The sequence below is a fragment of the Triturus cristatus genome, chromosome 6 (genome assembly GCF_964204655.1).
Source record: "Triturus cristatus chromosome 6, aTriCri1.1, whole genome shotgun sequence".
Classification (NCBI taxonomy): Eukaryota; Metazoa; Chordata; class Amphibia; order Caudata; family Salamandridae; genus Triturus; species Triturus cristatus.
The window spans coordinates 1,490,460,644-1,490,604,822 of NC_140589.1; positions in this window are offsets into that span (position 1 = coordinate 1,490,460,644).

The following is a 144,179-nucleotide window of genomic DNA, read 5'->3' on the forward strand; positions in this document are numbered from 1 at the left end:
CTTTTACGTGTGTCTGCTCATCTTTGGGAATAGGTTGAGATTTGGAACCTTGGTTTTACTGATGCAGTGCCCCAAATAGGGTACTCACGGACTGCTCTTTCTTTTTCTATGTCCTAGTGGTATTTAATTTCGTTTCCATTTTTCGACCAAAAGCCACATTGGACTTGTATGCCATTGTACATGCATAGGTTGACCTCTTTGAATTTGACTCAAATACCGTCACGCTATTGTTGGGTATTTTCCATTCCTTCTTTACTTTTTCTTCATTGAATTTTCTGTTATTTTTCTTTTGACAGAAACGTGCACAGTGTCCTTATCAAGGTGGCACTGTCAGCGCAATCAGGACTGTTCACCTGAATACATACTTCATTGCTCACGGCTCTTCGCGAGACGGATATTTGTCTACATACACTTCGGTTTTCCATTGGATTGCACTTGCCTTTCAACTTATGGTACGTGTCTCCCTATGGGGGACGTTCTTCTTCACAGTTTCTTTCCTGCCTTTCTACCCTAATTAAGCTTGCTTTTCCTATGTACAAGATAGCCCATTGACAGTATGGGTAAACCTAATCTTGAATTATACAGGCCCATACATGCCCCCGCCAATTCCTCCCCTAATTTCTGATTAAATACCGCGAAATACACATGGCCACATGGGGCATTCAGATTAAAAACTATAGTAATTATGCTCAAGTTAGGGGTACTCCTGATTAAATTGTACTCACATACAATAAGGGTCTCTCAGAACGTTAATATTTCAGACTCAAAACTATAGTAATTATGCTCAAGTTAGGGGTACTCCTGTTTAAATTGTACTCACATACAATAAGGGTCTCTCAGAACATTAATATTTTGGAACCACAGAGGCACACTGTTGCCTCCCTTGACATTAATGCAATTGTTTTAGTTCGTATTGTTACGTGTTGTTTTTTTTTTTTTTTTAAAACTTGTTGTGTTTAGTAATATTTGTATGCTAATTGTCTAGGGTACACTGAATATTTGTCCTGTGCGTATTCTCTCAGTTTGTGTCAACTTTTAAATGGTGTCTTTCAATGCATTTTTAAATGTTATGTGTATTTATGTCATGTTTTTCTGTATTCTTCCAGCCCTGACGAAGTTCAATGTGAACGAAACGCGTTGGCTGAGGCTTTGTTTGGATAATCAATTTAATTTAAAATAAAGACTTTTTGAACCACCAACTACTGACCACTTGGTGTAATATATTGATAAGCCAATTGGTGGTGCACCGCCCCAAACCCCTTCCGTACAACAAAAAAGGTGATAAACATTTTGTCTATGGGCCCATCGCCCTGAGGAATGTAGTTCCATAGATGTAGGCGATTTTATGATTTGGTGGAGGGGACATGTATTTTGTGGCGCTCTGGGAAATTGCCCTTTTGCATTGGAGCAATCATTGGCACTATTCACATCCGATAAATAACCTATCCGCTCTTGATTAAATATGAATAATGATTGAAGGGGTGCCTTAGTCCCAAGTTATTGTGCCATCATGCACCAGAATTGTCTCCTATTCTGTAATACCGCAGCTTTGCGTAAGTTTGCCTATGACTAGTTTACTTAATATCCTTTGAGAGCAGCCTAGTATCTGGTTCCCCTTTTATACCATATCCCGATTAATCTTGCCCAGCTTGCTGAGTGTAGGTTGAACTGCCTGCAGATTAGGCCATCTATTTCTGAAGACATTTCTCCCTCTACCCTATGCCTTACAGAGATCGTTGGGGAGCGGACTTGTTTTGATGAGCTGCAACCAATCTAACAAATGATTCAATATATATCCTGAATTCCTCAATGACTTTGCTCTTGGACTTAGTGATAATTGATGATATCAACTAATGTGCTATATATCTGGGGCGCCACTTTATTGGACCACTAGTCTTCTGAATAAAGAGAGTGACGTCTGGCGATTTCTGGGGGAATGGGTCACTTTAAAAGAGATTATTCACTAAGTTTATTTTCCCAATTGTGAAAATCCGAGGGCTATTGGTAAGCTTCATATGAAGATATCATATAGTGAAATGTAGAGAGAGCATGTGGACTTAAAACACACAGGGGTATATTCTCAAGAACGTGTGATAATCATCGCAAAAGTAACTTAATGCAACTTTGCATATCGCAGTCCATCGCGAGAAAATAACACCGTCTTAACGTCCAATTCCCAACCCGGCGGCACCATGCGACAGCAGCACTATATCGCGCCAAATGACCGCGTAAAAACCAACGCGACAAACCAAAAATGCGAAACACGAACACCCAAAAAGTTGCAATGCCCCAAAGCGCGATACCAAAATCAGCGAAAACCAGCGACAGGCCTGCAATTCCCACGTGTCATGCGTGAAAATGCACTATAAAAGCAAAAAAAAACACCAAAACCAATTCGAACAGCGTAGCACCATGGATGCACCCGGACTGAGTGCAGAGGACAATCCGATCTCCACAAGCCCCACGGAGGACCAGCCTGGAACCCCGTGTTTGGGGAAGGGCAAAGAGAAGAGGAAGAGGAAGACGGGGTTCAGTCCTCGGGAAGACCAAATCATCTACACGGAGGTGATAGAACACCATCAACAACTGTTCGTCACCTCCACTGCGGCACTGGCAACCCAAACAGAAATATGGCAGTCCATTGTCACCAACGTCAATGCAGTCGGAGTGTCGAGTAGGTCAAGAGGCGCTGGCATGAAGTGCACAGCCAAACCAAGGAGAAGCTCGCCGCCAACAGGAAGGCAGCAAGGGCGACTGGAGGTGGGAGGTCTGCGCCACAGGAGGAGCTGGATGAGCTGGAGGAAATGGTGGCCACAGTCATCAGCGTGGAGATGGTGGCAGGAGTTGGGAGCATGGACACAGCTCGATATGACCTGACCCAACAGCAACAGGGTGAGTAACGACCAGGGACTGGGGGGACGGGGGAGATCGGCACAATGGCACACATGCACAATCATGTGTAGCACACTGCACATGCACAGTGACTGTGGAACATGTCCCTCATCCCCGTGGCACACTGCAGCACACACACATAGCAATAACAGCACATCCAATGACAATGTGGTACAAAGTGCACCACCTACACTGCATAACAGAGGACACAACAGGTTCCGTTTGTGCGTAGTAACTGTCCACTCACATCTGGCATTGGCTGACACTGTGTGATTATGATGTACGGGTACTACCACACATCCATCATGTAGTCGAAAATCCCACTGTCTGCGATCAAATAGCCAGCTGCACCAAAACAGTCACAACGTGCCTTGTCATGTCAGTCGGTATGTAAACGTCTTCTAAGCGTCAACATACATGGGAAACTCTGTTAACCTGCATCTCCCCTTAACATTGCAGAGGGACAATCAACACTTACTGCAGAGCAGACCACAAATCCCATTATTGATGATGAAGAGGACAACCTGCACATATGTCAAGACACCCTCCAATGGATAATGGACAGCCTCCGAACCCCACCCCCCAGGAGCAGGGCAGGCCAGGGCAGCTGCCTCAAGGTGACCCCCCCCCCCACCTGCACAGACCACACAGCAGGAAACACACACCACCACAGCTGTCTCCCAGGACCCCCACGAACAATACATGGAATTCCAACGCCGCGTGTTGGGTTGCCAGGTGGAGTTGGTGGATCAGCTGCAGGTGAGTTTCGAGCTCGTGGCAGCCAAACTCAATGCCATACGTTGGTGTCTGGGTCCCAACAGGGACCACGTACAGTCCCTAACAGACATCCCCTGTCTGAACCAGGCTCTGAGACAATCCTTGGCTGACCTCGCTGGGGCCATTACTCGAATTCAGGAACTGTCTAGTCAGACAGGCACCAGCAATTACAGCACAGAGTTGGCACAGATGCGGAGGACAATGGAAACCATGGAGCAAATGCAGGCTGGAAGTACGGCTGCCACGGCTGAACACCAGCGAGATGTAGCTGGGATCTTCCATGCCCTGCAGTTCATCATCTTGCCATTGCTGTGACTGAGCTAGTCCCAGATAACTACAGCGGGAACTTCGAAACATACATCTCCGACCCTTGGTGTGTCAGTGGCACACAGTGATGCACACCCATCACCTTTGCACCCTGATGTGTCAGTGGCACATAGTGATGCAGCCATTACACCGCCACATACACCGGACACAGAGGAAGTATCGAAGAAGTAAGACGTGGATGGTAATTGCTGTATGAGGAAGGAGGTAGGAGCATCCATCGCCACCAGGTGGCCTGTCCCTGCCTGGTTCTGCCCTATGCATCATGCCCTGGAACAACACCTTCCACTGACCCCCAGAACACTCTGCGACATCCACCCGGACCCCGACATTGACTTCCACATCTTCACTGCTTGACAATTACACAGCAATCCTGCTGCCGACCGCACTCTCCGTCTTCCAAATTACCTTTCAATCCTTAAAGGACTCTAGTTGGCCCACCACTGGGCTTCCATGTTATGCGGGCTTGGATGGCCATGTACAGCTCCAGCTCCGTTATTCACAAGAATGTGAATAAAACATTCGAAATCACACAGATGTGTCATGACTATGTTCACTCACGTATGAAAGTATGGCTGGATGTAGGGACAATGATTGCACAAGAAGGTACACCCTGGTGAATAACATCAATGCGCATGTTAATCCCTGAGACACATGGCCAATTGGATGACTGTGAAGGTGAGTACTAGCTGTGTCCCCATTGCACATTAACAAGAATCTCACAACCCCCCAACGTAGGCACACGTCCATGAATTGAATTGGGCTGTGTGTAGGAATGACCAAATTGGTAGCAGGCCAGGAGTGGTGTCCTACATCACATGTGACAACGGGACTTCACGTCGCATACCTACTCACACACACATCTGTGTGGACACATTCTCTTATGATTTATGACATTGCTCCACATTGTCAGAGGTTGGACATCATACTCACATTGCTGAAGACACGTAAATGCACAGGTCTGCCAGCAACTATCCCAAAACAATGTCTGGCTCACAGAGGTGGAGCTGTCAAAAGGGACCCACCCCCATTGAACATGCGTCAGTAAGACCCACCCTGTGTAGGGACGATGCTCGTTGTGGCACACGAGTGGTCAATCTAATCAACACTCATCACAGTTAGACACCAGTGAAGTTGCGTAGACTTTATTGGCATGTGCGTGTCAGTACGGATAAGGCAACGGTCACAACATGCAGGGACATGCTTAAGATACTTACACGCAGCATGGGAACATGTTGAGGTGCAGGAAACGGGGAGGCAGAAATGAACTCCAATCATTACGGATGGCAACGGTCTCAGCCCACCTGGCCGTGCTGGACGAGTCATGTGTTGTTTGGCGTCTGCCCATTGCCCCGTGTGAGGGGGCACGTCTCACAGCCCATGTGGTCTGCATGGTGCTATGCCACAGGACTGCGCTGACTGTCTGCTCTGCTAAGAGTGATCAGGTGAAAGGGTCCGACAAGGTCACATGTCATGCTACGTTGCATCTGTGTGCTCTCCCCCCAGCAGTGTGTCTGATTGGTAACGCTGCCAAACGATGCTCTGCTGCTCCGACCATGGAACTGCCTTGCACAGGTAAGTGTATACATGCGTAGTTCCACGAACATGCATTCAGAGTTCCACGAACATGCATTGTGTTGGGATATGTGAGCATTCCCCACGATGCAACAAGGTGTTGGGACCTGTGCTGTGGGTGACAATCCGATATGGCTGCAGGAATGTAGTTACTCGTCCATGAATGCCAGCGCGGCTTCATGTGTTCCAATAGTACGTCTTTGTCGGGTTCTAGGAATACGAGGGTGAGCCAATCCATTAACTGGTCCGGGCAGATGTGCTCAGTTCACGCCGTTTCCCCAATCTGCAACACAGCCCAATAGGGGAGAGCCTCGATGTTGTCACTGCACACGAGGAGTTGTGCAATCTCCCATGCGCAACTGCCAGCACGTACACCAAAGATCAGTGCATCCCATGCACGGCTATCCCGGTGACACTCCTGTTCGTGGGCCAACAGGGGACGCACTGTCAGGTCATAATCCAATTCAGCTACCGTTGCGTTGGTTAGGCAGACCTCCATGGGCCATTCGAATGTGCATGATCCACAGTGGAACCAGGGCTGGGCGCAGGTGACGTTGGCACGACGGAAACTCAGACGGAAACAGATTCGCAAAACTGCCAGTGGCAGTGATCCCAACAGATGCAGCATTCGTGCACGGAACAAATCCACATGCCAGGGGTTGTGCATGTGCCCGGGAATGCCTGCCATTGCGTTTGTTGGGCTTGTGGCACCGGCACTCCTCAGACCGGTGGAAGTTCGGTGGACGATATGCCACAGCTCTAGGCAATGAGTCGTATGTGTGTGGCACGTTTGGATGTATGGGTAGTTTATAGCCAATGTGTCAAGGGCATCCCTTGCAGGAGTAGGTCGTGCAGGGACAAGTGTGAGTGGGGTGTTGGCACATTGGTGTTTCATTAGCACAGTCCGTGGTATGGGAGTCATCAGAGGCTGGTATGGTATCTCATGCAGGGTGTGCCAGCCGCATTCAGGACCAAGGTCGGGGGTTCGGTTGGCCCTCAACCATGTGTGCTGAGACAAAGGGACTTTCATTCCTGATTTCAGTCTGGCTACTGCTTGCCCCGCCATGACTCTTCAAAATAATTATTTGGTGACAAATTAGGATGTGACATTTGGTTTAGTCTTTCAATGGTGAATGTGTGAATCAGGGTTTCAGTGCTCACATGTATGTTGATTGTTGCAATTGTGCAAATTCAGGCGGGTGCTTTTGTTCATGTTTTTGTGCTGTTGATGTGCAGTGTCTTCGTCCGGGGGAGTTGGAGGGGTGCCCGGGGTGGGGCCCGGGAGGGGGGTGTGGTCCTGGGGGTGATGGCGGTGGGTGTTGTGGCCCTCTTGGGTGTCCGGCACACATGTTCAGTGGCTCCATGGCATCTGTTGCTCTTCAGGTGTGGCTCTGGGCTGGGCTCCCTTTTGTGGTGCAGGCTGCCATCCGATTTTGCACCAGGTCAGAGCAGGTGTTAATTTTCTGCTGCTAATACGCCATATCGCATATTTTGTGATCTTATTGCCGATCTGGCTGGTCGTTGAGAATGTTGCGAAGTGGTGTTGTCGTGGCTTTTTGCACGGGAACGCCTACTCTGCATCTCATTAGCGATAGTTGCCGGGGTCATCTGTGGCAATGTTTTTTGTGGCTGCTATCGCAGGTAAACTGTTGCTATGGGCTGTTAGCACCAGCTTGTGAATGGGGTGATACATTTATTGCAACTTTGGGTGCGATAAAGTGCTGTTAACTCAGCAATAACTCCTTGAGAATATGGCCCACAAAAGTATGCTAATTATGAAAGGACCTTTTTTTCTAGATCAGCTTTAACTTGAGAATGTAAATACTACAACAATTCCCACAGTGCTGCATTTTATCCTTCTGCATCTGTGCAGCTCAGTCTCATCCTGTCACTCTGCTGAGCTCAGGAGCAGTGCAGTGTCTCTGTGTCACTAGGATGTGCCCTCTGCCCAATATCCTACACTCACAGTAATCATAATGATGTGCTTTATATAGAAATTCATAACGCACATCTGCAATGATGTAAAAGCAGATGTCACTGTTCTGCAATTTATGATATTCAAGCTATAGCCCTGCTTGGAAGGCCGTGTCTGATTTGATGGAATTTGAACTCATCACCTTTAGCACACCTCATTTGCCTGTTTATGACAGAAGGGAATTCCCACTGAGTTTTGTATGCTACTGTTAATCGAACCCCACACTCCTGCTGCTGATGGAGGCCTGGCTCGAGGAAGGAGACAGGCTGCCTGTGTCGCATGAGATGAAAGGTCCTGCTGACACACTGGCTGATGATTTCAAGCAGAGTATGTGGCGTAACGACCAGACCTGCCGCATTTGGAACTGGGGAACCAGGCTCGAGTTTCGGAGTCGGCACAGCATCCTGTGATTCTGGGCGTATCACTTAAGCTCCCCGTGCCTACCAAAAATGAATAATATAACTGCTGCTCGTGTGAAGCGCTCCAATATCTTTGGGTCGAGTTCTCGATATATAAAACTGCAAAAAGTAAAAAAAACACATCATGAGCAAGTTTACCTGCTTGAAAGATATGACGTTTCTGGCTGGCAGTTATGGATATTTTTAACAGATTCTAGAGCACGCTTCTTTCCCATATCATTCTTGATGGATTATCTGTTTTTTATGTCTCCACTCTGTTCACTGATCAAACAAGACCTGTACCACTTTGCTAGGGGATGTTTGTGGAAGTGGATGTGGTCGCCATGGAGACGTAGCCATCATTGCAGTTCAAGTGTGGAGCTGACTCCGCTGGGTTAGGCTGACCCACAGTACCCATTCCCTATAATAGTTGTTTATCACTCAGTAGTATTGTACTACAGGAGGTCTATAACTGTTTCACATTAGATATTTGATAGTTTCTATTATGTAAATCGTACTAGAGTGAAGTTTACAAACCCAAATATTCAGCAAGTGCATGTATGAGTCTTCACTTGGTACATTATTATACTGCCTTAAAGCATAGAAATGATTTTACGACATTGGTGTGACAGATTATCTGTGCATCTTAATCTGTTTATTCAAATTCGTCTGCAACAGCTTCTTTGTTATGTGTGGCTATTTTAGGTGTGGATCGTATACCGGGAGCCTTGCAGGAAGCAACTTACCTTTCATTTACTTCTCGTTTCAGCGCTTCTTGATACTAGTTCTACTCATTGGCCTCTGGACATCCGTTACTGTGCCCAGTGATAACACACCAGCAATTTATGTGCTCAGGGGCATGTGCAGGAGTGACTGTGCTGGGCCATCAGCTACTGTTCCAAGCAAGAATGCTCAGGTGCAAAGGGCATCTCAGATGGGGCTCATCAGCACTGGTTGTAGGAGGACGTTTTTATCCACCTTGGTCTTAGAGTCAAAGGCCAGTTGTAGCCAACTAGTCTGGGACACCCAAGAGACAGACCCCAAGCTGTGGATCATCAGTGCAAGAGTGGTGTATAGCCTGAGGCTGTGAAATCACAGAGAAAAGTTCCTGTACATGAATATTTGAGGAGAGGGGCAAGGCCTATGGGCCCAATGCACAAAAGAGAGGTAGATGGGGAGGTAATAGACCTCAATGTGGTAAATTATGAGCAATCTGTAAGAAAAGACCAGAGACAGAATATGTCTGTCTTGAAACTGTGGCAGGTCACGGTCACCTTTGCTGAAGGACGCTGGGGATCTAGTAGTCACTGGAAATATGAGATCCCTGTATCAAATTCCTTTAGGACTTTGTTTTACAAGTTGGGAAAAGCTGTCTCTGCCCCATGCATATGTCTAAAGCTGGAGTGAAAGTTCTTGAAGGCTTTTGGGGTTATTTTGAGAGTGATAAACATAGGAAATGCACCAAAATTGAGACGTTCTCTGGTCTGAATCCACTTGTTTCCCCAACCTTATTTAGAGGTGGTAGAACAGCCGGCGTTCCGATGGTGGAGCATCTGCTGGTTTCACCGCTGGACACCCTCATCTGGCAGCCCATACACCATGGATCAGCTGGAAAAGAAGTGTTGGAAGACCCACTCTCCAAAGGAGGATCTTCCAACACTGATTGTTCCTTTTTAGAACCACTGTGAAAGGTGCAGGGGTAAAACAGATAAAAGGAAGAAATATTGCCCCCTTGCTGAAGAAATTGCATCAGAGACATTTCTATGTTCTTCAGAGGCACACTCAAACTTTGGAGGTGGTATTTTGTGAAAAACAAGAAACATGCTGGGTATGCCACCTAGATATGGTAGTCTGACCAGCAATACATTTTGGGTGCAACACAGAGTGAGCATATCTAAAAAACATTTTCTGCAACATCAGAGGGGGATTCTAACTTTGTTGGTCTAGCCACTAGGGGCCTGATAGAGGCAATGCTTCTATAGCCCGAGGTGTTTGGTGGCTCATGTACTAAAATATAAAATGAGGCCCTATACGTTTTAATGTGATCCTGCAGCTGGGACAAGACCACTTTCTTGATCACTTTGTCCAGCAGGGGTATATTAGCAAAAGGACAACAGTTATCGGGCTCTTGAGGATCTTCTGTTGGCTGTTTAGCAGATAATGAACAATAACAAGCTTGGGGCTTATGGAAATTCACACAAAAGGATGGAGAATGTAATGATCCCTGAAAGTAATTGGAGCTAGGTTATTTGAGGGTATTTGTGTTTACTTTAATTTTCTCCTATGGAGATGTGATCAGCTGAGGACATTCAGAGCTAACACGTTGAAAGCTGTCCTCTCAACAAACATTATGTGACAATGGCCAAGTCAAAGGGTGGAAGGATCTTGGAAGACAGCAGAGCAACAGCTGTGATCAAATGTTCAGGCTACATATTATTCACGGTCATAGCCAGTTTAATCTTGTTTATTTAAAAAAATAAAAATACTTGCAGAGACTGTTATAAAGTAGTTGAGATGGTGGCATTTTACCTGCTGTTAAGTCAGGTTTATTGAGTGTCGGAATGGGGGAGATAAATGTTTAGTTGAGTTTTCATGAATGGCAAATTCATCCCTAGAATGTCTTTACTGTGTAGATAGTCTTGTGGAAGATTGGTTTGCTGTGCATTTAGGAGGTTTTGTCTATTGAGTTGTTGAACTCTGTTTACCTAGCTTAACTCTTTTCATTATTGATGTTTGGGTGGGAATCTCTCTTTACACATTTTCACACTTGACTAAGTTAAAAAATGTCAAAGGCTTCTTTAAGGTAGGTGTTATAGTGACTGGTAAGTTCTATGCACAACAGTTTAGGATTGGCAGAGTCGTGTAATAGTTTAATGAAGAAAAGGATGGGCATCTGCATCAGATCCTGAAGATATCTCAATAACTTCACTTTATCAAGTGTTTCATTAAGGACGGAGGAAAGGGTGGTAGCTCGAGGGGCACACAGTAGTGCCCACTACTCTAAGGCCCTTGGCTTACTTTCCTCCTTGGAATTCTTGCTAGGGTGGGTGCTGAGGTGTAGGTAAGGTTTAAGGGGCTGAAATGTCTTTTTTTACCTTTGTTCTACTTACCATAGCGTCAAATTGTCATGTGTCCCAGTTAGGCCTAGAAGGAAACGCTGCAATTTTCACATGAACACGGATCTTTCCTACAATTCTCTTCAATTTTCACAACAATTTTTGACACACATTTGCTTTCGTAACACTTTGGGCTAGTTTCCTGGAAGCACTGACCTAGCTTACACAAATCAACTTCACAAGAACACTCTCATATTGCCCCGGCATTAAGTACAAGGCCTACACATATGTTGTGCAAAAGTATTTGTTATTTATTTCCATATGGCGACACAGCTATCTGTAACATACAAACAATGGCAGTCTGACTGATCACAATCTTGGCCCAAGGTAAGGATTCCTTTTTCAATAAATAAACATCTGTTTCAGATATAGTCTGGGGGGACACTTCTGTTGACTTTGAGGGGTCTCTTCATGCTGAAGCTTTCACCCAGCAGCTGACTGACATCTCCATGAGGGGTTTCCAGCTCATGACCAAGACGGGATCCTACATTCTTTCTTAATGGGATTGGATCATCCAGTAAGGGAAAACTTGGCAAAACATCCACATACACCCTTGACACATAGGTTTGTGTCTGCATAGTAGGAGTATGCCAGATTGTTGTATTATTTTGTATACTTGCATATATACATTGTTTCAACACAATATTGGACTTTTTGTTCAGTTTACTGTCCTGAAGCTAATTATAACTTTCATCTGCTTCTGTTTATTAATCATTGGAACACATATATTCTATACAAGAATAACTTCAGTTGAATAAATATTGAAAACTTCCTTCTTTGTATTCTTTGAATATTTCTCTGAGCAGAAGAGAGCATGAGTGCATAAGTAACATGTTCTAGGTGCATCACCATGGTTCCTGAGGGACCAGGGGTGTCACGTTCACTGGTTGCCAGAACTGTTCGCTCCCTGACAGGATTTGAGGGGCTTATGGTGGCACAGTGAGGTAGCTGGTCTAAGGGACAACATATCCTGTGGTGGTGCACTGAATCAGTTTGGCACCATCCAAAAGTTTATATCATTGACAAACGTGCAGTTCCTACTGATTGGTCTAAACTACATGTCAAAATCTAAGTGCTGATAATTAGACGAGGAGAACATGGCGGCCGGCTGAAAGCCTTGGTCGTGAGCACCGCTAGACCGATGGCAACTACCTTCACTCTAACCTAACCTCGTTAACGGCTCACCCGTGCCGGTTTCATGTGCTTCCGTGTGGACTGTGGGGGCGTTAAGCCGGTGTGCTGTTGCTGCTGCCCGATGATCGGTGTGTCGAGGCTGCTGATGCCGGCGTCTCTGGGAAGACATCAGTGCTGACGGGAGAGAGAGAGCCGGAGCGCTGCTGGTGGGCGGAGTGCTGATCCCTGGAGGATCGCACGAGAGGTCAGATAGACCGTTAGTCCTCGCTTGGAGGGCTTTGTTTCCTCGGTTTCCTGGCTTTCTGAATTTTCGATATTTGCGCGGTTCGAGCTTCCTCCGCGTTGCTGGTCTATCTCTGGGTTCACGTGAGTGGGGGCTCGTGGAGATTGTAAGGGTTTTTGAGGGCTTGTGCCATATAAGGGCTCAAATCCCCCTGTAATACGCCTGACATTCTGGGGGTTCGGATATATGCTGTATTATAACACGTAGGGGCGCTGAGGAGAGGATAGCCCCTTGAAGTTTGAGTCCTAGTAGGATCGGTAGGGGTATAATGGGGGGGGCTTCTCCCATGAATCATCAGCTAATCAATAGGGGCTTCTGGTTTAAAGCGGCAAGATCTTATCACCAAACGCAAGTTTTGGCGTCCAAGCAAATATTTAGAGGCCCCACTTGCAAATTCCACGAAGCTTCTAAACAACAAGATTATATAAAAATCCAGAGGCACTCCCAGAGTTTAGAATCCCCTGAGTCCTCAAACCACTTAGATTCGATCCCTCATTATACAGACTCTATTCATTGCTCATACCTCTCTAATAACGAGTTGGAAGGGTTTGCCTGCATGAATTCATCAAGGAAGAAGGGCCGTGGCAACAAAAAGGGTCTTTTTCAACCTAAGCCAACACTAGTGTCATTACAGGATAAGAATAATACCTTAGACACTAATCCAAGCGCGGACCCCTTGGATCCTAAGGAGCCTGTAACTCTTGATCTCACTGACCTCTCTGGGGTCAACGATAGCCATAGGTATCCAGCTCTATTCCCAGTACTGGCTGGGGGGATCTTTCCAGTTTTGGATGAGAACTCTCCCCTCTCTTTAAAAAAAAACGGAAAACGGTTGGGACTTAGTACACCTAATTCCAAATCGCCCCATTAAACAAACTAACAAAAACCAAAGGATTCAAAATACAGGAATTAAAGCAGCGGTAGTCTCTACAAGGGCCGCTAAAATAGCAATAAAAGAACAATTGAAGAAGGCCCCTCTTGTTAAAACTACACCTTCATTGCGTTCTTTTTTCAAGATACAAGATAATCCAACATCAGTATCAGAAATGTTGTCCTCTACAGAAACTTCCCTAGCCATATCATCTTCCCTTCTGTCCTCAATGGAGTCTCCTAACAAGTATCAAGTACTTTTGTTAAATGAGCAAGAGGCAGACAGAGCTTGCCCTACAGTAACGCAGGTAGCTCAGCCTCCTCAGACAGAGAGTCATACATCCTCACCAATCTCAGACTCTGGTAACCCCTCACTAGTACTAGATAAAGATTTTTCTATGAGCCATGGTATGGGGGGTGATATTGGAGGTTTGGTGGCAACACCACTAAATGAGATGAAAATAGGCTTTGCTAAGTCAGAAAAGAACCAACAGAAAATTCAGGCTACTTGTGAAACACTAGAGGGCAAATTTAATGCACTACTGGAAAGGGTAGAGACTGTAGAGACGGTCCTGGAACAAATTATGGAGGAAGTGAGACTATGCCAAAGTAGCAACAAAAAAGCCTCGGTCTCCGAGAAAGAGCTTCGTGACAAAATTGAGATCCTGGAAAACAACTCGAGGAGGAACAACCTTCGAATAATGAATGTTCCAGAAGCTCAAGAAGGGCAAGATATAAGATCCTTTGTAATAGACCTCTTGAAGCAATTCGTTCCCGAAATGGATGGAAAAGATCAAGATAGCGACATCCAGAGGGCCCATAGAGAACCATTTAGATTGAATAAGGATAGAAAAAACCCACTAAGGATTTTAGTTAACTTTAAATCCTACACAATAAAAGAACGTATTCTGAATAAAGCTCTCATCCCTGGAGTCCTGGCCAAGGATGGTTATAACTATAAAATTCGCTCTGATATCTCCAAGGCTACGTCCGATAGGCAATGGGCTTTTGGGAAATGTATGCAAGATATAAGGGCAGAAGGTGCCACGGTGCAAATGAAATTTCCAGCACTTCTCCGTATAATGTGGCGTAATAAAACATATAACATACGAGATCCACAGGAGGTGGAATTGTTTCTGGAACGCATGAGATCCAATAGGAACACATAGCTTAATGAGCCAAATTGTAAATAAGGCCTCGGTTGCGGTTCTCAAACAGAGCAACTAGGATTGCCCACGACAATGGGGAGGGTTCTCCAGGGAGGGCACAGATATTTTTTTTTTCACTTAAATTATTCTTTGGTGGGGAGCATAGGGGAGAAAAGAAAAAAAAAATACTTGTCCGATATGTAAAATGCACTGCAATGAGGATTAAAACGAAACTAGTAGAAAGGTAATCTAATGTTTGAGTTAAAGATATTAACATGGAATGTGAATGGTCTAAGAACGAAGGGTCGGAGACAAAAGATTTTTGGGTATCTAAAGCAGGCATCCCTAGATATAATTATTTTACAGGAAACCCACCTTCTCAGGTGTCTGCACAACCCAGTCGTGTAATATTAAGGGTGTTTCAATTATTTTATGTAAATCTTCACATTGCACACTGGTTACGCAGAAGGCAGACACAAGAGGTAGATGGGCCATAGCCAATATTAAATTTCAAGACTGCGCACTGTCTATAGTGGGTTACTATGGCCCTAACACGGACGACCCGAGCCTTTGTCCTCCTTGTATGCTCAGATGATAATGCTACGCACACCTATTGTTTTGGGAGGATACTTCAACATCCTTTTAGACCCAAAAATGGATAGACACCCCCCTAGTAAAATTTATAACTTACCTAAGATGCGGCAATGTTTGTCCACACTTATGGAAGATCTGAGCTTAATCGACATATGGAGAACCAGGGGTAATCAAACAAATAAATATACTTATAAGAACTATAAATATGGACATACCTCCAAAATAGATTTTTTTCTTGTCGATAAAGCATTAAGCAACAGAATTAACCTAGTGCGACATAATCCGGCACATCTATCAGATCACTCTTCAGTTCAAATAAACATAGGTTGTGGGCTACTTAAGAGTGAAAAGAGGTGGTCACTAGATCGATCTCTTTTACTTGATCCAAAGGTTATTGACAGCTTGAAAATAACAACTGAAAATTATTTTAAGGATAATAGTGGGGGAGAAGTCTCAGATATAACAGTGTGGGAGGCTTATAAAGCTGTTATTAGAGGGACAATAGTCAGCATAGCAGCGGGTAAAAACAAAATTAAGAACTCTGAAATCAGGAGGTTGGAATCAGACTTATTAGAACTACAAATACAAATAGACGGCTCAACATCAGAAGAAGATAAAAAAAACGAATAAATGAGAGTTTGGCAAAGAAACAAGAACTGTCACTTTTTTTAGAGACAAGGATAGGAGAAAGATGGCAAGCTAGTTCTCTAGCTAACTATGAATGGGGAGAGAATTGTGGGAGGCTCTTAGCTTGGAAGCTCAAGTCTGATTCCAATAGGAATAGGATAAGCGCCATCCGCAAAGAAAATAGCACTCAGCTGATGGAGGATAAAATAGGCATAGAAGAGGCTTTTGAGTCCTTTTTCCAGTCACTGTATGGGAGGACTTGATTCCTCGGCAGATATCAATTGAAGCTTACCTGAATAAATCTCTAACCCCCAAACTCGATAATGTTTCCTGTTGTACTCTGAACGATCAGATCACTCAGAAAGAGGTACTAGATATATTGAATAATCTTAAAAGAAATAAAGCGGCAGGCCCAGACGCTCTTCCAAATGAATTCTATATCATTTTAAAAGATCTATAAGCCCCTGTATTGACAAATCTATTCAATACCATCTTTCTCGAGGAGTATCCAATTCCTAAATCTTGGAACGAAGCCACGATTAGCTTGATCTTAAAACCAGGAAAAGATCCTACTTATTGTGAGTCGTACAGGCCAATCTCGCTTCTGAACTCAGACTATAAAGTGTACAGTCAGATACTGGCCAAAAGACTTTGTTCCCTCTCTAACAAATTAATACATGAAGACCAAAAGGGGTTTATTAGAGGGAGACACTTACATGACCTAACGCATCAGCTGATAGGAGCAATTGATATAGCAACCCACGAGAAGGTACCTTTAGCAATATTTACCTATGACGCGGCTAAGGCCTTTGACCGAGTTAACTGGTTGTATCTACACCAAGTTATCACATACTACAATCTAGGTCAACACTTTGCTAAGGCGATTGTAAACATCTATACTGCCCCGTCTGGGAAAATATTGGTAAATGGTGCCACAACTAACAGTGTTCAAATCAGGAGGGGCACTAGACAGGGGTGTCCCCTTTCCACCTTACTCTTTAACTTATATATAGAGCCCCTGGCCAACATGATTCGAGCCTCTATCGATCTTTCCTCCTTTAGTTTTAACAATTGGGAGAAGAGAGTGGCACTATTTGCCGATGACCTGATGGTCTATTCAAATAAGTTAACAGAGACATCTATCATCATGAGCAATATGTTGACAAAATTGGGGAGATCTCTGGGTACCAAATAAACCAACAAAAAACAGAGATCATGCAGTGGAATCTACCTCCTTCCCAATACTATTCTAAGAGGGAAATCCGATATCTAGGGATACAAATTCGAGAAAATATTGTTGAAATTGCTCAAGGGAACTTGCTGCTAAAAATCAGAGAAATGAGGAGACTTTTTAAATCATGGTCATGTTTATCTTTATCCTTCATAAGGAGAGTCAATATAATAAAAATGACTATCTTGCCCAAGTATACTTTTGTTTTCAATGCCATCCCCCTGGAGTTCAACACACTTCAAATAAAGAAGGTCCAAAGCGAGCTAAACTCCTTTATTTGGGCATCTAAAACATCTTGGATAGCCTGGAGAAACCTGAGCCAAAAAATTATCGAGGTGGGATAGCTAGTCCAGACCTCTTAATGTATTATAGGGCCTTCCACTTTAAAAACATAAGACATCTCTTTTTAGACTATGCCTCATACCCTCTCTATTGGAAAGCAATAACCAACCATACTAACTGCTTGTACAAATTCGGTCATCCTAGATTCTTCAAAAAAATAAAATTAAAGGTATTGCGAGCAGCATGCAAACTTTGGTCCGACATAAGGAAAATTTGGAACTACCCATATTATAGTTCACAAGCCCCGATACGGAATTCACCCGGTACTCCGGAATGTTTGCAAGACTCTTTAGCTCTTCCCTTGAAAAGATCTGGAATAATAGTATGGGGGGATCTCTTAGAAAATGGTATTCTAAAACCATGGGAAGATTTGGTGATGCTAACTATGAATGGAATCTCGAGGTTCAAATTTTACCAATTGACTAACTGGGTTAAATCGCAAGTCATCGGACCAGAGGACTCTATAATTGTAGGGGATGATCTTCATAAAGCCCTGGGAAAGAAAGAAGTCGCGAAGTGGTATTGGTCCCTGGTAGAGAAGAAAGAATCAGATTATGATCTACCGGATTATAAATGGAAGAAGATCTTTCCGGCTGCAGACCTACAACAGGCCTGGCAAGTATCTTATATTTACTTGTGGTATACTACTATTTCTGCACCATTGAGGAAAAATCATTTGTTCACCCTACATAGGTCGTACTGGACCCCAAGGAAGCTTTCCAAAATGAGTATCCAGACAAAGAAAAAATGTCCAAAATGCGGTGAGAAAGAAGCAAATGACATCCATATGTTTTACTCTTGCCCTCAACTTGGTCAGTTCTGGAATGAAGTAGGCAAGCTTATTGGTAAATGCTTAAACCTGGCCTTTAAGGTAAGACCTTTCTCTGTTATATTTGGTATTTTGGGTATCCTAGACTGTGGTGAAATTAATTTGACAAAAAATCAGAAACATCTTTTATTTGTACTTATATTGATAGCAAGACGTGAAATTTGTTTAAAGTTGATACTTCCTGTTCCTCCACTGATTCACGAATGGGTGGGGTCGGTACACAAATTTAGGTCTTTGGATAAATCTAGAGGAGTATGCAAACGTACCGAGCATTGGGGTCTATGGGACAGTTTTACATGGTAGGGTAGGAAGGGCTGTCCAATGATTTAACACCGCGATCAAAACCGTTGGCTCATAGATGCAGGAATCAAAATCTTTGATCTATGGAATTGGTGGTATTGAAGCATGGCCTCTAACTCTACTCCAAGGGCGCCTAAACTTAAGAGGACCTGATTGCACTTCATTTATCAAGATCGCATAAATGAGGACAAAAAAAAAAATCTAAGTGCTGATGATTCAGGGATGGACGTGTCCAGGCTCTCCTTGTTCTGGCTGAGGTGCGAACGATGGTGGTTGTGCTGGGCAGTCCCTTCACCCTTCTGTCCCATGCAGACTCTGACCAAGCTACAAACAGTGCACATGGAAAGTGAATCACCATTCATTCCCTACAAACGCATCTGGCATTAAAGTGATGTTAGGTACATATTGGTGAAGAGCCTGAAAGTGAAGCTCTAAGTTCTCTATCTTGAATTATTAAAGGGACATAGCACAGGAAACTATTCCATCACCCAATGCCCCCACCAGAAATAGAGGTTTGCCCTGCATCAAGGGGTCAAATACATACAATAACTCTGAAACCCCTGCACCTCATCGGTGTGAAGAAGTACATGTAATCCCTTACAACACTATAGCTTATGGAGATTTCTATTACTAGCATTAACAACAGTACTGAACAGAATTCAGTACTAATTCACTTTAAATAGTGAATTAATGGATTGCGAACAAGGAAATATGGGGCTCCTTTAGAGTTTTGCAAATAGGGCATTCAGGTACAAATATGGTGGAGTACCCTGTCAACCAAACTGACTGTCTGTCTGCTCTATTTAGAGTTGGGCAGATCGACATGTTTCCACCACAGGAGCCCTTGCTGAGCCAGGTGGCAAAAACCTTACACCAATGGCTCAATGGGCTTGGGCATGTTGGATTAAAACCTCAAACCTTCTACCTATTTAGCTTATTTAGAGTAGATGCTCTGATGCACTTTTTCTCTCTTTGGGACCACCAGGTGAAACCTGGTGGTAAAGAATATTAAAAAAAACTCCCCACCCAGGGTAATTAGTATTTTATTTTTTTAAAGCAAACTTCCACTTGGTGAGTTTATTTTTGAAACACAGAAATATTTGCTCTGCGGCAGCATGAACTATGGTAGCCCCTCAGAAAACTCACAATACCTTCAAAGGAGCCGCCGTAGCAGTGGCTCCTCTAAAGCATAGCAGTGTCAGTCGAGCAGGTGGAGATCTCTAAGTATGGCGGGTGGTACTATGCAAGAGTGGTTGGGGTTATGACCTCTGCCCCCTTGGCAGACAGCGGTCTTCTCATCTTATCCCTAAGTAAGGTCCTATTTACAATGGTGGCTGGCATCATGGGGGGGAATATAACTGCAAAATAAAAAAAGACACTTACCTTACACATCCTTCTTGCTCCAGCCCTCAGAACTCTTCTTCCGTCACACCGTCGACTGCAGAGCGTGCACCAGCAAACTCCCTTGACCAATCCTGATGCTGTTCACATGCTGTTAACCAGCATGAAAGCAGCACCATGATTGGATGGAGCGGCTTCTCTCGCTGATTCCCAGCGCAAGGGAGACCTGCAGTTACTCTCAACTCAGATGTCATAAGACAGCTGGGCTAAGAGGTTTGAAGTGCGCCTATCTGGCTGGCCATCGCAAAACAGTTGGGCAAAGAGACAAAGAAAGAAATGCATGGAAACGTGAATACAAATGAATGCTCTTTGTGCTGTGTAATTTTCCAGCAATTTCAAGTGTTTTTGAGAAACTAGATGTTTTTCTGAAATAACAGTGTATGCATATTGTTATACATACTGTAGATAAACACTTTACATGTAAAAACAAAGAAATGTCAGATTCATAGACATCAAGCGGGCATTTTGGGAAATGTCTATTCTTCTGGTAAGGTGAGAATGGATCAATCACAATTTAAAGCAATCCAATATTGCATACATTCAAGCAAAATAAACGGTACTCAGAGCCTAAGTTGTGCTAATGTATTTCAGAGTTATCCCAAGTAAATCAATATTTCTGACTCGATCAGCTGACTAACACTAGGGGCCCAATTCTGATCTCTTTCGGAAAGCATTCCGACTGAATCGGATCCGGAATGCTTTCTGTACGGCTCAGAGCACTGGAGTCCGACCAAGCGAGTATGATGTATCTGTATGCTGACGGACTCGGTTCACCTAGACTCCCTTTGAACTTTATGGGAGCCTGTTTACCGAATGCGTACACAGGCTGTCATAGCAAAAAGGGGTTGGTGGGGAAAAGCGTACACCCTGTGGCGGGTACCCCACGGTGTCCGACCACACTGTGCATGCTTGGATCGGGGGGTCCCATGGGCACCCCCTGTGACCGATTCAGAGGGCCCCGGGTGAAGGGGGATCTGCTAGGGCCCCCCCAAAGTCTGATTCCCACAGCCGTTTTCTCTCAATGAGACTGAGTCAATAGGTCTGTCCGGATTGTGCATCATACCCGCTCGTTCGGAATCCGGCTCCATTGCGTGGCACGATTCGGCTGCAAACAAGTCGTATGGACAGGATCGGGTTTGGAAACGATTCGGTCGACGCAGACAAGATCTTCGCCTCATACTTGGTTGTTCAGAACTGTGTACGATTCAGTTGGAAACAAGGGCTACGAATCGGGTTCAGGAAATCCAAGTCCGATTCGGAGGCCTTCCGACCGACATCGGAATCAGCCATAAATAATATGCCATTTGATAGGGGTGAGGGAGAAGAATCACTGTTACCACTGTTACAAAGACATGATTATGGCAAATTATTTTATGTTTAAACATATACTTCTAGTATTGCAATTGATGGTGTATTGCCAAAAATATAATGTGGATTTATAAGTTGGTATTTCTAAAACTCAAAGCTAGCTTGAAAGCACTGCAGCACTGTACATTGTCTTTAGTTTTTCCCTTTTTTGTAGTTCTCCACCACCAGTTTAGTTACGTCTTGGGTTCTTGTGTTGTGTTTGCCCTGGAAAGTATTAATTTTATCTACCGGGCATTATAAAAGAGATTGGACATAGAGACAGGTATTTCAGTAAGTGAGGAACAACTAGCACCGGAGGACCAAAATAAACAGAATGCCTTCAATACAGTATGCTGGAAAAACTTGTTCAGGGTTTTATAGTACATTATGTCTGAACTCAGATTCAGAAAGAGCCTCCACACTCATGGCGTGGGCTCCACAGTCGTGGCGGAGACTCTGCAGTGGTGGTGGAATCTCTGCACTCATGGCAGAGGCACCGCAGTCATGGTGGAGACTGCTGTCGAGGTGGGATCGCAGCACTCGTGGCGGAGGTTCAGCCGTCGTGGTGGGCTCTCCACTCTGCAGTTTCTCTTTGTGGAAATGCCGCCATGAGTGCAAAGACTCCGCCATGATTGTGGATCCTCTGCCACGAGTGTGGAGGCTCTTTGTGAATTGAGCCATAAATATTTTGTAGGGCTACTCCATACACAACTTACAGTATGAGGGAGCATAAATGCCATGATGTCTGAGAGCTGAACATTACAGAGATGGCAGCAGTTGCCCCTCTTGTTTTCACTTTTGCAAAAGAGCCGATAGCTTGCAAAATGCCTAATTGATTTGCGGAGAGAAGTATATGAGTGGGAGTTGTAGAGCATGTGGCCCCTCCACATATCGACGACACGCATCTATATATCAGGGACCAAGGACCAACAATAAAAGATTGTCTCAATGTATTCTATAAGGTCCACAAGCTATCCCATCTACAAGTCACCTAGTGAACGCTATACCCAGTGGGCTCGTTGAGTTGGCCTGTGGGTGTTCACCTGCCCAATGTACCGCATAAAAGGGGGCCAGAGGCCTTCCAATGCATGGATACAGAAATCACACACTTGAAGAGGCACAATTAGCAACGGAATGACAGTCAACCTCTGGAAATCAGTGGCTTCTTGGATAACACTCCCACTGTGTCTAGCGGGGAGTGTAACCTTAGAAAAAATGACCATATTGCTATATTTCTTACAGAGCTCCACAGGAGCTGAGCAGTATATTGCTTATACTGGGATGGGTTGGAAAGAGAAGCAGTAACAGACAGCAGTATTGGTAAGTGGTGGGGCGAGGGTGAGGGAGAAAACACAAAAACACCTACAAATAAAGAAAACCTTCACTTACCTGTTACACCGGCCGCCTTCCTCCCGATCTTTGCGTCCTTGTCAGGAGCCTGCTGCTCACTGCGCAGGCTCCCATCTCCCAATCCCAGCACTGGTCACATGCTGGAAATGCTACTCTCCCTCTGATCAATGCTGTGGTTGGTCTGAGCACCTCAGTTCGGCGCTCAGACATTGAGTGTGAGCCTGTGATGGCTTCTCCACCCAGCTGTACAACACAGCTAGGTGGTGAAAGGACAAGTGTGCATGACAGTTTGGGTGGCCCTCTGGGACTGGCCAAACCGTCATGTGCACTTGGCAGTGCCCACCACTGCCCCCTCCTACCTGGTGCTGCAGCATCAGTTTGCCTCTGATGGCTTTCAGTTGGTGGGGGGGGGGAGGTGATTCTCCTCCGAAGCAACAGAGGAGCCGCCACTGAGAAGTAGAGTGACTCGGGACACGTCAACACTCACAGGGAAGTACTAGCTACAGGATATAGAATGCTACTCTCTCCTGACGTAATTTGTGATTGGATGGTTCTTGGACGAACGTAGCATGGACAAGGAATTATTAACTCCAGCCACACTAGAGCCTCACTTTTGTAACCAATTCATTTTCTGGTTATCGAAAGTAACTGAATCTCCAAATGGCCACGATGCAGTGCAAACAATTCACAAATCACCACCACAAAGGGGCGGCATGCAAATCTCAGTTTCTCAAAAACGTTTTGATAGTTTGGAATATCATTTTGTCATATGTAGAAAGGCTTCCACGTTTTAAGCTATTTTATTAATTTTCTTGATTTTTTGGGTTGAGTAATTTGCCATCAGTCTACCTGTTTGGTTGGCTTCACAAAACAATTTTATTTTCGAAGCTTCCACTCCGAGCACCGTGTCCTGGCTAACAAATTGTTAGAATCGAGCCTTTTGAGTTTCCCAGATACGGCTTCACTATTTGAGAACGCGTGGGACTCCTCTAACCATTGGATGTAAATTTCTAGGCATTATAAACTGTCTTTCCTAATGTTATATTTTTTTAGCAAACGTGCTTATGCGGGTGCTCCGAATGCCTTTGCAAATGTTTTTAGCCTTATGCACAGCAGCATCTTCTGTAATGTTCACTCTGGCAAGGTTATTCTTTAATTAGCAAAAGCTTTGGATCAAGCCAGCCTCTCCAGCGAGTGCAGTGATAGTAGAAACACGTCCATGTTATCAGTTTGCTTCAACCTGTGCGTAAGGTGAGAAATAAGCTGTTCTTGTGCCCACCAGCCCTAGACAATAATTACTTTGTCTAAGTAATTATCTTTAAAAGGATATTTGTGTATTTATTCTTTTAGGAATCATCGTTTTTCCTCCTTTGTACAGTGTAACAGTCTCCAAGGAAGTTTGTGTCTAAATCGAAATTGCAGATTTTGGTGTAATTGCCTGTTTTTATCCCACCTACATGATTTTCACCCATTTAAGCTTGTCAAGATCTATGCTGCGGGAAAGGGGATCATTGTTTGTTTTTGTATCTAGTAATGAGGAAAAACAAGTGGTATAGCTGCTTTACCACCCCCGTGCACCCTCATCAACAGAGCAAAACCAAAGGGGAGGATGGACGGAGTGTTGAACATTGCAAGCACTCACCCCCCAGTCAACTGATTGGGTTTAATTCATCATTATTCTTTAGATCACTCCGCCACCCCAGTTCAGACATGGCCATATGCAAATTAGTCTGACCCTGTGCCTCATGGGAACAGTCCAGCCCGAACTGTCAAGCCATGTCTTTCCTGGACCGGAAACAGGCATCCTGGGACCATTTTCTAGCTAATCAGCCAGGCTAGCTTGAATCCAGAGGCAAAGTGAGCAAGGGACACACATCTGGGCATACCCTGCCAACTTAGGGCGAACAAAGCAAAACCAAAGGGGATGATGGACGGACAAGCAATCACACCCAGTCAACTGTTCTGGGTTCAATCCATCATCATTCTTTAGCTCACTCCGGCACCCCAGTTCAGACATGGCCATATGAAAATCAGTCTGACCCAGTGCCTCATGGGAACAGTCCAGCCCAAACTGCCAAGCCATGTCTTCCCTGGACCATAACAACGTGGGGGGTGGTGTGCACTCCGTGTTTTTCGCTCATTTTTTAATCAGTGATGTTTTAAACATACTTTTGCTGTTGCGTGCAGAACTGGGATTTGCATTGCCCTGAATGCATCCAAATTTGAAACAATTGTGTGGGGAGCGCGTAGCCCGCGCTCCACTCCCAGACGCACTGCGTATTGAAGATACCAGATCCAACCAATTTTACTCCATTAAATCTTGCTCAACATTCATCCAGTTTTGTCCATAAAGTTTATCATGCGTTTTTCTTCTCCCATTTATCCACATATATCTCATCATGCATTTGGAATGCTTCTCATATTGACGTGTGCCCATCCAGGCCTCTTCGGAAATATGATCCAAATACAAAAGTAGTTCAGTGCAGCATTTCTTTATTGAGAACCCAATGCATTTCGGGCTAATTTCCAGCCCTTCGTCAGGGGTAACTAAAAGTCAACAATTGCAAAGATTATCATTAATATTTTGTGCCTTTTAAAAATCACATAAATCGTAATTTAATCTTGCGCGTGTAGCATTTTGTGCTCAAACCAACACTTCCCATTAAATCAGATTAGTTGAATTACATGAATTTATCTAATGTTTGAACCCCATGTTCTACCACCTCAAGTCCCTCTCTTATATAAACACAATAGAGTATCGAGACTAAACCTCGTGTCATTATCAATTTTTCCTGCCACTTTCCTTCCTTTCTCCCAGCGGGTGCATGCCATTTAGATAAACCCTTGTATATTAAGTGAACAAAAATGTTGCGCGTTGCACGTTCTGCTTAAATCTAAATCCTGAAATCAAATTCAGTGCATACCTGCTTACACCATTTCGTTCTCCCTACTCGGCGTTCACCACCGGCTGATTAGTTCTCCTCGTATAACAATCACATAGTCACGGCTCGCTTTTAAAACAAGCATACTCCACCCCCTTCATGTGTTACTAATTAGTCACCTGACGCCCAGAACATTACTCTCAAACTACAATTCCCATATTACATTTCATCCCCCAATGAAGATAGTGCTGTCGCTGAATACAGAATCTAAACTGTTGTGCATTTACACAAAATGTTACAGATTTCTACTTTTGGTGCAATCAAAGTCAGTGTTTCCTTTCTCGTTGCCTCGATATTCCAATGCTGCTGTGAACTTGCTGTTGCATCGTGTGTGTGGTCTTTGGTCGAGAACTTTCTGGCTAATCAGCCGTCATCAGCCAGGCTAGCTTGAATCCAGTGGCAAAGTGAGCAAGGGAACCACGTCTGGGCATACCCTGGCAATTTAGGGTGAACAAAGCAAAACCAAGCACTCCATGCCACTGGAATCAAGCTATCCTGGCTGAAGAGGGGTGAAACCCCGAAACCAGTCCTAGGATGCTTGTTTCCAGTCCAGGAAGGACCTGGCTTGGCAGTTCGGGCTGGACTGTTCCCATGAGGCACAGGGTCAAGACTGATTTGCATATGGCCATGTCTGAACTGGGGTGCCGGAGTGAGCTAGGAAAAAAGCGGGGACTGAATATGCATGTGATAATTATTTTTTGCACTGCTCTAGGTTGTGAAGGCTTATTTCAAGGAGGACAAAGGGGAGAAGGCCAGACCTCTGAAGCCAATCAAAGATGGTACTACCCTTTGAATATTTGGATAGAAAGGACCAGGAAACTGTGGCAGCTAATGGCATAGTTTAAGGCTCTCAGAGAGTTCTTTCAACAGACCACTTCAAGTCACCACCTTAAAATGCTCCAAAATACTGTGAAGGAGGGATGAAGTGATGCTGTGTTATTCTAGGATTAGTCAACAACAAAAGAAGACACCCTACTTCAAAATAGGGACAGGGTGAATACAGTCTAAAAAACAAGGGTGTCCCGCCTAAAAGGCACAGCTTAACCAAAAATATATCACAAATCACATTGGAAATAAACTCATCAACAGTATCAAAAATAATACAAAGGGGATAACATAAAAAATACTGTTATAGTAAGGTACGTCAGGCAAACACAATAAAAATTCATTAGAAATGTATTATATAAATTATTACAATCAGGAATTTAAAAACAATTTTTATACATAAACAAACATATCATCATCATATTTTTAGAAAACACAGTCGACGCAGAGTTTCGGTGAGTAGACAGATGTTCACCTTCTTCAGGACAGTTTTCTAAATAATAGAAACAATTTATTATTCATACATTTTATGTTTTGCTGACGTTTCTAATACAGATGTTTAAAAATCATAATTATCCCTATTCACTCTACATTTACAATTTTCTAATACAGTTTTTACAAAAACAAAGACTCAAAATAACTTAATATTTGTTATGCAGTATCCAATTAGTATTTTGACATGCAGCATTACCTTAGCAGAATACTCATAATTCATCTCTTTTTATTCTGCACTATATATCACATAGATTGTTAATAAAACATCACAATTGATATAAATAATCCCTACCTCTAGTGTAGGGAAGACTGTTTATCTTCCTTATTGATAATTATTTAGGCCGGGAAAAAGAGATCTTGATGATGTCCCAAACTTTAAAACCTATACATCATCCAAAAAGAAACATAGAGGTAGAAAAGTTATTTGAAACTGCCTAGTTCTATCCATAGAATATTGTTTTAATTTTAAGAGGCTATACAGTGTTCACATACCGCTACGTAAATGCCCATAGGGTATAGCCTACCTTACTATAACAGTATTTTTCATGTTATCCCCTTTTACTGTTGATGAGTTTATTTCCAATGTGGTTTGTGATATATTTTTGGTTAAGCTGTGCCTTTTAGTAGGGACACCCTTGATTTCATCCTAGGATTAGACAGACGTCTGGGGAGCTGGAGCACCCTGGATGTAGACTGGATGGGGCCCTGCAGATTCATCTCTCCTGGGCTAGTGAGGCTGATTCTCCTTTAGCCTCTAATAGAGGATAGAAGGATTTACCTGCTGTGGGAATCCACAGAAGAAGGGTTCTCCAGTATTATATCTATCATAGATTCACATGCTTGAATCTTCATCGTCGTCACTGTGGGAGTCCCACAGTAACAGCAATAAAAAAGCAATGCTACTAGATAGGCCTTAGAAACCCATTAAAAACAACAGACATTGTTAACCCATTGACATTGTTTTAATGCATTTAAACATCCGCCAATCAGAGCAGAGACCTTGAAGCACTCTTCCCCTACAGAGCCACCATATCTCAGATTTCTTACCGCACATTATGTGTTAGGGAGTTTCCCTGAGCTCTGCTCAGTCACAGTGTCTCAGCTTAAACCTCTTGACCTGTCAGCTCTATTTGTGACTCTTGATCTTCCATCTGACATCTGAGGTAGGCCTGGGTGGAGATGGCGCAGTGCCTCTACGAGTTTGAAAAAAACTCAGTGGAGCTACACGTAGCTCTGCTCCGCTCCCTCCCCACTCCCAAATGTTTTAAAAAGATATAAAGAAGGCACTTACCTGTGTTTCTGCCGCCTCCCCTGCCTTGCCGCTCTCCTTCCTGCTCCTCTCACGTCCTCAACGTCCTTCTTCATAAAAAACACTACGTTATAAGTCTTGCGCGTGCACATGCGCACTCATAAGATGTACAACGTAGTTTTTTTTTAAAGAATTATGAGGACGCGAGAGGAGGAGCAGGAAGGAGAGCGCCAGGCAGCGGCTAACTCTGCTCCGCCATGGAGGTGGAGTTTTTGCCTACTCCGCGTTCGCCATGGAGCCCGCAGTAGGCAAATCTCCTCAAACTCCGCTGGCGGAGCAGAGTTTCTCTGAGGTACAGTTTGAAGATTTTTTTTGCTATTTTTGACAATGTCTGAGGGCTGCAAGAAAAGGCTCTTAAGGCCTTGTAAGTCCTGTGGGAAATCTAGGCTTTAGTCAGAAGTCCCCCACAAGGAGTGTCATTTGAGATGTCATCAGTGATGTCACTGACCATGTCATGAGTGATGTAATATGTGACGTCATCAGCAGTGCATTGCGGGGGCGCGAGTTATAGTTAGCTGAACTAACTATAACAGGGGAATTTCTAGGGTTTTGTACGAGGGAAATGTCCAGCTAACTATAACGCCCCTGAAACCTTTGGTTTTTTCAGTGAATTTCAAAGGTTTTTTAAAAGCCAATTCCTAACTATAAAGTGCATGAAACCTATGGTTTTTTCAGTGAATGTCAAAGGTTTTTTAAATGCTAATTCCTATCTATAACTTATCTCTGAAGATATCATGAAAAGCATTCTTTTTTAAAAGTAGGGTGCACATTAGTTTTGTGGAAAAGCATCTTTGTGATTGGTTAAGAAAAAGCAGTTTCAACGTGGAGTACATATCAAAGGATAAAATGTGCTCAGATCTACCACACCTGCTACTTGCATTTGGAAGGCACTGTTCGAACTTAAAACAATCGTCAACTTTTAACCTGCACGTGTCGTTAAATATTCAAGAAAATGTTACAAAAAAATATCGTTAAGTTTTAAAAAATTTATGAACTTTTAACCTGCACGTGTTGTAGAATGTTCTAGAAAGTGTGTTGATAGAATACGTTGCACTTCTGACTTCTATGTGTTGTTGAATATTAAAAAAACGGTTCATATGGAAAATTAAAAAGAAACCAATAGAGAAGTTTTGAAACCTAAAAGAATCAAGGAACTATTCTAATTTATTCTTTACATGTATTTATGTGTGCAGCAACAAAATTATAGACACAACAGCACTAGGAAGAGGAAGAAGCAGGGAGTGGGGGGAGATGGGCAGAATGGCACACATGCACAATTAAGTACAACACACATATAGACTAACAATGGCCAAAATGAAACACACCAACAAGCAGCACAAGTCACACAACCCGCCAACATCACACCACTGAACGAGCATAGAAGTGAAAACCACGCTGCATTCATACAGGATGTGTACATAGGCCAGTCGTTGGTGTTGTGGGATGTCTGCGACCGTGGTCATCATGGATGAGATGTCCAGCATGTGGCACATGGTCGAGTTCACTGTGTGTTATGTTGCCAAACGGCTGCACCTCCCTCCCACGAGCCCCCACACTTTTGTACGGTGCGCTGTTGTATCTCGTGCACTCGTACGGCACACCATTGTAATGCCTATTTGCGCATGTCCTGCTACATTCCAACTACAACATCACAGTGCTGTTTGGAGGTGGTGCATGCCAGTTTACAACATCAACTACTGCGGCTCTCATAGCAGGCCACACCAGAACACAGAGACACACTTACCGCACTTCCTGTACACGGACATGTCTGAGACACCCCGTTCCCCTTGCCGGATAGGCACACCCCTGCACTGACCTGTGAACCCCAGACCAGCACACGCCAGTTGTGCATGCAGGAGGATGCGTGCTTAGCTACACATCCAGGCTCACTGCCAACGCTGAGGTGACAGCACACTGTGATGTTGCAGGGCTCGTGCCTATCATGCTAAGACAAGGACCACAGGGACACACTTACTAAGATGTGGGTTTGGGGGCATTGGCGGTCCTGGAGTTGTTGAGATGAGTCTTCTGGCCCTCATGGGTATCCCTGTATCATGCTCATTGACTCTATGGTACCTGTGGGTGTTCTGGTGTGGCTCTTGGCTGTGTTCCCTTTCATGGTGCAGGTAGTTGCCCTGCTTAACACCAGCAGAAAGCAGGTGTATAATCCCTGGTGCTAACGTGTCTTATCGCCGGAATTTGTTTCGCATTGCAATTGGTGTGAAAGTTGTGATGTGATTTTTTTCGTGTGCAGAACAATATACGAACTGAGCAGTGTATCTCATCAAGATCCAGCACCTGACGCACTATTCCCAATCAATATAAATACAATGAGATTTCTTAATAGATTTTGTGTGTACACTGTAAGTGCAGCCAATACCTCAGTGCAATTCAATACAGGATTTTAGTATTTAGAATAAATCGGAAAGGTGCACCTCGTGCATGGGAACGGCTACTCTCCATTTCATTATCAGCACTTTAACGGAAGTAAAGTTCAGATAAATCTAACACCTTATTCAGAAGTTGGTGCAAACTGCAGATATCACCAGTATTCCAACGATAAGTGCCCCAAAATTTAACACCATGGTGGACTCCATCAAATAACAGTAATAAGAATAAGAAAGAGTCACACAGCAGTTAAGAGAACAACCAAAAACGTTATTAATTTTTTTATTCAATCTTTATTTTTTATAATAATAAATATATAAACGAAAAACTATTTTCAAACTTTATTTTTTTATTAACATATATATGACCAATAAACTAATAAACAAAATGTAACAACAATAATAAAAAACAACAAGGCGGAACACTACTGTGGGGACAATGGATGTCGACGACAGACCTGGAAAATGAGAAAGATTGTTAAAAAAACAACAACATGGTATTCTCAACAAAATACCACAAGAAACAAATCAGAGATATATAAAATGCATACAGCTAACAAAATTTTATAAGTTTAACTTACAAAAACTGTAAATGTTGCCGCTTTAAAATATTTACAGAATCTGAAGAAAATGTTTTGCAGAGGCACCACACCAACAATGTTTTTCTTCAGTGGTGAGGAAATTTTTTACTTTTTCCAAGGAGCAAACAAAGACCAATGCCACCTTCGTCACTCGCAAGATTTGCCAAAGAGTTCTGTTACGAGGAGATCCTAACAAAAAATACTCCTGCGGCACAGCAAGTATGATGAAACACCTAAGGACCCTTCATCCAAACAATCTTGCACGAGAAGAGTGAAAACAGATGAGAAACACTCCTGTTCTGTATCTGTAATAAAGAATCACAAATAAATGTATATTAATAACTTTCACATTTATACTATTCCATTACTGTACAAACACATTTTATATAAAAACTGACTATGAAACTATAGCCCTGAACCACAAGTGTGACGATCATTAAAACACTACATGCATAGTGCATACTACTTTGAAGCAGTTCATGCCCTAAAGCCTACCTCACTAAAAGACTACATGCTAACTGACTAAATGATTACAGTACTATAAGGAGACACACTGGGTTACTCACAGGGTGTTTGCTAGAAGAGTATGAATACTAACTAGGGAATAGAAGGTGTGAAACACAACTGTGTAGGTGATTAGAGGACTGCATCCATACTGCATAGGCATTTAAAGCAGTCCATGTGCTAAGGCCTGGCTCACTGCATGACTACTTGGGTACTGACTGAATGATTATCGTACAGCAAGGAGAGTGCCTAGGTGAATTTATAAGTGCTAGGCTTTTCGCACAGGGAATAGATTAGTACTTGGTACTGAATGGGTCACTAGAGGAGTACAAAGGCAGTGACAAGATGTTTGCTGGACTGTATGGATACTGACTAGGAAATTGAAAGTGTGAAAGACAAGTGTCTAGGTGGTTAGAAAACTGCATGCATAGCGCATAGGGGTTTGAAGCAGTCCATTTGCTAAGGCCTGGCTCAGTGTATGAATACTTAGGCACTGACTGAATGATTAGAGTACTGCAAAGATAGTATCTTGGTGAATTTATAAGTGTTTGGGTTTTAGCACAGTGAATGGATTAGTACATGGTGCTGAATGGGTCACTAGAGGACTGCAAAGAGAGTGACAGGGTATTTCCTGGAAGTGTAGGGATACTGACTAGGGAATTGAAGGTGTGAAAGACAATTGTGTAGGTGGTTAGAGGACTGCATACATAGAGGATAAGGGTTTGAAGCAGTCCATATACTAAGGCCTGGGTCACTGGATGAGTACTTGGGTACTGACTGAATGATTAGAGTACTGCAAGGAGAGTGCCTGGGTGAATTTATTAGGGTTTGGCGCTGTGAATGGAATAGTACATGATGCTGAATGGGTCACTAGAGGAGTGCAACGGCAGTGACAGGGTGTTTGCTGGAAGTGAACGGATACTGACTGGGGAATTGAAGGTGTGAAAGACAAGTGTGTAGGTGGTTAGAGGACTGCATGCATAGTGGATATGGGTTTGACGTAGTCCATGTGCTAAGACCTGGCTCAGTGCATGAATACTTAGGCAGTGACTGAATCATTAGAGTACTGGAAAGAGAGTGTCTAGGTGAATTTATAAGTGTTTGAGTTTTGGCACAGTCAATGGATTAGTACATGCTGTTGAATGGGTCTCTAGAGGACTGCAAAGGAAGTGACAAGATGTTTCCTGGTAGTGTATGGATACTGACTAGGGAATTGAAGGTGTAAAAGACAAGTGTATAGTATGTCAGAACACTTTTATTTGAAGCAATCTATTTGGTACTTAGAAACTGACTAAATAATCAGACTACTTCTAGGACAGTGCTTAGGTAAAACTTTTAAATTTTCAGTTCTGCCACAGTGAACAGAATAGTACATGGTACTGCACCTTAGTGTCAAACCCTGACTCATTTTATCAATGCATAAGCGAAGAGTAGCTTCTAATGCTACTAAAACTTGACAACATGAGAGGTTTTAAATTAGTTATCTGTCAGCAAATACACGATGTTACCAAATGCTTCTCTCACAGTGGTTCTCAAATGCACACAGCCTCACAGTGTAATTCTAGACAACAACCACTATACCTAGGAGTTTACCAAAAGTCATTCACTACTGTGGAAGTGGTAAGCGAACTGCACACAATCTTCATATTTCAGGACTGCACTTTTGTGTCAAAGCCTGACTCATTTAATCAAAGCATAAGCAAAGACTGGCTTCTAATGCTACTAAAACTTCACAACATGACCGGTTTTAAAACAGGTATATGTCAGCAAATACACGATGTTACCAAATGCTTCTCTCACAATCCTTACCCAAATGCACACAGACTCACAGTGTGATTTTAGACAAGCAACACTATCGTAGGAGTTTACCAAAACTCATTCACTACTCTGGAAGAGTTAATGGTACTGCACACAATCTACATATTTAAGTACACCACATCAGTGTCAAAGCATGACTCATTTAATCAACGCATGAGCAAAGACTGAATTCTAATCCTACTAAAACTTCAGAACATGACAGGTTTTAAAACAGTTATATGTCAGCAAATACATGATGTTACCAAATGCTTCTCTCACAGTGACCCCAAATACACACTAACTCACAGTGTGATTCGAGACAAGCACCACTATCCCTATGAGTTTACCAAAACTCATTCACTACAGTGCAAGTGGTAAGGGAACTGCGTTGTACCTGAGAGCCACCCTAGAGCTTCAGAGGAAACTTCAGCTCGTTCAGAATTCTGCTGCCCATCTCCTCTATAAGGTCCCGTGGCGATCTTCCATCTCCCCGTTTCTGAAAGACCTCCATTGGCTCCGTGTTAACAGCCGCGTTAAATTCAAGGCCCTTTGCCTTTTGCACAAAATCAAACATGGCTCTGCTCCCGGCTACCTGAGGGCCCTGGTTCAACAATACTCCCCCTCCCGTTCCCTCAGGTCATCCACTCAAGGCAACTTCCAGATCCCACGTTTTAAACTGACGAGAATGGGCGGACGCTCCTTCTCCGTTGTTGCGCCTAAGCTGTGGAATTCTCTTCAGACCATGCTTAAACATGAACCATCTTTGTTAAAATTCCGCAAAGACCTCAAAACCTGGCTCTTCTCCCATTAACAACTCTATGCGTAATCACTATTCTATTGGCACCGGGAGACCCCTTGTGGGTAGCTGCGCGCCTTATAAATCTAATTACAAATACAAATACAATCTACATATTTCACAACTGCAATTTACTGTCAATGCCTGACTCATATAATGAAAGCATAAGCCATAACTGTCTTCTAATGCCACTAAAACTTGGCAACATGACATGTTTTACAACACTTATCTGTCAGCAAATGCACGATGTTACCAAACACTTCTCTCACAGTGGTTCCCAAATACACACAGACTCACAGTGTGATTCTAGACAAACAACACTATCCCTAGCAGCTTACCAAAACTCATTCACTACAGTGGAAGTGGTAAGGGAACTGCACACAATCTTCATATTTCACGACTGCACTTTAGTGTCAATGCCTGACTCATTTAATCAACGCATAATCAATGACTGGCTTCTAATGCTACTAAAACTTGACAACATGACAAGTTTTAAAACAGTTTTCTGTCAGCAAATACACAATGTTACCAAACGCTTCTTTCACAGTGGTTCCCAAATGCACAAAGACTCACAGTGTGATTCTAGACAAGCACCAGTATCCCTAGGAGTTTACCAAAACTCATTCACTACACTGGAAGTGATAAGGGAACTGCACACAATCTACATATTTCACGACTGCTCTTTAGTGTCAATGCCTGACTCATTTAATCAACACATAAGCAAACTCTGGCTACTAAAACTTGACAACATGACAGGTTTTAAAACAGTTTTCTCTCAGCAAATACACAATGTTACCAAACCCTTCTTCACAGTGGTTCCCAAATGCACACAGACTCGCAGTGTGATTCTAGACAAGCACCAGTATTCCTAGGAGTTTACCAAAACTCATTCACTACACTGGAAGTGATAAGGGAACTGCACACAATCTACATATTTCACGACTGCAATTTACTGTCAATGCCTGACTCATATAATGAAAGCATAAGCCATAACTGTCTTCTAATGCTACTAAAACTTGACAACATGACAGGTTTTAAAACACTCATCTGTCAGCAAATACACGATGTTACCAAATGCTTCTCTCACAATCCTTACCCAAATGCACACAGACTCACAGTGTGATTTTAGACAAGCAACACTATCCTAGGAGTTTACCAAAACTCATTCACTAGTCTGGAAGAGTTAATGGTACTGCACACAATCTACATATTTAAGTACAGCACATCAGTGTCAAAGCATGACTCATTTAATCAACATATAAGCAAAGACTGGATTATAATGCTACTAAAACTTCACAACATGACAGATTTTAAAACAGTTATCTGTCAGCAAATACATGATGTTACCAAATGATTCTCTCACACTGATCCCAAATACACACTAACTCACAGTGTGATTCTAGACAAGCACCACTATCCCTATGAGCTTACCAAAACTCATTCACTACAGTGCAAGTGGTAAGGGAACTGCACACAATCTACATATTTCACGACTGCAATTTACTGTCAATGCCTCACTCATTTAATGAAAGCATAAGCCATAACTGTCTTCTAATGCTACTAAAACTTGACAACCTGACTGGTTTTAAAACAGTTATCTGTCAGCAAATACACGATATTACCAAATGTTTCTCTCACAGTGGTTCCCAAATGCACACAGACTCACTGTGTGATTCTAGACAAACAACACTATCCCTTGCACTATATCAAAACACATCTAGAAGTAGTACTACATTTTAGTATAGAAACATTAAATTACTCATTTAACAAATTCATAAACAATGACTGGTTTCTAATTCTACCAAAATATAAAAACTGCACAGTTATCTGTCTACAAACACATGAAAAACACAAATGCCTATCACAGAATGGTTTCTACATGCACACACATTGTAGAGAAAAAAAGTACTCCCTACACTTTAGCAGGAAAAATACATTAGTCTGATTAAAATCAAAATAGTCTACATACATCCCCTCACAATTAAATAACTCATCTTTCAAGTTCTTTTGTAGATTAAGGAGTATATCAATCACTCACCATATTTTCTTTTACAGAATCTCTGCACTGTGCATCTCTCAGCAAAAGCAAAGAATGGAAAAGTTTCCCTTTAATTTTCCACACATATACATGTAAACATCAAATCACAATCCTTCGCACATAAACTCAAAAGCAAACACACATTTCTATTGGTTAAACATTTCAACCCTTTCCAACTGAAATACATTTCAACCCTTCCCCCAATCTGCCTTCTGCCTGTTACCATAGAAACAGGTCATGGAACACTGCACTGAGCTCACAGGTCACAAGTTCAGCACACAATGATCCTACACAAGACAGGAAGTGTGCTTGACTTTTCAACATATCAGCTTACCATATATAATGTTCCTTACAATCTGTTTTTGTTAACCAATAACAATCATACCTTTAAAAAACAAAAATATACACCCTACCTTTCAGTGTAGAAAGTTGTTATACAATCAATGATTTCTTGTCGTTTTTCAAAAAACGTTGCCGTGGATCCGCGCACCCACCGCGAGAGAATCCGTGCATCCAACGCGATAGGATGCGCGCACCGTGCGTGCATTTCGCAGCTTTTTTTTTTTTTAAAAAGGGGCGCCACAGGGGGTCCTTCTGGGACCCCCTAAGCAGATCTAGAGGGTTAGAGTATTTCCACTCTGCCCCCTTTATATCTTTTACACACTTATTCCCCTTCCATCTTCAGCCTCGCTTCTACTGCGGCAGAAAATGGCCGCCAACAGTTCCTGGTTTCGAATGTAGAGAGACGCTCGACAGCCAATTAGCATTCAGCGCGCGATCGGGAGGGTGCGCGCTCCGTTCGGGGAGGGTGCGCTTACGGTGCGGGTACGGACCGCGGATCCTCCGCGGCCATAGATATCACTAACTTTTTTACCCTAATTTGCTCAGGAACTACTGAACAGATTCACACCAAATATGCAAAAGGCACGAGTCCGAACTGAGGACTACCTCTTTGCCAAATTTGGTGTCATTCCGTTCAGCGGTTCGGGCTGTAGCTGCGACAACAGATCCTATGGGAAATTGCATGGGGAAAACGCGTTTTGGGACCCCCCTTTTTTCTCGGCCCCCGCTTCACGGATCACCGCAAAACTTTCAGGGTAGGAGCGGAGCGGAGCTGGCCAAAAGTTTAGAGAATTTCGCGAAGATTCGTCAATCGGCGCCAAAGATATTCCCAATAGAATGTTGCGGATTTCCTATGGAAAATAGTTCCTAACTATAACTATCTACTGGCGACCACCAGTAGATAATAATCCATATTTGTAAAGCGTGAACATATCACCCTTTAAGGTTATAAGGTGCTGGGGGCCGTCGGGGAGATTAAGTGAGCTATTGCCCAGAGTCATATGGTGCTGAGCTGAGCTGCCGCCAAGGATCGTACCGAAAGCCCCGTGATCTGGACTCAGCCGCTCAGGGAGCTGCACCACACCTCTCCCACCTGCACCACACCTCTCACACCTGCGCCACACCTCTCCCACTATCTTTATCTCAGCTCAGATAGACATCTCTCTATCTCAGCTGATGAGAGCTCCTTTTGAATCAATCCATAAAGCTGATTTAAAGTTTATGTTAAGTTGCTTTTTTTTAGCTACCACCTCTGCAAGGAGAATAAGCGAAATTCTGGCATTGATAATCCATGCACCATATTTGCAGTTTCGAAAGGATAGGGTAATTTTGAGAACCAATCCAAAGTTCATCCCAAAAGGGCTAAACACTTTTTACCTCATTGAGCCTATTGTATTACTGACTTTTTTCTGTAACCCATCTACGCCAGCTGAAAGAGCCTTACATTCACTGGATATTAAACACTGTTTCAAGTTTTGCAAAGACAGAACTAAATGTGGCCAAACTCCCAGCAGACTGCTAACTCCACACTGCGCACAGCCTTTAGCGTGCACAGCGTAGGGTTGGCCTTTGGGCCCCAGGTACTGCTTCCCATACACATTACATATATATTAAGGGGACGGGGATGCAGCACCCTCCCCAACCCTTACTTGGTCCCAGGGACACCATCCCCAGGGCCAGTGCCAATAAAAAGAGGAGAGGGGCCATGTGGCCTTCCTCCTCAAGCATTAAAAGGTAGTGGGGACCCTGTGACTTGGGGCCAAATGCAATTGAACAAGGAAGGAGGGCATGCAGCCCTCCTCCCCTAGCCTTAATAGGCCCAGCCTCCAGGGCGAAATACAATAAAAATGGTAGTGTGTCCATGTGGCCCACTTCCTGAGCATTGTTGGACTGTGTGGACCCCACCCCCAGGGACAAAATCTAAGGGGACAGTGGCGTGTAGCCCCCTTTCTCTGAGCCCTAATAGGCCCCAGGGACTACAGACCCTTGGGCCTCATACAATAAAAAAGGCAAGGGGGGGGCACTCAGCCCCCATCTCCGAGCCATATCAAGTCCCTGGGATTACATCCCCCAGGGCCAATCTTTTTTTTTGAAAGGGTAGAGGGACCGAGTGGCCCCACAAGCCTTCCCAGGCATTGGGGACCCCATCCCTTGGGGCCTCAAATTGTTTAAAAGGGGGCAGCCATGTTGCCCTCTCCCTGACCACCTTTTGGCCCTGGAGATCCCACCCCTTGGGCCTGCATTTCATTATAAATGGGAAGCAAGCCGCCTGCCCCCCTCCCTTGAGACTTATTAGGCCCTGATGGCCCCCCTCGGAGCTGAGTAATTAATAAAGGAGGTGGGCATGTGGCCCCCCTCCCTAAGCCTAATTAGATGCTCGCGACCCCAACCCCTGGGGCTAAAATTTAAATGGGAGAGGGGCCACATGGCACCCCTCCTCAAGCCTTATTGGACACTAGAGAACACATCCCCCAGGGCCGTATATATATCAAAAGGGAGAGGGGCCAGGAGGCCCCCCTCCCCGAGCCTCATTACGCCCTGGGGATCCCATCTCCTAGGGCCATTTTATTTTAAAGAGGAGGGGGCTGCGCAGTCCCCCTCTCTAGTTTGTTTTAGCTATGGGGACCTCATTCACCAGGGTCCCCATTATTTAAAGGTGGGTTCCCTGGTGCCAACCAGTGGCACTCACCAAACACACGTAAGAAGCTGCAGGGGAGCCCCTGGGCCTCTGCAGCCCCGCCGGCTCCTCACATGCTGCAAGAGCTGACATTGCTCCCACCCGGCTGCTTCCTTCAGTGAAGAGCAAAATCTTGTTCTGTTTCACTGCCCCCAACAGTGTGGGCAGGAAAACAGAATAGACGTCTGCTTCCAGCTGGACAGGAGCATATTAAAGCTCTCTGAGCACATAGAAAGTGAAACTGAAATGAGCCCTAAGGCTCATTTTAGTTTCGGTATCCATGTAATGACGTCAGTGCGACGCGTGCACTCATCGTCATTTCACAGAAACCAGGAGAACAGCCTCGGTCTCGAGGCTGTTGGGGGCAGAAAGGAAATCACTCTGGTGCCTGCACCAGAGGGATTTCCCATGCCATGTGTGAGGACGGCCAGGAGCCGTCCTTTGCACACGAGCACCGTGGCTCAGGACAGCTCCCGGCCGTCCTGAGCATTGAACGGGTTAAGAATCAACATCATTTTTTTGTGATGTCTACTAAATCTCTCAGGCAGAGCTAAAATTATTGTGGGTGGAAATTGAGAGTATTACTGCACGTTAGACTTACAGTCTTTGGCAGGAAGTGGCAAGGCCAATGGATTAATAGTAGAAGGTTTTGTTAGTAACAGTACCTGAATAGCGCTTTCTTGTGAGATTTTAGTAAATAAATTGTTTCTAGTTTAAAATAGCCTTATAGTTCCCCTTAGCATTATAACAAAGAAGGGAGTATTTGATAACATGTGTAGCTGACAATGGCATGCTCTAAGGCTGCCACTTGATGGTGGAATGTCCTAATTGAATGAAATAGGCTCCTAGGAGCCGTAGGAAGTTTACACTCTTCATTAAATTTTGTAAGATCAACCCTGTCAGAATTTAACAAATGGGAAAAATGCATTAAATTTATCATAATATATGGATTGTGGAGGGGTATAACCAAAATGAGCATGCTATTCCTCCAAAACTCAAAATATGTGTTATTTTATTTGGGGGGGGGGGGAATATTTTTGCTTTGTTTTTTTCATGAACAAAAAGACCCAGGGAGTGTTGCAAACAGTAACAAAACTACATGGAGCACATTTACTTCATACATGGGTAATCAGGCAGCAGTAAATCTGTTTTTATAGAGGGCGCAGTCGGAATGAGGCATTGCATCATGCACCAAATCATTAGCCTATTGGCCTCCCAAGTATTCTGTGCCAAGCAGTTGAGAGCCCTCTCTCTCTTGAGTCATATGTGGTTCAATAATGGCAGAAAGGTCTTCAAGTCCCTCTAGCAGGCCCAGTCCAAGATAACCAATCCAGTGGCCCTACACCTTTGGGAATTTATGCGGGCATCCCTGGCTGTGATATGTGACCCTTTCAGAAGCCACATAGAGGTCCATCACCCTCCTTCAATTGTGAATAGTAGTTCTTTTCTGCTGCCACCCATCTCCTGGCAATGTCTCTTTTGGCAATAACTATCCCCAGGGCTCAAAATTCAATTAACGTTGACAGAAAGAATTTGACAATTACTGGATGAACTTATTCATGAAGTACAAAAGATCAAAAAGCTCAATACACTGAAATTCTATTTTCAATTGATTCCTACACCATTTAACACATTCCTTATAGCACCTGCTCATTTTTCCAACTAACCCAAGCCACCCTAAACCTCCTTCAACAAAAAACCCTCCACCCCTTAGGAAATGTGGATATTCCCGCTGTCCACATACTCCACCCCCCCCAAGCACATGCTGGTGCCCTGATATTGCACCACAAAGTGATCACCCTCCCCTCACATAAAAAACGAATCTTCAAAAAAAAAAAGACTCTACAAGTCTTTAAATCTCCCAAAAAAACAACAACAAAAAACGAATCCATTAACTTCCAGCAGAAATTGTCTTGAGCAGCTCCTGTGCTTCTTCTAGACGAGTAAATAAATGAAACTTTCCATGGACAAGAACTTTAAGTTTTGATTGTTGTGCGATCGAAGCTTCTGCCCCTTGAGCTTTAAACAAATATAATAATTTAACAAACTATTTCCGTCTTTTGGCTGCTGCTGCTGACATTTCAGAAAAATGTCTGCACCTTACTCCATTTTCAGTTTCAAACTGTCTCAACTGAATTGCCGAAGTCAGAACTTTTTCCTTTACACGATAATCCGCAAAGTTGACAAGTATCGTGCGGGGGAACTTATCGTTTGGAGGAAGATGAGCGGGGACCCGATGAGCCCTAGTTAGTGTTAAGACTCACGCAAAGTCAGGTAGCACTTCCTTTTTTATAAATGTTTCCACCCACTTGAGGGTATCACCCCCTTCAAGCCGTTCCGGAACACCAACTATCCGAAGATTACAACAACGGGAAAAATTCTCAAATTCCTCGATCTTGGTCTCCATAATTCATTTTTCACGTGCCACTGAGTCTACTTGTTGAAGAACCCCAATCATTTGGTCCTCTAGAGTAGAAATCCTTAATTCAGCCTCATGGAGACGACCCGGAAGACTAGGAACTGCTTCCTCTATCTTTCCCAAACGTTGCTGAATCAATTGAATTTCTAACTGCTGTGTTTTCTTCATATCTCGGATTTCCTCAAGAATCATATTTAGCATAATTTTGATATCCATCTGGCATGAAACTTCCTTCTCGTCCTGATATGTAAAGACAGGCTCTCTGGTTCCTGATTGAAATCCGCTTTGATCTAAGTCGGCCACGGCATCAACTGTACCAGAACTACTTTCCAATAGGATTTGGGGACCTGAACGAGCTAAGAGCACTGATTGTTTTGTCGAGGGCTGCTGGCCTTGCTGATCTGGCTGACCCTGAGCCTGGGCCACGGTGGTGTCATTTGATTGCGTTTGAAGATCATTTGAACTAATTTGGAGAAGAGAGAGGGGAGACTAAGGGAGTGGGGTCGCAGTAGCCATTGCCATAGTCTCTCCATTAAGTAGGGTCGAAATTGGGAGGCCTGGGACTGGGTCCTGTACCTGTATCAATGGCGGATCCCCCCCTGAAAAAGACGACCCTGAAAAAGAGGAGATAGCCTTCAAAGAGGATACTGATTTCGTTAAAGAGGCTCCTGCTGTTACATCCCCTATACCCCCCACAATAGCCTGCACAGCATCCTGCCCGAGAATATCGTTTCTCGAATTACCAGTGGGAGTGGTAAGGGGTGATATCTTTTTCGCAAAAAGAGGGAAATCTCTTGCATTTTTCAACTCCTGACTCAGATGAACATCAGAGATCCCTGGCTGAAGATTTTGATCCCTAGGAACAGCTTCTGTAGGTGCCACCATTCTTATCGCTTTTGAAGGGGAATCCTCAATTCCTGAACTTTGTGAGCTGAAGGAGGACTCTGCAAGCTGTAATTTATTACTCCCTTCAGACTGATTCAGTTTAGCTTTCGCAGAGCGCACTTTATTTTTTGCGACAATCTGGCGTCTGTCTTGAGCTGTTTCCTCATCATGCCTCCTCCTACTACTTCTGTAGCAAAAAAAAAATATATATTTTTTCACTTAAAGAATGTTTTTAATTAATTAATAGCACCTTCTTCTCTATCTTTCTTTTTTTTGCCTCACAAACACTCTATATAGTTCCAAAAGTTTTTATATTTTTACTTTAAAGGTCCCTCACCAGCAATCCCAAGTCCAAAAAAAGGCATTATAACAAAATTATATCACTCGCCCAGCTCTCCCTCCTGAATAAATTTGGAATCACCACCAATTGACGGCAGACTCCCCCATCGTATTCACATGTCCAAAACCATGTCCGTGCTCTTATGGTAATACTTCTTTAGCATTCCGAAAAGCAGCCTGGTCCAGTCGCGTCCGAGATAGCAGTGTCAAGGTTCTGTCAAGGTACCTGAGTCGATTGAGCCTTTTCCACAGGAGCCGATGCTTGATCTCCACTCCACCACTCCGCTACCGCGAGCTCAAAGGCTCACGAGCAGCAGAGAGGGGGAAAGGGGAATTGGACAGAAAAGAGAGACACACTGCGTCTTCTTCCTGGACTGGACTCGGACCTGGTCTTCCGATTCCTGCAACGAGAGTTACTTAACAACAATTCTTACCACTAACTCTACACAGAAATTACATTGACCTCTAACCAACTATACCTGTCCTGACACTGTGTTTTGCCGCTCTCTGCTTGGGTTGATACCATCTAGTGGATGAGTAGTGGAGTTGGAAGGTGGGTACCACTCCTGCAAATAGAAACATATGTAACCCTGGTCTACCTCATAATCCTTCCAAACCTCCTCCCCTAGTAGTCCCTCGTTACCTGTCTGTTACTAGTGGTTGAGTAATGTTCAATCAATGTTCTCTAATTCTCTTTCTTCTACTTCCAGAGCAAGGCAGAAAAATTAGGTTGATAGTTCAATTCATATATGTATATATATATATATTATATATGCTCTGCTGCTTCTCTTGCAAGGTCTCTTTTAATTCTTACTTGTTTCTTGCAACTACTTTCTCACAAGTCTTCCTTCAAAAGAAGTTCTGGAGCTCTGTGAATCTTTAGTGAAAGCGCTTCTTTATTCTCTCAATAAGTTGATAGAAAGTCACAAGCCCCTTGTGGAAACCGGAGTCCACGAGATAAGAAGAAATCAGCACTTACTTCTCTGAAGGGAAATTCGAGAATGGATTCTACCTTCTTCTTGTCCGTCGAGATGAGGTAGAACTGGAATGGCGTTGGACTCTTCACCTCAAGCTGTGACCAAAAACTAACTGTACTCCTGAGGAGAGTGAGCAAATAACTGGAACCCAAGTGACAAAGGACTGGGAAGGAACCTAGAAGAAGTTGGCTCTATTCAGAACTAACTGTCAGAATCTTGACGGGAATTTCTTCAAACGAAATACGGAGCGATTGGAAACTCCGTCTAGTCAAACCAATTTTGACGGTTGAAGTGCGCCGCGCTGAGGACGCGCTCGCGCACTTCAGAAATTGAGAAAAGACTACACCGCTGCATGAACCAAACAATAGCTGGAAAACAGATGTGCCTGCCAGCAGCCATCTTGAGGGGGGTGTGTACCTGAATCCTAAGCGCTAAAGGATCGCAAGAAGGCAGCAAGCGATCGTACTGAAATCTTTCTACGCCTTCCTACCCAACGACCCGCCTGACTCCTAGAGTGTATGCAAAATGTCGGAAATCTGACTGCGCCCACCACAGCCCTGACAGTACCTCCCACCAAAACCCCCTCCCTAACCCTTTTGGGCTTAGTGGGGTGTGTGCGGTGAAAATCTCTCAGCAAACGGGGAGCATGGATATTGGATTGGGGCTCCCAAGATCTCTCTTCCGGACCACAACCCTTCCAATCTACAAGATAGGTAATCTCCCCTCCTTGAACTCTTGAGTCGAGTATTCTTTTCACCTCAAATTCCTCCTGCCCTTGTACCAAAATGGGAGAAGGAGAATTCCTGTACCTAACCCCTTTTGGACTGCACTGAAGCAAGGAGACATGAAAAACTGGATGTATCCTCAACCTAGGAGGAAGTTTTAACTTCACACTGACTGGATTCACCATTCTGTCTACCTGAAAGGGACCCATGTACCTCGGCTGAAACTTTCTGTTTCCCTTCAAACGTAAATTTCTAGTAGACAACCAGACTAGATCTCCCTTCTTGTAAACAGGATTGGGACGTCTCTTCTTATCAGCCTGCTTCTTGTAAGACATCTTAGCCTGTGATAGATTTCTAGTGGCTAATCGATAGGCCTTATGTAAATCCTGAACCACTGTCTCCACTGCAGGAACATCACTAGCCTCCTTGTCTACCCAAACGTTTGGATGACGACCTGAATTTAAATAAAACGGAGAGAAACCTGTGGAGGCATGCTCAGCATTGTTATAAGCGAACTCTGCCGCCCAAATCAGGTCTGGCCAATCTCCCTCCTGGTCCATCAAGAATAGGCGCAGAAACTGCTCCAGCTCCTGATTAACTCTCTCAGTCTGTCCATCTGTCTCAGGATGGAAACTGGAAGACAGACGAGAGTCTACACCCAATCTTTTCAAAAAAGATCTCCAAAAGCGGGAGACAAACTGAGGACCCCTGTCAGAGATAACAACCTTGGGGATTCCGTGGACCTTGACAATGTGCTGTGTGAACAGTTTGGAAAGCTGAGTAGCATTGGGGAGGGCCTTTAAAGGGATAAAGTGACTCATCTTGGAAAAGAGGTCCACCACCACCCAAATGACAGATAGTCCCACACTGGAAGGTAGATCCACTATGAAATCCATTGAAATTGTATGCCACGGGTACGGGACTGGGGGCAATGGCTGCAAAAACCCTTGGGGAGCCCTTCTAAGTGTCTTTCCCTTGATACAAGGCTCGCAAGTAGCTACATACTGCCGCACCTGAGCTTCCATTGCAGGCCACCAGAACTCTCTTCGAATCAGTTCTGTAGTTTTCTTTACTCCCTTGTGCCCGGCCAGCATGTTGTCATGAAAGTGTTCAATGATTTGTTCCTGCAGCTCCCGACTTGGCACGAACAACTTGTCTTGGTAAACGGGTCTTCCATCCTTGACTTGATATTCCTTCCCTTTTGCCGTCCAGTCTCTAACTTCTTCCAAAGATCGCAAGTTTGGTAACTGCTGTTCTATTTCGGAGTAGGAGAGTGTTCCTATTATCCGTTCTGCTGGAATTATGACTCCATTTTCTGCAGTCTTGTTGTCAGCGCTCACATTCAGGCGAGATAAGGCATCCGCCTTTCCATTTGCCGATCCAGGCTTGTAAGTTAAAACAAAGTCGTAATCCGCAAAAAATAAAGACCATCTCAATTGGCGTGGGGTCAAGGTACGGGCAGATTTCAAAAACTGGAGATTTCGATGATCAGTAAATACTGTCACCACATGCCTAGCTCCCAGCAAATAATGTCTCCATTCAGTGAAGGCATCCTTGACAGCCAACAGTTCCTTATCCGCAATGGGATAATTGATTTCAGCCGCAGACAACTTCCTAGAGCGAAAAGCTACTGGATGGAGCTGACCGGTCTGCTTATGTCGCTGAGACAAAACCCCTCCGATGGCCAAATCGGAGGCATCTGCTTCCACAAAAAATGGTTCTCCTGGATCCGGGTGGAGTAAGATTGGAGATGATACAAAGATTTTCTTGAGCTCGTTAAATGCTAATTCCGTTTCGGCATTCCACTCAAATTTGGTCTTCTTCCTCAATAATCTCGTAAGAGGACAAACTCGCTCAGAAAAGTTGATGATAAATCGCCTATAAAAATTGGCGAATCCAAGGAAACTCTGCACCTCCTTCACAGTACGCGGAGAGGGCCACTCCTTGATTGCTCGCACCTTAGACTCATCCATGGAAACTCCATCCGAGGACAACACAAATCCCAAAAACTCAACTTGAGTCGTATGAAAAACACACTTCTCTAGTTTGACAAAAAGTTGATTTTCAAGCAATTTCTGAAGTATGGATCTGACGTGCTGGATATGTTCTTCCTCGCTGGCAGAGAATATGAGGATATCATCAATGTAAACCACTGCGAAGCGATCTAAAAATTCTCGCAGAACATCGTTCAAAAAATGCTGGAATGCTGCTGGAGCATTGCATAAGCCAAATGGCATGACTTGGTACTCAAATAAACCAAAACGAGTGCGAAAGGCGGTTTTCCACTCTTCGCCTTCTGCCATACGTACCAAATGGTAAGCCCCTCTCAAATCCAATTTTGAATAAACTTTCGCTCCTTTCACCTGGTCTAACAGCTCCGAGATTAAGGGGAGCGGATAACGGTTCTTCTTGGTTACCAAGTTAAGGGCGCGATAGTCTATGCAAGTTCTTAATTGGCCATCTTTCTTGGGGATGAAAAAAAGTGGGGACGAAACTGGAGACTGGGAGGGGCGAATGAATCCGTTGGCCAGGTATCTGTCCAGATATTCCTTGAGGTGGGCATTTTCCGCTTCAGACAACGCATAAATCCGACTGCAAGGAAGGGAGGCTCCTGGCTCAAGCTCGATTCGACAGTCGTACTCCCGATGAGGCGGCAAACGTTCAGCCTCTCTTTCGTCGAACACTGCGGCCAGATCTTCGTATTCAAGGGGAATTTCTTGGGTGTCTAGCGCACAGATAGTCTTGGGGAAGCTTGCTAAAAGTTGGGATTGTGAAACTTCTGGTGACTCTGGAATCGTGTGAAAGCAATGACGTAGACAATACTCTGAGTTCATGCAAATTGAACGTCTGGCCCAATCGATTTGCGGATTATGCTCAGTGAGCCAAGGCAGACCCAAAATCAGCTGAAATTGTGGAGCGTCGATCAGACTAAATTGCAAGGAACTAAGATGTTGACCGGGTCCACTCAACAGGATCTTCTCCGTATCATACACAATAGGACCGGAGGACAAGCTTGTTCCGTCCACTGCGCGAACCGGCTCTGGCCTTTCTTTTCTCAGAAAGGTGATCCCGAGAGACTTGGCAAAACCTATGTCACAAAAATTTCCTGTTGCCCCAGAATCAATCATGACTGAAATCCCATCCTTGATCCGTCCTCCAAATCTTATTTGCACAGAAATGATCAAATGTGGCGCCGAAGATTGCAAAGTGTTTGCCACTAACTTTGGTTCTGGAGTTGACTGTTCCTTCGCTTCCACCAGGGCAACCCCTTCTACTGGTGGAGCCGATCTTTTAACCCAAAATTGTTCTTGGGCCTCTTAGTACACTCCCGCACAAAATGACCAGAGTTCCCACAGTACATGCACAACTTGCCCAATCGTCTCTTCTCCCTTTCTTCCTTCGACAGTGGCCCTCTTACAGAACCAATTTGCATAGGCTCTTCCTCAGACACAGCTTCCTTTAACCTAGATCCATCTGATTTTATTCTGTCAAACCGAGGTGGGACATTCCTAAACTCCTTACGTCTCTCGCTCTTTCTTTCACTCTGTCGCTGATCAATCTGTAGGACTAAGTCGATTAGTTCTGAAACCTCAGTTGGACGCCTTGGAATCTGTGAGAGACCATCCTTTAACTCATCCTTTAGCCCACGATAGAAAATTGCAGCTCTCTTTTCCTCAGGCCAACTGGTTTCCACAATTAGTTTGTTGAATTGGGCCAGGTATGCCACTAATTCACGATTCCCCTGCTTAAGATCTAACAGCTCATTGTCCGTGGATTGGGAGATGGTTCTTCTGTCAAAAATCCGTAAAAATTCTCTCTTGAATCCTTCAAAATCATACAAAATGGAATCATTGTTGTTCACCAAGGGCATGGACCAGGCAGCAGCATCTCCACTCAGGTACGACAGCATGAAAGCCACTTTGGATTGATCTTCCTTAAAAATGATTGGCCGACAGAGATAGTGTAAGGAACATTGCGTGAGAAAAATTTGGGCCTTGTGTGGGTCCCCACTAAATCTTTCTGGAGCTGCCAATGGAATTGTCGGGGAAATTGCATGAATGACCTGAGTAGTGAGTTCTGCAGCTGACGGGGCAGGAGCAAAAGAAGGAGGCTTATCTTCTTTTACAGAGGAAGGAGAACCTCCGGAAAACTCGTCAAACTGCTGACGCAAATAACGAGCTTCTTGGGCAGACTTCCTAACCTCTTCCCTCAGAGACTTGTTATCTTCCAAGGTGTCACTTAGCTGTTTCTGTATACTATCTAACACCGTTGCTAGAGCCTTAACATCAATTCCCTCAGCCATCGTGCTCGGGTGGAATTAAATTTTTTGGGCACTTCAATCTGTCAAGGTTCTGTCAAGGTACCTGAGTCGATTGAGCCTTTTCCACAGGAGCCGATGCTTGATCTCCACTCCACCACTCCGCTACCGCGAGCTCAAAGGCTCACGAGCAGCAGAGAGGGGGAAAGGGGAATTGGACAGAAAAGAGAGACACACTGCGTCTTCTTCCTGGACTGGACTCGGACCTGGTCTTCCGATTCCTGCAACGAGAGTTACTTAACAACAATTCTTACCACTAACTCTACACAGAAATTACATTGACCTCTAACCAACTATACCTGTCCTGACACTGTGTTTTGCCGCTCTCTGCTTGGGTTGATACCATCTAGTGGATGAGTAGTGGAGTTGGAAGGTGGGTACCACTCCTGCAAATAGAAACATATGTAACCCTGGTCTACCTCATAATCCTTCCAAACCTCCTCCCCTAGTAGTCCCTCGTTACCTGTCTGTTACTAGTGGTTGAGTAATGTTCAATCAATGTTCTCTAATTCTCTTTCTTCTACTTCCAGAGCAAGGCAGAAAAATTAGGTTGATAGTTCAATTCATATATGTATATATATATATATATTATATATGCTCTGCTGCTTCTCTTGCAAGGTCTCTTTTAATTCTTACTTGTTTCTTGCAACTACTTTCTCACAAGTCTTCCTTCAAAAGAAGTTCTGGAGCTCTGTGAATCTTTAGTGAAAGCGCTTCTTTATTCTCTCAATAAGTTGATAGAAAGTCACAAGCCCCTTGTGGAAACCGGAGTCCACGAGATAAGAAGAAATCAGCACTTACTTCTCTGAAGGGAAATTCGAGAATGGATTCTACCTTCTTCTTGTCCGTCGAGATGAGGTAGAACTGGAATGGCGTTGGACTCTTCACCTCAAGCTGTGACCAAAAACTAACTGTACTCCTGAGGAGAGTGAGCAAATAACTGGAACCCAAGTGACAAAGGACTGGGAAGGAACCTAGAAGAAGTTGGCTCTATTCAGAACTAACTGTCAGAATCTTGACGGGAATTTCTTCAAACGAAATACGGAGCGATTGGAAACTCCGTCTAGTCAAACCAATTTTGACGGTTGAAGTGCGCCGCGCTGAGGACGCGCTCGCGCACTTCAGAAATTGAGAAAAGACTACACCGCTGCATGAACCAAACAATAGCTGGAAAACAGATGTGCCTGCCAGCAGCCATCTTGAGGGGGGTGTGTACCTGAATCCTAAGCGCTAAAGGATCGCAAGAAGGCAGCAAGCGATCGTACTGAAATCTTTCTACGCCTTCCTACCCAACGACCCGCCTGACTCCTAGAGTGTATGCAAAATGTCGGAAATCTGACTGCGCCCACCACAGCCCTGACAAGCAGACCCGGAGCCCACAAACCAACAGAGCAGAGATAATATCCACCCGTGGTCCAAACCAAACAGGAATGAAAGCAGGAGCAACAATAAAATTGCTGACTCCACCGGAACCACCAAGGAACACGAGCCACAGTTCTCCCCTTCAACTGGAACCGGTCGCCGGCTACACGGTAAAAATGCCGAAGACAAGAAACCAGGAACGAGAAAGGAGCTGCCTGCTACGCCGGGCCTCGGCGTTTCCACACACCTGATCATCGAGGCGCCATCTGAATGAGGGGGAGGAGCATCACCGCACCTACGCGCTAGCGGGAAGCGCCGTAACTGCCATCACAGATGCAAATATGGTGGATTGATTAGATGGCTAGTCACTTTAAAACCTCAAATTCTTTTTTTACAGGAAACTAATTTGAAATCCAATACCCCAAAATGTTATATTCCAGGAATGTTTTCAAGGTTTTTTTTTGCTTCAGCAGGTGTTGCAATGTGGGGGTGGCCATATATTTTTCTCGTGAATTTGATTGGGTATTTTTGAGGAACAAAGCGATCCTCAGGGAAGGTGGGTATGGGTACAGGTGTCATTAAACGGCCAGATTTTGAATTTTGTTAGTTATTATGGTCCAATATTTGATGATGAATCTGCATTATGTTCACTTTATAAACTTTTGATTGGGGTCACGGGGCAAATTGTTTTGGGGGCGATTTTAATTATATTCAGGACTTGAAAATGGATAGCTCAAATAGAGGGAAAAAACTATTGAAACCTAAAACAAAGAAGCTTTTTGATGCTTTGATAGATGATCTCCAGCTAGTTGATGCATGGCGGTTTTTAAATCAAACTAGTCGTAAATATACTTGCTTTTCATGCCAACATCAAACTGCATCTCGTATAGATTTTCTATTGTTGTCACGTTCTTTGATTCTTAGAGATGCAGATATTGGTGCCAATGCTTTTTCTGACCACTCTTATGTTCAAGTATGTATAGAATTGGCTTTTTCTAAAAAGAGTTGGCCTAAGTGGCAGATGGACCGTCTTCTTTTGCAAGATCCAGTTTGGATTGATGAATTCAGATGTCCTTTATCACCTCTTTTGTTTACTTTTTTTATCGAACTTCTTGCTATTAGATTACGTGCCAATAGGAATATTAGACCCCCTATTGAAGGTATGGCAAAACTGAAACTTTTTGCTGATGATGCTATTTTATATTTAGATCCAGAAAAGTCAAATTTACAGTCAACATTGGCGGAATTCAGGAAATTTGAACAAATAGGGGGCTATAAAATTAATCCTTCCAAAACTTTTAATGCTAAATTCTGGGCCGGCATGCCTTCCAGAAGAATTAAAATAACAGGTAAGAAAAACTGATCCTATTAGGTATTTGGGAATATACGTTACAGGTCATTATGGGGAATTGGTTAAGAATAATTATGAAGCTACCAGTATCAAGATTCAAGAATTTTTTGAATAAATGGTCTAATCTTCCTTTGACTTTGATAGGACGAGTGGCATTAATTAAGATGTCTATTTTACCTCTTTTGATTTTTTTGTTCACAAATATCCCGGTTAAGGTTAACGTTAGTTTTTTAAAAGGAATCGATGTTATGATTAGATCATTTGTGTGGAATAAAAAGACTGCTAGAGTTAAACTCCCAATTCTGCAATTAGATACTCAGTTGGGCGGGTTGGCACTCCCAAATATTCGTTTATATTATGATGCATCACTTTTTGACTATGTAGCAGGTTTGTTGTCCAAACCTTCTCAGGTCGATCATTTTTTTATCAGCAAAATGATCCAAGAGGCCAGAACTCAACTCCCTACTTTTTTAAAGACTTCGAAACTCCCAAAGAGAACTCGATATAAAACATTATTAGATTTTTCAAATCGATTGCGTACCATTTTTAAACAAAAGGATCTCTCGGGGTTCTTTTCGTTAAAACTAATTGAGTGTCGAGATCTAGGTTTATATATTCATTCTACTCAATTGAAAAAATGGAATGACTCTGGTTTGGGGGTTTTGAATCAATTGGGCATTCAGGGCAGGTTGATTACCTGGGAAGAAGTTCAGGCTAGAAGTCTGGGTCCCAATAAACCTTCTTTTTTTTTTTTAATTCATCCAAATTGTTAATTTCTTAAAAAAGTATAATTTTATTTTTGGCATCCCTCCTGGTAAAATTGCTTGCGCACTATATGTTGCGAGATTATCTGGAGTGGGCAATTGGAATAGTTTATTGAATTATCAAGATGAATCTCCTTTGGTACTAAAGATGTTGGAGAAAGTCGAAGCTTATACTCAATGTGTTATTTCTTATCAGGAATGGCAAAGGATCTCATTTTTAGGAAATAAGGTTTTGAGGGCTGCTAACTAAAAAAGAATGGCATTTTTTGCCAACTGGATGGTATATTATACTCCAGAAGCACTAAATAAAATGTATCCAGCGGTGATAAATAGTAGCTTTCGTTGCGGTACCTTAGCAGCAGAGGGTTGGCGACATATTTTTTTTTCCTGCCCTAAGGTAAATGTTTATTGGGAAAAAATATTAGCATATTTTAGTGGCGCGATTAGGAAAATGTATAAACCTTCAGTAGAAGCTGCTCTTTTTGGCATAGGCAGTAGGGAGGTTATACTCTCCGAATTTCAGGGTCGTTTTCTTGCTATCGCTATGTTGGTTGCCCGTTCATTGATTTTACAAAACTGGAGATCATTGGAAATACTGTTATTTGAGAAATGGTTGAGTAAAATGAAACGTACAAAATGTTTTGAAGAAGCTTATGCTAAGCGGGTGGGGGCAACTAAGACATTTTCGAGGGTCTGGGATTATTTCGCTGATTGTTAATTTGATAATAGGTTCTTTTTTTCTCCTTTTTATTTTGGCCGCTATATGTATTTATTATGTGCTTAATCAGGATGCGATTTGTTTACAGTGTAAAAATGTTTGTGATGTGTAAATAATGACTGTTTCCTTTTTGGCTCTGCTCAATAAATAAAGACTATCCCCAGGGCACTGAAAATGAGTTGTGGATGTGGAACGTTAACATTGTTTGAAATATCCAGTAGTACATATTTGGGCTCTGTCGGGAGTGTAACTTTGAAGATAGGACTGAGTTCCATCAGAATCTCTGACCAGTAAGTCTGAATGTGAGAACACCTGTCATGCTGTTAGTGGCTTAAGACAAAGTTTGACGCCACTAACCTTTCTCAGCAGCCAGCGGGAACGACGGCGCGCTGAGGAGCCTCCCAACTCTCCGAAATGCTAAACCCCACAGTGCACTGGAACGCAACTATGGAACTCAGCACCCCGGGGAAAAGGGAAGGGGACAAAATAATAAAGGCAACTGCCGGAAGTGCGTCTGGCCTGAGTCTGGTCTGAACTCTGTTCCCTCTAGCGTGTATGCACTACAGTTTGGGAGACAAGAAGGAACACAAGCGTGAAATGCAATTATACCAACTTCACACACGTGCTAATCAACAAGTCAGGCACACAAGGCACTTACGAGGAGCCCGGCAGCAGCAGTCCGTGAATTTAAGAACCACTCAACTGAAATCCTAGATGAGCTATCAGTCTCTCTTCGTTTCAAACCGTTTCCTTATTCTCGAGGGCGAAGAGGAGGGAAATGCGGTGCACCAAAGTTCGCACTATCCCTGGATAACAAAAACCACATCGCTGTTGTCTTCACAGCAATGTTCCGTGGTATGTGAAATGCTTCCCCTGGAAAAGGCACCAATGTCTGTTAAACCAGCGTCCCTTCGTTCCGGGGACCCGGGCAAAGATTCTCAGCTACGGGCGCTTGATAATTTAGCCTCTCGAGCTGTTAGGGAATCACTGGCAGCGGGAACGTGGCACCGTGAATTGCGGAGTTAAAGGCGGGTGAGCTCTCCTCGCAACCTCGGCACTGAGGTAAAGGGAGGACTACGGAGTCACTCTGCTGCGAGCGTATTCACGCTCGCTGCGGATCAAAAACATAGGCATAAAGTACTTGCGCTTCGAGGACCGGAGTCTCTCGTCTCAGCTTGACGTCCGAGGATGTTTCCTCGGTGGGGTTTTTCTCTTCCTTTAACGACGCTGTTCAGAACTCCCTCAGCGGGTAGGAAAGCATCCGCAGTCTCGAAGCAAGCGTCAGAGATTGTCAAGCACCTTCCCCCTACGGGGGAGATGCTTATGTGCATGCGTGATCCTGTGTCTTCCAATCAGCTTGGAGGAGGACGTTCCCTCGGCCTTCTGGGAGTTGTAGTGCCGCGTGCCCCTTCTCCATTTACACCAGTGCTTTCGTACCCAAAAGGAAGTGTGGGGGAGTGTACCTACCCGGCTAACCGTATGGATGTGCAGATTCGTGACAAAACCCCAATATTGTATCAAATGAGCACCCCTTGTTGCCTGGCAGTGCAGGCATGTCAGGTCTGTCGCCCTCCCCATAGAGTGTAACCTGTGGCAATTGTAATAGATCCTATGTAAACTTTTATACTGGATCAGACACAGACGGGACTTAATGTTTACCTCTCTGGTGTGCATTAAGGTGGCCTCCCAGTCAATATCCTCAAATTTGCCTACGTCCCGCTCCCATCTCCCCCGAAGTTGAACCAGGTTGTCAAGCATATTATTGTTTAATGTTTTGTATGTGAGGGACACTGCACCCTTCGTCGACTCCTCCTGCAATAGTCTCCCTTCAAATGGGTTATATTCGGGTATTTCAGGTCATACCAAACCTTCTGCCATCCAGGTATGTCTTAGCTGGGCGTATTTGAGGAATTGGAACTTGTTTAATTTGTATTCTATTCTAAATGTTGCTAAAGATTGATCCCAATCAAGTACCATGACTCAAACCGTTGCGATTTGCATATTTCTCTAAGCCAGGGACACCTCCACAATGGAGTTTCTCTAGTAATTTTACGGAACTAGCCAATTGTCCTTGATGCTTTATCCCATACCTCAAGGGTCACCTGTGTTGAAGGGAGCAATCTCCTGGCTTCCTTGCCGCCATATAGATAGTGTAGGTGCAAACGGGGCTCTAAAAGAGTCCTTTCCAATCTGTAGTTGGGGAGGTGCCGAGGTGCATGGGTCCATTAAATAATGTGAATTAGGTGTGCTGCCCAATAGTAGGCTGTAGCTCTCCATTATACTGATTGTGCTTTAGGGTTATGAGAGCTATCCTAGGATGTCTGTCCATCCATAAGAAAGACCTAATATCGCCATTAAGGCAAGTTAACGTGGTCCTAGGGAGTGGGTTGTGTGAGTTCTGAAGGGCATACAACAGCTTTGGGAGGATAATCATTTGAAATAGGGTCCCAACAGCTAGAGAGGAAGGTCTCTCCAATGTTCAGTGTTGCTTCGGAAGCTGGACAGTATCCTCCCTACATTACGAGTGTGACATAGTTCCCTGTTTGTTCACAGGAATATCCCAGGCTATTTAAAGCCATTAGGCACAACCAGTATGTATCCTGGTAGCGGTGGCAGATCTACTGTTGATCCTGGGGCGATAGCAGGGATTTTACCTAATTAATAGTGTATTCTGAGTGCTTCACATACTCTTCTAGCATCTGAAAGATGAGTGGGATAGTCGTTGCAGGTTCTGTCATGTATAACAGAATATCATCCACGTAGAGGGAAATCGTTTTCTCTACCGCGTCAGTGGGGGAGATTTGGCAACCTCTGATAGCAGGGTGAGTGCATATCTTATAGGCCAGGGATTTGACTGTAAGGGCAAAGAGGAGGGAATACAGGGGGCACCCTTGCTCAGTAACCCTTGTGATTGCAAATTCTGAGTACAGCTTCCTGTTTACCTTCAGTGACACAACCGGATCGCATTAAAAGGACCACTACCGATTTCCCAAATCTGGGTCCGAATCCGAAGTTAAGCAATGTCTGCTCAAGAAATGGTCACTGGACCGCGTCAAATGCTTTCTCGGTGTCCAAGGACAGGACAACATCTAGAGATGCTCGGTCTTTCACCACTACCATCCAGTTGTGTGTGCGCCATACAGCCAGCCTAGTAGCCCAATATATCATAAAGTCAGACTGGTCATTATGGATGAGGGAGGATATCACCTGCAGTAAGCGTGCTACTAGGACAATCGCCAGTAATTTAACCTCCATATTCAGAAGCAAAATTGGGCATCTCTCTTTGGGCTTTCCCTCTTTGTGTATAACCATAATTGTGGCCTTCTGGAGGTCTGGCGGTAGAGTCCAGGTTTCACCTACTTTCCAGTAGAGGTTTAGTAAATGAGGTCCCGTAAGATCAAAGTATCATTTATAGAACTCGGTCGGGATACCATTTGGCCCGGGTGTCTTCCCTGTTCATACCTTGGAAATGACATCCATCACCTCATCAAGAGTGAGGTCAGATTCTAGTGTTTCAGCTGCATCTGCCCCTAGTACTGGAGTGGGAATGGCCTCCAAATATTGAGAAATGTCTAAGAGATCACTTAGGGGACACGTAGCATTAAAAGACTTATAGTATTTGGCAAAAGCTTGAGGAATCTCTGAATCGAGTTGTGTGAAACCCCCTCATCGTCCAATATGATTTGTACCCGACATGCTTCCATTTCTTCTTTGCTGAGCCATGCCAGGAGTTTACCCGCTTTGTCCCCTACTTCATATCGTCGGTCTAGTGATGCCAACCAGTGTTTTCTAGCAGAGTCTTGCCCCATGTCACGATATGCTGCCCGTAGTGTTTCTAGCAGTATAAATGTCCCCAGGTTGGTAGAAGAGAGAAAGCATCCCTCCAGCTGGAGGATCCACTGTTACAGGTCCTCTAATGCCCTGACCTCTCACCTTTTCTTTTGGGAGATCAGGTTTTGGACCCTGTTGCTCAGGATGGTCTTGTACACCTCCCACAGTGTAACACAAGGGGAAATTGAACCCTTGTTTTCAGCAAAATAAAGCTCAGTGCCCACCCGGAGACCCCGCTCTATCTCCTTATCTTGTAGGTCCCAGGTGTTTAACCTCCATCTTTCCTCTCAATGTCAAGGTCATGGCCCCAGTCTAGCAAGGAGAGGGGAATGTTCTGGCAGGCCCCAGGCCATGTAATCTGCCTGAGGAACTTCCCTAGCTCTCACCCAGGAACAGATGTATTTCAGTCAGGAGTAAACCCTGTGTCCCCCAGAAAAGTATGAGTACTGACAGGAATTTGCGTCTTTATGTCACCATATGTCAGACAACCCCAATGTATGCACAAAACGGGCTAGCGGGGTATCCTGTAGGGTATTGTCTGGTGTAGTAGATCTATCAAGAGTTAAATGCATCACATCATTGAAGTCTCCTCCAATAATGTGGAGGGAGGAGGGTGCCTCCAGAAGGATTTATACCACTTTGGTTAGAGTGGGGGCCTGCAGTTGTGAGGGGTGTAAACATACACCAATGTAACCTCCCATCATCCCATTTTCCCCTGACTTCCACAAATCTGACAAGGGTCAGTCCAGTAGTGAGCCACAATGAAGTGGGTGGGTATCGGGATTGCCACATTGCGGGGAACCAGAAGTGCAGCCCTCATGGGCCAGGGTCGGGTAAGCCGCTCTCCCCAGAAATCTGCATTGGGTACCCTGTAAATGTGTCTCCTGTAGCATGATGACATCTGGCTGTATTCTCTTAATGTACTGTGTCACCATTCCCTGCTTTATCTTATTTCTCAGGCCGTTAACATTCCAGGTTAAAATGGAAATGCTTTCAGGGCCATCAGCTAGTGCCATCAGGGAATCCAGCATGTACACCGACCAACATGAGCGGATCTCTCGAAGATTGCATGTTGCTGTGCCTATCTGTGTCCACCAGTAACCAACAAAATCTACAAAACAAGGAAATAATATCTCTTGTTGCCCAACCAACCCCCCCACAAACTCCCTGAATCATATGGCCAACACATTATAAAATACCTTTGTGTAAGAAGAAAAGGAGAGGTCTGTCACCCACCTCCCAATTTCAATTTTCTTCTCAGCCACTATAAACTGTAAGCATAGCCACAGAACCAAGGATGAGAACACAACAACAGTGTGGAGAAATGTTGTGAGTTCAAACCAACGCTCTCAGGGGGTATCGTGGTAGGAAAGCATGAAGCCATCTCCCTGATCTCCGGCATTCAACTGCCCTTTCTGGGTTACTATTGCCTTATCTTTGGGGCAATGACCTGGGATTGTGTCTCTTGCACGTCATCGTGTTGTTCTAAGATAGTGATAGCATTGGTAAGTTGGTGTTGGTTGTCTGAGTCAGAGGACAGGTCCTCATCCCCATTCCTGAGGGGGGGGGTCTTCAACAGACAAACCCCCATGTTCCTCAGGCCCCTCAGGCCCCTTCCACGGTCTCCCTCAGTCTCCGAAAGGAATCTTCGTATGTGGCTTGAACACTTTGCTGGGCATGGTGTTCCCCAATTCTGCTGTGTGGGTGTGCGACTTCTCCTCCATCGACTCTGTTTACCTACTTTGAGTATGGCCCCCAGTCATTGACAATCCAGACCTTTGGTCCACTCGCTGTGTGAGTCTGGGTCGCTCTTCAATCCAGGCCCAGGCCTCTTCTGGAGATAGGAAGAAGACAGATTTTCCTTGGTATCTGACCTTCAACTTTGCCGGGAACTGCAGCATGTACTGCAGCTGAAGGGCACGCAATTTCTTTTTGACTTAATCAAAAGTGTGGTGTTGACGTTGTACTTCCCAAGTGTAATCAGGAAACACCATAATCTTTGAGTTATCATATTTCACTTCTCCCATGCGCTACACTCTCGAAGGATCATGTTGCGATCCAGAAGTTGAGGAACTTGGCTATGATGTCTGGGGTGAAAAGCCTTGGGGGTGGCCTACCACCCAGAGCTCTGTGGGCCCTTTCTATTACAAAACATGTGGAAAATTGTTCAGAGGGAAGGACTTTTTTCAGCCATGCTGCAATGAAGGCACTTGGTTTACCACCCTCCCCTTCTGGGAAGCCAACAAAGTGAAGATTGTTCAAGCCACTACGCAACATCCTTGCTTGTGGTGAGAAGCTCCTCCACCCTTTTCTTGAGTTTGTGTACTGTGTCCTCTACTTCCGACAGCATGGTTTCAGCCACTGTCACTCTTTCAGAGATAATGCAAAGTCTTGGCAGAGCAGGGCGATCTCCAAACGCACCTCTCGTATCTTGCCCTCCAGGACCTCTCGTGAGGATTGTATCCCCTATTGGAGTATCTCATTGTCAAGCATGGGGGGGCAGGGTCCTCCGTGTCCACAGTGGCGGTCATCACCTTTGCGTAAGGTCCCTCTTGCCCTATTTTTGAGTCTCTGTCCTTTGCCATGATTCAGGGGGGCACCATCGTGTTCCCGGGCACTAGGAGCAGGCCACAGATGGGAAACCCAGCTGCTGTACCTAGCTGATTAGGGTTTTTTGCAGGTAAAATGTAGACTATGTCTCCTCCACACTGCATTGTGTTTCTTTTGTCCAGCGGGAGATGCAGCACGGGGGCCACCATTCAATGGTGCACAGTAGGCGTCGTTCTCCAGGCCCCTGCCGCAGCTTTACACAGTCCTGATCCATTGGGCAAGGTATAGTAGAGGCCACACTTGTGCCACTGGCCCAAATGTTCCCCTGCAATCCCTCCTGGGGAATGGATACCCCACAGCTGTGCCATATCACCATTCTATGCTGTTGCCGCAGCTATTTTCGGCGGGCCCCAACGTATCCCACGTGCCCTCCAGCACCAAGGTCGGCTTCACTGGGCAAGAGAGAAGCACAACAGGCCTACTCCCCCGTGACCCCTCAGAGTGGCAGCACCCCTCACCACAGTCCCAGTAAAGTGCATGGAGAGCCAGCAAATGGGTCTCTTTACCCTCTTGTGTCCCATCAGGGAGTCTTCAGGAGGAGGAGGGAGGTGGGGAAGGGAACAACCTGTCAGTGTCCGTATTTTCCTGTGGTCCCACTCTGGGCATGCCACCGGCAGGATCTCCACGGGCCGGGTGTGCCCCCTCTCCTTCCGGGGAAGGCCCTCTTCTGTTGGCCCAAGGCCCACATGCTGCAAGCTGCTTCTCGGGCCACCCATCTCCTCTCGCTCAGAGGGCTGTTCAGATACCAGCGTCCCGCACCAAAAATCAGGTAGGTCATTTGTTAGACGGAGAGCCACCAACTGTGCAGCAGTCCCCACCACGTTCCATACCCCGGGGCACTTGCCGAGCAAGCACCCTCCAGCAGTATGAAAGCCATTTGGTGGTCGGGCTGCTACCACAGGGACATTGCCTCGAGCGTGGGCCCAAGTCCTGGGCTCATATTCTCAGTGCCGTCTCCTCTCTTTGGCTGCACAGCTCTTGTTGCCCGTGCAGCCGCACCGTATTGAATGCCTCTGGCATCACAGCCACGCTTCCCTCATCCAAAGTGGGGATCCCTTCGGGTAGGGGACACTCACAGCCCCGGTATTGTAGGCTGGGGACAGAGGTGGGCCGTTCAGTGAGCCGATTCCTTCATAGCATGAATGCCACATTGTTGTGTAGTTCCTAAAAAGACATAGGATCTGCGCATTTAGACAACATAAACTGAGGAATTGGTGCCCAGACTGATTGCAGACACTCCTGATTAGTTATGTTAGCCTTTAGACCAGCTAGCTCACAGTGCCACCATAAGCCCCCTAACCTAACCATGAGCAAATAGTTTCTGGCAACTATCAAACATGACAACCCTTGATCCTTCAGGGATTCCCGAAACACTAGAGTACTTTTCGCTCAGTCAATCTTACTCACTTAGGCACATATTTATGAGGCCCGTTGCGCCATCGGAACATCACTTTTTGTGACGTTCCGTGGCGCAGAAGCCTGCGTGATATTTATCAGGCAGCACTGAGCCACTTTTTGTGGCTTAATGCTGCCTCATAAATATCAGTCCCTTTAACGCAGTGTTCTGCGTTAAAGGGGCGTGCAATGGGTGTTGCTGGGGACGTTCCCAGCAACATCCATGGCCTTTTGACACTGCCCCAGATTTACGAGAAATCGTAAATCTGAGGCAGCGCCAAAAGCTGACGCCTCCCCAGGGGAGGCGTAAGGGAGGCGCAACGGGGAGAAATATCTTTATTTCTCCTCGTTTTTCCTTTTTCTATGTGTGCTGCATTCTGCAGCACCCATACAAAGAGGAAAAACCTCTTGTGATTATTTTTGTACAGAAAGGTTTCCTTCCTATACAAAAATATTCATCCCCGCAACGCAGGCACCCTTGCACCATGGTGCAGAGGTGCCTGCGGTGGCGCAGGCAGACCATTGTGCGCCGGCGCAGGGGAAAAGGACAGGAATGCGCCGCAATTTTATAGATACGGCGCATCCCTGCCCTTTTCTTTTGCAAAACCTCATAAATCTGCCCCGTAGTCTCAGAGAGAAATACAGATTTAACAATGGTGACAATTTCAATAAGTGTTTATTGAACCAGCGTTATTCTGGTTTAAAACATGTGTGCTGCGACAACCATTAGACAGAAACAGATGTATAAGATTACAAGCGCCAACAGAGTAAATAAAAGGTAGAATTCTACCATGGTGCTAAAACAGTGAATATATGCAGGCATATAGATACATGATGGTAATCAAGCGTACTCCTATGATGCAAACCCTACCTAAGTGTATCTAGCATGTTTGTGGTGTAAAGCCAAGAATCCCCTAGGAAAGAGCCAACTCCATTACCTGATCGGAGAGAACGAAGGACCCCGTCTTGGTATCGAGTTGAACACCCCTCGAGGGATGTCAGACTGCTGCTTGTTGTAGCTTCTGCAGGCCGGGACCTCAGTATCCAGTGCCAGCGTTGAAGCTTCTCCTCTGCCTATCTAGTCTTGGTTTGGTTATTTTATACGATAGAGATAGCCTCGGGGTTCCTTACACAGTCGATATGTTGTGAGTACGATTATTAACCCCTTCCCTGCTCATGACGGAACCACTCCGTCATGAGCCACGGGTGCCATGTGCTCATGACGGAGTGGTTCCGTCATGCTGCGGCCGTTGGCGGCCGCTCCGCCCACGCGGCGCTAATTCCCCGCCTGTGCGGGCGATTAGCGCCGTGGGCGGAGTCATGACGGAACCACTCCGTCATGAGCACAGCTCAACCGTGACTCATGACGGAGTGGTTCCGTCATGAGCACGGCGCCACCGCAGTTCCCCCAAACCCCCCCCCCCCCGCGCCGCAGCGGAACTCTCGCCGCGGCGGAGGGGTTAAATGAGCCTAAATCAATACCTGCAATTATGCAAAGTAGTTTTTTTGTCCTAGGATGAAGATGACCATGACTTTTGTACAGCGTATGTTAATCCTGTTAAGTACGTCAGGTGCAGGGACTGTTCTAAGAATCCTCATGCATAATAAATGCATGAGGATAATAAATAAAGGCTACTTTCAAGGAAACTGATCAACATTTATTTAGCACATAACTGGGTAAAAGGTTATGCAGAGAAAGGTAGGACAAATGTAGGTAATAGGTGTGTCGCTTCCTAGGCCTAGATTTGGGTACATTAGGGTACACCAGGGCATTATTGAGCATTATTGAGCATTTATTGGTGTTTCACTACCTCCAGTCGTGCTGCTGCCATTTTCAGCCTCTACGGACGTGAAACTCAGTGAATATAGATACAGGGTGACTGCGCCAAATTAAATGTGCGCAGCACTTGTCAGGATTGCCCTGGATAGGGTAGGATTAATGTCGGGTGTGTGTCGTATACCTGGTGCTCTGGGAAAGTGCGACCACTTGGCCATTTTGTTGGCCACCCCCCCTAAAATACTTGTTATTTATCACACCCAATAAATTCAGAACCCTGGAAAGGTGGATTTTATCAGGTGCCATAAACAGCACCTTCTCACCGTGTGTCTTTTAAAGTTCAAAGCTACTGATGATAACTAAATTGTTACATAGTGATATATTTTTGCAGGTTCGCCACCAAATATTGCCCAGTTTTAGGCATCCAAAACCCTATGGAAAGCGCAGGCTGAAACCAACTAGCTACCTTGAGCTTTAAAGTTAGGCAGAATATAACCCACATACCTTCCATGACATGCTTGAGGAGGGGGCTTATAGGACAACAATCAGTCCTGTGAGGCTATACATGTGTTTTTAATAGTGAGTACCAGAACCCCTTTTCCACATGGATGAATATACACAAGAAACCCACACTATATTTCTAAAGAGGATTTATTAATAACAAATGCCATAATGTAGTGCAAAATCAATGGATTGTGTGCTGTGCTCAGAAATCCTGGGGATCACACAGGAACACGAAAGGTTGTAACTGCAGGGGTGGAGAAGTAAGTGACACCGCTCGTGGACAGACCGACGTTTATTTGAACAAAAACAGACCACAGATACATTTTCAATGCTGAATATTTTGAATACGGACCAAAGTGATTTGAACAATATGAAATCAGGAATGTTAAAGCCTTGAAAAAGCCCAAGTACGACTGACATTGAAGGGCGAAACACGTGTCGGCTGCTCGGCTGTTCAGGATTTGTTTCTGCATTTGTTTGCTATCAAAAAGAGTGGATTGATGGATTATACTCTTCTAGTCATGCATAAATAAAATATCATATTCTGCATCATACTTACTAAAGGACTATTAAAATTTGGAGGAGAAGTCTGTCTCACACCAGAGTAACGTGGAGACGTAAGTGCACAGCAACAATGGACACTGAGCAATAACAGAATAGTATTTAATTGGACAGGAAGGAAGACACACACGACACTTGACAGAAAGAAAGCAAGTGTATCACATTAGGGAACTTAAAACTAAAGAAGTAGGGATAGGAAGGCAAATGCTTGGAACTAAGGAAGCAGGAAAACGAAGACAAAAACACGGTGGACTGGGAGCTAAGGAAACAGGGAAAGGAAGGTGAGGACTATAAAGAGGAGAACTACAGTAGAAGGGAAAGTTAAAGGAATCGGAAAATACTTAAAAGTGTTAGATCAAGAATCAGATAAGTCATTGCAGAACACTGGACACACTAAAACAATGAAGCAAGGATACACTACAAAATAGTGCAAGATCAGGAAATAAGCCTACATTGCAAAGCAGTGCAGGAACAGGAAGCAAGGCTACCCTGCTAACAGTGCGGGTTCAGAACACAAAGCTACACTGCCAAACAGTGCAGGCACAGTAAACTAAGATTGCTATAGCTCAATAATGAAGAATATCTGGAAAAAGGTCAGCAAGACAGGAATACTAATACAATGACCAGCACTAGACAACAGCAAATAGAGCCTTAAAAAGAGCTCACTAAGAATACATGCCTCAGGTATGATTAAGCAAACACCTGTCAGCTATAGATATGCTAATTCCTCCAACTATCTTTGGCCTGCAAACGTGGAGACTAAGCAGTGAGCAAGTAGTTTGAGGATTTGGAGGATTTGACATGAAAAGCACAGGGGCTTCCAAAAAATGCATCAAGGAACTGTAAGGCATGTAGAGTCCTAGTGGGTTTTCAGGAAGCTGGAAATCATCCTTAGGATATGTCACAAGGTCAAGGCTTCATGAAAATATAGGGGCCTATTTACGAACTTGTCCTGCAGCGCAGCATGTCACCTTGCTGAGCTGCAATGTGTGACAGGGAGAGGGCATATGTGGCATATTTAAGGCAATACTTGCATTCCTGCTTTTTCCCCTGTGCTGGTGCCCTTTTGGCAGCCTAGTGGCAATGAAGACACCCTTGCACCAAGGGTGCCTCCATTGCATGCAGGATTATTTTTGTGTAGGAAAAGATACCTTCCTGCACAACAACAATCCTGAGATGCATATTCCTCTTTCTGTGTGTGCCGCAGAATGCAGCACACATAGAAAGAGGAAGCAACAAGGAGAAATAAGAATATTTCTCCTAGTTACGCCTTATCTGTGAAGGAGTTACTTTTTGGTACATTCCCAGGTCTTCCGGTTCAGGTAATTTTCGGAATGCATCAAAAACCATGGAAGTTGCATGGGAACACCCACGCAATGCCCATGAAACGCCTTCCCTGGGCAGAGTAAGGCAACGCAGTGATTTGCACAAATCGTAATATGGGCATACCCATCCTAACCAAGGGAGATTCATTTTGCACAAAAGGTGGTGGATGCTTTGCTTCTAGTTAACACTGGGATGGGGAATTAAAGAAACTCACAGCCCAAAAAACATTCTGGCCTTCATTACGATGTCGGTTGGATGAGCGTCCAACTGACATCATGGCGGAAACACGACCACCCGACAAAGAGTCAACGGTCTCGCTTCCATTATTATGATGCGACCTCCTTAACAGCGGTCGGAAAGTGTATATTTCCTATTGAGGCTTGTGCTGCGGGCTGCAGCACAAGCCTCAATAGAAATCATACACTTTTAAAACATCGATGCACTGTGTGGCAGGCACCGCATGGGGCATGGAAGTTTGGGTGGCACCTGTAGCGGAGGCCACATGAGGACTTGGGCCCTGCTACAGGCCCCCAAAATCACTTTGCGACAACCTTTCCTTGTCAGAAAGGCCAACATGGAAAGGCTGTCTGAAACGAACATCATAATCCCGACTGCGCTGCCTGAGCAGGCACTGCTGCCATTTAATGATTATCTGTCCGACCGATGCGCGATTGGATCTCTGATCCTGTCATAGATGTCAGTTTTTCCCCTAGCCTGCAGCGGTCTGACTTACCGAATTGTAATACAGAGGTCGGATCGCTGCTTCCGATGTCGGGCAGTCGCCACTGACATCTTGTCGGTGACAATCGCCCGACATCGTAATTAGGGCCTCTGTGTTTATTTGTTGAATTATGGTTGGGACTCTAAGCTGTTCTATAACATAATTCTATAGTGATTTCAAATGACTATCGTCGATTACTTTTGTGGTTAGTGTTGGGTGGGTGTTTTGTTGGCTGTGAACTTGCAGACTCTTTAATTTCCCATCCCATTGTGAACTAGAAGCAAAACGTCCATCTCTTTTTTCAGACTAAATGAAGCTCCCTAAGTAGGATGGGTATGCCCATGTTGCATCTGACAATTAGAGCACAGATGACTCTCTAGAAACTGTTTTTTGGAAAAGGAAAATAACTATTCCACATATACTCAAGTGTTAAACTCTATGGGGCAGATTTACAAGCCCCTTGTGCCTCTTTGCGCTGCCATTGCGTCACTTTTTTTGACTCAACGGCGGTGCAAACAATGCGCCCTATTTACAACAGACGCATCTAGGGAGATGCGTAACGTTGTAAAGCCCTGCGTCACATTATACCCGCGTCAGGTATAATGTATGCAGGGGGGCGTTCCTAGGCAGGAAAGCCTCGTAAAAGTGACGCAGTGAAATCTACAAGATTTCACTGCGTCACTTTTAGGACGCCACTGCGTCAAAAACGTGTGCCTTCTTCAAGCAGGCGTACGGAGTGACGCAGTGTAGTGGGACTAGGCTACAAAATGAATTGCTGGAGTTGCGTCGTGCTTCCGACACGACTCCAGCAATGCGTGATTTTTGCCCCAACAGATGCTTCAGAATTTCTGACTCATCTGTCAATCCTTCCGCCATAGTGCGCCGTATTGTAAATGCGGCACATCCATGGTGGAGCAAGCATTTTTCAGGGTGGCGCAAGGAAAGTTACGCATCTCTATAGATGCCTCACTTTCTTGTAAATCTGCCCCTATAGCCCTAATTACATTGTCGGTCGGTAAACCTCCGACCGCTCATTGGAGGCTTACCTACCGACATGGTAAGTTTACATTCCGACCGCCGAATTATAATGTCGGCGGTCGGAGTGTAAACTGGCTGGGGAAACTGACTGGGTTCCGACAGGCTCAAGGAGCCCGTCGGCCAGTTGGAACCCGCACATAATCCCCTAAAGACGGCATTTCCGCCGTCGGGATTATGATGTTGGTTTTCAATTGCCTTAATATTTCAGCCTTTCCGACATGGAAAGGCTGATGGAGAACGACTTTGGGGGTCCCTAGCAGGGCCCCCTCTCCCCTGGCCTTACAGTTGAGGCATTTATGTTTTTTTAAATTATTTTAAAATTATATTATTCAGCTGTAATAGGTATTATTCACGTTTTCTAGAAACCTTGACTGTATTAGCTAGTATAATGCATGGTTTCGGTTCCTGGTTGGCAATGATGGCAGTGAACAAAAATAGTTTGTAAATAAGGAAATCTTCAATATATTTAAACCACTGCCATTGCTTGAACATAAACATTTGCTCTCTGTTTTACCCATATGAAGTAATTGACAGAGTGGATAACAAAACAAACATCTCCGAATGTTCCATTGGGAATATTTATGTTTGTGTGGGCATTTGGAACACAGCTTTTGAATTTCTGTCTTTTAATTGATATGGACACTCAAATGGCATCCAATATGGCAGCATAATGCTATAACCTTGTGAAACATTTTTAGTAGGCAGTGAAACTAAAATGGCCCTCGTGAACTAAATTGATGTTAGGTCTCATGTGGCATTTGCAGTTGCAGAATACAAAGTGTCAGATCCTAGGCTTCTTAGAAGTAAGACACATGGGTCTGATTACGATGTCGGTCAGAAGTGCCTCTGCAATCTTGTTGCGGTCTGTTGGTCCGCCCTGTGTTCTGTCGGAAGCGGTCGCTCTGACCACAGTATTATGATACACAATAATACATGGCTTACAATCCAACGTAGTTCTTCCGGCTCTAACAGATACTCTGACCGTGCAGGTTTCAGAAAGGTCCAATGAAGTCGATCGGAGAGCATTCCGACCCCTGAATTTCCCGCCCAACTACGATGCATATTTCCGACGATCTGTCTGTGTCGGTCCCAACCACCTCATCAGAGCTGGCGGAAGAGGAGGGTAACAACGCCGAAAATCACCAGTACATGCTTCTACATTTCCTGTGCAGTTATGGAGCCCATCGCGCACGTCATATCGCTTCTCCACTTACTAGATGACCAGCAAAATCGGTCGTGGACATCGCCGACGGTAAGTGACACACCTACCCCAACACATTTTAGTGACCACAAAGCGAAGGTGCAGTAATTTGAAAGTGTCCTGTTGCATGTTGAGCATGGGGAATGAGGGAATGTCAGCATTGGGTATCCACTGTGTGAACTGGAAATACAGGTACAGATCCAACATAAAGGTAGGATTAGAGATGTGCGTAGCCACATAGATATATGTGCATCTATATGTATGGTGAGCTCACCACTGCTCTATGTGCCACATGTCATGGCAACATAACATCAATGCACACACAAACGTATGTGCCACTGCAACCCATACACTGGCACACAACATCCTCCCTGAACCCAATACCCTCAGCACTACTGCTGGGAGCAAAGACTGAGTATCTAGCTGATGTCCAAAACTGCACCGTGAAGGAGGGTGTTGCAATGCAGGGTCAGGCTGAAAAGGTATACATTGAGATGTCCCACATGAGGGGGCTTGAAGGTGCATTGGAGGAATGAGCACTGACAAATGTATATCAGTCTTTGAATAGTTATTGGACTTGGTGGCACCTAGCATTACCATTATGGCAACTTGTATGCACCCAAAGCTACCATCCAAACTCCATTGAGTGCAGCAACATCTGGAAAACCCAGAAAGCAAATTTTGCAGCTGCATCACCTACCAGTGCCCCAGAACTATTAGGTGAGATATCTGTAACACTACAAGCATAATCTCCTACTGTCAGCATTGAGGCAACTACAAATCTCTATGTATTGAAGTCACATTTCTGTCACCACAGTGAATTGTAAATAACAGCCTTTACTAATGACAAACACTTGGCATCTTAGGTACAATGGAAGGTGTACATTCACCTATCTAGATCTTGTCATATCATATGCCAGAAGTATTGACATATCATATGTGTACCAATAAGTGAAAAGAACATTCATGTGGCTCATATGGCTGTAAAAGGTGGCCACATAGACGTTTTACACATCCCCATGACTTCCCACCCTAATTTCCCTGTTAAATGAAGCCACTCAAACTCATGTTGTGACGAACAAGATAAAACAAGATAAAGCTGTCACAATGCAGAGATCACTAGACTGATCCACTCTACCACAATGAAGAAGTTCTAAAGCTTGTGTCTGTGCCACTGTTCGCAGGTGACACTTCCTACCTGGACATACACACACACTCAAAATCAATTGACACACAAACAATCCTTGACAATCTTGACCCACACTGAACCACAAACATGATCCTCTGATAGCACATACATTCCCTATGATGCAGGTAACCTTAGTAAAGTATAGTGCATTATATCCCTGGGTGGAAGAACTAATGTGGGGCCATTTGTGCACCAAGACAGAATATAAAGGCACATTACATCAGCGAGATGTGGCCTATGTCAAGTTTACTGATAATGTCTATGCACCGACTGACATACTGTGTGTTGAGACCAGAAGATGATGTATATTTGTCTGCAATGTAATGTAAATCACAACAATCACAACATATTTTAACTAGCTATCCACTCCTGTGACGCCCATTCCTACACCATGAGGTAGGTTCTCATGCATCTAACACATACATCAGTAGTTAAATTGTAAGTAGAGAAACACAGTTTAACTTACTAAGCATTGTCATGGACCCACACACATCATTCACAGGAAATAGGTAACTAAAGTGAATGGCATTACAACCATCCAAATTTCACTACATCAGGAGGCCACAGTGCTTAAACACCTTGAATAAAATGGGTCTCTAAATTTAGGGGAGTCCTGGAAGCCAACAGGGCCAGTACGTAGTCTGATTTGTACCTACATCATATTCTCCATGTGGACAGGACATTGAGAATCAGTCTCCACTGGGACTAATGGGTATTGTCACAAAGCGGCATTCGCATGTGGCAAATATGTCACTGGGAGGGTTTTACAACATCCACAGAAGAAACAGCAATTGGCCCATATCTAATAAGACATAATTTGCAATTGACACATTGTTTTGTGTACATGTGTGTCTAAAATACCTATCATGTAAGAAGAGACTAAATGCCTCCAAGTGTGTTGACAAGAATATTCAATTCGCACATATCGAAAACATGCAGTATACATCTCATTGAGTTCTGTTCATTGACACACTTGCACACTGGACAAAGAATGATGCCAAAACTAAGAATGCATAGAACATCCAATACTCCGTTTGTCCATTGAACCCATGCCCCTACAGATAAAACATGCAGACATTGACACCCAGCCACTGTAGGTACATAATTCCACACAAGATCACAATAGAATTGCCTACTCTATGATCCATATACTTTCATCGTGAAACAAATACTGTTGTAGCCACATATCCCAATTCACACAAGAATAACAGATAGCATCGGTAGCAATGGTTGGACACAGGATTACCAAAACAAGCAAGTGCTTTATTCAGCAATAAGTAAAACATTTTTTAACTGTAAAAAACAAAGGCCAATGGCCTGACCAAAATGGGCCAGCAGACTGTTGCCCATCCAAACTTGCCTTCAGAAATATTGCAGAGGGAAACTACCCCTGGAAGTGGCATCTAGGGGGCAGGCCAGACACCAAAATAAAAATTGTGGATGATTAGGGTTGTGAAGTATGTGGTCTGTGTCTGCTGATGTGGGGTCTATTGTGGCTGTGTGTTATGCTGTGCTGTCTGCCTGTTTGTATGTGAGCCATGTGATGCAGTGGGTGTTGTGTCTGCCTGCATGTCAGTGGGTGTGGAAGTGAGGGTGTCTTGTGTCTGCTGAGTGCGTGTGTCTGTCTTAGGCCCTATGTCTGTGTGTTTGCGTGCTGCATGTGGATGTTAAGGTGGATGCATGTTCAGGTCTGTGTGGGCTTTGGCAAGGTATGGGAATACGGGCTGTGGATGGGGAAGAGGCAGGAGGGGGTGGAAAGTTGGATTTGGGTTACAGCTGCTGTGAGTGTGGAGGCTAGAGGCCGAATGAATCTCCATAAGGAAGACATGTCAGATTGAATGTCCTCCAGGAAAGATACCATCGGTGTCTGCTGGTTGGTATGCACCTAGAGGACATTCAGCATTGCTGTCTGACACACAAAGATATGCCTCAGGAGGACAATGGCCTCCACACTCAGGGCAGCAGGGGAGACAGAGGCAGGATGTGAGGTGCCTGGTGAAAAGTAGATTCCTCCCCTCTTAGGGGTGTGGTCACGGACTGCGGGCTAGGGAGCAGCTCTGAGGGTAAAGATGGTAGGGGTGGTAGTGGACTGAGATTGAGTGGACATAGGTCCAGGGGGTTCCACCACCATCTGGGAGGCCTCCCTGGAACTGGAGTCAAATGATGATGAAGTTGGTGTTATGTTCGTCAGCTCCTCAGTGGCGCTCCCATCACCTTCTGTGCCACTGGGTCCCTCTTGATCACTGCCAGCATGTGAACCACAATGGCCTGCTGCTTCCCAACAGTTTTGGCACTGTCTCCTTTGCTGCCCTGGTGTGATCCTGAAAAACAGATTTGAATACAAATTATCTGAAATGTTGATATATACTAGCTACACAGGTGACAAAACAATTCTAACCAGATTTCCACATATCACACTTTGTACCTGGATGACAATATTAGTTTATATATAGCCATTAGCACATGGCTGTAAGCGACAATACCTGTGCACACACTCACATAATGGTGTCAGAATAATAGTCTGATACAACTACATGTTTCTCCTTCTCAATAATTTACCCACATGTATGTACCAGATACTATTTTGTCTCTTACTTCTCACGCCTTTGTAGTATACCATACTTACTTCCTGTGATCCAAGGGAGAATAAACATTCTATTAAGAAATAGACTAACACTGCAAGGCTTGCCAATCAGCATATAGTGAACCATCCCAAACACAGGCCTGGTTGAACAGCAGGCCCCCTGCTTCAATGAACCTATTATGATATGTCACTATCAAGATGTAGGGGGCATGGAATAGGCCATTTCACACTGTTCACATGACACTTGCTCCTCTGTCCACTGGCAGATGAAGACGTTGTGTCACATGTGTAACCCATATAGAAGTAACACATAGAATATAGGCTTTGAAAGCCAACATTTGTGTGTACAAGTATTGTGTCATGTCATCACAGTACACCTATGAAATAGACTATCAAAAGATTGCTACACTTCAAACATTGCTGCATGTAAACACAGGTTATCACACTGACAATGTCAATGATTGCAGATGACAGTAAGGACATGTGGCTAACAATACCACCAGGCCATTTAGAATCCCCAAGTGTCAATCAATCAATCAGGGGAATTGTATGCGCGCTACTCACCCGTGAGGGTCTCAAGGCGCTGGGGGGGGGGGGGTGGGGTCCGCATATCTGTTAGCCAAAGAGCCAGGTCTTGAGGGCCTTCGTTAAGGTGTTCAGGGAGGGGGCACGTCTGATGTCTGCCGCTAGTTCGTTCCAGGTTTTGGCTGCAATGTGAGAGAAGGATCTTCCACCTGCGCTGGCCCTGTGGATGCGCAGGGTTTCGGCCAGTGCGAAGTTGGAAGATCGAAGGTTCCTTTTGGGTACGTGGAAGTTGATTCTGTCTGGATGTGACAGCTGGATGTGACAGCGTTGACCTGTTGGTTCATGGTGAGTGATGAGTCGAGTACGATGCCGAGGTTTTTGGCGTGGTCTTAAAGGGTGGGTGGGCTTCTGGGGGGGGTCGGCCACCAGGTGCTATCCCAAGCTGAGGGGGTAGCTCCAAGGATGAGGACTTCTGTCTTCTCGGCGTTGAGCTTCAGGCAGCTGTTGGTCTTGCACTCCTTTCTGGGAGTTGAGTGTGCCCATAATAGTGGTGCAAATCAAGTAACTTGAGACCTATTGACAACACAACTTCCAAGCCTGTGAAACCTGAAGATGTCCGCATCTCACAACAACGAATCAGCCTAGCCCTCCCTGATCAATGGCATCATGCACATATTGTCCACCATAGATGCAGTTGTGTTCTTCCCCTCAATGAATTTGCCCTTCTCAGAGGTATGTTACGGCACAATTCCAGACATCCCATTTATGATGCCAAACAATGTATATTTTGGCCTCAACTCCTTGTAACACCCATAAATTCTGTGTGTCACTCTTTCATCCATGCAGTCACCCCCCTATTACCACGTTAAACCTAGTCTGTTAGCCAATCACACACATATGCTGTCACCTACACTTAGGCCTAAACATTCAATCAGCTTGAAATCAGGTATGATGCATTCAGTCCCTCACTTAAGGTAAGGACCAGTCTGACACGTGACATCAGTACACATAAGTGCACACATGCCAGCTGCTACATCGGACAACAGAGAGCACCAGTGTTGTTTGCAATTTTTTGGACACAGATCTTTCACCACTTACCAAGGCCTGCAATTTCACATTACATGCAATCTGAGACCAGGGTAAAAAATATTTTTGGGGATGAATTATGTTGAGCATGACGACAACACGTAAAGGGTAAATCCTTAAACAATGTGTAGGCATGTTCCCATTATACAATCGAATAGAACTACTGACAAAACCCTGCCATGCTAACCTTAATCTAGGAACAACAACATGCACCTACTACTATTGTAGCATATGCTACTTTTCACACATGACATGGGTTTGGAGTCTCTCAAAACCTAAAGGTGTGAATAACTGGCTGCAATACATGCACATCCATGGCATTGTACGAAGTTCATCAAGCTCTATAGTCACCCCTTCCTTGCTGCTGTCTGGCTTTCAACTGTCCATAAAGGTTGGGATAGGGCAATGCCAGGATGCGGTACATTAGCGGGTTCAGGGTGCAGTGCGTGCCCCTTCTGCCTGGAGGTGACAGGCCCAGCTGGACTTCTGCAATCTTCAACCTCCAGCCTCACAGGTCCAGCCACCATTTCCAACAATGGCCACTGCACTGACATGTGGGTGCTGACCCATAAGGATGACATGGTATCACAAACTTAGTACTCATGCAAGATATACATCTCCAGCTACTTTGTCACATAGGCCATACACAGCTAGCTTAAGCATTTAACAAGTTAGCAGACTACATTTTTCTACAATGCACCTTTATACACAGCTCAGTGAATTTGCACCCTGCACCTTTATACACATCTCACTGAATTTGATCTTACACGCCATAGTGAGATGGGAGAAAAATGGTTTTTGAGGTACCATGCAAGTGACAGTCTTTGTGAGCTTGTTGTAATGATGAAAGATGTCTCGTAGACAGGTGGCTTAGAACAGGTTAAAGGTTTATTCCATAAGTTACAAAGTCCAGGTAAAACACCAGAAAGGCCACAGCTAAGATCCTATATGAGCCCCACCAGGAGCAGCCTCCCTGCTGCTCAGCCCATCTCTTCCAACTGCCAACTCCTCCAGTCCCACACACCAACATTCCAAGTGACATCACTCATGGCTGAGCAGCAAGGGACAGGACAGTAATGAGAAAGATGTACAACAACAACAATAGATTATAGCACATCTCCCTTCCTTAGAAAAACAAGCAAAAGATATGCATTGAATCAAGATAGCACAAAATCAAAAAGGAAGAACATTAAGCAAATAATTATACATCAAATCAGCAAATAGTCGCAAGAAAATAACAATAACAAAAGAATGATGAACACCATCCCCCTCCCCAGAGAAACAAATTAGATGGTACACACTAGAACATATAACATTGAAATAGGGAAACGCACCTCCCTATGAACTCCAACACTGTAATAGGGGAAAACACCTCCCTATAGGGGAAAACACCTCCCTTAGACACATATAACATTGAAATAGGGAAACGCACCTCCCTATGAACTCCAACACTGTAATAGGGGAAAACACCTCCCTATAGGGGAAAACACCTCCCTTAGACACAAAGAACATTGAAATAGGGAAACGCACCTCCCTATGAACTCCAACACTGTAATAGGGGAACAACATCACCCTATAGGGGAAAAACACCTCCCAAAAGTCTCCGAAATAGGGAAAATAAACCTCCCTATGATACCAAACACAGAAATAGGGGAACCCTATAGGGGAAAAACACCTCCCAAAAACTCAGAAATAGGGGAACTACGTCACCCTATAGGGGAAAAACACCTCCCAAAGACTCTGTAATAGGGAACCTCCCCATGGTACTCCATGACTCAAATCACAGTAATAGGGAAACATCCCCCCAAGATCCAGAACATTTACCGCTCCACAACCAGCACGTGACAGGATGTAGACCAGCCTGTGGAACAGTGCAGTAGTAGAGGTTGCCCAATCACGGATAAGACCAAAACACTGTCAAGAGCACACACACACAAAAACAAGGGCATGCATAATAATAGAAGCAATGTGAAGAAGTAAAAGTCTCAAACTCCGGACATTCAGCTACAAAACTCCACAAACACCACCCAATAACCAGGGTACAAACATCCCTATGGAACAAAAATTGGGGTACACTCAGAACACACACTACCCCCACAAGATAGAGGCACACACTCACACCCCCACAAAACAGTATAGTAACAACGAAAATAAAAAAAAACAAGAAATTCTTGACTCCGGTGAGCGATCTCTCACCCGAAGTCCTCACCCAAAGTGAAGTCCTTGTCCTTGTCTTCGTCCAAGATGCGCACTACCTTTCATAACCACCCAAACTGCAGGCAAGATCCAGTGTCCTCCGTGTGTTTCAAGACACCTGACTAGGAAGTTCCCATTAAAAAAAACGTTGACAGTTGACAAAGATCTGCAGCTTTAACAAAAGTGAACACCTCTTTCCCTACACATGCGCAAGTGCTCCAACAGAGCAGAGATCAGCTATGGAAACGAAAGTGTGCACCGCGCATGCACTCCATAATCGGACACCGAAGAAACGTGGTTGGCAAAGCTGGAACGCTGCTCGAAAATCCCTATCTGCACCGAGAAAACGATGCTCGATTGGCAAAGCAGCAGCTTGTGCAAAATGGTGGCACGCAATACAACGATAAGCCGGGTGGTTGCCGGCACGTTCGTGCATTCAAACGTGTAGACGCAAGGCAGAAAACCAGTAAAGACGTGATCATCAGAAACCGCGCGTGTACAGAACAGGTAAGCGCTCGTGCTCTATTTTCATTTAAATGAAAGAGGTCTGCGCGCTCGTAACGGCTACAATCTTGCCCAAGTTCAACTCAAATTAAACGGCATCAAAAACCGATCTTTACATCCCCAAAGTTGCCAATGCTGCCAGCGCTCTGTGCTCAATCACATCAAAGTTCAGGCAAACACTCCTTGGGGCTCGACTTATGCCCCCGACAAAGGAGTGTCAGTAGAAAGACTCGCATTAAAGTTAGTCAGTCTCTCCACAGCAACGCTTGAAACAAGTCGCACCCAACACCACAACAGTCCTCTTTTGTGCGCAAAAGATCCTCCCAGTATACTAAAACACACGCTGCCAGTGTAAAATCATTACAGCTTACAGCACACGTCGCAGCTGCTAATTCCTTTGCGTGTGTGGTGCCGATTTCCTTTCACCTCAGCAGCCTCTCTCCAGGTTTAAAAGAAATAATAGTCTCTGTTTTTTTCTAATAGTTACAGATCACAGGGTTGCTGGTTTTGCCCAGCATGCATCGCAGGTGCCAATTTCCAAACACTCGTTACTACTGCGAACTCTTAAAGGACAGCAGGGCATGAAAAGGTATTCACAGCCATCCTCTTTACATAAAGTTCCAAAATAAACTGGCACTCACATATTAGGGCGACCGATGGATTGGTCACTGGTGGGGCTTGAGCGTCAGTTTCCTCACAATACGCAATTATTCTTGAAGTTACTTGAAGTCCTTTTACTTGAATTAATCATGGAGTTCCTTTCTCTTGAAAATCCTTTAAGCTTCATAAAGCATAATCCAGCACACGCGTTAGTTCCTCCAAATCGTCGCCAGTGTAATGATGAAAGATGTCTCGTAGACAGGTGGCTTAGAACAGGTTAAAGGTTTATTCCATAAGTTACAAAGTCCAGGTAAAACACCAGAAAGGCCACAGCTAAGATCCTATATGAGCCCCACCAGGAGCAGCCTCCCTGCTGCTCAGCCCATCTCTTCCAACTGCCAACTCCTCCAGTCCCACACACCAACATTCCAAGTGACATCACTCATGGCTGAGCAGCAAGGGACAGGACAGTAATGAGAAAGATGTACAACAACAACAATAGATTATAGCACTTGTGTTAGGAGGTCTGATGGGATATGTGGTCAGTGGAATGTGCCCTCCTCCCACCCAGCCCACCTGGGCCTGTTGCTCACTGCCAATGAGGGGGAGTGAAGTAGAGAGATGCTAACATCACCTAGCATTGGTCTTAGTACCTTACACACCCTTTTTTCCCAAGACCAACACAAGATTGGGGATATTCCCCCCAACCTGATACCTCACGCTATTACAAACGTCCCTGGAATTCCGGCTGCTCCAAACACTTCCACACTTCAAACTATTTCTTGGAATATAGCGGGTCTGGAGAAGAAGTTAGCCATCCCCGAATGGAATGCCCAGTTTGAAAAATACAATATCTGTCTATTCCAGGAAACCTGGAGCTTGAAACCCCTATATAAGTCAGGCTACACCACCTATTTCTACCCAGCTGTTAGATCAAGAAAGGGACGCCCCTCTGGAGGACTCCACATATGGGTTAGCACTACATTGAACTGGTCAATCTCTTCCCACAACTGCATTTCTCACGACATCTTGCATTTAACAGTAGGTGCAGCACATAACAAACCCACACTGGATCTGTTTAACATCTACGTTAGAGGATCCAAGGGTGCCCTGGGATCTGTAACCATAACAACATTGGAAAGTATGCTCTCTGGTATCTCCCCGTCTTCGTATATCCTCATAGGGGGCGATTTAAATTGTACTTTTGAACCGCTTGGTGAGGAGGACTTTTTGGGTATTGCTGAAGTAGATGCTAAATGGAACATCCCCACCCTCAACCTACCTCCCATTAGAAAGTGGTCCCAGAGGGCTATTCAATTGAATGCCCTCGTCCAAGAGTTTAACCTTAGAGCTGTAAACGGAAGATCTACCTCAGACCTCCATGGGGCACCTACTTTTAATAGGATCTGTTCTCCATCTAGGATTGATTACATTCTTTTAGATGTCAGGCTATGGTGTGACCTATTAGATATGGAAGTTAAACCCTCCACAGATAGCGACCATAATCCCTTATGCTTAAGACTAAATAATGTTTGGCAAGCATCTGGTGCTGATGCAATTAGCCGACCGATCCTGTCCACTAGAGAAGTCGCCCCTACTAACTGATGTAGACGCCTCAAATGGCAGAAAGTTGCCATCAAGGAACATAAATTGGCAAGTATAAAGGGTACCCTAGAAGACGAGATTAGCAATTTCACAAATTATGCCAATTCCGCTTTGCCTCTATCTAATTTTTATAAAATCTATCACGACTTTATTTGTAACTTGAGTGCCTTTTTTACAACTAGAGGCAAGGTTAGTACTGGAGGCCCACAGGTAAAGGCCGGGAATCCCTGGTACACTATTAAATGTAAGGAAAAAAGGGCGGCACTTATCCTTGAAGTCAAGAAAAAAGACTCCTCCGCAGTTATTAGAGCTAGGAAGGAGTACACCAAGGCCCAGAGGGAGGCTAAGAAAAGTTGGGATGAGGCCCATTGGGTCAAACTAAAACATGCATCAACCGGGAAAGACTCGAAAGGTTTTTGGTATTTAATTAACAAGAGGGCCAGTAGCGCCAACTCCCCATTGTCCAATCATATAACTGCCACTCAATGGTCGCTTCACTTTTCTAAACTGTACACAGAGGATGTTAATCTGCCCTTTCCCCTCGAACTGGCTTACTCACCCCCCACTAGAGCTCCCGGTTACCATCGGGATCCCTTTGCCTTACATGAGGTGTTGTTAGCAATCAAAAGTATAGCCCCTGGCAAGGCGGCAGGTCCAGATGGTCTCCCCGGCGACTTGCTTTTACATTTTGCTGAGCCTTGGGCAGTCCTTATCCTTCTGACCATGAATTTGATAGCTAGAGAAGCACCAGTGCCTGATTATTGGAAGGGTGCCGAGGTGGTCCCCATTTTTAAAAAGGGGAATAGGGAAGACCCTGCCAACTACCGACCGATTAGCTTAATCGATGTGATTCAGAAAGTGGTTGGCAGGGTCTTACTAGCTAGGTTGGGTATTTGGATGGAAGACAACAACATTCTCTCCCATTTTCAAGCAGGCTTCAGGTCCAAGATGGGAACAATCGACCAGGTTTTCAGATTTCTAATGATCTATTGGAAGATAGTACTTCTGGGTAGGGGCAGTTTGTATCTCGCCTTCATAGATCTGAAGACCGCTTTTGACCTAGTGCCCCGGGAGAAACTTTGGCTTACCTTACAACGACTTGGCGCTCCCCCTTTGGTTTTAGACATGATCCAGCGCCTACACCAAGGCAATTATGCCAAGGTTAGATGGGGATCCCAGGGGCAATTGACTGAGAGGATCGTTTTGAACAGGGGAGTCCGACAAGGATGCGTTCTGGCACCCACCCTGTTCTCTCTTTACATCAACGGGGTGGTTGATTTTTTGCGCCAGGACCCGGCCGATGCTCCATCACTGGCCGGGGAGAAGATCCCGACTCTCCTGTTCGCAGACGATACTCTCTTGATTTCAAAATCCCCGGGGGGTCTCCAGAAACTTCTAAACAATTTTGCCATTTTTTGTGATTCACATGGCCTGACAGTTAATACCTCCAAAACTAAGACCATGTGCATTAATCCATCCAAACGCTTCAGAAATCACTTCACCCTAGATGCTGTTCCGCTCGACAATGTGGAGGGTTTTGATTATTTGGGAATTTCTCTTGCTAAAGACATGAATTGGGGCCCCCACCTCGCCAAGATGCTCTTAAATCACAAGAGGTCATCCGGCGCTATACTGAGAGAGCACCGTCTTACTGGGTGTAGGCCTGTGGCCCCTGTTCTTGCGGTCTATGCCGGAAAAGCACTTTCTTCAGCCCTGTATGGATCTGAGCTCTGGGGATTCCATAACGTGAGTGATCTTGTTTTGTCGGAAAACAAGTTTATGAGAGACATGCTTTCTTTACCTTCCTCGACGCCCCTGAAGCCCCTATTTTTTGACTTAGGGAGATACTCATTCCAAGATATAGTACGGCTGCGTCCCCTTTTGTTTTGGGCCCGCATAAAAAGGACTGCCGAACTCTCCCATTATGCTGCAGCCTTTGACGAACTTGTTGCAGCGGACTCGGGGAGTAAGATAAAATGGCTTATAGACCTCCGGAAACTTCTAACCGCTATCGGTCTAAACGTGGCCTGGCGCTCCCAGACCCCACCTACAAAACAGGTTATAAGAAAACTGTATTGGGAATGGGTTCAGTCACAGGTCATTCAAAATGCTAGACTGGGGAAATTGGCGGAGGGCTTTTTCCAACATAAACATACTTGCTCATTGGAACCCTATTTGGATTTCATCCAGATCCCTAGACATAGGGTATTATATATGAAGCTGAGATTCGGGACGCTTCCGACTAACAGCTTTGTTACGCGCTGGAAAGGGCCAATCACGACAGCTTTACCCTGCCCGGGTTGTGCCTATAACAATGAGTCGACGGCACACCTCTTGTTTGCTTGCCCGGCGTACAGGCTTCCTAGAAAGAGGTGGCTTAAACCGGTCTGCAAACTATTGGGCCCAATGTGCCATCGTAACGCTCACCGCATCCTTTGCACTGACACCTCTTCCCTTACCCTGATATGTGGGGTGGCCAAATTTTTGGGATCAGCCTGGCTAATTAGAAGCAAGTTACTGGCTAGGAAGCCTCTTTGCCTAACTACTGTAGACACTGATGGCGATCAGCATCCACTTAGCTAAGGCCTGAGGCTGGGGTCCCTTCCTTTTACAGGGTTCTAGTTTATACATTTTAGATTTAGTTTTTTTTTTAGTTTTTTCCTTTTAAGGTTCTTTTAAAAACAACAACCGAAGTATGAATTTTAACTTGTTGTGGATAATGCACTATATAAGCTGTGTCAGATGACGATTTAATGACTTTTTAATTATTTTATCTATGTAAATAATGTGTACATTTGGAAATGTATTGCTTTTATGATATTTTTTATATCGACTAAAGCTTATACTACTAAAAAGAGATGGCTGACACAGGTGTCTGCAGTTTGGAGTATAAGGCCTGATGGGATTTGAGGTCAGTGGAATGTGTCCCACTCCCACCCAGCCCATGTGGGCCTGCTGGTTCCTGCCAGTGAGGGGAAGTTGCAAGGAGAGCTGGCTGACACAGGTGGCTGTTGATCTTAGGTGGAGTGTAAGTGGCTGATGTAGTCCTTTCCTTTTGGGAGATCTGATTACTTGATGAAGTGGTTGGCATTACATACCTGGTAACTACTTACCCTAGTTAAGGGCCATTTTTTGGGGATGTTGACTGATGTTGTTGGTGTCATGATTACATAATAGGTATACACTGACAGCCTACATGTAGACATTTGTAATTTCAATAGTTTTGGTAATTTTTGATGTTGAGTGCAGGTATACTCCATTCATTCAGGTATTCCAAACAAGCTGTCCGTTGGCAGGATGGCATGTACCTTCTCCTCCTAGGCAGTAGGGTGTATGGGTGGCACGGGACGGCCACCACCATTCTGTCATGTGGCCCGGTGGTTTCTGTTGGCCAAGACCTTGCCCCTCCTCTTGACATCGTACCACCTCTTCCTGATATCCTCCATTGTGCGCAGGGTGCTGGCTAATGCATTGACTATCCTATCCCACATCAGGTTTTTCTGGGTGATAGAAGTTTGTTGGACTTGGGTCCTGAATAACTGTGGCTCAACTCTGAGGATTTCATCCACAAGCACCATCAACTCCTCATCTGAAAAACGTGGCTGCTTCTTTTTCGACAGTGTGAATTAGTGAGTGTGATTGTGCAATTGAAGGGGTGTTCAAGAAAAGAAAGAACAAACAAATTGTGATATATGCCTTGAATGAAGCTATTGCCGTGCATGTGCATGTGAAGGGCTGCCTATAGTGTAACAGGAAACAGCAATGGATTCCATCCGACTCTGCAGGATTTTGATAGCAAGGGATCATGATCTGCTAAGGGTTTTTTTTATAGGTGGATTGGTAGGTGTGTCTACTCTTTGAAATTGACATCAGCTGTGTGGTTTTGTGAACGCATACTATGGTTGGTGTTGTTTTAGTTAGCGTGAGTTTCTCAGATTTACACTTGCCATGTGGAATACAAACTGCCATGGAACCGCAACCATGTCAAAAGCATCATAATCGGCTCGGTGGTACAACTGATGCATTTGCGGATTCAGAATCCCTATAGAACAGCCTTTCTGTCCGACTCGTTTCTAACTGAAGCGGTCTCCAACCGACACGGTTGGAAATATGACAGGTATACATCATAATACTGTGGTCGGAGACATCGCAGATCATTCGGTCGAAATCCCACCGTGGTCACGTCGGTCGGACAGTCATTCTGACCAACATCGTAATCATGCCCAGAGATTTGATACAAATTCTCCAGAGTTATTCCTAGTCTGTGCTATCATTTGGTGTTCTCTTTACAGAAAATCCCTTCTCTTGTGTGCTTTCCACCTGTGTTCCAGCTGCACCTCACTATCATGATGTACAACGGTTTTTAGCGTGCACAAACAGGTTTTAAACCCATTTGCGCACACACTAAAAACTATAGGCCCATGTACAAACAGTATTTTGCGAGTTGCAAATAAATTGCGACCGCAAAATACTGATTGGTGACTCGGTATTTGGAAGGGGTGTTCCCTTCCAAATAGCAGCTCCATAGCCATGTACGAATGTTTTGCAACCGCAATTGCCATCGCAAAACACTGGCAAATTACCATCTACTTTAAGTAGGTGGTAATGCATTCACAAATAGGAAGGGATCCCCAGGGGACCCATTCCTCTTTGCAAATTCATTCAAAATGATTTTTTAAGGGCAGGCAGAGGACACAGGGACCACTGCCTGCCCTTAAAAAAGGAAACAAAAACGTTTAATTTTCATTATATTAAATGCATCCTGTTTTCCTTTAAGGAAAATGGGCTGCATTAAAAAAAATAAAAGCTACTTCATTTAAAAGCAGTCCCAGACATGGTGGTCTGCTGAACCCAGCAGGCCACCATCCCTGGGAGGGCCAGCCATTCCAAATGGGTTCGCAAAATGCGAGTGGCTCATTAATATTCATGAGCCTCGCATTTTGCGACCCCATTGGGAATCGTAAACAGTGTCCAAGACACTGGTGTACATTCCAAATAGCGAGTCGCAAATTGCGCGTTGCAAAAGCGACGCAATTTATGAGCCGCTATTTGGCAGGTCGTACATCTGGCCCTAGGCTTCTGTTGTTGAACATGTAGGAGTAAATGGTCAGAAGTTAATTAAATATTAATAATTTATGTTTACATAATTATTAATAATAAATATTTAATTATGAAAATTAAGGAAATAATTTTACATTTATATTTGGTGTGTGTTTATTTGTATGGATAAAAGTTGGGGTGGTAATTCACTACAATTATTTTATGAATAAACAATGATTATTAATATTTTGACAAATATTTAATTATTTAACATGTGTACATAATAATATTTTTATAAAGACTTTTAGATATGTTTTGTGTACTTTGTTGAAGTATAGTGTAGAAAGTTGCTTAAGTAATAACAAATTATAAAATAGGTAAATATTTTTTGTTATCATGTTATGCAATGTGTTAACTGTGTTATGTTGTTTAAATGCAAATAATATTGCATTTAGCAGTTGTAATTATTTTGAGTATATAGTTTTACATTTTATTTATAATAATATTTGTAGTAATTTATCATATGTATTTAATAATGTAATACATATTTATTTTATTTATTTAAGTAAATATATATTTTTTTTACCATATATCTTTTTTTAAATTGTTTATTATGTTATTAAAAAAGATTTTATCATGTTGAAGTGAATTAGTTAGTTTCTATTGTTGCACTGACTGAGGTGGGAATAGTACATTTTACCCCTCCGCAATCCAACCCGTTCCCTACTGTTGCACTGACTGGAGTGGGAATAGTATATTTTACCCCTCCTCAATCAAACAGTTTCCCTACAGTTGAACTGACAGTAGTGGAAATAGTCAAATGTACCCCACCACAAATTAATAATTACCCTTCTGTTACACTAAATGGAGTGGGAATATTACATTTTACCCCTGTGTAATGTAACAGTTTTCCTACAGTTGAATTGTGTGAAGTGGGAGTAGTAGATTTTATCCCTCCTCAGTCCAACACTTTGCCTACTTTTGTATAAATTTTAGTGGGAATAGTATATGTATTAAATGTAAAATGTTATAGTTTATTTTATATTGTTATAATTGATATTGTTATGTTTTAGTTTAATTAAAATTATATATATATATAGAAGAGGTGTGGCGCCGCGGCCAGGGCGACTAACTCTGGAATCTGGGGATCACAGTTCGATCCCCGGTGCTGGCGGCAGATTAGCCCAGCACCATGTGACTCTGGGCAATAGCTTGCTTAATCTTCCTGATGGCCCTCAGCGCCTAGAGACCCTAACGGGTGATTGTTTGCGCTTCACAAAATGTGGATTATTATTATTATTATATATATATATAGTCACTGAAAAAACATAGCTTTCAGGCACGTTATAGTTAGAAATTAGCATTTAAAAAACCTTAGAAATTCACTGAAAAAACCATAAGTTTCAGGGACGTTATAGTTAGTTGGACATTTCACTTGTACAAAACCATAGAAATTCCCCCGTTATAGTTAGTTCAGCTAACTATAACTCGCGTACCTGCAATGCACTGCTGTTTACGTCACATATTACATCATTCATGACATGGTCAGTGACATCACTCATGACATCACTGATGACATCTCAAATGACATCACTGATGACATCATCCAGTGACAGTGTTTTTCTATAAAGTGTAAATATATATTATATATATGCCAAGGTGTACTGAAGAATGAGTGGGTGTAAAAGTGTCTGGATGGAGGATTTAGTAGGTGCGTGACAGACTGTTCAAGTGAGTGATTACATGTGTCTTACTGAATGCATAGGTTAGTGACTAAACTATGTGAAAGTCTGTATTAGTCAGTCTGTTGTTGTATAAGCTGCTGCATGGGTTGCTCAGTAGCTACATTAGTGTCTATATGGGTTATCGATTGGCTGCCTGAGTATTTTTTATGGGTGCACGAGTGTGTGTGTGGGTGGGTGGAAGGTGTGTGACTGTGCATAGATGTTTGAGTGGTTGATTCACTGTGTATATGGGTTCATGAGTGCATGTGGAAACAGCTGTATGGGTGGGTGAGTGTGTGTATAGGTGTGTTGGTGAGTGAATCGATTTCTCAATGGTGCATGTCCAAGAAACTACATATGTAAAAGGCAGAGTATGTGCGATTTGAAGTATATAAATGACTATACGTGAGAGTCAGTGATTGTGAGAGTGGCTGTATGGATGAGTGTGTACTTGTATAAGTGATTGAATAAGAGAGTAAGTATGCGTTTGTTTCTGTTTGAATAAGTGATGTGGTGTATGTATAACTGTGTAGGTCAGTAAATGGAAGTGTGATTGATTCTTTGCATGACTGACTACGTGTGTGAGTAACTCAGGATGAGTGGTGGTGTGTGAGTGCATGTATAGGTGTATGAGTGCTTATGATAGTGTTGTATTGATGAGTGACTGCATGTATCTGTGATTGTATGGGTGAATGAGTGGATGTGTGTGTAGACCTAAGAATCAGTGAGTACGTGTATAGTAACTGGTATTGGTGTGTCAATGGTTTTGAAAATGGTAGTCTGTATTTTACAGTGAGTGTATCAAAGGTTATATTAGAGTGTGAAGAGGTGCATCAGATTTTCATGTGGATGATCTCATCAGTGATGTCATCAGTGATGTCACTGACCATGTCATGAATGATGTAATATGTGACGTCATCAGCAGTGCATTGCGGGTGCATGAGTTATAGTTAGCTGAACTAACTATAACGGGGGAATTTTTATGGTTTTGTACGAGTGAAATGTCCAACTAACTATAATGTCCCTGAAACCTATGTTTTTTTCAGTGAATTTCTAATGTTTTTTAAATTCTAATTTCTAAATATAATGTGCCTGAAACCTATGTTTTTTTCAGTGAATTTCAAAGGGTTTTTAAATCCTTATTTCTAATTTTAATGGTCATTAAACCTTCGCTTTTTTCTGTGATTTTAAAGTATCATCCCATTCCCAACCTGGTGAAAACTGCCGATATCGCCAGTTTTCCAGCTAAAGCTTCTGCTAAAAAAATCGCCACAAATGAGAGCGACAACTAACGCTAATGATATGCAGAGTAGGCGTTCCCCTGCAAAAATAACTCAAAAACAGCACCTCCCGATATTTTCAACGATCAGCTAAATCTGCAATGCGATCCAAAAACAGGCGAAAAGCCGCATTAGCAGTAAGAATTTAACACCTACCTTTTACTGGTGTAAAGCAGGATGAAAGGGAGCCCAACCCAGAGCCACATCTGAAGACCAACACATGTCATAGAGCTACTGATCATACAGCTCCGACACCCAAGAAGGCCACAACACCCATCAACACCACCCCCAGGACCTCCCCCTCGGACCCCCCCCTCTCCCAACGAGGCAGCGCAGAACAGGACAGCGGACCTTCCCAAAATGGCATGGCCCCTCAGCCACACAATAGCTGAATGTTGGGAGATGTGGCAACCAAGTATGTGTGAAGGACGCAAGTCATACATCAATAACAATGCACACAATGCACACAATGCCAAGTGTAGCGGTAATGTGCTAGACAGACCTCACTATGCAGAGCACAGACCTGTCCCTGTGTATATGTACTGCTGGTGTTTGTAATTTTGTGGACAGTGGACACAAATATGTTACCTCAGGCAATGGGAAAGATCTCGGTCATGGAGCTGTATTGTCCCTTCCTGTAAGTGGAAGTGGAAGCGGAGTGGGCTGGTCCAACGTACACCACTCCAGCGTAGGAGTGTGAATAAATAGGCCGGGACTCTGGGTGTGGTTCACTTCTGGGAAGGCCAATGCGTCTGCCACAGCGGCGGCACTCACCCTGCCAAGAGGCCGCCGCCTTGGACCACCGCCCTCCTCGACACAGCCCCCTGGAACCAAGCAGCACAGCACCACATAGTTATGTCTGTACAGACTACTGCCTTCGATGTACACTGCGGACAGAAGGGCTCACAATTCAGATCGAGTCGCGATTCCAGATGACGCAGTCCAGTAGGCAAGAGACATTGCTCCCAGTGCGGCCTTCCCGGACCACGCATCATCGCAGACTGCGCACATGCTGAGTGCTTCAGGTGCCACTAACTCAGTGCACCACAAGTCATCTCCATGTAGCCTTATCAAGGCAGAATTTATTAGGCAAAAGACATTGCTACTAGTGCGGCCATCCCGGACCACACATCATCGCTGGCTGCGCACACGCTGAATGCTTCTGATGCCACTAACTCAGTGCACCACAAGTCAGCGCCACGTGGCCTTACTGAGGCAGAATTCATTAGACAAAAGACATTTCTCTCAGAGCGGCCCACCCAGACCATGGATCATCGCGGGCTGCGCACACGCTGAGTGCTTCAGGTGCCACTAACTCTGTGCACCACAAGTCACTGCCACGTGGCCTCATTGAGGCAGAAATAATTAGGCAAAAGACATTGCTACCAGTGCGGCCCGTCCTGACCACGCATCAACGCTGACTGCGCACACGCTGAATGCTTCAGGTGCCACTAACTCTGTGCAGCTCAAGTCAACGCCGCGTCGCTGTCTGTCCCTGCTGATCGCTGCCTCCGGCCTACACTACGGTTAGCAGGGCTAACAATAAAGATAGAGTCACAATTGAAGATGACACAGTCCAGTAGGCAACAGACATTGCATCCAGTGCGGCCCGCACGGACCACGCATCATCGTTGGCTGCGCACACGCTGAGTGTTTCAGGTACCACTAACTCTGATTAGCTCAAGTCATAGCCACGTGGCTGTGGGCCCTTGCTGACCACTCCCTCCGGCCTACACTGCGGTCAGAAGGGTTCACAATTAAAATTGAGTCTTGATTCATTAATTGCAGAGTCCAGTAGGCAACTAAGTATTGTAGTGTAGTTCCTATATCCCTGATAGGCTCTGCGCATTGGAATAACATACACTATAGATTTGACATAGGACTACGGTCAGTATGTCTCCATCGAGTATATTAAACTTAATTAATTGTGTGTGCCAGCTAACTCAGAGGTCACTAGAAACTTCTCGAATACACAAGATGGGATTAGTCTTTGTTTCCTTTTAGAATCGGAACAGTCTCAGAATCGTGGAAACAATAGATAACAGTTTCATTCAGTCAATCGTGCATACATCGTTTCTACAGAGTTGCACAGAAATAGAGAGACGGGCGTTTCAATAAAAGGGTTTATTGAACAGTCTTATTTCTCGTGCAAGAGATATGAATTGCTACCATCGTAAGACAGACTGCGAAGTACAATATGTACGAGGTTAGCGGTAAGATAAAATAATACTGCAATAGCATGGTTTGTAGCTATGACATATATTACTCAAAATACATACATAAATAACATAAGCTAAAATGTGATACTCATCTGATGCTTCTAAATTGTTCTACCCCAGTGTACCTAACCTAACTGCAGTACGAGGTTTGAAGTAGGTGCTATTTCTAAAGTATAGGTAGCTATATTTTAGTTTAGCCAAGAGTTGCCAAAAGTTTCTCTAAGTTCTTAGTCAGCTCCATACATTAGAATGAGAGAGGTTGGAATCTCTTTTCTGGACTCGATAGTCTAACCCTCCGCAAGGGAAGTCAGAGAGCACTGGAGCTGGATTCTCTGCGAGGAGGATAACAGCATCAGGTCAGTGCATCAGGCTGGAACTCGAACTCCTCCCGAACTTGCCGTGGCGAACCGCGTAGTCTGGGTTGGATCGAATCCTCCGGGAACCGCAATTTGCCAGGGCAAGTGCTGGTATATTTATACCTTGAAGGTGTCTAGGAATGCCAGTATTGACGTAAAAGTCGGGCAGAGGAACGTCATGAATGAACCCCTAAGCAATAGATGTTCATGCATTCTTAATGAGTTCTTGGAGAAAAATCAATATTCAAGCTGAGGGAAATTCCTAAAGGCTTAAGTGTCTGGTTTTCCAAGAATTCGTTGTGACGTGGATGGACAGATGTAGGTGGCCATGCCTGTATTTGGTTTGTACGGACAATGTCTAAATAAGGGCTGGATTTCTATGTCCAAATAAGGGCAATGTGAATTGTACCTATATAAGGGCATGTAGGAGAGTAGGGTCTGCTATCCGATGGTCACCCCAAATTTTTGCTTTTTGCTTCACTGGTTTTTGACATATTGAGGCTGTGGGCCTGCTAATCAGACCCCCAGCCTGCTGTTCTCTCTACTAAATTGACACTATGCACCCTAGGTGCATAACCAATTGGAATTGGATCACCCTGTGAGCCCCTGTACCAGTGTACACTAGGTACCCAGGGCATTGGTGTATCTAAGGCCTACCAGGGGATGAAGCATGTATTATGCCACCCGTGGCCTGGCCTAGCAATTTGCCCCCACGGGCTAATCACTCAGCTGGGGTAAGTTGGTGTAACCACCTCTTACTTAGGTGTAGTATACCTATACCTAACCTTAAATGGGACACCTGGTAACCTATAAGTCACTCCTATGGCAGGCCTTAACAATCCTGAAGGCAGAGTGCTTGGTTCCATGTGAGATGGTGCTCTGGCATGAGCTGAGCCTGTCTGCAGTGGTCGGAACAACTTCCTTCTACCGTGTCCAGATATCGTCATACCATATACTCTTAAGTGCATTATGAACCTCGCGGTTAAATGCTATCTTTGGTTTGGCTTTATCAAAACATGTCGAGTAAGGTGTCATACGAATTGGAATACTAACCCCTCGCCAATTCTGGCAACGGGGTTAGCATTCCACCCTTCTAGAGGGACACGACATGTACAGTACCTGAAACCCGGGTAAAATCAGACATAGCCTCAGCTCCACAAAATGGATACTGCCACCACAGACACAAGTCTGCCCTCCTGCTGCTGGGAGTCCTTCCAGCTTGGGAGACGTGGACAAAGGGTTTCCTGCCAGGGGAGGTGCGTGCACCACCCCAGACAGGATTTTGTGTATTGGTCAGGTAGGGCTTGAATGGATTCAGACATGCCTGAGGCTCACAAGGAGCCTCGGTGCATATGCCAGTTCAAACCGGTCCTGGGGCACACCAGCCCCGGACCTGGGGCGAGCTGGACAAAGGATTGGGGGTGTAACCACCCCCCTTCCTGGTCCCACCCTTAGGGAGGGACCTAGCAGGTAGTCCGGCCCCTAGAATCCGCTTAAAGGTAGGAGCTGTGTCCTAAGACTTCAGACATCCTGGAATCAACTTAACTACAAGAAGAAGACGGGAACTTCGATGCTCTGCTGCACAGAGGACAGAAGGAAATCTCCCCTATGGTCAGGGAGTGACCATCTTGCCAACGCAAGCACCAACCAGCTACTCGACGTCTGCTTTGCCGCCGCCTCCCGCTGGAGCCCGAGCCCAGAGCCCAACAAGACCTGGACCTCCAGACCTCCCACAGCCCGATCCACAGTCCCTGAAAAGAAGGAACCCGTGGAGGCACCGAGACACGTGGAGCCAGCCATCTTGAAAGACCAACGACAAGCTGCAAGCGCAACAACAGAGGCTCCCTCCAAGTTGTGCTTTGGGTCCTGAGAAGCCCAACACCCGAGCAGCATCTGCACCAAAGGTGAGCCCTCCAGCATCTCCACGATCTGCGTGGGGCCCTTCTGCATTTTGCATCTTGACGCACTTGCCCGGTCCCTGGCCCGTTGGCTAGTGGCCATTTTGGCAATGAACTTTGAATATTACGATGCTGGTCTGGTTGCTCCAGACAGGCCCCTGCTGCTCTCCAAAGGAGCAGCCCCTCTGACTTTGCTGGTCAGAACAATCAGCTTTCTTTACTTTCCACGACTCCTGCCTTTGCTAAGGCTTGTTTGCCTCTTCCAAGACGCCAACACCGCTGACAGCGAGAGCCTGCGTGGGACAGCTCGTGAACCAACTCCTGGACGTCGTCGACCTTCAGGGACCACGTGGCTGCGGAGACAAGCTACACCTCATCACCTGTTTGCACCCGACATCGCCTGGTACCTACCTGGTGCCACGCCGGTCACTGGCTAGTGACTGTGAACACTGTCCCCTCTGCTTTCAGGTCTTCTACAACTCCGATCCACCCTTGAATCCACCGCATCTCTTCTGGACCGACCGCCTGCAGTATCTTTGTCATCAGGCTCCATTGAATTGATAGACGAAACCCGACGCACTTCGAGACCTATGCACCCGCTTCCTGTGGGTGAGGTAAAGCTGGCACTCCGGTGCCCAAGTGTAGAGAAACATCTCTAGTGTCTGTGTTTTAAGTCTTAAGTTCGTAGTCCATTCAGAAGACCCTTCTAGCAGTAACTTTTGAACTTTTACGCACCCATTGAAAACCTATGGGAGCACGCGTGTAACTTTCCTCACTGCACACGCGACCCGTGGACCTCCTGGTCACTAACTGAAGTTAGCTCCTTGTAGGCCCTGCGATTCTAGAGGCCCTAGGCCTTTTCCCTTTCCTGTTTGTGGTACTTATACCACTATTTTAGTATATGGTTTGATCGGCCACCAGGGCCTATCCATATAAAGTGCAACTTCTGTATATTGTAGTACTTTCTTGTTTAACGATTTGTGCTCCTGTGCTCATAAAGAGTCTAGGGGATACTTTGAGTAATAAATACATATATATTTTGAATATATATCTGTGTGGTGTCCTTTCATTGGTATAAAGGGGGGTTACATATGGTAAAACAGCTTGCTTAACACGCTTTAACGAGTTTAGCCTCAAAGACTGCTTAGCCTACGCTACCACTAGGGCAGCTAGTCCAAAAAGGTTGACTTACAACCACACCATAAGGGTTGCTTGGCATGGTACAAGGTGGTCACTTTAACTAGTGAACAGCATATACCAGGCCAACTTCTCACATTGGTGGCAGTGGTGGGATTTGAGCTTGCTGTGTTTTACCTCTGTAATCTCTTTGTTACCAATTGAAAGATCATACAGGTACCTTTAGGTACATATAAAACAAGATTAGATATACTTAAGTTCTACTGAACTTAGTTGTTGTAGAGCAAAGGGAGTAGCACACCCTGACTACAACTACTAGATAGGTTTAGTAGGAAAACCCAAGTGTAGGTAGTTGCAACACATCCACCCACACTTAAGAGCAATGGCTGGGGCAGAGGGGTCCAATGTACCCATCTCTGTCGAGAGTGACCCCCAGAGGGCACCAACCATCTTTGCTACCCTAAATCAAAATGAGCTCAGGCAGTTGGCAAATATCAGGGGCCTTAAACAGCCCAGGAACCCTACCTCTGCTGAACTCAGAGAACTCTTACAGGCTGATGAAGATCAGAGAGCTCTCAAGAAAACCTCCCAGTTAGACCCCTTAGGGACAGGAACAGGAGGCCCTCCTTCTGAAGATGCCACTGAAGTACCCCTTTCCCACAGTCGCCCCTTAGTTAAGAATCTGACTACAGATGATGAGAATCTGACAGAAGTAGCAGTTCAGATGGGAGAGATAGCGCAGTGCCAGGTGCCAGACCTGGCTCAGCTAACTCAAGGCTACTGGGGACTGATAATGGGTTCACCCCATTGGATCTCCCTAGTGGACTTAACCAGGGGTTTGGAAGGCAGAGGAATCACTCAGGTGACTCTAATGCTTCTCATGCCTCTAGAGGCTCTCAAGGTCACTCCAGGAGAAGGATGACCAGCCCTCAGAGGAGGGAGCATGAGGCCAGAATGAAGGAAGCTCAGCTGAGAATCAGGAGACATGAGCTAGAAGTAGCTCTGATGGAAGAGAAACTGAGTAAGGCTAGGCAACCTAGAGAGAGTGGGTCTATACCCACTGGTGGCAGCAATGTCCCTAGGGACAAAGATAGGGTCTTTGACAATAGGAACCTGTCCAAGGTTGTGCCCCCCTACAAAAGTGGGGATGATATCCACAAGTGGATGACTGCTCTTGAGAGAGCCTGTAAAGTGCAGCAGGTTCCTGAAGACCAGTGGGCAGAAATCTTATGGCTCTCCTTTGAAGGTAGAGGCAGAGAGAGACTCCTCACTGTTAGAGAGGAGGATGTCAGAAACTACAGAGCCCTGAAGAGTGTCCTAGTTGATGGGTTAGGCTTAACCACTGAACAGTACAGGTTAATGTTCAGAGACACCCAGAAGACACAGACTCAGGACTGGTCTGAATACATTGAATGTGCCACTAAGGCTTTGGAGGGTTGGTTGCTGGGAAGTAAGGTATCTGATTATACAGGATTGTACAATTTGATGACCTGAAGAAGGCCATGTGCTCTGCACCTATCCTGAAAAGTCCTGACTACTCCACAGAGTTTATTGTCCAAACAGATGCTTCTGAGTTGGGTGTGGGAGCTGTGCTGTCACAACTTAATGTAGATGGTCAAGACCAACCCATTGCTTTTATTAGCAGTAGGTTGACCCCCAGAGAGAAGAATTGGTCAGCTATTGAGAGGGTGGCCTTTGCTGTGGTGTGGGCCCTGAAGAAGCTGAGGCCATACTTGTTTGGCACTCACTTCAAGATTCAGACCGACCATAAGCCCCTCTTATGGCTAAATCAGATGAAGGGTGAAAACCCCAAACTGCTTAGGTGGTCCATTTCCCTACAGGGGATGGACTTTACAGTGGAGCACCGGCCTGGTACAGACCATGGGAATGCAGATGGTCTCTCCAGGTCCTTCCACTTAGGACATGAAGACGACACTGGTCAAGGCTAGTTTAATGTCCCTGTGTTTGGGGGGGGGGGGTTGTGTAGGAGAGTAGGGTCTGCTATCCTATGGTCACCCCAAATTTTTGCTTTTTGCTTCACTGGTTTTTGACATATTGAGGCTGTGGGCCTGCTAATCAGACCCCCAGCCTGCTGTTCTCTCTACTAAATTGACAATATGCACCCTAGGTTCATAACCAATTGGAATTGGATCACCCTGTGAGCCCCTGTACCAGTGTACACTAGGTACCCATGGCATTGGTGTATCTAAGGCCTACCAGGGGCTGAAGCATGTATTATGCCACCCCTGGCCTGGCCTAGCAATTTGCCCCCACTGGCTAATCACTCAGCTGGGGTAAGTTGGTGTAACCACCTCTTACTTAGGTGTAGTATACCTATACCTAACCTTAAATGGGACACCTGGTAACCTATAAGTCACTCCTATGGTAGGCCTTAACAATCCTGAAGGCAGAGTGCTTGGTTCAATGTGAGATGGTGCTCTGGCATGAGCTGAGCCTGTCTGCAGTGGTCGGAACAACTTCCTTCTACCGTTTCCAGATATCGTCATACCATATACTCTTAAGTGCATTATGAACCTCGCGGTTAAATGCTATCTTTGGTTTGGCTTTATCAAAACATGTCGAGTAAGGTGTCATACGAATTGGAATGCTAACCCCTCGCCAATTCTGGCGACGGGGTTAGCATTCCACCCTTCTAGAGGGACACGACATGTATAGTACCTGAAACCCGGGTAAAATCAGACATAGCCTCAGCTCCACAAAATGGATGCTGCCACCACAGACACAAGTCTGCCCTCCTGCTGCTGGGAGTCCTTCCAGCTTGGGAGACGTGGACAAAGGGTTTCCTGCCAGGGGAGGTGCGTTCACCACCCCAGACAGGATTTTGTGTATTGGTCAGGTAGGGCTTGAATGGAATCAGACATGCCTGAGGCTCACAAGGAGCCTCGGTGCATATGCCAGTTCAAACCGGTCCTGGGGCACACCAGCCCCGGACCTGGGGCAAGCTGGACAAAGGATTGGGGGTGTAACCACCCCCCTTCCTGGTCCCACCCTTAGGGAGGGACCTAGCAGGTAGTCCGGCCCCTAGAATCCGCTTAAAGGTAGGAGCTGTGTCCTAAGACTTCAGACATCCTGGAATCAACTTAACTACAAGAAGAAGACGGGAACTTCGATGCTCTGCTGCACAGAGGACAGAAGGAAATCTCCCCTATGGTCAGGGAGTGACCATCTTGCCAACGCAAGCACCAACCAGCTACTCAACGTCTGCTTTGCCGCCACCTCCCACCAGAGCCTGAGCCCAGAGCCCGACAAGACCTGGACCTCCAGACCTCTCACAGCCCGATCCACAGTCCCTGGAAAGAAGGAACCCGTGGAGGCACCGAGACACGTGGAGCCAGCCATCTTGAAAGACCGACAACAAGCTGCAAGCGCGACAACAGAGGCTCCCTCCAAGTTGTGCTTTGGGTCCTGAGAAGCCCAACACCCAAGCAGCATCTGCACCAAAGGCGAGCCCTCCAGCATCTCCACAATCTGTGTGGGGCCCTTCTGCATTTTGCATCTCGACGCGCCTGCCCGGTCCCTGGCCCGTGTGCTAGTGGCCATTTTGGCAACGAACTTTGAATATTACGATACTGGTCTGGTTGCTCCAGACTAGCCCCTGCTGCTCTCCAAAGGAGCAGCCCCTCTGACCTTGCTGGTCAGAACAATCAGCTTTCTTTATTTTCCATGACTCCTGCCTTTGCCAAGGCTTGTTTGCCTCTTCTGAGTCGCCGACACTGCCGACAGCGAGAGCCTGCGTGGGACAGCTCGTGAACCGACTCCTGGACGTCGTCGAGCTTTAGGGACCACGTGGCTGCGGAGACAAGCTACACCTCATCACCTGTTTGCACCCGACATCGCCTGGTACCTACCTGGTGCCACGCCGGTCACTGGCTAGTGACTGTGAACACTGTCCCCTCTGCTTTCAGGTCTTCTACAACTCCGATCCACCCTTGAATCCACCGCATCTCTTCTGGACCGACCGCCTGCAGCATCTTTGTCATCAGGCTCCATTGAATTGATAGACGAAACCCGGCGCACTTTGAGACCTATGCACCCGCTTCCTGTGGGTGAGGTAAAGCTGGCACTCCGGTGCCCAAGTGTAGAGAAACATCTCTAGTGTCTGTGTTTTAAGTCTTAAGTTCGTAGTCCATTCAGAAGACCCTTCTAGCAGTAACTTTTGAACTTTTACGCACCCATTGAAAACCTATGGGAGCCCGCGTGTAACTTTCCTCACTGCACACGTGACCCGTGGACCTCCTGGTCACTAACTGAAGTTAGCTCCTTGTAGGCCCAGCGATTCTAGAGGCCCTAGGCCTTTTCCCTTTCCTCTTCGTGGTACTTATACCACTATTTTAGTATATGGTTTGATCGGCCACCAGGGCCTATCCATATAAAGTGCAACTTCTGTATATTGTAGTACTTTCTTGTTTAACGATTTGTGCTCCTGTGCTCATAAAGAGTCTAGGGGATACTTTGAGTAATAAATACATATATATTTTGAATATATATCTGTGTGGTGTCCTTTCATTGGTATAAAGGGGGGTTACATATGGTAAAACAGCTTGCTTACCACACTTTAACGAGTTTAGCCTCAAACACTGCTTAGCCTACGCTACCACTAGGGCAGCTAGTCCGAAAAGGTTGACTTACAACCACACCATAAGGGTTGCTTGGCATGGTACAAGGTGGTCACTTTAACTAGTGAACAGCATATACCAGGCCAATTTCTCACAGGGCATAAATCGGGAAACCTATATATGGAATCTAAATCTGCACACAACACCCACTCTAGTTTCGTATGAACGACGTTACTAAATCCTAAAAACATTTCTAAAACATATGTCCTAAAAATACTTTACAAAACCATTGCTATGCATAAAGTGTTGTAGATATTAAAGGCAATGTTCCATTCTAAGCATAGGATCACATTGGAATGCTAAATGAATGAACCAAAATATATACATGTGATGAAATGGCTCGTAAATACAGAAGAAAAAAGGGTCCAAAACCATTTCATATCAGGTTACACAAGTCAATTTGTTATTCATGACAAGGTGGCATACTGTCCCTGGAAGTGTTATCAAAGAATTCTGTTCTCTATGAATAGTTCTACTATAAGCAGATTACTGTGCCAAAAAATGAAAAAACAATTTTAGGACGGGAAGGAAAAAAATATATAATCATAGAAAAAGTTCCAAAGTCAGTATCACGTTTGAAAAAGAATGAAGGCCAAATTCAGAGTGTCTCCGGAACATTGTGTACTTGAATCAAAAGTCAGTGTGTGGGGATGGAGAAAATATAAAATGTTCTAATCCTGTAGCCAACAAGTCCTCTACCGTTGTGGGTGAGAGTTGGAATACCTTGTGTAGAAGATCAACAGCACATAGATGCGAACTATCACCTTCAGCATGGGATGCATCAGCAATGTCCGGATTGGATGTTACCTGCGCGCCTGGTGTTTCCTCTTGCACCTCAGCAGTAGCATGTTGCGTCTGTGAGATCTCAATGAATGCCGCCATCAGGATTGGTAGCCGCTGGGGACAACACATAGCATGGGCCATTATCGGGTCCAGCAGAGTATCGATATCCGTAGGCATGACTGATGGGAGTGTTAGTCAAATGTCCAGCATGCATTTTTCTCTGCATAGCAGGCAGCATAGAACAGGTAAGATGCAATCTTGCCAAATTGGTCTGAATGACAGAAACCAAGTGGTGTTTAATTCTCGTAGACGAGGTAAACCCAGAATTTGGACGATGCGCTCACGACACTTCATCTCCAATAGAGTTCTTTCCATGGTGAACTGGGTGTCGCTGGTGATTTGGCTTGCCATATCGTAGCAGTAGGAGCAAATATAGTATCCCTGCAACCAGTGCTAAAAGGAGCAGCAGTCCGCCAAACACAGAGTTCACAAAGTTTGGAAAAATTCCGAGGACTGCTTGAAAAGGTGCTAACAGTCCTGCACACACGTTCTTAAATACATGTACAATACCGCTCATATCAGACATGTTTAAGATACGACCTAACATTTCTGAGAAATGCACAGGGCAGTTTGTATACAAAAGGGTATGTATCTCTGCCGAAGTCCTTGCGACTTGGAGATCATAGGTTTGTTTGGCAGAGGTCAAAGGCACAGTTTTTTGTAAAAGAATGGCTTTCATTCTGCTTAGAGTATCAACTCGTATAGAAGAGATATTCAGTGAAGACCATAAAGGCGACTCCCTGACTATGTCTATTTGTGGAAACAAGACTTGCATACAGCAAGTGACCCTGGATGTAACCGTTACTAGATATGGGATACCTGGCAGCATGCCACAGCAGCTGTGATCATTCAACATAATGTAACTCCCGTTTGAAAGTTGACCAAAGATTGGATTAATCACTGCTGCCGGTGAACCGTGCAGGTGGCAGGATAAGTTTGTAGTGGAACCGTCACAGGTCCCGTGTAAGTTAATACCCTGACAAAGGAGAGAACCTCTCAGTGCATGTTCACAGTTTTCACCGCTAAGAAACACTTCACATCCCCCACTCCAACATTTGTGTGTGTAAGGTAAATCCCAGTATGTCTTGATGTATTCTTTATCCAACCTTTCATATTTGCCTGCTGGTATATTTTTTAGGCAATACTGAAAATGGAAAGTCATGACAGGCAGAGTAATCTTACCATGTATGATCCACTCAGTAGCTGGTTTTTCTGCCACTGTGAATGGTAATTTCTCCAGTTTTTCAATGCTCAGCACAGTATAGTCTGCTCCCCTTTGTGCCAGTTTGATCTGTCTATCAGTGAGATTGAAGTGTGCAAACAGTGACGTAGTATTGATTAAATGTCAAGGCACATAGCCAGAACGCAGGTTTTGAAGCGTCCAGCCTAATAGCATGATAGAACGTAGCTGTGACTGACCATGTTGCAACATGACCAAGTCTTGTTCCATGATGTCTATGACAGAGGATACAATGCTGTCCAAAGAATATATCCTGGACGACAGAGTTGTTAACCCATTGTCTACTACAGAGAGAGATTTCTCTAAATTAATACGATCAATTTCTCATATTCGTTCTGCAGTCTCTGCTTGGGTGACCTTCCATGCTTCATTATAAGCAGTGCAGATACCGGCATATATGAAACGTTTTTGACACGGTTTTCTTGGTCATATCAAGAATTCCCTAAGATCTGCGTCTTCTTGAAATAAAGTTAAGTGTTGTTTTACATCCTCTAGTGTAGATTTCTGTAGCCAATCAAGGCAAAGTTTCCCTACACTGTAAGTTGTTTCTACCCCCTGGATGCTGTCTTTGGACATAACGTGGGTCTGGCCTATGAAAGGTAAAACCTTGTGTTTTATTCAGGAATCTATCTTGACAGTTGTTTGTGTCTAAGGGCCAGAGCAACCATTTTTTCCATTCAGGATCTGATCTGTTTTGATTCAAAATAGTATGTGCGTCGACCTCCCCCTGTGTAGTGCTTTCACTTGTAGGTGCAGGTATAGATGGAGTGTTCATGTCTTTTATCTTGGCTATTCCAAGGCATGATGTTTGTTGGACAGTGTCGTTCAAAAACATAATTTGCTCAGGGATGATACAGGCTCTAAACAAAGCTTCTATTCCCTATACTTGCCAATCTTTAGTACCCCAGACAGTTTTCGTCTCAATGTTGTCTTTCCAAAAGTCGGAACCCTCTTTAGACAGTTGGGCAATAAAGGCTGTAGAATAAATCTGTTTGGTATTCGTTAACATATTTTTCATTCCTGTCTTGTTGACATTCTTAAAGTAAAATGTCTCTGCATTCGAGATATTAAACCCTGAAAAATATGAAAATTTCATTGCAAATGTTTTCGAGCTACCCTTTGGTGGCGTAGGACGATGTTCCCATTGGTTATACATAAATACATTTCTAGGTGTTGCAGATTTATGCAAGAAATGATGACCATAGTGGTTATTACAATACATGTGTTCATAGTCTGATGAACCTTGTAAATATTCATTATTAGTGAATACAGTTGACATCTCTAGATCAGACATCATATTATTAACAGTCTGGAAGTCCCAATCATCAGAAAAGGTACTGGAGGTAATAAAGTCACTTAACGAAATTTTAAATAACTGTGGAATCTTTAAAAGCTCAGACGGGCCACGAATGTCATATTCGGTTTTGTCCCAAACTATAGGAATCGCTCTGATGTTCACTGCTGACAAGTCGCTTGCTTCACGATGGGATGATTTGTGTGGCTGGAGAAGTAAGTTCACTCTTTTACTTGCTGTGTCCATTTGAATATATCATCCATTAAGCAGCATACCCAGAGTTATTTCCAGAGCTAACCAAAGTAGAAAGAAGAATATTCCCAAAACAATCCTTAGTTCAATCCATGGTGAAACCAGATACGTTTTTTCCAGTAGATGAAAAACGTCTGTTGCTTTTCTTTGAAAGTTCTTTGTACTGGCGTCATTTCAGGCTCACTGGGATCCTCAGAAAACGTATCAAAGTTCATGAAATAGACGGAAGCAGTTCTGTCAATGGTTGGAATTGCATCCACATTTGATGAAATTGCTGGAACCAGTTGATCACTTGTTACTTCGTTGTAAACGGGTGTAACTGGACGAACTGTTATTTGGGTCTCAAGAGGTTCAAGGTCCATAGCATTGTTGCTTAGTCCTCTATTTCTTACTGTCGAATCTTCAAAGGTGATGAGTCTCTCAGTTTGAACCTCTTGGATTGCAGCCAGGGAGTGCGTCTGCTACATTGACGGAGTCTACTTGGCCTACTGTTCAGTATCGGCCACATAGTGTGGTTTGATCAGGTCAATGGACACAAATCTTTTCTCCTTTTTACCAGCAAGGGGCGGCAAAAGTAATGTTCTAGATTGCTAGGACAGGTACTGGTTGTCTGTATGAAGGCCCAAATTCCTTCTTATCCGCGATCTTTTTTTCTGACTAGATCCCCAAGCTTTGGGATCCAGACAGGCCTTGCTGGGCCGGCCGGATTTTTCTCAGTGGTTGTTGGCTTCAGGACAACATTGCTTTGTTGCGTTCTCAGTTTATTTAAGTCCTGTAAAACAGACAAACGATCTTTGATATCAAATTGTTTGTTTTCCACCACTGTGCCTTTCATATCTAAGTCCGGAACCAACATTCTAGTCCCAAACAGGACCTCATATGGAGTGACACCCCCAGAGAACTTCTTGGCAAGTTGTTTAGTGCATGCTTGACCCCATATAACTGTTTGATCCACCCAGCACCAGAACCTAATACCCTAGTTGTTATAGACTGCTTTATGTCCCGTTTTTTTCTTTCCACAACAGAATTTCCCTCAGGATGGAATAGAGAAGAATACCGCAATGCTACACCCAGACTGGCCATGGCTTCTTTGTAAGCCCTAGAGCTAAACGCAGGACCCTCGTCAGAATGTAGTGTGCCTATTGCGTATGTGCCGATAAAGACTCGCAAATCTTTTATAACAGTTTGAGTGTCAGCCGAGCGCTGAGGCCACATCCATAGGAACCTAGACTTAGTGTTTCTGGGATTGCATTCGTCCAGTAGGACGCCTGCACGTAGATAGTTTAATGATGTCTAATAATGGTGTCTGAACTGGGCTGGCTATGTTGTAGTCAGGTGTCTGGTGGTGTTCTGTACTGCGATCTCTATTGCAGTCTATGCAGTTTTTGATGAACTGGCCACCAGTACATCTCTTTTAGCTCTAAAATTGTTTTAGAGATCCCTTGATGTATCAGACCCTCTCCCAGATGTGCTTCGTAAATCAAAGCTTCTCTTAGTTCAATGTTTGGTATTACTCTATCCCCCACTCCAGGGATTCGAGCAAACAGAACGCCATTCACATCAATCATATATGAGTATTTGAGTGGAAACTTTTTATGTAATGCCGCACCGCTGCCTTTGCTTGATGCATTGACAGCCAGCATTATTTCGCTGTCTATTTTCGTTTTTGAACAAGTGATTGCAGCTACGGAAGCCGTTTGCACAGCCCCTTTCGAAGCTTCATCAGCCAATGAATTCCCTTCAACGTGAACGCCATCACATTGGTGACTCAGCGTGTGTATCACGTGAGTGTTTTGTAGTCCGTTTCGCAACTGAACTACTTGTTGCCAAAGCAATTTGTGCTTGATTGTGCCACCTTTGAAACCATTTTGAATCCAATTCTGTAAATATTCATTATAAGATTGAACACAGTAAAAAGAATCGCACACTATTAGTGTGGGGAATTTGCGATCTGTATTATTATGTGCCATCTTAAATGCTTGTAGTTCAGCTCGCTGAGCTGAACAATCTCCTAGAGATTGGGTTTTTGTGACCATTGTTCTGAATTTGCCATCTCGCATGCGACCTTTAACGATAGCTCACGCTGCACTGTAAGCTTGTTTACTCCCCGTAGCGGGCTGTGCAGATCCGTCAGTATAAATTATAAATTTGTACTGGTCAAGAGGGAGAATTTCAGTAGGCAGAGTACATTCATGTTCATATTGCAGGAATGCTTGTGTTTTTAAATATGGATCAAATACGTATTCAACATCAGTTGCAGCAAGAGAATTAACCCATTGTATCCATCTTGGATGTAAAGTTTTTGCATTTGGAATGCTAGCCTTTGTAACTGCCTATAGGGCTGGTACAGGAGTCACAATCATAATGTGTTTCCCTGTGCTAGGGCTCTTTCTTTTGCTTCAGCGGTTTGAACTGATGTCAGAATTTTTTCTGTAGAAGTGAATTTCATTTCTGCTTGTGTATACAAGTGGGATTTGTATACAATTGGTACTTTTTCACCTTCGTTAAAAGTTAAGTAGATGAATCTGCATTGACCCGGAATTATTCGGATCACTAAGTTGCGTACGTTTACGCGTGTTTGCAAGTGTTTCATTGCTAACATGTCTGTTTGGAGTGAACGCAAACTTTCTGTGTGTTTTTGTGTCCAATGTGTGATTTTAAAATCAGGTTTGATTAATTCGTAGAGAGGTTTAATCCTTTCTGCGTAATTTAAAATGTTCTTCCAAAATTCAGGAACCTAGAATCAACTGTAAATTCTTCATTGTTTTTGGAGGTTGGAGCAGCGCACACTTTTCTAAAAAGTTGGCTGCCGGGCTTTTGCCTTCACTTGATAGTTCATATCCTAGGAAGAGGACGTTAAGGTGGGCAATTCTTGACTTTTTAAAGTTTAATTTGTAACACTCTGAGGCGAAGCCCAATATTATGGTGCTCACCCTGTTCAAGTGCCTATCCAGGTCATCGTCTGTCAGATATATATCATCGACATATGACAATGCCTCGTCATCATACGTTTGTAGTAACTCTGTTACCCTTGCTGAGAATAACCCTGGGCTGTTTTTGAATCCCTGGGGCAGTCGACAAAATTTACGCTGGGTCCCCATTATTGAGAAAGCGGTCAAATATCTGCTTTCTGGTGCAATATTATGACAAAAGAAACCATTTGAAATGTCTAATGTGGTTTTATATATTTTACGCACAATGTTATTCATTAATGCTGTACTGTGTGCATTTTGCACTGCAAATGTTTTGCAACAAGAATTTAAGTGTCTCTAATCCAAAACTAGACGATATGTATTGTCTGGTTTGGAGACAGGAAACAAAGGATTGTTCATTGATGAAGTGCATGTTTCAATCACCCCCTGATATTCAAGTTGATGTAAAATCTCCCTGACCTGTATTTTAGCTTCTTGCTTAACTGGGTACTGCCTTTGTGCAGTCGGTTGATTTTTTAACTGGATTTTATGGTGAGGTGAGTCCTCATCCCATCCTACATGATTTGTATACAGTGCTGGGGCTTGGGCTACTGCCCATTTCCTGGCTAATGTATATTTTAAATGAACTGGAACATGGTTGGAGAAGGCAGGCATAATGATGGCCTCGCCATGTGGGCACTCCCTGATGAATTCTGGTGGCCAGTCCTGTTCTGCTAGAAGTATATCATAACCCCTTGAAAGATGCTCTCAAAAGAGTGCTTTCACTTTTCTTGGTATGTCTCCCTCCATCCGGAGTGTTATTTCATATAATATAACCTGTGTGGAGAACTAACTCTGGTGTCTACAGTCTCAACTTGTATGTCTTCATTCAAGTCCACTGTCTCCAGAAGTCCCTTCAGGTTCTGGTGAGCTATTGAACCTTCTGCTGCACTGTCCAGCATGGTCTAAGACCATTTTCCGTTCCTGAGTTGGGTTCTCAGTATTTTCGGCATGTCTGATCTTCAGACCTGCTACCTTTTTCTTGGTGAATTGAGGTTTTGCTTTATTTTTCTGAACGTCTTTGGACTTCACGCGTTCTTCCTTGTTTTCTGACCGTCCTCTTCTTTCGGATGTCTGTGATGATATCTGAAAGGTACGAGAGGAACGTGCATCATTATCTTGATATCTGTCATGTTTTCTCAAATTATCCCTAATCCTGAGGTTGTACCTCCTTTCAGAGGGCGCCTTCTGTGGAGGAGACCTGCCTCTGGAATGAGAACGCTTCTCTTTGGAATGCTGTTTGCTATTTTCCCACTTCTTTTTAGAAGAGGTAGGAGTGTTTTTAGGAAAGACCTTATCAGGGCGTTCAGAGAGTTGTGGTTTAACTGTATATTTCTATTAACTTTTGTATGTTATTAAGTAATTCCTCGTCCGACATTGATTCAATTTCAGGGTCAGGTGTGTGTAGCCGGCTAAAATCGGCCATGTTGCTCCTGGTCTACCTAGTGGACCGAGCCTGGTAATGTGATTGTAATGTTTTAGGGCGCCTTTAAACCAGAGCTCATGCTCCTGGCATGTGAGTGGAATTTCAATATCCTCGAAAGGAATATATTCCTCAGGTGGTTCATCTTCTTTGTAGAAGTGAAACATATGTGTTACTGGATTTGATTCTGGGAATACTATCCATGAATAGAATACCTCTGTCTGGTGAGATTCATGTGCCTCTATCACAAAAGCTGCTCTACCACCTCTTGGTGTCAGACCATGTTTTATAAGTTTTAGAGTGATGGCTCTCCTTAAATTTGGTTGGATGTGTATAACACCCAACTCGTCTTCATTAAGACCTGTAAGGTCAGCCGCAGCTTGACCGTTGTCGATGACAACATCTCCGGTGTCGGTCATTGTTTAATGAAAAATTGCAGAGCAAGTTTCAAGGAAACAAAGATAAGGTACACAATATTTTGGAACACTGTATCCTTCAGCATTGAACAAAACCAAACAGCTAATACATAGGACTTTCGTCCTACTCAGCTATGGCGGATATTATCCCTACCCACTCCAGACGTCTTATGGAGTTTTATGAGTAGAGGGTCCCTGAGAAAAGCACGACTGAGTTACTTCAGTATCTAGCGTTAAATTAGTGCCTTACCAAACCGTTGGGCGCCATGTAGTGTAGTTCCTATATCCCTGATAGGCTCTGTGCATTGGAATAACATACACTATAGATTTGATATAGGACTACGGTCAGTATGTCTCTATCAAGTATATTAAACGTAATTACTTGTGTGTGCCAGCTAACTCAGAGGTCACTAGAAACTTCTCGAATACACAAGAAGGGATTAGACTCTGACAACCACATAAACATGACAACTTTGTTTCCTTTTAGAATCAGAACAGTCTCAGAATCGTGGACTCCATAGATAACAGGTTCACTCAGTCAATTGTGCATGCTTCATTTCTACAGAGTTGCACAGAAATAGAGAGACGGGCGTTTCAATAAAAGGGTTTATTGAACAGTCTTATTTCTCGTGCAAGAGATATGAATTGCTACAATCGTAAGACAGACTGCGAAGTACAATATGTACGAGGTTAGCAGTAAGATAAAATAATACTGCAATAGCATGGTTTGTAGCTTTGACATATATTACTCAAAATACATACATAAATAACATAAGCTAAAATGTGATACTCTTCTGATGCTTCTAAATTGATCTACCCCAGTGTACCTAACCTAAGTGCAGTACGAGGTTTGAAGTAGGTGCTATTTCTAAAGTATAGGTAGCTATATTTTAGTTTAGCCAAGAGTCGCCAAAAGTTTCTCTAAGTTCTTAGTCAGCTCCATACCTTAGAATGAGAGAGGTTGGAATCTCTTTTCTGGACTTGATAGTCTAACCCCTTGCAAGGGAAGTCAGAGAGCACTGGAGCTGGATTCAGGAACACTGAATGGCACTCTACACTGCGGACAGCAGAGCTCACAATTTACATTGAGACATGATTTATTAATTGCAGACAGAATTGTTCTCTATGTCCTCGGATTTTGTCAAGAGGCAGTGACAAAAAGCATTCCTCGATATCTGTGCTGACTACTACCTTCGATCTATACTGCGGACAGCAGGGCTCACAATTGAAATCGAGTCATGATTGCAGATAATGCAGTCCAGTAGGCAACAGACATTGCTCCCAATGCGGCCCGCCCGGACCACACGTCATCGCTGGCTGCATATACGCTGAGTGGTTCTGGTGCTACTAACTTAACTGTGCAGCTCAAGTCAACGCCACTTGGCTGTCTGTCTTTGCTGACCGCTGCCTCCGGCCTAAACTGTGGTCAGCAGGGCTGACAGTTCAGATAGAGTCACAACTGCAGATGACGCAGTGCAGTAGGCAACAGATATTGCTACCAGTGTAGCCCGCCCGGACCACGCATCATTGCTAGCTGTGCACACGCGGAATGCTTCTGATGCCCCCACCTCAGTGCACCACAACTCATGGACCCTTTATGATAGAATCTTTTGTGTATGATTTTAGATCTGCTGCCCCTACCTCAGTGTACCACAAGTCATGAACCCTTTAGCATAGAATCTTTTGTGTATTATTTCACATCTGGTGCCTCTACTTTAGTGCAGCACAAGTCATGGACCCTTTATGATTGAATATCTGTGTGTGATCCGATGATTACTGTTGTACTTGTTACCAGCACCTACCATTCCCTGGGGACTGGCTTACACTCACCCCACACGCATCCAGCACAGACATCACTGGACATGTGACCCTGGTAATAAAAAGGGTCCGAGCGCACGTGCCCGTTCCCAGTTCCACTATCTATCTAACTGTGTCCGTGTGTTCATTATGTATGTATGATGCTGCCCCTGGGCCCTACCACATTACATTCTGCTGTTGCCACCGCTCACAACCATGTTACCTCTGGCAGTGGGGAAAACTTTGTTTATGTAATTTTGTCTCGGTCATTGTATAAGTACATAGGTGGAGACTGGATCATTAGAGTACTGCAAGGAGAGTGTATAGTGAATTTATAAGTGCTTCGGAATTTGCGGAGTGATTGAATAAGTACATATGTTGGTGGAGCCTAACCCCCGTGCACAAGCTTGGCTCTAATTGGCTGCCCTCCATGTGCCAAAAACTGAAATTTGGGCTTTGCATGGCCCTGTATTGCTATAGCTGCAACACTCCACTGAATGTGCAATAAACATTCATATCCACACAGATATGTCATGAGCACGATCTTTCATGTGTGGAAGTATGGATGAATGTAGGGTCTGTGATTCCACCGGCCTTCCATGTTGGCCATGTTTTGGGACATGGGGCACAGGGTGACACATTGGCACTTGCGGCCCGGGAGGCAGCAGCACTACAACAGGGACACCTGGATCAGTTGATTCCTCATACAGCCCAGGACAGAACCACGCCCAGAGCTCCGGAGTCATTGTTCACAGCCTCACGCTGGACTGGCATACGCCAGGGCCAGCCCACTCCGCTTACGCAAACAGGGAGGGACAACAACACTACATGGCCCAGATTTTCATTGTAGCAATCTGCAGCCCACAGGCAGTGTTGCCAGATTTTTTGTAACATTCTTTAGACCAAAGCCAACCAAAAAGTAGCCCAAAGTAACCCAATATAGCTACTTGAAGGAAGGTGGTGCAGGGACTGCGTCAAGCAGGTGGTGAATGCATTGGAATTGATGTTGCAGCAGGCTGCCAAGTAAATATTTGTCTAATAAAGCGCTTGGACATACTACTTTGCTGGAGCGCTGTATATATATATATATTCACTGAAAAAACCATAGGTTTCACACACGTTATAGTTAGCTGGACATTTCACTCATGAAAAACCATTGAAATTCCCCCGTTATAGTTAGTGCAGGCAACTATAACTCACGCGACCGCAATCCTCTGCTGATGACGTCAGATATTACATCACTGTATTTAGACACTTATTTACCCATGTCTTCTTCCATTAATTTTTAGCTATACATATATTACAAATATTTTTTTTTTCAGAAAGACACATATGTCATCAGTGATGTAATATCTGACGTCATCAGCAGAGGATTGCGGTCGCGTGAGTTATAGTTGCCTGCACTAACTATAAGGGGGGAATTTCAATGGTTTTTCACGAGTGAAATGTCCAGCTAACTATAACATGTGTGAAACCTATGGTTTTTTAAGTGAATTTGCAAGGTTTTTTTAATGCTAATTCCTAACTATAACGTGTGTGAAACCTATGGTTTTTTCAGTGAATTTGTACGTTTTTTTAAATGCTAAGTTATGTATTTATTTATTTATTTTTTTAATGTTTTTCACCGTGCGTGTACCGTACGCGCACGGTGCGATTCGCGCACCGTGCGCGCGCTGTGGGCGCACGGTGAGCTTCACGCACCGCGCGCCCACGTTACGCAGTTCGCGGAATTTTTCCGTTTCTACCGTACGCGTACTTCGCGATTTTTCGCAAAAAAATTTAAGGAAATTTTGGCCCTTGGGGGTCCTTCTGGGACCCTCTGTCTAAGGCTAAGGGGTCGGGAACTGTCCACCCTGCCCCCTTTTCACGTTCTCCACCTTTGTTTTTCACCCCCTCAGACTGCGAGAGACAAAATGGCGGCCGACACTTCCTGGTTTCGACCGATTCGAATGTTTACTAAGATCTAACAACCAATCAGAATCGCGCTCGCGCATGGCAGCGTGCGCGTATGGTAAGTTTTACCGTACGCGCACGGAGCGCGCCTATAGATATATATATGCTTTTAAATGATATTTTCTCAGGAAATACTGAACAGATTTACACCAGACCTGCAAAAGGCACATCCCTGACCTGAGGACTACCTCTCTGCCAAATTTCAAGTAATTCTGTTCAGCCGTTCGGGCTGTAGCTTGGACTAAAGGTCCTATGGAAAAATGCATGGGGAAAACGCGTTTTGGGACCCCCCCCTTTTTCTCAGCCCCCGCTTGACGAATCCCCCCGAGACTTTCAGAGAAGGAGCGGAGCGGAGCGCCCCACCTAATTTGAAAATTTCACGAGGATTCGTCAATCGGCGCCAAAGTTATTCCAAATAGAATGTTGCGGATTTCCTATGGAAACACAATCCTAACTATAACTATCTACTGGCGACCGCCAGTAGATAATATATAATCTGGCAACTAGCACAAACCAACATTTTACCGCACTGCCCAAGAACTTATTTTATATCAGTTATAGCTTTACTATAATGAGCAAATTCATCTTGCAAGTCCAAAGGAACACTGAATGGCACTCTACACTGGGGACAGCAGAGCTCACTACTTACATTGAGATATGATTTATTAATTGCAGACAGAATTGTACTCTATGTCCTCGGTTTTTGTCAAGAGGAAGTGACAAAAAGCTTTCCTCAATGTCTCTGCTGACTACTGCCTTTCATCTACATTGCAGATAGCAGGGCTCACAATTCAGATCGAGTTGCGATTGCAGATGACGCAGTCCAGAAGGCAACAGACATTATTACCAGTGTGGCCCTCCCGGACCATGCATCATCGCTAGCTGTGCACACGCGGAATGCTTCTGATGCCCCCACCTCAGTGCACCACAACTCATGGACCCTTTATGATAGAATCTTTTGTGTATGACTTTAGATCTGCTGCCCTTACCTCAGTGTACCACAAGTCATGAACCCTTTAGGATAGAATCTTTTGTGTATTATTTCACATCTGGTGCCTTTACTTTAGTGCAGCACAAGTCATGGACCCTTTATGATTAAATCTCTGTGAGTGATCGGATGATTACTGTTGTACTTGTTACCAGCACCAACCATTCCCGGAGGGCTGGCTTACACTCACCCCACATGCATCCAGCACAGACGTCACTGGACATGTGACCCTGGTAATAAAAAGGGGCCGAGCGCACGTGCCCGTACCCAGTTCCACTATCTGTCTAACTGTGTCTGTGTGTTCATTATGTATGCATGATGCTGCCCCTGGGCCCTACCACATTACATTTTGCTGTGGACAACGCTCGCAACCATGTTACCTCTGGCAGTGGGGAAAACTTTGGTAATGTAACTTTGACTCGGTCATTGTATAAGTACATAGGTAGAGACTGGATCATTAGAGTACTTACTGCAAGGAGAGTGTATAGTGAATTTATAAGTCCTTCGGAATTGGCGAAGTGATTGGATAAGTACATATGTTGGCGGGGCCTAACCCCCGAGCACAAGCTTGGCTCTAATTGGCTGCCCTCCATGTGCCAAAAACGGAAATTTGGGCTTTGCATGGCCATGTATTGCTACAGCTGCAAAACTCCACTGAATGTGCAATAAACCCTCATATCCACACAGATATGTCATGTGCACGATCTTTCATGTGTGGAAGTATGGATGAATGTAGGGTCAGTGATTCCCCCAACCTTCCATGTTAGCCATGTTTTGGGACTTGGGCCACAGGGTAACACATTGGTGCTTGTGGCCCGGGAGGCAGCAGCACTACAACAGGGACACCCGCATCAGTTGATTCCTCATACAGCCCAGGACGGAACCACGCCCTGAGCTCTGGAGTCATTGTTCACAGCCTCACTCAGGACTGGCATACGCCAGGTCAGCCCACTACGCTTACGCATACAGGGATGGATAACAGTGCTACATGGCCCAGATTTTCATTGTAGTGATCTGCTGCTCAGTCACAGGTCTAGTTGTCAATACACCACAACCACTCCCTGACGGCTGGTGTACGCCCACACCACACCCATCAAGCACAGGCGTCACAGGATACGTGACCCTGCCAATAAAAAGGACCGGACGCACGTGCTCCACGGCATTTCCATTTTAGACTTGGTGGCACCATATGCACTGCGGCTGGCACAGGCACACCGCCACAGGACAGTGACTTCGGTGCACTGAGGTAGGGGCACTGTAAGTGCTGGGCGGGTTTGCAGCCTGCGATGATGCACCATCCTGGCAGTCTGGACAAGTCAGGTTTTGTGTGCCCTGCTGGACCGCAGTGTAGGCCAGAGCCATCGAACAGCGGGGACCTACCACCACGTGGCGTGGCCTCACTGGTCATAGAGTTAGTGGTACTGCAAGGGCAGAGTGGGTGTGCAACCTGCGATGATGGCGGGTGCACTTGTATGTCCTCTGCCATGGTAAAATCAAGATGCAGCACCAAACGTGAGACCTGGTGGCCTGGGGAGCTGGGCTGCATGATGTGGAGCGTGCACTGTCCACAGGCCCCGGGCTTGGGGCTTGCAGCGACATGTGGTGAGCCCTCTTTTCTACACGCATGTGGTGGAAGGTGAGCAGTGAGGCCTGGGTGCACTGGGGCAGGCAGACACCTCTGGGCGGTGGGAGTGGATGGTGTGCAACAGCCTCGGTGCGCAGGGGCGGGCAGTCACCTCTGGGTGGTGGGAGTGGATGGTGTGCAGCAGCCTGGGTGCGCATGGACACCTCTGGGTGGCAGGAGTGGATGAGGTGCAGCAGCCTGAGTGCATAGGGCCAGGCAGACACCTCTGAGTGGCGTGAGTGGATGAGGTGCAGCAACCTGGGTGCACAAGGGCGGGACAGCGATGAAGGCGTGTACAGTTGTATGTACTCTGCCATTACTAATTATTTACTATATTTCAGATGAGTGAGCTTGAAGGCTGCAGTATGTTCCGGCATGTGATTGGAGACACACCAGTGGTGGAAAGGTGAGCTGTGAGGGTTTTGTCCGCAGTGTCGGCACTCCCTCTCCATATCTTCCTTTCTCTCTTTCACACTCTTTCTCTCTTTCTCTATCTCTTCCTCTCCCTCTCATGTTTTCTTCCTCTCTGTCACACTGTTTTTCTCTTTCTCTCTCTTCCTCTTTCTCTCACTCTTTCTCTCTCTTCCTCTCTCTCCCACTCTCTCTGTCTTTCTCTCTGTCTTCCTCTCTCACGCTTTCTTTCTCTCTCTCTCTTCCTCTCTCTCACTCTTTCTCTCTTCCTCTCTCTTTCTCCTTTGATGGGCGCATGACGCACAATCTTATCTTGCTTTTTGTTATGAAAGGCTGTGATTCACAGATTGTAGACCCCTCCCCGACACGGACCTCCCGCCACGTGGTGATGACTTGGGTTCCACTGAGTTAGTGTCACCAGAGCTGAGCGGGTGTGCAGCCTGCGATGATGCATGGCCTTGATACACCATCCTGGCAATCAAGACCCAATCTGGATTGTGAGCTCGGCTGGACTGCATGTATGCCACGACTGAGGATGTTGCTTCGGCATGTAGTGGTCCCTCTTTGACACATGCCGTTGGCGGAAGGGAAGAAGAGAGGCTTGTTTGCGCAGCGGCAGGCTGTCACTTCTGAGCGGTGGGAGTGGATAGTATGCAGCAGCCTGGGTGCGCAGGAGCGGGCAGACACCTCTGGCCAGTGGGAGTGGATGGGATGCAACAGCCTGGGTACGCAGGAGTGGACAGACACCTCTGGCCAGTGGATGGGGTGCAGCAGCCTGGGTGCGTAGGGGCAAGCAGACACCTCTGTGCGGCGGGAGTGGATGGGGTGCAGCAGCCTGGGTGCGCAGGGGCAGGATAGCGATTTAGGCATGTGCAGTTGTATGTACTCTGCCATTACTGATTCTATACTACGCTTCAGATGAGTGAGCTTGAGGGCTGCACTATGTCCCGGCACGTGGTTGGAGACACACCGGTGGCGGAAAGGTGAGCTGTAAGGGTTTTGTCCACAGTGTGGGCACTCACTCTCCCTCTCCATCTCTTCCTTTCTCTCCCTCACAGTCTTTCTCTCTCTCTTCCTCTCTCTATCACTCTCTCTCTCTTCCTCTCTATCACACTGTTTCTCTCTTTCTCTCTTCCTCTCTCTCGCACTCTTTCTTTCTTTCTCTCTCTCTTCCTCTCTCTCACTCTTTCTCTCTCTCTTCCTCTCTCTCACTCTTTCTCTCTCTATATCTCCTTTGATGGGCGCATGACGCACAACCTTATCTTGCTTGATTATCGAGGGATGACACGCCATGGCTGTACCTACTTTTATTTTGTTGTTTTGTTTAAATAAAATGTTTTATATGTAAATCCATAGATGACTGAGATTCTCATTTGACCAACCTCACATGCATCTTTTTTATTATAATTGTGCGACATCACCTGATTTGTTACGTTCCAAATTTCAGAAGGTTGCTGTCACATTTGTTTGTCGGGGGAGTCATGGAGGGATGGCGGACAAGGGGCTGGTGGCGGGGGGTGTCGGGCCACTGTTGGGTGTCCGAGCTGCAAGAACGTTGGCTCCATTGCATCTGTTGTCGTTCAGGTGTGACTGTGGGCTGGGCTCCCTTTCATGTTGCAGGTTGTAGTCCAACTTTACACCAGGTCAAAGCACGTCTAAACTTCCTGGTGCTAACGCACCTTATCGCCTGTTTTGTACTCTCTTCGCTGATCTTGCTGGTGGTTGAGAAGGTTGAAAAGTGATGTGTTCGCTGCTTTTTGCACGGGAACGCCTACTCTGCATCTCATTAGCAATATTTGTGGGGCTCATCCGTGACAATGCTTTTTAAAGCTGCTATCGCTGGTAAACTGGTGATATGGGCTGTTTGCACCAGCTTGTGAATGGTGCACTAAATTTATCACCATTTTGGCTGCGATAAAGTGCTGTTAACTCGGCGATGTGTCCTTGTGAATTTGCATCTCGGTGTTTTAAAGACCAGAGAAGTACTCGTGTGCTGCGCTGAGAGTTGCGCACCCAGTGCGTTCACATTAGGGGGCCGCGCTGAGAGCCGCGCATTCTTCGTATTCACACTAGGGGGCCGCTCTAGGGTCCCAACTCCAAACTTTTTTGAAAAATTAAAAGCATTCACTTTCATTAATATACATTCGGCTCGGGGACCCCATCCCTCGGGGCATGCCCAAATCAAAATATATAAAAAAAAATCCCAAGTGGAGGGGGGCGCGTGGCCCCCTTCCCTGGCCACTTCTGGCCCCGGGAAGCCATCCCCGGGGGCCTTGCCTCTCTGTTGGTGACCATGGGGGAAGCCCCAATGCCCCCACGGTCCCACCGGCTCCCCGCCTCCTGCGGGAGCCAGCATTCCTTTTGAGCAACAGGACCTGCTAACATACAGATCCCCTTGCCCAAAAGCAATCCTGCTTTGCTTCATTGAACCGAGAGCAGGTTTTCCTCCACTCACTTCAACGAAGCAACCAGGGTTTGCTATGACAGTGTGCGAGACATGCTTCCCCCTCTCAACAACAACACCTTGGCATAGATATATATGAAAAATATTTAAACTTTACAGAAAAACACATTCACTGGATGATGTCATCAGTGATGTCATCAGTGATGTCATTTGAGATGTCATCAGTGATGTAATCAGTGATGTAATCAGTGATGTCATCAGTGATGCCACTGACCATGTCAAGAGTGATGTAATATGTGACGTCATCACCAGTGCATTGTGGGCGACCGAGTTATAGTTAGCTCAACTAACTATAGCGGGGAATTTCTCAGGTTTTATACGAGTCAAATGTCCAAGCAACTATAACGTCTCTGAAACCTATGTTTTTTTCTGTGAATTTCTAAGGTTTTTTAAATGCTAATTTCTAACTAGAACGTCCCTGAAACCTATGGTTTTTTCAGTGAATTTCAAAGGTTTTTAAAATATCGATCTACTATTCTGCTATTTATCATTAGTACTTTTTAACTACATAAAATAAATTGCAAAACAGCTATGTAATGTAATATATTTCACAAATTACAGTGAGTTTTTAAATAATACAAAATCAGCTTCTTTTACTAATTTGGAAAATGGTACCGATTTGCAGTCAGGTATTGTCAAATATAGAAATCGTTCTATGTCAACTATAGTGCTTGAAGTTAATGAACACTGTTCACATTTATGTTCCCATTTGTAACTGAGTCCAAATAAACTCTCAATCTGAATTCCTACATCTTCTAGTACTCCAAGCATGACCATCAGGAATTCTTGTGCATCTTGTTGTATATTAGCACTGAACGTTAAAGATTCAGTACATGTATCCAACAGTTGGCGAATACCAGAAGCAGAATGGATCTTACTTCTATCAGTTCTCACTTCTTGAAAATAAGTGCCAAACATAATTTCCTGACTTTCCATAATTTCACCATAAACATCTTCAAGATAAAATATAACGTTTAGAATAACATTACCATAGCAGTTGACCCCAGAAGCATTTTCTAATTGGTATCCGACAACATCATCACTTGTTTGTATTTTCTGTTACTTTACATCTTTTTTTTCCTCTTGTCTTGATTTTGCTTCTGCTTTCCAATCATAGTTGATTCTTCAACATGTTTGCGTTTTGAACACAACACGTTTCTCATAAATAGGATATTCACCTAAACTTGGAGCATAAAGCCTTCTCAAACGATTATATTGTCTTACACAATTAACATAAGCACTAACCTTGTTCTCGTCAAAATCAATTAAATACAAACCAGACAACGTACTAACTCGAGATAATGCAACATATACCATTCCCTCTTTAAACACAGTTCTTCCTACATTTACCAAAGCATTATCAACACTTAAACTTTGAGATTTATGAATAGTTATTGCATATGCGAAACAGAAGGGAAACAGTTTTCTACGAACATACAAGTCTTTTACAAGCAAAAAACGTACAGCACAACGCGCAATCTGTCTTACCTCTGTAATCTGATCAAATTTAACTTTCAAGAATTCAATTCCATTTCTATTTTGATATTTCACAAAATCAACAACTTTCCTCATTGCTCCATTCACTAAACCTTCTTCTACATTCAGATTACGCCTCAAAATTACCCGACAGTTTAAACATACATCTACATTTTTTCTAAGCCAGCAGTTTTTGATACAGACTTTTCCAGAGAATCCAATTTAGTCTGTAGTTGTTCTGAAAGAAGAATTGTTATTCCTCGATGCTTGATTTTATCAATAGTTTCAATGTGAACTATTTCTTGATTTTCTAATTTCATAAGCTCTCTATTAAATTTATTACACTCTTCCACTGTAGGCATTAAGCAAACTACAGACTTTTTTTCTTTCATTTTCTTGTACATTACTTCTGCTGGTGTGTTTTCATTTGTAAACAAGTTCTTTAGTAGACGGCTTTGAAAAGCTTGTTTACCATGTTTGCTTAGAACACCAATTCTTACATATTTTAGAATATTTGCATAATCTTCATCTCTTGCTTGTTCTATATTCTGAGTGAGTGCTTTATATTCAAAATTTGACCACAGATTCCCATTTCCAATACTTCCCAGAGATTTCTTTGTGTCTTCATGTAGAAGAGTTTTAAACGCTGGTTCTCCTTTTACAGAGGTTAGTTGTAGCAGATCTCCAAATACAATTAAATGTTTTCCTCCAAAGAGAACGTCGTAATCTGTTTTTAATACCTGTTGCAGTCTTAAGTGTACAAAAGCAAGCATTAAGTTTGAGACCATGCTCACCTCATCAATAATTAATAGTTTCATTTTCTTCAGCACTCTTGACACTTTATGAGAAGCTTCTCCAGACAACTTCTGATATTGTAATTTATTAATATGCTCAACTGGTAACATCAGTAATTTAAGCAAAGTAACTCCTTTAACATTGTGTGCAGCTAATCCAGTTGGAGCTGATACCACAGAACATAAATGTAAGCCAGTAGTTTTTTGAAGATAACTGGTCAAAACTTTAATTAAAAAACTTTTACCTGTCCCAGCTTTACCACTGATGTACATCAGAAGAGGTTTAAAAGATGAACACACACATTCTTTTTTTTCATGCAACAAACCATGTTCTATCTGTTCTCTCACTTCTACATATATTTCTTTCTGTTCAACATTTAGTTGTTCTTCTAACTTTTCCAATGTAATATTCTCCTCGTGTGCAATTTCGACTTCATGCATAGCAATCGCTGCTTCATTTTCCAGTATTGGTTGTCCAAGAGGATCTTGACTACATTGACCACTACTTTGACTATCTTGAGAACTTTCATTAGCTATTTCAGCTGTAATAGATTTTTCCTGTTCAACTTCATCATTCAACATTTTTAAATATGTAGGGAAAATTGTACATGCAATGCTATCTTTACATGCATTAAAAGAATCTTCGTAGCAGTCAAAGTCTCCAAGTAATTCACTTTCTCTACGCCAAAGAGTTGGAGAAGTGCTAAATAGTAAAATTCTCGCTTATCTGGAGTTTCAAAACTGAGTTTCTTGTGGTTTATAAGATTACCCTTTGCATGTTTTAATAAACAACCATGACATCCAACTACTGCATATGTTCCTTCTTTTAAATTCTGTTTAACATTTCTTTTGAAGCTGTAATTTTGAAGTACTTCATACAGACATGGCTGTTCCAGATGTCGACTCCTTTTCGGATAGTATGTGTCCAACATATTAGTTTTAAGAATGTCTGTACTGTCTGGTTCATTTGCTGCTAAGTATTCAACTTCTTCTAATGATTTCAACACTTTATTCCGTGAGCAGGCAAGACCTAAACTTACCCAAATGATTCCTCGTGACTTTGAATATAAACTTGAAGAGCACAAGCGGTCTGAACATTCATAGGATCCAATTTCTTGGTGGGAAAACATTTTCAAAGTAAAGCTGTACAATGTTTTGCTAAGGCTTTTCTCTTGTGCAATTTCATCCCACATTTGTTTCATCTGTTTTTTCTGATTTTGTTATGTACGATGTAACATAACGTGCAACAGCAATTGAGTTATCTGCAACATAATGGATGTCCATGTTCACATTCCACATTTTTAAAATGACTGGATTGTAGTCATTGATATACTTTGACACTTCTGTTCTTTTTAAGTTGTAGGTATTCATTGGAGATTTCCGAGTTATTGTGTGCCTTACAGAAGAAAAAAAAGAATTTACTCTTCCTGTACAAATGACTGGATGTGGAAAACCAAACTGACGTTTGGTGTAAAATTTTCCTTTGGACTTGTATTTTCTTCTGCAGTACTTTCCACAACGGTGACTTTGGAAACATAAAACTTGCTGTCTCAAGCTTCTGTCTCCTTCTTCTCTCGGAATCTCACATGTCACATACTGTTCGATGAAAGACAATACTGTTTCATCAGAATCAGTTCCAAATTTAGGTGCATCCTTGACCCATAATAGCATATGTATATGAGGTGCACCTCTTGCTTGGTACTCCTTTCTCCAAAAGAAATCGGTAACTTCTCCAAGAGGTGGATTCTTTTTATTGCAGATAAAAGACATCATAGCTTGAAACCTATGATTAAAATATCTGCACACATTAACAGGATCCAATGAACACATTTCACCAGGAGTCTTTATTTCAACATTTTTTATATTGGAATTCACTTCTCTTAGAAACTCAAGCAAATCTTCCCATGCATACTCTGCACACCTAAGTGTGACAAACCCATGTTGGTGTAACTAAGTTCCGTAACATACACTTGAGTTCTCCATGACGACGATACCAATACTCATTTGTTCCACGTTGACATGCCATCAAATTGATTAACTGTGCTTCTAAATTTTCATCTGTTTCTTGAACTTTCTCCACAAATTCTTTCGCAGAAAGAAATGATTGATGAACTCCATTTTTAAGTATGTGGTTCACTGCATACGACAGAGAAGATAGATTACTTTCAAACAAAAGGTGAAATATGTATGGAATGCACTGTCGAAATCTAGGATCTTCAGAATATAATCTTGTTGACCGATATTCTGAAGCCGGAATCCGTACAGGTCGGTCATCATATCGTCCACCTTCTCCAGTAGGAAACAGCTGTGGAAAACAATGAGCTTCCAAGCTCTTCTCCCATACACTCATTGGAGTTCCCTGTGCTTTTGTCATTTGAAATAACTCAATGCTGCTTCCTATTACTTCTTTTGAATGCAAAGGACATATTGTGTAATGTTCATAAATCTCTTCAGTCCTTGACTTGTCCACTTTCTCTATTTGACCACTTGAAATTTCACATTCATCTTCTATACTTATTACCTGTTCATCCACATTTACAGTTTTGTAATAAATAGTGTTCTCTATGAGATATAAGGCAGCCTTTTCAACTTTATTAACATCCACAAATTCTTGCCATATTTTCTGACTCTTTTTTGGTACACCATTTACTACAATGACTACTGCCTCATTTTCCTCTTTCTCTGCAGCAATAGTTTCAATATTTTTCTTAACATCCAAAGGTACGTATACCACTCTTCCTTTCAGCCCTCTTTGCAAGTCTGTTGGTGGCAGTTTACCTGTTTTAGGCTCCATCCAAATTATAGTTTGATAAGGATGAACAGATTGAATTAGAACCGACTCATATGTATTCAATTCTGCCAGTTCCTCCAGAATAGCTACTAATTCTAAGTTATTATGTACTGCTCTAGCAGGCATTTTGTTCTCTTCTAATTTGTTATAACAATTTTTACATATACGTTGATCACTACCTAACTCAAATCGACCTTCCACCAACACGTAAGTTGCAAATTCTTCCCACTTACTATTGTTCTCCTTTTCAGTTTTCAAATACGAATCAACATTTCTAGTTTGACTTTTATAATGAGTACGTCGACAACAAACACAAACATAGTTTGGTATTTCAGAGCACACTACATTAAACTTTCCAATTTCTTCTTCAAACTGATCAGTGCTAATCACTTTCCCATCTCCTTCAACATCTGTAATTGTCAAACTTTCACTTTCTATGGACTGCTCTTCTGAACCAAAATATTGCATTTCAATATCAACTCACTATTTTTTAACATCTGATAAAGAACCATGTAAAAGAGCTGTATTCAGTTCACTTAAACCTAATGCAGGACTTTTTACATAGTACAGCTTCCTTACAAACTTCCACATTTCTGAATGGTGTACTGCTAACATCCTCAAGTGATGAAAAACACTTTTACACACTTTTCTTGAAAGACAAGCCAGAGAATGCACATGCTTCTCAGTATATTTTCCTGCATTACATGGATCTAGTCCTTGCAACAACTTAATCTTCTGTTTAATACTTTTCTGTGTATATTCTCGTAGCAAATTTCGCATTATATCAATAGATTTCTGTCAAATACTACAAACACAGCTACAACCCCACTTATACACAGGAGCTTGTGTACGTTTCCCTTGCACTTCTTCAGTTATTAACTCTTCTGCACTTTTACCAACCAATTCCTCTTTTGGAAGGGGACAACCATCCTGAACTTCATAGAAACGACCTCCAGTATCAACTGCAAATGGTAAACTATTTTCCTGGAAGTAACTTTTCTCATTAAAAAAGGCTCACTAGTAGAAGTATGTTTCCAATGTCCACTAAAGATTTTGCAACGGTTGGTTCTGTTCACAAGTCTTTTTCTTCTACTTTTCTCTTTCAACACTTTGATTACTTTATCCAACAGTTTGATCCTCTTCAAAATCACAATGAATAACTTCTGTTTTAAAGTGAAAGCAGAATCCACTATACTTTCAATGCGCTGCTTCTGTTTCAATTGCAGCACTTTCTTTTTATGTTTGCAGTATGTTTTCATGAAATTCTGAATCACTCTAGTTTGAAAAAGTCTCTGACGAATTTCTTGAAATTGTTTTTGTCTCCAGGTAACAGATACTGTTTCTTTATCATGTTTTCTTTTTCTGGTATTCGAAATTGAAGTCTTCTTCTCCTTACTTGAAAAATTCTTCTTTTTCCTTTGTGTGATGTTATTTTCATTAAATGTTGGTAATATATTTTTCAGAAATTGGCTAGTGTTTTTACCAGAAGAAACTGTTTGTGTAGTACTCTAATTTTTTTCTAATTGAAAATGTTTCCTTTTCTTCAAATATATATATTTTTTCTCTTGTCTTTTTTTTCACTTCTTCTAGGCATTTTCAAATTTTAATCCAAACGAAAAACAATTCTGAAAAAAAAAGAAAAATTCTATTATTTTTTACATCAGTTCAATATATTAAAATAATAACATACAATTATATAAGTTCTACTGACGGCTTCCAGAGGCAGTGCTGCAACGTGATGGAGCAGGGCAGGGGAGCAGTAGGATGACAGTTAGTGCCATAGAACATACAGCAAGTATTTATTTAATTATTTACATACACCTTTACAATTTACATGTAACTGCACTACCTCTTACTTTTCACCTCTCCACCGCACCCCACCACCCCACAGCACTCCCTCTGCAACCCACCGTTGACAACTTTATAGATTGTATTTTTAAAAATTGTAATCTATGTACTTAGGATGATATTATCAACCAAACGGCACACATTACCACTGTTAGCCTAACAATTTTATCTACAACTTCGCAAACATAACACTGCACCCAAAGCTTTAAGTGGGGGGGGGGGGTCTGTGGGGATCTGAGCACCGGCAATTTATTTTTGGGGTCCTCGAAACGGATCTCTATGGGGCTCTATTTTCGGGTCTCGCAAAGATAGTCCATTGGTTTTTTTTTTATTGGACTGTAGTGAGACAGTGAGAGCATGCACATTGCTCACTACTGAGAAGTGGAGACATCATGCCAGGAGAGTCACGTTGTAGGAGAAAAGAAATCCTTTAAAGGGAGCCATTTTCTCTCACGATTTCCCTTCTCTTTTTGCAGTGCAGGAGCAACATCATCGTGGCGTGGTTAGCAGAGAGACCACCAGGCGCGCAACTCCCATTGCCCCGGACTCCCTGAGACAGCTACCCAATCGAACACACAGAGCCGCACCCTTCAAAAGACCATTTGCTTGTAAATGATGCTTTTTTCTTTTTCACCCCTTTTTAGAGCCCCTACATCCCCACGGTGCCTATTGCTGAAAGAATTATCCTCCCCCTAAATTTTGCTCTGGTTGCGCCTTTGGAGATGACCACACGCAGCCAACTCCAGCACAACCCTGCTCTCACCTTTCACAGTGTTTTGTTGTAGTGCTACGAAAACACACGCTTTGCCTGGCTCACTTATGGGCATATTATCAAGAACGGCGTTAAAATTATCGCTGCTTTAGCGTCAGGAAACTGCCGCTAAAGCGGCGATTATGAGCTTGATAATATGCCCTTCTGAATTCCCATAGAAGCCCAGCTTCACACCAGAACCTGTACTGCTATGGGAATTCACAAGGGCATATTCTCAAGCCCATTATCACCATTTTAGTGGCAGTTTCCTGCCGCTAAAGCGGCAATAATTTTAACGCTGTTCTTGATAATATGCCCCGTTATGTTTCTAAATTAACGTCTTACACTGAAAAGCTGCTTTACATTTCTCTCGCTGGATCAACCTTTGTTTAAAACACCACCAGAGACGGGTGGTGAACTATGGTCCACAAAGAGCAACTCAAAGCTTTCTTGTTCTTTATCAGAAACATCTGCCTGTCAATAATTATCGCCAGCCTTTTCGGCCCCTTAAGAGGCTAGGTGGGTTAGTATAATACGCGGTATTTAGGATCGGGGGCGGGGGGTGCACGGAAATAAGGACGGATAGTTGAATAAAGTGCGAGTGGATGGATGGCCAGATGGATTAATGGATAGCTAGATCAATGGATGTATGGATGTATGAATGGATGGAAGGATGAATGAATGCATGGACCAGTACTTAGGATAGACGGGTGGGCTGATAGATGCGTAGGATTGGTTCTGGGACAGATGTATGTATGGATATATGGGCATATTACTGGATGGACGGCACAGTGCTTCCCATAGGCGAGTGGGCTGATAGATGCTTAGGATAAGTGCAGGGACAGATGTATGTATGTATGTAGGTAGGAATGTATGGATGAATTGAAAGATGGTTGGATGGCGCAGTGCTTAGGATGGATGGATGCAGGGCTTTAAGTGGGCCGGGTCTGAGCACCGGCAGTTATTTCCAGGAGGCCTCGAAACGGCTCTCTATCAGGCTCTATTTTCAGCCCTCGCAAAGGTAGTCGGTTTTCTTTCTTTTTTTTATTGGACTGCAGTGAGAGCATGCACATCGATGTGCGCATGCTCATTTTGCACACTACTGAGAAGTGGAGACATCATGCTAGCTGAGCCACGTTGTAGGAGGAAGGGAAATCCTTTAAAGAGCGTGTTTTCCGAATGTAGGATAATTGGAGGGGATTTTCTTAAGCACACAATGCTAGTTATCTTGATGTAGACCACGCCCATACTTGGATAGCCCACACCCCTTTAACAGGTTTGCCCCACCCCTTTTAGAGCACCCCCAGTTTTTTTCCCACTTAAAGCCCTGACTGCACCATAGTAACAAAGAAATGGTCCAAGCTTCCATTTAAATGTACAATGACACCAACTTTCATAATTTGCCATCAACGCTGGCATCCTTCTAACACAGTGCAAGAGTGTCTATCAGCACAAAGATTTGTTATCCACAGAAATGTTGTGTGATTTGCGTAGCTGTCTGCTGGAACACTCATCACCAAAATGTATTAAACCATGCAAATTTGCGAGTAAAACATATACCATACCGTAAAGCGTTTCATAAATGGGCCCAGTGCCACTACACCACCCTCATCCCCATTCTTGCCTAACCTTACGAAATCAAAGAAAGAGCCCCAGCAAATCCCGTAGAGCCACTATACCAATACAGGGACTTAATTTCAACAAGTGTCTGCCGGAACGCTCAGCAACAAAAGGTATTAAAACATGCAAATATCCAGATAAAACATATACCATGCCATAGAGCGCTTTATAAATGGACCCAGTGGCACTACATCACCTTTACTAGCTGCACATGTGCACGTTACAAATGTCCGTGTTATGATCAGCAACACACTCACCTCTTCCACCCCCACCCCTCCCCTTGCTTAACCTTACAAAATCAAACAACGAGCCCCAGCACTCACGTTAGCGCTACTATAGCCATACATAGACTTAATTTCAACAGGTGTCTGCCGGAACGCTCATCAGCAAAAGGTATTGAAACCTGCAATTTTGCAAGTAAAACATACACCATACCATAAGGCGGTTTATAAATAATCCCAGTACCACTACACCACCTCCTCACCCGCCCTTTCTTAACTTTACGCAATAAAGCAAAGAGCCCCAGCAAAGCTGGAAGCGCCACTATAGCCATACAGAGGCTTAATTTCAACAGATATCTCCCGAAACACTCATCAGCAAAACGTATTATAACATGCAAATTTGTGGGTAAAACATATACCACGCCATAGGGTGCTTTATAAATGGTCCCAGTGGTACTACATCACCTTTAGTAGCTAGACATCTGCACGTTACTAAAGTCTGTGTTTTAATCACCAACATACCCACCTCTCCCACCCCCACCCCCGCCCTTGATTAACCATATGAAATCAAACAGAACCCCCCACCATTCTTACTAGCGCCACTATACCCATACACAGGCTTAATTTTAACAGGTGTCTTCCGGAACGCTTATCAGCAAAAAGGATTCAAACATGCAAATTGGCGGGTAAAACATAAACCATCCCATAGCATGGTTTTTTAAATGGGCCCAGTGGCACTACACCACCTTTACTAGCTAGACATCTGTATGTTAATAAAGTCCTTTAAACACTCTGTAGAGTGTATAGCAGAGAATGGGGAGAGTAAACAAAGTTCTATTTCCCAAACTTTTGATATACCGTCCCTTTACTGTATGTATATTAAGGACATTAAATGGAATGAAAAAATTGACGAGTGTCTCAAAAGGGATAGTGAAGCTGCGTACTGGTAAAACCCGGACCACTTAAACACCTACATTCAGCACAGGGACACAACCTGACAGTTAGTATCACTTATAATCACATGTAGTTTACTAATGTCAAGAAAGTCATACAGAAAATATACCGAACATTTTCATTTCTTTTTTATCTCTCACACATTTATAAAACATCTCTTCTAAAGAAACACTCCCAACCACTTCTATTTCATAGGAACAGACAATCATTAATATGTTCACTACCATATATTTTAGTATATCTACCTTTTTATTATTCACTAGTCACAAACTACTAAAACTATTAACTATGCCCAAATGCAAACCATAAACCATGTTCAGATTATATCTCAACATATGATCAAATGATTCAAACTATGCGTACATATAAAAGGTACGTTTCACTTTTACTATCTTCATCTCTTCTCCATGTAATTTCCAAACACTGTAGACGGCCTCACAGTACAACAACCTACCTAGACTTATATTCAAATCTACCTCTCTGTAAAAAATGAGACCACAACCTGTCCACATAACATTTCTGGGTTTGGTTTTATCGCTTTTAACTTAATAACACATACATCTCCTATCCTCCCCCCTTACCCACTACTTCCACAAAAAGTATAATTTGCAAACGTGGGACATTTTGTTTATCTCTCCTGAATACATTAGCAAACCCAAATTAACGCTGTACCTCATTTTCAAAACCATACAGTCCTTTAAAGATGACAAACTACATTTCTTCTTTGTGAAAAATTACTAAACATATATAAAGTACTTATTTAACAACAGGTCAAACTTTATGCATATTTTATAACCAATATGAAACATCACACTTTACTAACAGTATATTATTTTTAAATAAAAAATACTTTCAAACTTAAAAATATCACCTCAAATACTTAATCACTACTACAGAACTCCTAACACACCTTGTTCATTTCTACCTCACCTTTGTAGTTGGTATGCAGATTTCAAATGTCACACACGCATGCAATTCTTTCTTTGTCACACAGTACATTTAATGCACCGCTTTCATCAAGAATGGAACCAGTAACGGCACAATTTCTCTGTCGCTCCACATAGAAATACATGTAAAGAACAAATCAGAATACTTCATTCCTTCATCGACATTCCAAAACTTATCTCCATTGGTTATTTTTCAATTTTCCATCTGTAAAGCTACTTAATATTCCGCGCCACATACAGGTCAGAAGTTCAACCTATTTTATCACCACACTTTCTGGAACATTCTACGACACCTGCAGGTTAAAAGTTCATGATTTTTGTAAACGTAACGTTTTTTTTTCAGCATATTCTCGAACATTTAACAGCACCTGCGGGTTAAAAGTTCACCATTGTTTTAAGTTCCAAATGTACCTTCCAAATGCAAGTAGCACATCTGGTTGAGCTGAGCACATTTCATCCTATTGTATGGACTCTACATTTAGGCTGCTCTTAACCAATGACAAACATGCTTTTTCACGCAACTAATATGCACCCTAGTTTTTAGTATCCAATGCTTTTTCTCTTCAAACAATTATCATTTTCTGTGGAAAAAAAAATATTTTTCCCCATCTTTAAACATATCTCTTACTCTACGAAGGAACTGCATGTGCTGCAGACATCTTTCCATACCTTCCAGCCATACCTTCAAAATGCTAGTGTGGATCGTAGGACATAGCTATGTTTTCTGGTGCAAGAGGTATGCAGAACAGAGACGTATTGACTTAAACCTGGGTTTACAAAATGTGGACATTAAATGGTTTGCACAGAGAGGATTGAAGTGGTACCAATTATTGCCTTTGGTTAAAACCTGTTTGCATCTCCAACACCCTGACCTCATGATTGTGCATTGTAGTGGAAACGACCTAGGCACATTGACTGGGGTAGATTTGGAAATGCTAATGAAGGACACCTTTCGACAATTGATGTTGCTTTTGCCTCAAACTGTCTTTGTATATTCCAATATATGCCAAAGACAGAAATGGAAATGGTGAAACCAATTTTGTCCTCAGATTGAAAAATCTAGGAAGAATGTCAACAAAGCTGTGTCTGCATACCTCAGAGACTATAGAATGGGGTCGATCTACAACAACAACATAGGTTTTGATATGGCTGATATCTACAGAAGTGATGGAGTACACTTTACAGATCAGGGAAATCGAGTTTTTCTGCATAACCTGAAGCTGTGCATCCGCACTTATATGTAGCTCCAACTAATAAACACAAGGGCTCTTTTTAGAGCCGCCTTATAACTGACAACTTAGGCCCGCTATTTTAGGGCCAGGTAACGGCAACTCCCGCACCCTCGCCAAAATGTATTCTCCACACAGCTGTTGCGCAGCGGCCACACCATCTGACTTTGGAGCACAGAGCTCTTGCTTTGATCACCGACTCTAGCGACAGCTCAGGATAGCACAATGTGACTCTGAGCAATACCTCACTAAATTTCCACGCCAGCCCCCAGCACCTGCAGACCCCTACGAGTGAGTAGTTTGCACTTACAAATACCGCATTGATTGGAAACGGCAGAAATGAACTTCACACTCCCTCTGTAGCACCCCCCAATCACCCTAAAGACGTCACACTGTTTGAAACAAAACTTCCTCCTAGTACGTATGCACACATGCTGACACTACATAGACAGGTGTGCTGCAGAGGCCAGAAAACATGAGTTCAAAGCACAGGCCTCACGGTTTAATCCCCTGCTCAGGCAGCAGCTCAGCTCAGCACCATGTGACTCTAAGCAATAGCTCACTTAATAACTCACATCATTTCCATGTCGGCCTCCAGGGCCTTCAGACCCATAGCGGTGAGTAGTTTGCGCTTTACAGACACCGTATTGATTTACCTTCGCACTTCCTGTATAACACCACCTAAGCCATGTTCCAAACAAAACTTCCTCCCACTACATAGAAATATTACTGACACTACTTGGACAGGTGTGCCACAGCGCCCAGAGCAAATGACTTCACAGCATAGGACACACAGTTTGGGCCCACGGTTTCATCCCCGAGTCCAGCAGCAGCTCAATTTAGCAGCATAACACTCTAGGCAATGCCTCACTTGCAGACCGGTAGGGGTCAGTAGTTCAGCACCTTTATCCCCGAGTCCGGCAGCAGCTCAGCTTACGCCCCCAGCGCCATCAGATCGGTACGAGTGAGTAGTTTGCACTTTCCAAATACCAAATTGATTTGATATGTGCAAATTTACCTTCGCACTCACTGTATAACACCCCCTAAACACCATACATAACTTACCATATTCAAAACAAAAGTTCCTACGAGTAGGTACAACTCCATGCTGACACTACTTGCACAGATGTGGCACAGCGACCAGAGCACATCACTTCACAGCATAGGACACACAGATTGGACTCACGCTTTCATCCCCGAGTCCGGCAGCAGCTCAGCTTAGCAGCAGGAGACTCTAGACAATACCGCACATATTTTCCGTACCCCAGCACTTTCAGACCAGTAGGGGCAGTAGTTCATCCTAGTAGGTATAAACACATGCTGACACTACTTCCACAGGTGTGGTGCAACGGAGAGGGCACCTGACTTCACAACATAACACACAGTTTGGGCTCACGCTTTAATCCCCAAGTCCCGCAGCAGCTCACCTTACCAGCATCAGACTCTACGGAATACCTCACTTAATTTCTGTACCCTAGACCGGTAGGTTTGAGTGGTTTGCTTCACACCCCCTCTATAGTACACCCTAAACCCCCCACAAAGGTTACAGTGCTCCTACCCTCCTCTTTCCTACTTTTTTCGCCCTTTTTTCCCCTTACTTGCTTCGACAGAATCACAAAATGGCAGCCAATACTTCCTAGTTGCAACTGCTTGCAGCGATCCCAACCAAAAAGCAGCAAGCTCGTGCTCGTAACGCTTCAGCCAATCAGATGGCAGAATTCCCAAATATCAATATCTGTAAATTTCGATATTTCTCAAAAACTACTGAACGGATTTACACCAAATAAACAAAGGCGTGCTTTCTAGACCAAGACCCTTCTCCCTACCAACTTTTGGGTAATTCCGTTCACCAATTCGACCTGTAGCCTTGTCTAAAGTTTCCTATGGAAATTAACATGGAGAAAACACGTTTTGGGATTCCACTTTTTTCTCGGCCCCCCCTTGATGAATCACCCCCAAACTTTCAACATAGGAGCTGTATATAAACAAAAAATTAGTTTGGAAAATTTCATGAAGCTTCATCAAACGACGCCAAAGTTATAAGCAAAACCGCCAGTAGGTAATATATTTATATATATATATATATTCACTTAAAAAACCATAGGTTTCACACATGTTATAGTTAGCTGGACATTTCACTCGTAAAAAACCTATGAAATTCCCCCGTTATAGTTACTGTAGGCAACTATAACTCACGCGACCGCAATCCTCTGCTGATGACGTCAGATATTACATCACTGTATTTAGACACTTATTTACCCATGTCTTCTTCCATTAATCTTTAGCTATACATATATTACAAATATTTATTTTTCATAAAGACACATATGTCATCAGTGCGCCCGCTGTGGGCGTGCGCACGCTGTGGGCGCTCGGTGCGCTTCTCGCACCGAGCACCCACGGTTCGCAGTGCGTGCCATGCTCGCGCGGTGCGCGCACCTCGCGATTTAAAAAAGAATATATATATTTCTTTTCTCCCTTGGGGGTCCTTCTGTGACCCCCTGACCAAGGCTATGGGGTCAGGAACTGTCCACTTTGCCCCCTTTTCACGTTCTCCTCCTTTTTTTTTCACCCCCTCAGACTGCGAGAGACAAAATGGCGGCCGACACTTCCTGGTTTCGACCGATTCGAATGTTTACCGACATCTAACAACCAATCAGAATTGCGCTCGCGCACGGCAGGGTGCGCGCACCGTGGGCGCACGGTGCGCGCGTATAGATATTGATATGCTTTTAAATGCTATTTTCTCAGGAAATACTGAACAGATTTACACCAGACCTGCAAAAGGCACTTCCTTGACCTTATGGCTACCTCTCTGCCAAATTTCACGTAATTCTGTTCAGCCGTTCGGGCTGTTGCTGCGTCTAAAGGTCCTATGGAAAAATGCATGGGGAAAATGCGTTTTGGGACCCCCCTTTTTCTCGGCCCCCGCTTGACGAATCACCCCGAGACTTTCAGGGTAGGAGCTGAGCGGAGCGCCCCATTAGTTATGAAAATTTCGCGAGGATTCGTCAAACGGCGCCAAATTTATTCAAAATAGAATTTTGAGATTTCCTATGGAAACTAGGTTGTAACTATAATTATCTATCTATCAGTAGATAATATATATATATATATATATATATATATATATATATATATATATATATATATACATTCCACGCAAAAGGTTGCCCTCAAGAAGTCGCCACACAAGGAAGGGTGTAAACACAAAACGCCACAGGCAGCAGGGTTGGTCAGCATACCACGAGCCTTTCAAACATGCCATACGCGTTTCGATCATATTCATGCTCTTGTTCACTGGCTGCATTGACGAGGGAAACGGGCTGATGGAAACAGTTACTTTATTGAATATCAAGCCCCGCCCCAATAGGCGTCACGAACCCAGGCATTATGGTCATAGTAGTTCGTGTAAGCTCACTCCATCAATCCAAGTGGGCACCGCTACCTCCTTCAAAGTTAAAATGTCAGGGCTGTAGCTGCGTCTAAAGGTCCTATGGAAAAATGCATGGGTAAAACGCGTTTTGGGACCCCCCCTTTTTCTCGGCCCCCGCTTGACGAATCACCCCGAGACTTTCAGGGTAGGAGCTGAGCAGAGCGCCCCATTAGTTATGAAAATTTCGCGAGGATTCGTCAACCGGCGCCAAAGTTATTCAAAATAGAATTTTGAGATTTCCTACGGAAACTAGGTTGTAACTATAACTATCTATCTATCAGTAGATAATATATATATATATATATATATATGTCACACGAAATTGCCCAGTATATATATATATATATATATATATATATATATATATATATATATATATATCACAAAAGGATCCCAGAGCTACAACCTTCCACACGCACGGCACAACACCAGGAAACAGACTCTGCAGGCAAAGTTGATAGTTAATGATGATTTATTCCAGCATCAAATGTCCAAATGACGTGTTTCAGTCGCCAGACATGCAGCCTTGATCACATAGCGCTGTAATGGTGAGTAAGTGCAATATATACAAGTGGTGGTGGCAGTATTTTCACTCTGTGAGTAAAGCCAGTGTATTTTTAACTATCTTCAGCGTAATGACTGCACTGTTTTGCAACGTGTGGTGACTATGGGTAAGCGCAGTAAACCAACTGTATTGCATCACAGTATTTTACTACAGTGAGTACAGCCAGTGTAAACAGACTATATAATGCCATTTGTCTAACCAAGCCGGTGAGTGCCTGAGTCATACTGCAAATACAACACGGCTGCCTATGTGGGGGCTACCAGTATCTACAGCTAACAAACAAAAATTCTTGCGTGTTACTGCTGTTGCGGACACATTGTCACATGTGAGTACCAGTGTGTGTAGTGCGAGCTGCTGTAGTTAATGTTAACTGCTGTGTCGCTCTAAGAAGTATACAAATAAAATTTAAAGACCGTAACTTAGAGTTACTCTTAATGGCAGGGCATCACGTAAATCAAAGTGTAATCATTTACATGAAAAGACAATGGCTAGTCGTGAGTTGTGCGTGTCCTACTGTGAGATAATGCATGTTGTGAAACAGGCTACATAACAGCATAAATGCAAAGCTATCTGCCACTAAAATAACATTTATTAAGGGTGTGAGAGAGGGTGGAGTGTGCTTGTAGGCGTGTATATACAAAAATGAGGAAGGTGTGAATGTGCAGTTAAAACATATACAGTGCGTTTTACAGTGGTGATTGTACCTCCTCATAAGCATTTGTTTGTCATATAAATACAAAGTGTGGTATGTGTTGCATATGTGTGCAGAAAAAAACTCTACGTTGCCTACCAAAATTGTACATAGCATAGTTCACATAGAATTCATAGGTATGTAACATGACGTATTGTGAAAAAGTTACTAACTGATTCATGTTCATATGTCTGCATGGCATGTATACATGTATTGACCATCCTTACGCAGCATGTGATCATTTATGATATGGCAAGTGCTCGCGATCCCGCATGAAGACAAATAGAATAACAGTATAAATACTGGGCATAATCTCAGTGGTCGAGCATGGCTATATTGACAGGATGCTCAATTCCATGTGAATACTAGAAGTGTGAAAGTAGGGCTATGTGCTAACAGTAATAAAATATGTACACTAATGAAGACAGAGATACAAAGCTACAGAGGAAAAGCAAGTTCTTAAAGTCTGTGTGACAGGAAATGGTGCAGATTCTCCGTAGTGTTCAGACCTGCAGGCGCCTTGAAATTGAATTGAATGATATACCTACTCTCAAGCTGCCTCAACAACCTCTCCCTATTACCACCACGTCTAAGTGGTGGAACGCAGTCGATGACTGAATATTGAAGGTGCTCTAGATTATTGTTGTGCATCTCCTTGAAATGCCTGGCTACAGGGTAGGCTGGGTCGTTATTTACTATTGCTCTCAGGTGCTGAAGTATACGCAAGTGTACTTGTAATTTAGTGCTCCCAATGTAACGCAGCCCACAGTTACATTGGAGCATGTACACCGAATACTCCGTTCTACAGGTTAATCTTTGTCTGATGGTAAGTGGCGCGTGCCTGAAAGCAGAGACTACCTTCGTGATGTTCTTGCCGAACTTACATGCCTTGCCACTCTGGCATTTAACAAAACCATTTCTGTTTGCTAGCCAGTTTTGTCTAGTAACGATCACAGGACTGTTTCTGACTAGTGCATCCCTCATGGAGAAAGCTCTCCTATATGTGATGTCTGGTTTGTGTGCTACAGCAAGTCCTAGTATAGGGTCTGATCTGATTATTCCCCAGTGTTTGTTAATAGCTGATCTGATGGCTCTTTCTTCCATGTTGCGTGTTTTGATGAGTCTGGGGGTGACTAGGCTGTTGGGCTCGGCCAGTATGCTGGTAGCGCTGGTGACCTCAAGGCTGGCGGGGGCCACTAGTAATTCCTCCCTGGGGATGGCATTGACTCTGTTAGTGGCTTTGCGTATGATAGCTGCTGAGTATCCTCGCGCCTTAAATCTTTTTGCTGCTTCAGCCTGGCATGATAGGAGATCCTCATGGGTACTGCAGATTCTCGCCATTCGTAACATTTCTCCATAGGGAATGCTAGATATGAGGTGTCTAGGGTGAAAGCTGGACGCGTGCAGCGTGGAATTTCCTGCAGTTGACTTACGATGGAGTTTAGAATGCAGAGTACCATTGGCGATGTATAGACTGACGTCCAAAAATTCAATAGAGGTGGCACTAATGTTGCCATTAAATTCCAAGTTGGCATTAATCTCATCAATGAAATTTCTAGCACTGTTAACATCACCTCGCCAAATCAAAAAGACGTCATCTATGTAGCGTAGCCAAGACACTATGTTGTTGCAAAATGCTAACTGGTGCTTGACCATGAGAACCCGCTCCTCCCACCACTCAACATGTAAACATGAGTAGCTGGGCGAGAAGCAAGCTCCCATGGCCACACCTCTGAGTTGCTTGTATATCTTGCAGTTAAACATGAAAAAATTGTGTGTAAGACACCAATCAATTAGAAACAAAATGAGATTGTTATGTTTATGGCAATTGATGGGTCTTTTGCCAAGGAAATATTTACACGCAGCAAGAGCATCATGGTGACGTATGCTTTTATAAAGCGATGTGATGTCCATGGATATTAGCAGATAGTCCTCGTGCCAGGGTATGTCTTTAACTTTGAGCAAGAAATCACTGGTATCTCTGGTATCTCTGAGGTAGGTTTTCTGGTTGGATACAAGATCTTGGAGAAAGAAATCCACATACTTGGAAATGTTTTCACAGACACTTTTCCTAGCTGAGATGATAGACCGACCAGGGATGGGGGTCACATTTTTGTGCACTTTAGGCAGAAAGTAAAGGATAGAGAGGACTGGGGATTCAATGTTGAGAAATGCACATTCATCTTTACTCAGCTGGCCTTGTGATCTGAAATCATTGAGGTGTTTCCTGAGTTCCTTGTTGCTGTTTGCAATTTCCTTGTGGTTGGAGAGCCTGTAACAGATGTTGTCACTCAGATGTCTGTTGGCTTCCTCCAGATACAAATTGCGGGGCCACAGCATGATATTTCCCCCTTTATCCGCCTTATTAAGGATGACTTTGTTGTTATTTTACAGTTTTTTCATGAGTTTGTTATATCTGAGGCTCTGCCTACGTTTTGCCGCCGTCTGCCTCTTGGTTTTGAGATGCAGGGCTTTTAGCTCCTCAGTGATGACATCACTGTATATGTCAACCGCATCCCTTGGCATCATTGGGGTAATGGTAGAGTGAGGCTTGAAAGGGCTTGAAAGGGCTTGGAATTCGGCATGAACTCTCGATACCTTCATCTAATAGAACTTGTTGTGTAGGCCTCGGTGTGCAAGGTAGTACTAGTTCACCCAGGATGCGCAGCGTTGGGATGTCTGCCACCGTGAGTGATTGCTCAACTGGAGGAACGGCGTGTATAATGTTAGTACTAGTGGCATTATTTTGTTTTAATTTGAAAAACTAAATCAACTTCAGTTTCCTAATGAACTTGAAAACATCAATCCGGGTGTTACTGTAGTCAAATGTGCTTTCAGGGCAGAAAGTGAGGCCCAACGTGAGGAGTTGTTTTTCTGCCTCAGTTAGGTCCATAGTGCTCAAGTTTATGATATATATATATATATATATATATATATAAAGTATTTTATTATACTATTTAAAAAAGTATAAAAAATATATATAAAATAAAATACAATTATTAGTTTACTAATAATTTTTTTTATTAGATATATATATATACAAATATGTGTATCTAACTTTTTCAAATAAGTATAATTGTTAGATTTGCTTAAATAAACATTAAATATATTTTATTTTATTAATGTTATTATTTAATATATCTACTATTTACAAATTAAATGTATCTATGTATTTTAAAAATAATATTTTATACATCGATATTAGTGACAACGATATTTTTTTCTTACCATTATAAGTATAGGATGACTTCGATATTTATGTCCTGATATTTTTGTAGCACAATATTTAGGAGGCAATATTTTGTTAATGAACCGTTAATTTATTGACTGTTTGTGGCTCACCCTGAGAAGGATTGTGGCTCACAACACCCTCAACCAACAACTCAATTTCTCACACCTTCACACAAGTGGATCTTCAGTTTCGAAGCTTGAAGGTCCCAATTCTTGATAGGGATCTGTGGGCAGGAGGAGGACAGGGCAGAAGTTGCAGATGATGCTCTCTCCTTTTTGGCACGGTCAAACTTAATGCATTCCAAATAATAGCTGCTCTATTACACATGAGTTCCCATGAACCACACGTGCATGGTTACTGTGGCCTACAAAAGTCAGGATGCTCTCTTCCCCATTGTCACGTCACTCACAGGAGAAGCACTGACATGTGCGACCTTTAAAGGGCCCATATATGTAAAATGCTTAAATTCCCCCCTAATTTAGGGAGCTAAGCTAAATCTGTGTTTCCACACTCCTCAAGTACAAAGTCTACAATGCAGAAATATATTTCTGCTCCCTGGCTGCATGTCATCTCCCAGTCTGACAGTCTTGCGCCAGGTCAGAACTACATTCGGTGAACGGTAGTGGGTGAGGTATGGACTGGAGTACACCTCTCTTGGAAAGAGGGATACACTCAAAACTGAGACACATCCTGGGGCCATATTAGGTTCTGCAGCACATTTTCCTGGTTAGCTTTGGGTGCACCTTTCAAAAGTTGCGCAAACCAGGAAAATGCACTGCCTTATAGTGAATGCGCTGCCACCAGGGCAGCTGCGGACTTGCGATGCCCCGGGGGCAGCACATTCAGGTGGAAAATGGAGCAGCTACTTTGAAGCCCTCCGTGTGTCACAGTGCAGGTGGCAACCCGCCGGCACTTTGAAGGGGGATTTCAGATCCCCTTGCAGGTGGATGCAGTAAGTGACTGCACCAGCCTGCAAGGGGATGTCTGGGGGGTCCATAGGACCCCCTTTTTCCCTGTAGAGGGCTACCATCAGGGAGCGCACTGACAGTGGCACTGTTAGTGCATCCCCTGACAACTTCTTTGCTTCTGGGCCCACGTCAGTAATACAGCACGGGCGTAGAGGCAAAGGAATTCCCTCATTTGCATGGAGCCACGTCCCCATGCAAATGATGAAACCCCTCTGCTAATATTGCTGGCGCTTTATGTATGCCAGCATGATCAGTATGACAGAAGGGGACGCACCAGCATCTGCAACCCTGTTAGACCTGCCATCAGTGGCGTGGGTTTCCTCTGTATTTTTTGCCTTGACTTCCTGTATTTTTGCTGTGTGTTGGACTTCATTTTGCAGGTCTAGATGCTTTGGACTCTTTGCCACTACTGTTCAGTGCCAAAGTGCAAGTGCCCTCTTTGAAAATTGTTGTTATGGAAGGGTGTTTCCATGATTGGCTGATTTGATTTATTAGTCAGTCCCTAGAACAGTGCACTGTGTTTTCCCAGGGCCTGTAAATCAAATGCTGCTAGTGGACTGCAGCACTGATTGGGCCAACCACAGAAGCAGCCTGTAAATGTAACTCAGGCCGGCCATTGCAGAGCCTGTGTGCAGTCTGGTACTGCCATGTCGACTTGGCAAGTGCACCCACTTGCCAGGCCCTACCCTTCCCTATTCTTACATGTTAGTCACCCCCTAAGGTAGGCCCAAGGTACCCCTGTGGGCAGGGTGCAGTGTATGTGAAAGTTAGGACATGCCCTGGTGTGTGTGGCATGTCCTGATAGTGAAATACTGTCAATTTTGTTTTTCACTACTGCAAGGCTACCTGTTCCTATAGGATAGGATGGGGAGTTTGCTTATAACATCTTATAAACATAACTACCCCTGTGAACAAGGTAGAAAAATAATGTTTAGTATGCCTGAACTCAGAATGTTAAAATGCATCTTTTAGTGAGGGTGATTTTTACATTCTGTGTTAGAAAATACCACCTTTAGAAAGTAGGTATTTTCTCACTTAGCCATCCAGTGTGCCTCTGCTAGGTTTGTGTATTGCATGTCTGGGACTGGGAAGGAGCAGTGGCTCCAGAGAGTGTGATGAGTCAGGGTTGTGCTGAATAGATCTGGGCTGCATTTACAGTAGGGGGAGGAGATTTCCTTTCACCTGAATGGGCCTGGTCTGCCTTCCACAATGCTGTCTCCATCTCCTGCCAGGAAGATGCACCAGAGACCACAGAACTGGTTTTGACCAACCACAGGGCTTCTCTGCCACCAGAGAACAAAGGATTTTCATAGTATATATGTTGGGGCCCAGATCCCAGAACTTTAGATCCCTTCTGGGAAATCAAGAGGAACCTTTGCCAAGGAGAAAAGCCGGAGAAGCTGAGAAGGATACTGCCCCTGTGCTGGTTGCTGTCTGGGGTTGGCCTGCAGAGGCTACTTGCTGCCAAGGAAAGGAGAAAGGACTTTGCTGTCAATTCAATTCAAATGATCTATATTCGGATATATTTAGAAACATCCATAAAAGTACATATAAATCACAACATTCATCCTATAAACAATAGTAACTACATCAAATAGCTAGAATATGTGCAAAAAGGGCCAATATTGGTGCAAATGTGCAATGTGCAAATAATACAAAGATAATTCAGGCTAAACGAACCATGTTCATTTCGCTCGACAACAGACAGCAACAGTTAAAAGACAATTAGCTCTTAAAAATTACATCCATTAAGATATATATAAAACACGATAATCATCCAAATGAACGATAAAAACAAACATTATTAATCATAACATTATGTAGAGGAACACCCATTGTGCAAAGATGCAATGTGCAAGTAATGCAACCTATCAGGCCATGTTCGTTAAAATGTACAAACACCCATTGTGCAGAAATACAATGTGCAAAAAATGCAAGATAGTAATGCAACCTATCAGGCCATGTTCATTGTAGCGCGGGAACGGACAGCAGTTTGGAGAAAATGACTAACTCTAAAGATTACATCGTCCGAGCTTAACATCAGTAGATCTCTAAAAGCTGCGTTAAAATCCGTCAAAGCACTGACTCTAAAATAGGGAATTAGGAAGTGTTTGGTATATTTTACATAAAAACCACAGAACAATGTAAAATGTAGCAGACTTTGTTTTCCACCTTGGTTACAGGGGCAGCTTAAATTTCCCAAATTATGGATATAGCCTAAGGAGAAACAGAGTAAATTTACCACACTTCCATCCCTGAACCGAAACAACAAGCTCCTATTCCACCTACCCAGTTTCTTACGCAAGTAACCGTGGGGCATATTATGTGGCCTATCACATGGTTCTTGAATGGGGATGTACCTGAGGATAGCTGGCTTTGCAAATTCAATGTTTTCTCTATTTGCTCGGTACAGGTCGTATAAAGCCCTTTTTACTATATTCTTATGCGAGCAGTCTATTGTTTGGGGTGCTGAGAAAAGGTGCCCCATTTCCACGCTTACTAAACTCTTCTGTACCGCCTTGAGCCAAGGAATATAATTGGCCCGCTCACTTTTTAGGCAGTCTGAGATAATATCACGAGTCAAGGAGGCAGCAGGGTTTCGCCAAATTTTTAACCAAAACTAAGCGGGTCTTGATTTTATAAAATCCTCTATATAGGGGAGATTCAATTCTCTATGGCACACATAGGAGGGGGCCGAGATGACCCCCCCCAAAACCTTCCTGCAGAATTTATTCTCTTCCGTCTGGATATTGGTGCAATTCGAATATCCCCACACCTCAGCACCATAAGTTCCTGTAGGTAGGCACTGGGTCTTATAAATTTGTAAGAGTGGTAGAATGACCTCAGCATGCTTTGGTTGACGGAAGGTAATTATAGAGTTAATAGCTTTACCCAGTTTGTTCCTCCCTCTGGCAACATGAGGTTGCCAGGATCCAAAGTCAGAAAACAACAGGCCTAAATAAGGAAAAGTGCAAGTGCTATTTAAGACATTTTTCCCTGACCTAATATGGTGAATTTTGTGTTTCCTCGGGCCGCAGGACATTATGTAGGATTTTTTAAAATTTGTGCATAAATCGAGATCGGCCATATAAGAGACGAAGCCTGAGATTAAAGTGCGCAGTGCATTGGGTGTTCGGCCCATAAGAACCGCGTCGTCCGCATAAAGAAGTGCAGGAAGAGGATTACCATTGACGAGCGGGACGTCGGTAGTTAGTTTGCCCAAAGATGTGCTTAATTCATTTATGTATAAAATAAAAAGCAGGGGGGCCAGGACACAACCTTGTCTTACCCCCCTGCCAATTAAAATCTCGCCCGAAACCTCACCATCATTGTTTATTCGAACACAAGCTTTTAAATCACTATGTAAGTGGGCCAAAAAATGGACCAAAGGTTCATCTAAGCCGTATCTCAGCAGAACTGTCCATAAACGGGAACGGTTAACAAAATCAAAAGCAGAACTTAAATCCATAAAACCTAGATAGAGTGGAGATTTTTTAGCTACGGTGTATTTAGCTAATACTAAGTTTAGGTTTAAGCATTGCTCCACCGTCCCAACGTTGCTTCTGAAGCCTAACTGGCATGGATGTAAAATCGTATTTTCTTCAGCCCAATTACTGATCTTATTAAAAATGACCCTGCCCAAAATCTTCAGTGTGTTATCGATTAATGATATTGGGCGATAGCTACCAGTGTCAAGTCTACTACCTTTTTTAAAAATTGGTACAATAGTGCTGTTGGACCAGGAATCAGGCAGTGAGGTATTTGATAGATTATTAAAAACATTGCACAATAGGGGTGACCAGAAGTCAGGCTCTGATTTAATTAGGTCAATAGATAAACCATCAGGGCCCGGGGCTTTATTCCCTGCGCTTTGAAAAATTGCATCCTCCACCTCCGTTATAGAAATATTCGGTAACTTGAGGGACTGAGGATTTGCCGTAGATGGGATCGGTGCCATATAAATATTTGAGAAGTGCTCCACCCACACATCCCCTAATATGCTACAATTTATGGGGGTGATGTTAGAACCGATCGATCTCAAGTTCTTAACCTCGCTCCAAAACCCAGCAACATCCTTCGTTGCTGCTGTGCGTACAAGGGATTCCCAATGGGTTTTTAGAAGCTCTTCAGATCGTGATTTTAAGGTACGCTTATATCTAGACCTCAGGGTCCTCACCAGTAACTGATCTGGTGGATCAGCTTTAAGGGCAGCTCTTAATTCCCTATTTGCTTTGGAGCATAAGTTATCAAACCATCTTGGGTTTTTATTGATGTTGATTGAAGCTGGCTTAGATATCTCCTTTTCTATGGTCTTACACAGCCCCGTGAATGCTTCCACAATAGCATGTCCGGGGCTATCGGAGGATAGACAGGTAGATACTAATAAAGGATGAGATTTTATGATACGAGCTAACACCCCCTTCTCAATCCCCTTCCAGACCACCCTAAGTTTGTCTGTCGACACAGCTAAATTTTTAGCCCCTATTTCTCTTCGTTTCATCATTTTATTAATAAATTTAAAACAGGATAAGATCGGATAGTGGTCGCTATATACAGTCCTAACAACTGTGGCCGCTAATAAAAGATCCACGAGCTGGGAGGTTATAAATACGTAATCAATTGTAGACGCACTCCCACGCCCGACATAGGTAGCCACGGGACATTTATTTGCGGCAATGTTTGCCTTTTCCATAACATTAGCTAGGTCCCGTGTGGCCAAGTGGTTAGACAGTTCTTCACCTCTTTTACAGGGAGGAGTTTGACGGTGAATGTGTGCATTAAAGTCTCCTCCTAAACATATCCCGTCAAATTTACCATACTTTTGACCATCTGTAATATCATCAATAAAATCAAACAACTTTATAAAATTCATATTAGGATGTGTTTTAAAATCATTGTTATAAAAATTAATTAAACATAATCTTATTCTGCTGATGTAAAGCAATGCCTGAAAACTCATATCATTTGTTTCCAACGGTTCAATTTTAACATCTGCCCTAATTTTAGCCCAGATGGATAGTCCCCCACTGGGTCTACCCATAGCCGGGGTTGGTACAATTTGATTAAGACAGCTGTATCCGTCAAAAAGTAGAGGGCTAGTACACCAAGTTTCTTGAAACATCAAGATGTCAAAATTAGAGACCCAGTCCACCCAGTCCCTAATTGTTACTTTCGCATTGAGGCCTGCTATATTCCAACTCAAGATTGTCAAATTGTGGTTAGATGTTAACGAAGTAGTGACATGACTGTTAACTTTGGGGTGGGATAACAGTATGGGCACCTTGGTGTCATTGGAGGCCTCTATGGTAGGGTGGATAGTTAATTCCCCCGCTAGGCCAGGTGTATTAAAATAATTCCTGGTTACTTGATCTGAGGGAATAGGTGATGGTCAGTCCAAGGTGCCCAAATCGGACAGTGCACTAAACCTATTATATTGAGGAAAAGGTGGTAAAGCAGGGCTGGGTGGTCTGTAATGGGGTCTATAAAAGAAGCCCAATGGCAAAGAGGTTATGACAGTAGGAGGAGAAAAGTGCGTGTTAATACTGCCAAGAATAAATTTAACTGTGGAGGGATTTCTAAAGTTAATAACAATGCAATCTCCTTCTATGTTCTTAGATAATGGCCCAACCCAGCTCACCCGTCGAACGGACAAGATTTCTCTCGAAATGTTAGGACCTACCCCTTTATGTTTAGATAGCCAATCTATACACTTGTTGTTTAACTGAATCCATGACTCACTTTGTCCATCCCTTAACTGAGGTACGCCTGCCAGGATTATAACATAAGGGCAGGCGTCGGGGGGCAGATGAAGGGCAGGCCCCGGGTGTATAGTTGGCCTAGTAACGATAGTTTGGCCCTTGTCCAATCCAATATTAATAGGTGCCTCCATCCTTATAGAGGGCAAAGTAGGAGCATCCTTTAGCGTATTGGTGGCCATACTGGTGGGGCAAACTAGTTCTGTTGCTCCAACCGGAGTGTGCTGAGGGGTCTTTACAATGTGGTTACTCCCTCCATTAACACCTTTAGATACAGTGTTGGATGTGGTTGCACTGTTTGTAATATTGGATCCTCCACCCAAAATGCCCTTATTAGCGGCTTCCAACTCTTTCAGAAGGCGCTCTCCCCTCATTAAATCAAGGCTAAATGCCCCTTTCCTTTTAGCATCTTCATTTTTTATCAAAGTTTCTATTCGATCTAATCTTTTAAAAATATTATTAAACTGTTTGGTCATTTGACATTCTAACTGTTTAAAAATAGTGTCCACAATAGTTTCAATAAACAATAAAGTTCTCATTTGGCCTTTTTAATGTGGTGCTTTCAATAGCAGGATCAGTCTGTGTGCATGTGCAGTTATGACCATTTCTTGAGGGAACAGTGTCCGAGGGTCCTTCGACAGATTGCACTTGTTCAGTCATAACGCTACTGCCCCCTGATATTTTTTGCTTCCCTCTGGTCCACATACTCTGCGGTGTTGGTTGGCTCTTATTACGTGTGGGTTGTTTTCTTTTGTTGGCTGATGGTTTCGAAGAGCCTCTTTTTCTTTTTTCCCCTGCAATTTTGGTATTCGGGGACAGAAGAGGGATGGGGGCATGCGCAGTAGGATCGGACTGTGAATCGATAATAATTGTGCCACAGTTTCCCCCAGAAGAGATAGGTGGTACATTAGGCAAGTTAGGTTTGGCAACTGTGACCACGGGGGATAAAGGTAAAGTGTACTCTATGCTTAAATCCCGGGGCTCTGGATGTACGCGTAAATGCTCCAAAGACATCCGTCTCTCAGTACTCGCTATTTCATTCGCAACCATGTTAAAAGCGTTATCCAGCATACTTCCTAGGGATAACGGAATTGCAGAGTGGACCATAGAAGGTTTACTGGTTGAGTTTGCAGTGCGTTTCCCCCTAATAGACATGTCGCTTCTCTCACCTTACTTGACAGCTTAGTGGGATGGCCCGCCCGACCACTGATGGCCTCTGAGGGCCACAGAGGGCCCGCCCTTTGCCCGGGCTTAGCCCGGCCGGTTCCGCGCGCGTCTCGCGATGTGGAGGGAGCCTGCCGCTTATGAGCGCCTCCGGGCGCGAAAGCGTGGATGTTTGGGGCGGGGCCACTGCAGGGGCTTCTGGGGGCTGTAGTCTCCTGCCTCCGTTGCCACGAGGACCGCAGCAGCCACTCCTACTGGGAACGCTAAGGAACTCCTTAGGCACCATACCGCCAAGCGACCCCCTCCAAAGTCCAGGTAAGATTGGACGAGCACTATTTCAAAAAGATAGAGGCTCCCGCTCCACCGAGGGAGCCTGCCGCTTATGAGCGCCTCCGGGCGCAAAAGCGTGGATGTTTGGGGCGGGGCCACTGCAGGGGCTTCTGGGGGCTGTAGTCTCCTGCCTCCGTTGCCACGAGGACCGCAGCAGCCACTCTCGCTGGGAACGCTAAGGAACTCCTCAGGCACCGTACCGCCAAGCGACCCCCTCCAAAGTCCAGGTAAGATTAGACGAGCACTCCTCGTACCACAGCCACCTCCGTCTCTTCTCGCTCGTTACTGAATAGTCTAGGACTTTGCTGTTTGCCGTGTCCCCTGCTTGAGGAAGATCTCCAAGGGCTTGAAACTGAGCTTGCCTCCTGTTCTGAAGTCCCAGGGACACAAACACTTCACCACCAACTCCCCTGAACGTCCTTGCTGGTAGTTCTGACCTGCAAAAGGGGCCTGCTGTTGGTTTGGACCTCTAGAGACTGTTTTCCGCTGGGGGCTGGAAAACCAACGCAATACCGAGAAGCATGACGCATCCATAACTGTTTCAGACGCAACACCGAAGAAACCATTGCAGCGCCTGGCGCGGCTTGAGAAATCGCTGCCATGATCTCTGAAGTCCGAGATCACCACACCGATTCAGATGCAAGCCCTGCTGTGCGGCTGCAAGAATCCACGCATCATCCCGGATTGTCGCATCACATCGAGGTGCCAAGTCTGTCGCACTGTTTGGGGACGCAGTAAGAAACCGATGCATCACCTCCCCACACAGTAAGAAGCCGACGCATCACCTCCTCTCCGGTAAGGAACCAATGCATCACCTCCCCCGGAGCAAGGAACCGACGCATCATCTTCCCTGAGTGTAAGGAACAGACGCATCACCTTCCCTGTGGCCCGTTTTGTTTCTTTGAGTGACGCATTCAAGGTACTTTGTGTGAAAAGTGTTGCATCTGCAATTTTCTTTGAACTGAACTATTTCTACCATCTGAAAGTCATATTATGTATTACTGTATTGTGGATTTTTGTCGTTTGGTCTTGTTTTGGTTTAGATAAAGATTATTTATTTTTCTAAACTGGTGTGGTGTCCATTTGTAGTGTTTTCACTGCATTACTGTATGTGTTCACAA